This window comes from Mirounga angustirostris, unplaced genomic scaffold (genome assembly GCF_029215605.1).
Source record: "Mirounga angustirostris isolate CCGP_5_RB_7025 unplaced genomic scaffold, mMirAng1.0.hap1 SCAF_6, whole genome shotgun sequence".
Taxonomy (NCBI): Eukaryota; Metazoa; Chordata; class Mammalia; order Carnivora; family Phocidae; genus Mirounga; species Mirounga angustirostris.
In genome coordinates this window covers 134,285,554-134,429,732 of record NW_026991714.1, presented here as the reverse complement: position 1 = coordinate 134,429,732, position 144,179 = coordinate 134,285,554, and positions in this window count along the sequence as shown.

Sequence of the window (144,179 nt, the reverse complement as noted above, 5' to 3'; positions counted from 1 at the left end):
TGAGTGTATGGCCAATTTACCTGGAATTGTTCTAGTTTAAATCTATTGCCTATAGAATTATTAATATACCCTCTTTACCCTCAACAATGTTTTGGTTTATGTAATAAATTATATGGCCACCTTCCATATGCTATAGCATATGTCCACAAAGTGAGGCTCTTTTAGGCTTATGGGAATCATGATCTTGGGGCCAGAGAACCTTGCTGGGGACAAAGTGGACACCACATTCCACCATCTCCCTCTTCTAAAAGAAGCTGCCAAATGATACCGAGAAGGCATGTCAGCATACTCCTCAGTGGGTCTGAGGATGTATGTAGGCAGAGTGGCTGATGATAGGCATTTAAGCTGCTATAGGCGTTTTTGTTTTCACTTGCCCTTGTAATAGTGTTGTAATTGCAGAGCAAGGGCAAGGGCATTCATCTGCTGATGTTCTCTGCTGGGTCACATGGACACAGGAAGACTTGGCATCTTCTCTCTCCACTACTACTATCGATAAATTTGCTTCGCACTTGGATGGCCTCTAGGCACATAATCCTAGAAGGCTGATGCTCCTTCTATGTTAATATAATCTTCTACCTTTTAACTCATATTGAATTAATTCATATGAATTATCAGTAAAATTTAAGAATAAGAACAGGCACTGGTAGGAATGCTCCAGGAAGGAAATCTTCAGCCTGTTCCATTGTAGATCATTTGCATCAATAGTTGACTTCAGACAGTTTTGATTTTTTTCTCTTTTCCTTCCTTTCTACCTTCCTTCTTCCTTCTGCTAAATATCCTTTCTATTTGTAGTCTAATTTAGATACTATTATTATGCCTTCCTTGTAGGTAAGGAATCCTAGACTCAAATATGTAAAATAATTTACGCAAAAGTTACTCAAATATAGGCTGAGCTGGCAATCAAACCTGAGTCATGTGACTCTGGAGTCCACATTGCTAATCATTCTAGTCTATTCCTCATCTCCAAAATAGGTTATTAATTTAAAAATGGACAACTTTTTCTGGGATTAGGACCTGATGTTTTTGGCTCAGTTGATTAAGCGTCCAACTCTTGATTTCGGCTCAGGTCACGATCTCGGGGTTGTGGGATTAAGCCCCACGTTGGGCTCCTCACTCAGCAGGGAGTCTGCTGGAGATTCTCTCTCTCTCTCATTCCCTCTGTCACTTCCCCCCTTTACAAAATAAATAAATAAATCTTTAAAAAAATAAAAATGGGGCACCTGGGTGGCTCAGTTGGTTAAGCGACTGCCTTCAGCTCAGGTCATGATCCTGGAGTCCCAGGATCAAGTCCCACATCGGGCTCCCTGCTCAGCAGGGAGTCTGCTTCTCCCTCTGACCCTCCCCCCTCTCATGCTCTCTCTATCTCATTCTCTCTCTCAAATAAATAAATAAAATCTTAAAAAAAAGTAAAAAATAAAAATGGACAACTTTACAAGCTATAGGATTCAGAGAAGGCATCTGTGTATTAACAATGGTCAGGACTTGTTCTCTGGAAGCTATGGCTAGGTTTGGAGAGAATTAGGTTCACTGATAGCAATGGGATTAGAGAACACTAAAAATAGAGACCAGTTGATAGCACTTAACTTCAAATAAATAGCCTGTACGCCAGGATTCAAGGAAGGTGATGATATTATAGAAAAGTCCCAGGAGGCTAATAAGCAATTAAAATAAAAGTGTGGGAACTGGAAAGGAAGGCATCCTTGGTAGCTTACGTAAAGGCTCTCATCTGTGGTCACAGGAGGACACAGGAAGCTGAGGACTAGGTACTACGTCAGAGTGGCTAAGGTACAGAGAAGATTAAAAGCCCAAGTAAGAGAGGCCTCTTTTGCTGAGGACTAACAGGGAAAGGATGGGACTCTTTCAAGAAAGATCTGGCTGCTCCAGATTCTAGCAGACAGACTATAGTTGTCAGCTCATTTAGGATTTGCCTGACTGCAGACAGCCACCTCCCCTAAGGGCATGACCAAAACCCCAGCCATTTTGGCCCAACAAGGGGCAACTCAAACAAGCCAAATGTACTCTAGCACCTCCAGTGGGGTTGGCCAAGGTCTTACACGACCTGCTTTGCAGTTAGACTTCTCCCTCTTACCAATCTCACTTCCTCCAACACTCTTCCACAGGTGTTTATCCCTAATAGGTATCCAGCATGCCAAATTCCGTCTTATTAATCTGCTTCTGAAATACCATCAATCAGTAGACCCTGAGAATCTTCAGGCCCAACTCTCCTTTGGATAGAATTAATATTCTTCCTTCCCCCACATAAGGAGAAATTCTGTAGTCAGAAGTGTAGAGTGTCTTAGATATGCAAGAAAGGAGGACACTCTTAAGAAACATCTGTTGTATACCAGGCCTATGGCTAGGTATGGTCTGACCTACCATCCAGAGACCTCATTTCTCTTTTCCTTTATTAGGTTCTGGTGCCTAAGCACTGCTTTCTGGAAGCAGACAGATGGGATACAAACTATAGAGTGTTCAGTTGGCTAAGCATTCTTGGATTTTTGTTGGCTTACTCACACAGTGAAGTGTGTTAGATCAAAATGTTCCCAAAGCTGACACCTTCAGAATGCTTGATCACCAGCTGCCAAATTTGGAGCAAGAACATCACCACTTCCCAGTCTTTTGGGTAGTATTCATTAACCAATTCTGGAGGATCACATGGCTCTGAGTTTTTTCATCCACCCATTCTGACCACTGAAACATGTGACAACAAAGTACAGTTCAGCTGGGTGGTTACCACAACTGCGTGGGGTTGGTGTCACTCAGTTGCTTTACAAAGAGGACTCCTATAAGAGGGGTAGGAATCACAAATGCTCCATACCATTTCTATCTTGGAGAATGACAGTCCTAACAACCTTGCTGTCCTCTACCACAAAATGCCACATGGAGAGGTGTGTATCATCTTTCGAGCTGCTACCATTTATAGCATCGAGTCAAATTTCATGGGTCTCTATTTGACAGATTTAATGTCCAACAGCTCCTGGGGAAAATTTATCCAAAGGGTCTGGAGATGAAAGAATTTGCCTGTCTGCAAAGAGGAGTGAGTGAAACATTTCCACAGAGTCTTTAGCAGGTTATAACCCATAAATCTGTCAGCAAACTTTATCCTTCATGTGCATGAAATTATGCAAGCTTCTTTTTTTTGTCATTTGAATTATGCACCTGTATTGTAGATAGACCAACTCTTCCTAGGCAGCTATAACTGAGCTGTTGGAAGACAGGGATATGTTTTATTTTTATGTCAACCTGCTCTGATTCAGTGTTTAGGGTGACATATAATCAGATATCAAGTTAAAAAAAAAGTTCTGTGTGAAGTGTAAACCTCCTTCCCTCATGACCAAGGAGATGTAATTGGTGCTATTGACAGCACTCTGGCCTGCATTGATTTTCCTATCAGCCTGAAACCTGATGACAATTTTTTTTTTCCATCCCGACTACTTGGTTATGAACCATCACAAAGGAAAACTTATATAAATTATAAGTTGTTATATGTAGCCATGCTGCTTTTCCAAAAGAAGCAAACTTGGGTGTACGTTATGTGCTACAACATAATAATTACCACTTAGTGACCTGTTAGGCAGGGTTGCCATGTCATGTCCTTCAGAGACCCTAATCTACTTGCCAGTTGTTTGACCAGAAGAAAAAGCACATTTTTCTTATTCTCATAAAGGTAGTATGGATTTGCAGAAGGCTTGCTACTGTGTGCCCACATATCGAAGATTTAATGCACTATCAGGTTTATTTTTTTATTTTATTTTTTTATGCACTATCAGGTTTAATTTACGTGAACTCATATAAGGTAAATATTATTACTCACAATATACAGCTGCAGAAGATAAGCCTTATAGAAATGATGCAAGTCATCCAAGGTCAGAGAACCAGTAAACGGAAGACTCCATTCAAGTCTTGGGAAACTGCAGAGTCCTGGCTTATTTCCCTTCAGCTGCTGCAAGGTCTGCACTGCACCACAGAGAAGGCTCTCTATAGAAAGGAGCTGTGCCATTTCATTAGTCAGATTAGGTACCAGTTGGCTTGCCTGCAACTCTCCCAAGCTGTTGTAGATACTTTTGCCTATAGTTTTCCTGGATAATCCCAAAACATTAGCCAGCAGAAGTGAAACTTAGAAAAAAAAAAAAAAGCTTTACATAGTTGGTTCCTTCAAATCTTTTCTTTTACAATTAATTGAGGGGTTCTGATCTATTTGGAAAAAAAAGGAAAAGAAGTACAAATGAAAGGATTGGAGAAGGAGCCGTGGAAAAACTACAGAGAGATTTCATGGGAATCTTGAAAGAGCTGAGCCTCAGAGATGTCATCAACAGAACCTCCAGAAGGACAGCCCCAGAATGTGACTGCTCTCTCAACTTATCTCTTCTGTGTGATCTCTCTGAACTCATTAACTTGCCTTTGATCTGCATCTTCTGGGACTTCTTTATGACTGTGTGGTATACATGGGCTGGTAATCTCCACTTTCATGGACCTCTCATCTCTAACATTTGAGATCAGAATTTCCCTCTGTTCAAATTCCCAATTGAAGCATTTTGGATTTTGAGCCAGAAATTGGCCAGTCCATGGATGGACAACTTCTAATCTCAGATGTTACCTTTGGGTTGGGATGGGAGAGGTGAATAGCAATGTGTTCCTGTGGTATAGCACACATTCTACAGGGGATAGTGGCTGGAGACCTACATAATAGCAGTGCTTCAGCCCCTGCATGTCAGCTCTGAACTTACTCCATGCTCTTGTTCTCACCCTCCACTTCAAACATCTTCCTCTATCTCTTCTCCTTGGTGGTAGATCCCATGGGCATCACTCCTTTTTCTGACAAGCTTATGGATTGGCAATAACATTTTAAGTGATCCTCTAAGCTCTTATGTGGCACTCCTTGAGATGCTGTTTCCCGTACATATTCTTGAACCCTATCTAATCACACCCTGTTTTGATCTTTTTCCTATAATGTTTTGCTTATTACTACTATTTCTACTACTACTGGTGCTGTTACTATGAACATGTATGCAAAAGTACAAAATATCAGACACTGTGCTCTCTCAACTTATCTCTTCCGTGTGATCTCTCTGAACTCATTAACTTGCCTTTGATCTGCATCTTCTGGGACTTCTTTATGACTGTGTGGTATACATGGGCTGGTAATCTCCACTTTCATGGACCTCTCATTTCTAACATTTGAGATCAAAATTTATGTGTTAGCTCAATTAACTTCATGAAAATCTTATGTGGTAGCTAATATTATTGTTCCCATTTTTTGATAATTGTATGAAGTTTTGGTGAAAGTAACTATGATACCCAAGGCAGCACAGTTTTCAGAGTATGTTCTAGATGTATCTGACTCTGGAGCTTGTATTCTTAAGCACAACATTGCCCTTGTAAATGACTAAAAACTGGACAGTTAATACCTAATGCTGATTGAGTGGCCTGTTTAGGAGGAACCATCTTTCTGTTTCTTCATATATAATATACATTCAAGTCTTATCTTTTCAACTAGACTTTGAACCTACTGTGGGCAGGAACAATAGAATACATGTCTCTAGTGTCTTCTGTAACACATCCCACTTGGAAGCACAGATAAAGCTCACATATACTTATTGTCTGTCTGCATCTACATTTTCCTTCAGCTTTAAGTTTTGTCAAAAATAAGCTATAGCTAAATTTTTCTTCTGTTCAGCTCTGATATTGGCTTTCCAAAGATAAGAAAATGTAGGGTTATTTTTCTTTTTGTTTTAAAGATTTTTATTTATTTATTTGACAGAGAGAGAGAGACAGCGAGAGAGGGAACACAAGCAGGGGGAGTGTGAGAGGGAGATGCAAGCTTCCCACTGAGCCGGGAGCCCGATGTGGGGCTCGATCCCAGGACCCTGGGATCATGACCTGAGCTGAAGGCAGATACTTAATGGTTGAGCCATCCAGGTGCCCTTAGGGTTATTTTTCTGAGTTCTAAACCCCTGAATATGAAAAGTTCTCAAAAATAGGGTGCCATCATCTGCCTAATACATTTATTCTGAACTGGTAATGATAGAAACAGTAAATGTGATTGTCCAGTCCAGGCTGGGCTGGTAATAACTAACTTAAGGAAATTGCACAATAATTAAAAACCTAAAACCAGCCAAACCAAAATAAAGAAAACACACATTTGGCCTTGTTGCACTGAGTAGTGAGAAATAGTAGCACCTACCTATTAACATTTCTAAACTAAAGAAAGACTCTCAAACATCTTTTTATCATTATTAACTGGTTGAAACAATGAAATATCCTTCTTTCTGTTTTCTCAACATTGCTACTTTCCCAGCAGGTGGGCTGGAACATGCTTGGATCTCTCAGTTCTGTGACTGCCAAGATAATAACATGAAAAACTCAAGAATGGCTTTGACCATTAGCTTATGTGTCCCTAGCCACAATTAGCCATGAACTATTTTAATCACAGGAGGTGATTAAAGGTCTCTTTTCACAAGGTTTGGGGAAGAATGGGAAAAGGTAAAGAGAGAATAGGATCATTGTTCACAGATGTCTCCAACAACTTAGCCTCAGATATTTACTTTTATTTCAATCAATCTCTGAGCTGCAATAGAAAGGAGATTTGGAGCTGAAGATCAGGGAATGGTGCTGATTCTGCTAATTACTAACCATATAACTTTAGGCTAATTATTTAGTTTTTTGGTCTCAAAATTTTTTAAAAATTTAATTAACTTACCTGTAAAATGGGGTAAATAATCTCCATCCTATTTTTCCACAATAAAACACTATATAAAATTACAAAACCCAAGTAAGAATTATTATTAATGATTTTATTATTTCAATCTACTATACTGGCTACCAAATAGCTTAAGAATGCTGAAATACCTTTTTTCCTGTGGTCAATAGGACAAATCTTGACTTTTTTCTAAGGAACTTTTTTCTGACTAGAAAACAGAAGAAAAAAGATAAATCCTTCTATCATTATTTTGACATGTCCTTAAATAATATGACATCTGGATTCTCTCTCCTTCTACACTGCTCTTCATCCTATTTCCATTTTCTGAAGCCATACAGAATGCTTGAAAACAGTCCAAAGAATATTGATAAATTCCTCTTCCTAATTCCATTCCCCCATACACAAAATAATTTGAATTTGTTTTTTAAAATATTTTATTATCTTCTTCTCTTTTTTTAACATATAATGTATTATTTGTTTCAGAGGTATCAGTCTGTGATTCAACAGTCTTACACAATTCACAGTGCTCACCATAGCCCATACCCTCTCCAATGTCTATCACCCAGCCACCCCATCCCTCCCAGCCCCCACCACTCCAGCAACCCTCAGTTTGTTTCCTGTGATTAAGAATTCCTCATATCAGTGAGATCATATGATACATGTCTTTCTCTGATTGAGTTATTTCGCTCAGCATAATACCCTCCAGTTCAATCCATGTCATTGCAAATGGCAAGATTTCATTCCTTTTGATGGCTGCATAATATTCCATTGTATATATATATATACCACATCTTCTTTATCCATTCATCTGTCGATGGGCATCTTGGCTCTTTCCATAGTTTGGCTATTGTGGACATTGCTGCTATAAACATTAGGGTACACATAGGAAGGGTAAAATGAAGGGGGGGAATCGAAGGGGGAGATGAACCATGAGAGACTATGGACTCTGAGAAACAAACTGAGGGTTCTAGAGGGGAGGGAGGGTGGGGCGATGGGTGAGCCTGGTGATGGGTATTAAAGAGAGCACGTATTGAATGGAGCACTGGGTGTTATATGCAAACAATGAATCATGGAGCACTACATCAAAAACTAATGATGTAAAATATGGTGATTAACATAACAATAAAATTTAAAAAAATATTTGAGAGAGAGGGAGAGGGAGAGAGAGAGAGAGAGAGAGAGAGAGAGAGAGCATGAGTGGGAGGGGCAGAGGGGAAGGAGAAGAAGATCACCACTGAGCAGGGAGCCCCATGTGGGGCTTGATCCCAGGACTACGAGATCATGACCTGAGCCAAAGGCAGATGCTAACCGACTGAGCCACACAGATGCCCCCCAAATAACTTGTATTTAAAAGAAGGCTTCATTGATGACTAAAAAAGTCTTAGGCCCATTGCAGACATGGATTTTTGAACCAGGAAATTTTGATACCCCCCAATCTTACCAACAAATAGAGGCTCATTGTGCTTGTGACAAATAAGTCATCAGGGTTCCCAGTCCCGCATTAAACTGTGTTGATAGGTAAAAGTATTGGTGGGTATAGTATGGTAGGTCAGATCATAGGCTTCAGTATCTTACCAACCTGGACTTTAATTCTAAAACCACCAATCACTAGCCACGTGGCTTTTGGCAAGAAATTTTCACATATTGAGGCACATTTTCCTCATCCCCCTAAAAAAAGCATGTTAGTAATAAAATCCATGTGACAAGATTGTTGTGAAGGTTGAAAGAAGTACAGTACTGAGCACCATATCTGACTCGTACTATGTCCCCACAAGTCATGGTTATTATAATTTTATTGCTCTTACTATTTGCTGAATTAGTAAGCGTGAAGTTGATCTGAAATGATACAAGTCTTTGTATGTTTAGGACACCCAGGTAGCTCCCATCTCCCATTCACTCTTCATGACCTTTGCCTGGCTCTAGTTTTTCCCAGGACTCTGCACTTCAGTTAAATAACCAAACTAGAGGTAATTTCCTCAGGGGATTCTTGAAGGTCAGAGCTTACTCTGTGGGGAGCTGTCCTACTCAACAGATGAGGTTGAGACCAGGGGACTATGATTGCATTAGCTCAGAACCTGGACCTCTGGCAGGAGATAACACTTTTAGTTTTCTTCAAGTAATATCTCATTTATAACTGATAAGATTTAAGGACATCTCCATCATCTGCCACCTAATTTAATGAAATATCTTGTTAACTAACACAGTGGTGCTTGAAATGTCTATTGATTCTAAACGCTGTCATAGTGACCCAAGTGTAGTGCCACACTTAGTTAAATAAGCCAGACACTGACATCATAAGCACAAGCAAACTAAGAAAATATTCTCAGTGAAATATTTGAAGAGCAAAATGGGCAGTTACCAAGGTCTGTGTCTCCTTGCTCAATCCACATCCTCCAATCTTGTGTAGGTTTAGTGTCATAGCTCAGCATGGAAAATGAAGGCTAGTGCTTAATTACTTGTTGTTGGTCCTTTATTTGAAAGAGTATTTGAAACACTTGGAAAGTAGAAAGATGTGACTGTTTCAATGGGCACTTAGCCAAGAAAACATATGAGATTTATGTGAATGCCAGGGTCCCAGTGCCTTTGTCTGTCATTTCTGCTGGGGTGGAGAGCTCTTGGAAAAAAGAGCTGTTTCTCTTGCTGTTTCTCACAACTGTAATTTGGGGAACTATTTAATGAGGGGCTCTTCAGCGCACTTGAGAAGTCATTAGGCAATTGATTTATTGAAAATGACCTTTAGACTTCTTTTGACCAATAGAATGAGAAGAATTTCTTTAAAAATTTTAAAAGTATATATATTTATTTGGGAAAGTAGAATTAAAACAATAACAATGCAGTGAATAATTACATAGGACTAGTAATGATAAACAACCATCAAAAATTCGACATAGTGCACTTCCATTAGCTTGCTAGGTGATCACAATTAAGCCATGGAGTTAGGCAGCATGAGGTAGGTAGTGCATTGCTTCTCAAAGAGTGCCTACACACAAACTGCAAGAAAAGCCTGGTTGGGGGTGGGATTTGGAGTGGGGTGAGGAGAATCAATGGGAGTGGTTGCTGTCTGTAAAAAATGAAGTTGTAAGAGCCTCCTATGGAATGATATATTGGATTGGTAAATTTGCAAACAATGTATTGATCTGCTTGGCTTTTCTTCTGAGGCGGTAACTGCCGGCAGGTAGGTGGGGTTCTCTTTTTCTCCTGCCTCCTTCTCCTCTAGTGTGGGGAGGCCCGCCCTGGACCAGTGCTTCTGAGTGCACAGATGGTCTTTCTAATTCTAGGGTTCAACTGTCAGACTTATTTGTTTTGCTTTGCTTTGTTTTGTTTGTTTTTATACTAAATTATGTATCCCTGCTTTGATTTTATCATAGTAAAGGTGATATTTTGAACTCTCTTGGGCTTTGCTCTTTTATTCAGAACTGGATGGGACAGAGGAACTTTACTGGGTCTCCTGAGACCCTAATCCCTTTTTTTTTAAATTTTATTTATTTATTGAGAGAGAGAAAGAGAGAGAGAGAGCACGTGAGAGAGCAGGGGGAGGGGCAGAGGGAGAGAGAGAAACTCAAGCAAACTCCACACTGAGTGTGGAACCCAATGCAGGGTTCGATTTCACTACCTTGAGGTCATGACCTGAGCTGAAATCCAGAGTCTGGTGCTCAACTGACTGAGACACTCAGGCGCCCCAAATTTAATCCTTTAGGGAGGCTTTTCTTGCTTAAATTTGCCCATTACTCACTCATTAGTACAGAGCAATGCACAGACCTCTGCATACTCCTTTGATCTTATTACACCCAGCGTACTCTCTCTGTTTAGAGAATCAACTATTTTGATAGTGACTTTCTTCTACTCACTATCCCCCAGCAGTGTTAAATTCTCTTTCCTCTTGCAGTCCCCTCTCTCTCTGACTTTCTCTTCACAAATACTCCCTCTCTTCAATCCAGGATTTATTTATTTTTACTTTCTTTCTCCTTAGCATAAAGTTATTTGTTCTTCAAGCATGATAGGTTTTCTTTCTTCATTGAATGGTACTTTGAAAAGACGTCTTTTAATTTATGTCAAAAGAGACACACACAGGAATTCTTTGGTATGGGAAGTCTTTCCCTTTAAGTTCCTGGGCAAAGAAATGCTACCTTCATGGGCTTTCTTATTTTTTTTCCCAGCTAATTAGTTGCACCTTCCATTCATCTCCCAGAAATTGTTTCTTTTAATGTTATTGAAAGCTAATGTTGTTGTGCCTTATATAAGTAGTTTATAGGTTATTATTTCTTTTGCTAAATTGAAGCCCCTAAAGGCAGGGATTATTGGAATTCCAGAAAGAGCATGTGATCTCGGGCATCAAAGGTCTCATACTTCTGTACTCAGGATCAGCATAATCACACCTGTGGATGGATGTTGGGAATGGACCCGTACACAGTGGTAGGAGATCCACACACAGGGGGCCAGGGGGGCGTGGCCCTGACTCTGACTCAAAGGGGAGGGAGAGTGGGCACTGCACATAGGTAGAGCCAAGCTCAAAGTTGCTGTGGCATTTCTGACTGGAGGGGTATCTGTCCAGTAGTATTGGATACATGAAAGGTAAAATTGGAAGGCTTAAGAGTTTCCTTATTTTGGAAACAGTTGGATACAATGTCTGGGGAGACTACTGAGTCAGAATTGGCAGTGTTTGCAGCTTTACCCAATTTGTGAGAATCTGCTTTTCAGTGTGAATGTTCATCCAAAAAAAAAGAGTTCATATAAAGAAGTTTGGGTGTTTATTCACAATAACTGTAGCTAAGAAAAAGATCTGTATTTGGTGCTGATCAGGCAAACACTAGGCAGCAAGATGCTCATATCTTAACTACAAGGTCATATTAAAACAAGGCAATTTAATTGCAATTAGGGTAAAATAATTTATTTATAAACTGCTACTATATGCATTTATATCCTATAATATGTTTTATTCCAGCCTGGTACTGTATGTGCCTCATTATAGCATAAACTACAAGGTCATTAACCTGCAATTTCACTTGCCATCTTGTTTATTATATGTGATTCTGTTTTGTGTGTAGTATGGAATTTTAAGTCTTCTTAGGTTTTTTATTTGTTGCTACTGATTTCTCTGCGAACCTCTGTAAGGCTCTGATTACAGCTAGTTAAACAAATATGACCTGTGTGATAAGCAACTGGTTTTCCTTAAGCATCTGGAATGGGTTCTGCTCTTCACCTGTCTCTCCTTCCTCATATTTTTCTCTGATTGCTAGTGATTCTGGAAGCTCAATACATTTTTCCATCTTCTGAAACATTAGTGTTCTTGGCACCTTTACAGAGAACACTTGGAACACAGCAAAGTGAATTTAGATAAACTCCAAGCAAAATGCTACTCATCTTTCTGAAGCCAGCACATTACTAAGCTTTGGGTGGTCTGGTTTGGTGAGCTGAGTATGGTTAACATGTATAACAAGTGTAGAGTTGTGGGGTAGAAATCCCCATGTTGATAGCTTCTCCCAGATGAAACTTGCTTAACAAAATACACATGCAAACTTAGTCCAGGGCCCCCATCACTGGGGCACTCTTGGGCTCAAATATGTGGATGGATCAACATAAATCTGTCTCCTCTGCCGGCAGGGTGACTGAATATTCTCATGAATTAGAAGGGAACTACAATTTACTGTTTGTGCTATCAATATGACAAGAAATGCTGAACTAGGCATTTTTTTTTATTTCATATCTCAATCTGATTTTCCAACTCTTAAAGCTATAGATATTACTAAAAACTTCATTTTACATCCAAAGAAATTGAGGCTCAGAGAGGAACTGTTTGTCCTTTGTTCAAGATTATGCAGTTATTAGATAGCTGACCCCAAAGCTCTCTGCAGTGCCTCACAGCCCAGTGTCCTTTCAGCATTACTACATGTAGTTTTCCAAGGTTAGTTGTCCTTTCTGAAGATTCATTCTGTCAGTTTCCTTTCTCTGTGTAGTCCCGTGTTTACCACGTAATAGTTCACTAAAGCCTTTCACACAGAAGGCAAGCAGAAGTGGAAGAAAGTGCAAGGCAGTCCCAATAAAAGTCCCATGATTGCTCACTCTGGGGGGAATGAATATTTCTGAATAACCAGGTTTTCTTTATTTAGGGAACAGCATGCCCATAATTATTCCCTCAAAATTAAAAACAAAGTTCTATTTGACTATTTTTTTCCAAGATGAATTTTACTTCCTATCTTTTTGAACATTACCACTTTGCATATCTATTTGTTTAAATATCTGCCTTCATCACAGAGCGATGACTCCATAATGGCTGTGACATTGATGGCAAAATTAATTATGTATCCCGTGCATGGACAAAAATGCAAATGGCATACCAACATGCTCAATTGGATTGGATTAATAAATGCCTCTTGTCATTATTTATGATCCTAGAACTTAATATAATGTGGCTTTAAGAGTACTGAAAAGTATAAAGCTATCTGTTCATTATCCTAAAGATCTATGTTCATTGTTTTCTTTTGTCTGTTTTCTGTAATTTTTCAGTTTCTTCTTCATTCTCAGCTCTTACCACTCCACTGCCATTTATTTAGTTTTCAGCATATGTCTGCCAATAGGAGGCATCTGCTACTTTTAATATGAAAGCTAAAATGAATTAGGGAACCAGATGCCCTTCATTATTCAAATTTTGCAAAGGTTCAAAGCCTCTCCTAGGAGTGAGTGAATGTGTTTAAGTTGGAATTTATGGCGTCTTCCAAAAGGAAAGGAGATTTGAGTACTCAAGGACACTTTTCTTAGCTATCTTCTTGATCTAGATCTGTTTTAGGAAGTTGACAAATAAGTAATCAAGAAGGCACTGTTGGCACCCTCGCTGCATCCTCTTGGCTCTTACCTGTTCATTGTTTGCTGGCCCAGCGTCCAGCTGCCATCCCTGACTCTGTCTGGGGCTTTCTCTGACCACCAGAACTGGCTCTGCCCATAGACTCTACTGACCAGATGTGCTGGGGAATTATGACTCCTAAAGAGGGGAGGACCCTCACACAATGACCAATGGGACTGGTGCAGAAGTAACCCAGTTCCCTCCCCACCTCCATGTGTAATAACTCTGAGGTGTACATTCCCTGCCGATTCCCAGACTTTGCTACTATGATACTCTCTAGTCATCCGTAATGCTAGCTTGCTTAATAACTTACCTCTGTTGGAGGCACCTGGGTGGTTCTGTCAGCCAAATGTCTGACTCTTGGTTTCTACTCAGGTCATGATCTCAAGGTCATGAGATGGAGCCTCATGTCGGGCTCTGAGCTCATCAGGGAGTCTGCTTGAGATTCTCTTTCTCCATCTCCCTCTACCCCTGCTTATGCTCAATAAATAAATAAATAATAAATAAATAAAATCCATCTTAAAAAAATAACTTACCTCTGTTGGCTTCCTACCTTTTGTTGTCTTTCTCTTCTATTCCCTTACTTGTATTTCCTGAAATTTGCTCCCCAAAGGCAAGCCACTTGCACTTGCACCTTTGTCTCAAGGTCTACTTTCCAGGGGTTTTCAAACTAATGCTCAGAGTTACAGATAAGTGAAGTGTTCCAGTACTTATAAAAAGGAATCACTTTGGTCTAAGGAGGTTAATCTTTGGTTAAAAATCTCTTGAATCCTCTTCAGATTTCACCATCCAGGTTACCCCTGTGTCTCTTAACTGCCCACCTTGTAAATATTAGAAAAGATACATATTTTCGTCAGTAGATATGGCATGCTCACTGCAGTGGGGATTCAGAGTTGATGTATATGCTTTATGTATCAACTCTAGGAAAATGGTGCTGAGTCAGAGTAAAAGGTGAAGGGAGCTAAGCGGCTGTTTGAATTTAGCATCAAGTCAGCACTGCAGAAGCTAGAAATGAGAATTTGTTGGCACCTGGGGCCCTTAGACAGAAAGGTGACATTGCCTGAATAAATCACTGGTTTGCTTTTTTTGTCAGTGATACAGGGGAATTTGCATTTTTTCCTCTCTTAATTTGCTCAAGGTTGGCAGTTTGAAGGGACAGTGCTATTGCGCTGTAGCTGAAGAAAGAAAATAATTTAAAAATGAACTTTCCATCTAGTTCTCACCTGTCTTCCTTCAAAGCACCATGCTCAAAGGTGGGAAGGGTAGAAGCACTGGCTTAGAATTCTCTCTATGAAAGGCAATTGCAAAGACAAATGTGAACTTCATTGGAGGAAAAATAGTCTTGTCAGCAAATGGTGCCAAGGGAATTAAATATATATGTCCAAACAATGAAGTTGCGGGCGCCTGGGTAGCTCAGTTGGTTAAGTGTCTGACTCTTGGTTTCAGCTCAGGTCATGATCTCTTGGGTGGCACTCAGCAGGGAGTCTGCTTGAAGATTCTCTCCCTCTACCCCTACCCCATTTTAGCACATGCATGCATGTGTGTTCTCTGTCTCTCTCTCAAATAAATGGATAAATATTTCAAAACAAAACAGTGAAATTTACTCTAAATGATCATAAACCTAAATGTAATAACTAAAACTATAAAATACTAAAAAGAAAACCCAAGAATAAATCTTTATGACCTTGAGTCATGCAATAGTTTCTTAGATATGAAACTAAAGCAAAATTGACAAAAGAAAAAAATAATTTGGACTTTATCAAAATTAACTACTTAAACCATCAAGAATGTGAAAACACACGTCACAGAATGGGAGAAAGTACTTGCAAATCACATATCTGATAAAGGACTTGTTTCCAGAATAAATAAAGAACTCTTCCAATTTAATAATAAAAAGACATATAACTCAATTTAAAAATGGGAAAAGTCAATAAATTAACATTTCTCCAAAGAAGATCTACTGATTCTCAAATCAGTAGTCATTTAGGAAATGCAATTGAAACTACACTTAGCTACCACTTCATACCCACTAGGATAATTATAATTACAAAGACAGATATAAACAATTGTTTGTTAGGATGTGGAGACATTGAAACCCTCAAAATTTGTTGGTAGGATTGTAATATAGTGCAGCCAATTTGGAAAACAGTTTGGCAGTTTCTCAAAATGTTAGACACAGAGTTACCATATGACCCAGTTAATCTGCTCCTTTGTGTATAATATATCCACACAGAACCTGTCCCTAAATTTTTGTAACAATATCAGTGATAGCCAAAACGTAGAAAAAGCTCAAATACCTGCAACTGAATAATTGATAATAAAAATCTCTCGTTTATCCGTTCAATGGCACTAGTAAGCAAAAAAGGACTGCAACAGTATGCATGAACCTTAAAAATATTATGTTAAGTGGAGGAAGCTCATCACAAAAAAACATGTATTATACAATTCCATTTATACAAAGTGGCCAGGATAAGTAATTCTATATGACAAAATGTAGATTCATGACTGCAGAGAGCTTGACGTGGAGGGATGTAAGAATTGGTGAGTGACTGCTGATACGGAGTTTTTGAGGGGGTGATAAAAATGTTTTGAAATTGATTGTGGGGATGGCTGCAGAACTCTGTGAACATATTAAAATTCATTGAATTTTATACTTTAAATGAGTGAATTGAATGGTATATGAATTATAGATCAATAAAGCTGTTAAAATGCTCATTGACTACATACAAATAATAATAATGTATCCTCTACTTAATAACTTCTGTAGAAATAAAATGTATGACAACAATAGCATAGAATGTGAGAATGGAGAAAGCGAAATGAGCTATTACACATTTCTAAAGTAGATATAAAAATATTTAATTTTAATATTTTCATTTTGGACTGGGTTATTTATTTATTTATGTATTATTTATTTTTATTGTGGCCTATGCTGTGCACTGTTTAGCAGTATCTTGGCCTTCAGCATTCTATCCAATCGATGTCAGCAGCATCCTCCTGTCGCCTCCCTACCTCTCTCCATTTGTGCCAATGAAAAATACCTCTAGATCCTGTCAATTGTCCCTTAGGAAACAAATGATCCTGTTAAGAATACCCACTGTACAAGAAGCAGTACAATCTGATTTCAGTATGATGTCTTAGTTTCCTGTCTCTACTCTAACAAATTACCACAAACTTAGTGGTATAAATCAACATGGTTTTATTTTTTTTTATAGTTCTGGAGCTCAAATGTTTGAAATGTTCTTCCTGGGCTACACTATAAGTGTCAGCAAGGTCATGTTTCTCCTGGAGCCTCTTTGGAAGACTCCATTCCCTTGCCTTCCCCAGCTTTTAGAGGCATTCCTTGGCCATGGGTCCTTCCTCTTGTCTTCAAAGCCTGAATGTAACATCTTCAAGTTTCTTTCTCTCTGTCTTCTCCTTTGTCATCACTTCTTTCTGACTCTGACCTTCTGTCTTTCTTTTATAAGGACTGTGTGACCATTTTGGGCTCACCTAGAGTAATATAGGTTCGTCTCCCAATCTCAAGAGCCTTAACTTATCACATCTGCAAAAAGCCTTTTACCATTCAAGGTAACATATTCACAAGTTCTGGACACTAGGACATGAGAAATTTGGGGGGAATTATTCAACCTATCACAGTAGACTTTGGTAAACGCTACAACTCCTGAAGTAACTGTTAGAATAACAACGAGTTATATATTTAATGGTGTCCTACAGGTGACTGTGTTCATTTTGCATATTCTCTCTATTCTTTGGACGGATAATTTATCTTGCTGTATCACAGAAGTGTTAGCCTTTCCTAATTGTTTGCCATTAAAATCTCTATTATCTTTAACAATGCTTCTGGGTATGATTTTTTCCATACTCTACTCCAAATAAGCCAACATCCTCAGGCAGGATCGCATAGCTGCTGACCCTCATTTCCCATGCAACTATCTGGAGTAGAATCTCCCCCACGGAGCTAGAGCTGGGACAGAGAGGGGGCTAGAGCTGCCAGTTTTCATGACCTGCCTTGCAACTCCAAAATAAAACTTCTGAGGAGGAAGCTTGGGGGTATGACGCAGTTTCTTATTTAAACACCACATATTCCCATTGTTTTTACCCAGATTCTTTAGATTTTCTTGAATGATTATTTCTTGATTTGTTGTATAATTATCAGAGATTTTAAATGTTTGTTTTTGAAACTGTTGTCAAGCTTTATTTCTGCTATTTGGGGGAGAGGATTTGTGGAACTCCTTACACAGTCTCTCTGAAAGTCCCATCTCTATATTGTCTCTTTGTGATTCTGTCTCTTTTCCCATGAGTTTGATGAGGCAAGATGAGACTTGAACTTCCTTCTATTCAAACACTCCCTGTTGCACGTAAGGGTGTGGCCGTGGTTTGCACCAAATTTGCTCTAAATTTGAGTTGAATTCTTTATTTTAGTTTCCTTAAAGAGCTTTACTTAGGTTTGCAATCTATCACCATTGAATATTTAAATACTTCCAAGCATAGAGTTCAATGAGAGCATAGTTCTATGCCCTCGAAGGATGCTCACACTCTTTTTGTACCAGGAGTTACACTATATAGGAATCAGGCTAAAAGAATCCTGGGAGTTCCAATATTCCAATCCAATGCACAAGTGAACTACATAGATTCTTTACAAAAACTTACAATGAAAAACGCCATTTATTTTTGGTTTATAAAAAGAAGAAAGGTACTTAAGCAAATTTATGCAAATAGAAGAGCAGAGTTATTTTAAGAATTCAGAGATCTCACAGATTTTATGGGGATTAAATTTGATAGCTGAAAACCATTACAGATTTTCCTGTGTCTAAGTGTGTCTTTGGCTCTGTCAACTTATGTCTCAATTTGTATTTCTGTGTGTCTGTCTCTGTGAGACAATATTTCTGCTTCTGTCTGTTCACATATCAATCACTCTCTGCAGAGAAGCACCGTTTGCTTTAATCCATCTTACTCTTTCCACTTTCTTCTTTGCCCAAATCTCAGTTTTTATGGGGCATAGGCTCTAGCCCTAACATTATGTGAACTTTTAGGTCAGACACTTACACCAACTGACACTTATAGCAATATTAAACATTACGAAAATAATGCTTTATATATAAATAGAGTGTTAGGCTATTTTCCCACCTACAGCCCAACTTTTCTTCCCTTCTAGTAGCAGAGATGGGTATTCTCTGAGTCACCCACACTTTCTGGCCCAGATCTCTCTGTAATTGTGTGGGAACCTGTTGTACTGTCTGAAGAAGAAAACAAATCTAAGTGATCCACAAAATAATTTCATTCATAACCCTGGCTTTACTTGTATTTTACCAGTTACCAGCATAGGAACTAATGAGATTTAAGGATTAATAATTGCTACAAGTAAGAGAACTTCAAGCAAGTTGTTTCAAGGTTGGTTTTAGAAACCGCCAGTGTCTTGGAACCGCCCGGGTGGTTCAGTTGGTGAAGCGTCTGCCTTCAGCTTGGGTCATGATCCCAGGGTCTTGGGATCAAGTCCCGCATCAGGCTCCTTGCTCAGTGGGGAGCCTCCTTCTACCTCTGCCTGCTGCTCTCCCTGCTTATGCTTCCCCCCGTTCTCTCTCTGATAAATAAATAAATAAAATCTTAAAAAAAAAAAAAAAAAGGAAACCTCCAGTGCCTTCATCAACTAGATTACTTTGAGTCTGTGCATGCTTATGCCCAAAACTGTTCCTAATTAAAGCTAGTTTCCAAGCAGCTTAGAAAAAGGTGTTCATTATGATTAATGATGAATTTTTCCTTATTGGTTTCAGCTGTACAAAAGGGAAAATAAACACCCCTTTGTGCTGGAGGGCTGGGCAGTTGGTCTACAGATAATGATGGGGTAGCCATGCTACTTCCCAGTGTGCCCGCCCTAGTTCTCCCATCTCATGTCAGCCATGTGAGTGTTAAAAGCAGCTTGATGACCATTATCTAGTTCCGCTTTCTCTGTTGCAGAATGGAGGAGACCCATCTGTCCTTGCTGTTGCCCTCATTGGTTCCTCCAGATACTGTCTGTACTTCTCTTTTAACTATGTAATTGGGAACATGTGGTGTTTTGACTATCATGAGAGATCAAGGAAGGAAATTGTGTTAGGTATACATGATTACAAAGATGGAAACAGACTTGCCACTTCAAAAGAAATACCTGATTTCTTTGGTTAAAGGAGTGAACATACATGAGCTTTGGAGATCTCGAGTAGAACTTAGATCAAATACAACTCTTCACTTAACTTGTCTTGTGACTTTGAGGAGATTACTTGACCTCCTTGAGCCTCAGTTTTCTTATATTTAGCTGTGGGTGATAATGCCATCTAAGAAGTATTGTTGAGGAGATTCGCTATCACCAGGGTTGAATCAGGGAACTAAGGCTAGAGAGGGTATGAACTGGTGCTGAGGACCAAGGACTGGGGTCATTTGGTCCTGGTGTTCAGCATTGCTCACTTGTTAGGTTTTTGGCACTTGGCTTTGAGTTACTCCAAGAGCCCCCTCTGTTCTTGTTGATCTGCTCAATTATAGTGACTTTTTGCTTTTCTGGCAAAAGCTCTTCAACTTTTCCATGGTATATTAGAAACTCCATTCTCACAAAATATTTATAAAATATTTATATATGAGACATCTACTCCTTCAGCACAATGGAAGTGAAATTTGGTTCTCAAATATTCTTTTTATAAATATTTCCTTGGAAATACTTGTAATATATAAGATTTGCTTGCACTGGAGTCTAAAATAATTTTAGAAGACTTATGTTGTATTCCAACTTTATTTTATAAATTTTTAATTTATACTTTATAAATTAAAAAATTATACTTTTTGATTTATACTTTTCAAAGCACATCATATGTATTACCTCATTTGATTCTCATGATATCAGAATTATTATTTCCACTTTTCAAATGAGGGAGGTTATGACTCAGGGAGCAGCAAAAATAGAATTGGGTCTATTGATTTCCTAACCCGATATTCCATCCATTTTACCATATTCTTTTCCATCAGTAATGTTAATTTTTATAATGTAGTAATAATAATGTTAATGATAATAAGGAGAAATATTTCTACTAATTTATGTCCCACATAATTCTGATTCTTACAGAAAAAAAACTACTTCTAAACCTATATAAGAATTTGATTCTCATATCATGATCTAAAGGAACTAATTGTTCTTCACTTTGCTCATAAATTTTCTTTCCAATTCCATGAAATACTTTTTAGTATCATGGTTTCATAACTTTAAATAGTGTTACAAGAATGAGTATTCAACCATGACGTTTCTAATTGGCTACAAACATAATCCAGTATCCTCATTTTACCATATTGTCAGAAGAGTTAATTGGACTTGCAGAGCTAGCAGCAAAATATATTGGTTTAAGCAAACAGTGAATCTAATTTTTTCCATAAACAGTCCTGCACAGGGGCGGTGCAGAAGAGAGGCAAGGAGAGAGGTTTCTCAGTGTAACTTCAAAAGATCAATTTGGTTCCAATTTTCTAGTCATGATAGATGGACATAAAAGGAAATATCATTCATTTATTTTAACATATATTATTCTTGTTAAGTTGGACCAGATCAACAAATAAATAAATGATAAATTTTACAGTGCAGTTCAGCCCAGCTGAAATTAGGGATGATGGACTCTTACATCCCATTCCAAACACTTCACGTTTCAAGTCCCTAGGGGTTTAAAGAATTAACATAGAAAAAAATACATGTATATATATATTTGGTAATCAATATATAGCTCTTTTAACAAATAACATTATTTATTCAGATTTCACTAACTTAGACTGAGAGATTTGGGTCAATGCTTACCTGAGTCATTAGTGAAAACTTGATTCTATTGATTATAGCCCCACACCCTACACACACCTGTCTGTAGGGAAGTCTCAAAATACCATTAAGCTTCACTATGTTTGACCATGAAAATGTCCTTACTTATCTGTTGAAGATAAGCAATGATTAAATGAGAATGTCACCTTAAACTTTAATCTTTTGCAGATATTCAAGAAAAAAAATTATAAAACTCAACAAACAATAATATAGACGGGTATAAAAAAGAGGATTTCTTTCAAAGAACAAGCTGTTTTCAGTCATGCAGGGATCATTGTTTATATCCTAACAATGGCCCCATGTTTATATCCTAACAATGGCCCCATGCCAAATCTGTATGATTAGTTTGTTGGGTGGAGTATATTCTGGTTACATATTGTTAATTAGATTTAAGTTATTTTACATTTTAAGTATTCCTTATAATTCTGAGATTTAAAAAACTCAAATTGATTGTTACTGTAGTCAAAATTAGTAAGCTGGCATGTTAGCTGTTTTTAGTTCCTCATTTGTCAAGGCTCAGCATTAAAAATCTGTGTTGAAAAACTTCCTTTGTCTTCTGGAAAACAAAGAATGTTCCTTTGAATCTCCTCTTCCGAGATGAACCTTAAATAGATAATAGAGGAAATAGGGTAATGGTCTCCTGACTCCATGATCATTATTAGTATAATGCTTCAAGGTGGGCAAAGCACTGTTTCGCATATGACAAACACCAGGAGTTTGATCACTTAACCTGAGAAGGTTCTTAAAGATATTATTCATACTGGGAGCCAGTTTATGTCTCAGCAAAAAGTCAGTTACTCTGGAAGTCAGCCTATTCTGCTTGTCATGGGGCTTTTCAGTGGGCTTCATATAAGCAATGTTAAACCTTTCTTTCCTAAGTCTGTTCTCAAACAGAAATTCACTAGGAGTTCAACCAGGTTTGAGGTACAAATTACTGTTGCTACAGCAAAGATATTTGTTTCTTAACTATGGTATTACTAATAATTCTTACAAGATTTTTAAGGAGCTGACAATAATGGATGATGTGAGAATAATGTCTTTCATAAAAGACAGTGGAAAATAAACACAATGTATCATCAATGAATGTAATGTGTAAGTTATTATTATCATTATCGTGGAAGTTGGGGAAAAAGATTGACAGCTTTGGATATGGTACTTGGTAAAAGCTTCAAGGAGGAAAAAGGAAATGCATTGAGTATTGTAGATGTGCAGAATTTAAATAGAATAGAGTGTTAGGGAAGGGTTTTCAAATGGAATTGAGAGTGGGACCACATGATCAAAGTTAAGATGATTTTGCCTGATTATATGTACCATGTTATTCCTTTTTTTGTATTCTGGTTTTATAGGAAAGCACACTCATATAGCTGATGCAGGGCCTTCCCTTGTATATGTAGTTATAATGGATTCTTAATTATTTTTTCTGATCAATAGTCCTCCATTTTCTGGGAAAAACAATTCAATTTTTCCTAAAATGTTACCCTCCAGTACCATTTGGTTTACAAAGAAAGGACTTTTAAGTAGATAACATTTATTGTGTGACCCACCCGATTGACAAAATTTCCTGTTTAAGAATGAAGTGACTGACACCAGCTGTGCTAATGACTTCCTTCTCAATGTTTTTGAGACTTGGAACCATGAAGAGTGTTAGACCATAAAGTGAAAGAACTTACAACTCTTTCCTCATCACCAAAACACACAGAACAAAAACCATTAAGGTATCTGGACATTTGCTAGCCTGACAGAAAAGCATACCATTAGATTTGGCATCTTGTAAAAACACTTCAGTATCTTAAAATGAATAAAAAGAAAATAAAATCCATAAAGAACTATTGCAGGAAATCTGGAAACAAAATTTTACATAAATCAACTGAGTAAAATCCCCCCCAGCCCAAGGCAACCACTATAAGAGTAAATAAAAATTACAGTGAAAAAATGACAAAGGATTAAGGTTATAGACTAGAATATATCTATTTAATAAGAAAGAAGGCAGTAAAGGAGGAATAGAAGGACTAAAAAGGCATAAGACATAAAGAAAACAAATAGTAAAATGATAGATGGAAATTCTATATTTAAAATAAATAGATTAAACAAGTAAAAAGACAGAAATTGGAAAAACTTTTTAAATCTGATTCAACCAAATATGTATAAGAAATACATTTGAGACAAAGACACAAAATAGATTGAGATTAAAGGGATGGAAAAATTATCCCATAAAAAAAAAAGAGAGAGCGATGTAGAGTGGCTATATTCCTGTAAGTCAAAATACACTTCAAGACAAATGTTACTAGTAACAGAAATAAAATTTTATAATGATAAATAGATTGATCCATCAGAAGATGAAACAATTACAAATAAGTATGCATCTAACAATAGAGGTCCAAAATACATGAAAAAAAACCTGTCAGAATTGAAAGAAGAAAAGCTAATACAGCAATATTATATAACAATCACATATATTAAGTTTCAAAATATTTTCATCATCCCAGAGGGAAACCCAGTACTCATTAAGCAATTATCTTCTATTTCCCCATCTCCCTAGTTCATGACAATCACAAATCTGCTTTTTGTCTCTATATTTATTTATTCTGGGTATGTACTGTATGTGGAAACAGACAACTCAATAGTTAATGTCTGGCTTCTTTCGCATAATATCATATTTTTGAGGTCCATTCATGTTGTAGTGTGTATCAGTGCTTCATTTCCTTTAAGGATGAGTAATACTCTACTGAATATATATACCACATTTTTTTTTAAATGCATTTAAGAGCTTTTGGGTTGTTTCCACCTTTTGGCTATTGTTAATAGTGCTAACACAACCATAGATGGATATGTATATATTTGTTTAAGTACCTATTTTCAATTCTTTTGGGTGTATACCTAGTGGGGAATTGCTGGATTATATCATAAGTCTATACTTAAGTTTTTGAGGAGCCACCAAAATGTTTTCCACAGTTGCTGAGTCATTTTACATTCCCACCAGCAATGGACAAGTATTCTTTTTTTTTTTTTTTAAGATTTTATTTATTTATTTGACAGAGAGATAGAGAGCACAAGTAGACAGAGAGGCAGGCAAAGGGGGAGGGAGAAGTGGGCTCTCCACCGAGCAGGGAGCCCGATGTGGGACTCCATCCCAGAACCCTGGGATCATGACCTGAGCCAAAGGCAGATGCTTAACCGACTGAGCCACCCAGGTGCCCAATGGACAAGTATTCTAATTTCTTTACATCCTTGCCAATATTTGCTTCCTTTCTCTCTTCTTCCTTCCTTTCTTATTTTCTTTTTTTCTTCTTCCATTCCTTTTCCTTCCTTCCTTCCTTCCTTCCTTCCTTCCTTCCTTCCTTCCTTCCTTCCTTCCTTCCTTCCTTCCTTCTTTAATTGTAGGCATCTTATTGGGTAGAGTGGTAGCACATTGCGGTTTTTATTTGCATTTTCCAAATGACCAATGATGTTTAACATTATTCTTTGTGCTTGTTTGTCATTTGTTTATCTTCTTTGGAGAAGTATCTATTCAAATTCTTTCCCTCTTTTTAAATTGGTTGTTTATCTTTTTGTTGTTGAGCTTTAATAGTTCTTTATGTATTCTAGATACTTATCACTTATCAGATATATGATTTGTAAATATTTCCTCCCATTCTGCAGGATATCTTTTCACTTTATTTATAATGCCTTTGGATACACAAAAGTTTTTAATTTTGATGAAGTCCCATTTATCTATTTTTTCTTTTGTTGTTTGTACTTTTGGAGTCCTATCTAAGAATCTATGGCCAAACACAAAGTCAGAAAGACTTACTCCTATGTTTTCTTCTAGAATGGTATGGTTTTAACTCTTATATTTAGGTCATTGACCCATTTTGGGTTAATTTTTCTATAAAGTATAAGGCTGTATCTTTTTGCACATGGATTTCTGGACTGTTAACTCTATTATATAGCTCTATATGCCTACCCTTATTCTAGTACCAAAGTTTTTTGATTACTCTAGCTTTGTAGTGGTTTTTTAAATCAGGAAGTGAGTCCTCCAACTTTATTCTTTTTTCAATATTGTTTTGGCTATTTAGAGCCCCTTGCAATTCCATATGAATCTGAAGATATCATAGCTTTTCCATTTCTGAAAAAAAAAAGTCATCGGCATTCCATATAAATTTGAGGTTTCCAATTCTTTTACATTCTGCAAAAAAAAGGCCTTTGGAAATTTGATAAGGGTTGCATTGAGTCTGTACTGTAGATTGCTTTGGGTAATATTACCATCGTAACAATATTAACCTTTCCAATCCACAAATGTGGGTGTCTTTCCATTTATTTAGGCTTTTTAAAATTTCTCCCAGCATTATTTTATAGTTTTCAATGTATACATTTTTAATTCCTTAAATAAATTTATTCCTAGTTATTTTATTATTTGTATGTTATTATAAATGGAATTTTCTTTATTTCCTTAGCAGATTGTTCATTGCTGATATATAGAAACACAGCTAATTTCTATGGATTGATCCTGTAGTCTTAAACTTTGCTAAACATATTTATTAACTCTAGTAGGGTTTTTCTGATTTTTGTTTAGGATTTTCTATATATAGGATCATGTCATCTGCAAATAAATATAGTTGTATTTCTTCCTTTCCAATTTGGATGCCTTTCAGTACTACTCCCCCCCCCACCCCAATTTGCTCTGTTTAATTCCCAGCACAATGATGAATAGCACTAGTAAAGGCTATCTTTTTTTTTTTCTCTTTTCAGGAAAATACTTTCAGACTTTTATTATTTAATATGATATTACCTGTAGGTTTTTTCCCCCCATAAATGTGCTTTAGTCTCTGTGTTCTATTATCTGATAAATAGGGTCTAGGGCACACACCGGGGTTTTGGAAGGTTTTGTGAATGGCTTAGTAGGGGTTTGATGGATTAGCTGTATGTTATTTGGGTACTCTGTATGCTGTTCTATAACTGTCCCTGCGCTGCAGTTTACTTGTGAACTAGACACTGTTTGCACTCACCATGTCCCCAGAGGATGTGGATCCTGATAGCAGGTGACTGCTCATGCCTTATGAGCTCTACAGCATCATGAAGGGAAAAGATAGGAGTTTGAAGATGAACAGAAAAACTGTAGTGTGTATTTGAAATTTATATTCATCTACTCTAATAACAAGCCTGGTTTGATAATCTCCTCTGTGCACAAACTAAAGATGAACTACTGCAAATATTCATCTCCTTTGTCCTTTGTACTGTCATTTTCCTTGGATTTCATTTTAGGTGGAGTCTCAAGGGATGCAAGGCACCATTTGAAGTTACAAATGACTAATTTTATGCTGAGGCTGTCACCATCTGCAATACACAGAAACATGCCAAAGAAATGTGGTAGATATTTCTTAGTGATTTACCCCCACTGACCTTCCAAAATATTTAATTAATGTCATAATTAACAGGTGACAGATCCAATTATCCTCTAGTAGAGAAATAAAGTTATTTTATATCTTCTTGGATAGTCTGATTACTTATCCATAGCAACTGGAGAAGTAAGCTCCCTAACTAAAAATCAAATTTGCAAGATACCACCAAAGAATTTTTCCACCAACAAGACTGTCTCTCTCTTAATATCTTAATATCTTGATATTTCTGACATTTCATGATAACATCATCATAATATCTTCACCATTACCCTGATAGTGATGGAAAAAATTACGGTTTCCCATATGTGATAAAGCATTTATCTGTTTGTTTTTTTTCTGCATAATTCACACAAAAAATCCTATAAAGTAAGAGGAAATCCTATTATTCCCATTTTACAGATGGGCTTTAGAGATGTTAAGTAATTTGCCCTAGGCCTTGTAACTAGTTATGCTGGAGTCCTATTGCTTGTCTTTCTGGAGTGAGAATCTGATGCTATAACCATTTTGCACTCTTGTCTCTCATCTAAAACACTTAATGCAAATTTGTCAATACATGCCACAGTAATAAATTTTTTTTTTACTCTATCCTTGAGAAACAGTAACATTGATGTGAAAATATTGGGGTTAGGAGCAAATGGTCAAGAAAGAATTCTTGAGATGTCTCCAGTGGCTATTAAAACATGGAGACAGGACCCCTGGACAGAAAGAATTGTACTGGGGTTGTGAGGGGTGGCTCATTATATACTTTCAAGCTGGGAGGGAGTTAGGGAATAGCACAAGTCTCTAAAGAATTTAGAAGCAAAGTTTCCAGGACCTTGAGGATCTAGCTGTTTTTAGGAAAAGGTCATTTACTACTGTCTAGTAAAACCTTAGTCATGAGACCCTTCAGATGTATATTAGTGGGCCATACGTTTGGAGGATGATTGCTAATATATATCTTGGGGGGTAGGGATAAAGGAAGTTTCCAAAGGAATTTTTATATGTTAAAGGAGACTTACAGGATTCTGGAGGTTGGGCTAATGTTAGGCTAAGTCTGCCTTTTGCCCTTAATGAAATATTAACAGTGAGGCAGTTGGGTTCCTAAAAGAAGGTCACTTGCCTTCTCAAGGACTTGTCAATGGGCTATAAGTTTTAAGGAAATTTAATTTTTTTCTTTTGCCTTTGTTTCCTGCATCAGCATCACCTGACATAGGACTAAGCTATCAATGGACAGAAGAAATTTCCTTGATCAAGAGTAACACATCAGTGTCAAAGTTGAAAGGAAATCCAGTGCACTCATGGCCAGGACCTCTGCCATAATAATCAGAATTTATTACAACCTTTCAATTGATTTCTCTTTAGCAATAAGGTTCTATAATAGGACATTTAAAATATTATTTTATGCCTGTTATGTCTTGATGCTTTTTGTACTATATATTTTCCTCACAACAATCCGGAAAGGGAGCCAATGCACTCATCATTCTAGAGGTATAACAAACTCATCACTTTCCCAAGTTCACCCTTATGATAGAGTTAGGATTTCTACTATATCTTTGGGTGCCAAAGACCGTGTACTTAATCTCGAAACCATGTGGCCTTTCTGATGCAGCTGCTAGTGTTCATCAAAACCTTGATGTGAAGATTAAGGAGGGGAGAAGAAGTGGCACTGAGAAAGAAAAGGAATGGACAAAAGTATTTAGAGGATGTTTGGGGTTAGGTGTGGGGGTAAACAAAGTGAGGAAGCGGGTGGATATGAGCAGAAGGACTGAAAAGAATATGTTTTCCTGTTTTTTTCTAATGTTGAATTTGGGTATGACTCCAGAGAAGGAAAGTAACAACATGATGCAGTACTGCTTGTTCTAGACACTTCTCTGTTGATTCTCCTTCTCCCCATTCAATGGGTTAAGTTAGAATTGATATTCATTGGAGTTGCTGTCACCCAGTATAGCCAAGTTCTTGAGCTGAAGAAAGGAGGTAAGGATATCAAGAGGAAGTTCTATTTTAAATAAGGATATGTACAAACTATTTAAAAAAGATAAAAATGGTTGTTTCTGGGAGCTGAATTTGGGGAAGTGGAGGCATTGGTGTAAGACACAGTGAATTATCTTCATTTTATTAAAAGATTAGTATAATTTGTTGTTTTTAACTGTGATTTTCACTATATACATGACATCTATAATGAAATTTAAAAAAGTCTAAATGAGTTAAACATAGATAAGGAGTATAGTCAAAAGGAAAAAAAGGGGTATCTGTTTTTGCCTTTCTGAGATGAAGCTAAGAGAGTAAGCTAAAGATGGTGTATTACGACATATCTTGAGTGATGTCCCAGCAAGTGCTGGTCACATTGAGGTTCACCACCAGGAAAGGGTTAGTTCTTGGCACATGGTAGATACTCGATACATGACTACTGAACTGATCATAATTAACTCTGTGTAGCAAAATGTAAGAGCCAGGCCAGTTCCCTCAACCACCAAACTTTTTCAGGACATGATTACCCCACTTGAGTAAAAAGGAGTACTCAGCATCAGAAGCCATTTCACATTAAAGGGACTACATAAAACTTAGTTAAAATAAGAAATATGCTATAAGAAAAATGTCTGAAAGCAAATAGAGATGAAATTATGGTTCATCTGTATGCTTGTTTTCTTGCCAATATCTATCATATAAACACAGGGCTGAGGCATTTGTCTTGTAAGATTTAGAGTCACTCAGTCAGAGTCTAATGTTATTAGAGTAGAGAAGAAAACAGTGCTGGTTTTTAAAAATTTAGATGTTGATATTTAAACACCAAATTAAAGTAGTTTAACTGATCTTGCTTTGTCCTTTTCTTCCAAATTATATGTTTCCATCTATAAAAAAGCAAAATCAAGTCAAACCAAACCACCAAACAAAGAATGGTACCAGGCAGATGGACAACTTGGGGCTAAATAAAATAAAAGTTGCTATGAAATTGTGGAATCTTATTTCAGGAAAGCAGGGAGCAGGTGTGGTATTAGCAAGAAGTGGGTGATTCTTCTGTGATGTTCATATGGTGGAAGCAGCACCCCTTCTGGATAGAGCATCTGTATATAATTCTGACTCATGACAAGTAACTGCCATGATACAGGTACACACAGTGTTTCAATAAATCCTCTGATTCAGAGCATGATATTGCCATGCAGACAGTAAGTGCCAAAAATATTGCTGAGAAGCCAAAGAGAAAAAAATGAAGTGTGCATTCTGGAAATGGAGACAGACCTGGTGAAAAAATAACTACACATCCATGAGTGGGAACTGGGGAGCACAGCAGAGTCACATTTCGATCATGTGCCTTAGGATGCCCATCATTTATTTCCTGAAATAAGTCGGGGGAGGGAATTGTGGAAGCAGCAACTTTTTATTGACTGTCTCTACTCTAATAAATCTGTTGTCTAGCAAAGAAAAATATATTTTTTTCATTTAAAATATTTTTTCTAGCTATTGTGGATTTTCCATTTATGGATAAAATTAAATCATAACAAACTAAAAAAAAATTTATATTTATTTTCCCAGTAAACTTCTTAAGTGGCTATGCTGATAACCTTTCTATAAATGTGGAGTGAGAGCCTCAAGCAAATTAAATAATGGTTACAGAGCTAATATGTGACACAGCAATAATTCAAGCATACTTTCTTTTACTATAGCTTTTATATTACTGCTTGCACAAAGCTAGGAAACAAGGTGGGCATCTATCTCTATTTGTATGAATCTTTGTTCATGTTCAACCCCTCATGTCTCACCCCTCACTCTGTTTCTCTGTCTTTATCTTTATCATCTTATCACAATTCAGAGATCTGTCCAGTCATCCACTTTTCTAGTAATTAAAGGGAGACTTTCCTAGGTCAAATAAAGAGACCATCTTGGATTATTCAAAATGATTACTTACAATAAGCCTTATCTTAAAAAAAAATCTGTCCTGGTGAGGCACTTTTAATTTCTTTCTAGAGCAATTGAATAATAATTTTACATTATCTTATGCTGCCCAGAAATCTAGAGTAAAATAAGGGCATCCAAGAAGAGCATGTGGTTTCTGAGAGAAAGCAGGAGTTGTACCATCTGGAAGCAGAGAGGAGTGGCTTTTACTCTGGCACTGAGTTTTAAAGGGGTGCATAAGTTAAAGTTATATTGCTTCCCAAGTCCCTTAAGAAGGTGCCACATTGGAGACACAAATGCCATGTTCCAGTGGACCCCATGGATCCTTCTGTGATTGACCATCTGATGAAGTAGTTGGCTCATCTATAGGCCACAACGTATGAAAAAGTTTTGTGTTTCAGGCACTGGAAAGATCCCCAAGAAGTTCACAAGATTGCACTGTGAGAGACACTGGGTCTGATGAAAGGAATGAGTTGGGTCTCCCATGTCTAGTTCCTCCAGGGAGCATACTTAATGCAGAATGGCAGGAGGCTATGCCTCTTACTGATTGGCTAGAGTATTCTCTCTCTCTGTCTCTTTCTCTTTCACAAACACACACACACACACACACACATGCATACACCAGTAAACTTTCCTCCTTCCTTAAGTAAGCGTAGTTGCAAAGTGCTATAAGATGTCAAGCTACTACTGTAGGCATAATGGTTAAGAGTCTTACTGCCTGCCTTTTTATTCAGGCTCCAGGATTTAATTTTCATGTTAGGTATACAACTTAAACTCTATAAGCCTCAATTTCCTCATCTGTAAAATGGGGATAATAATATTCCTAATATCACTGAGTTGTTGTTGAGGGATAACAAGTGTACATTGCTTAGCACAGTGCCCGCTGCTTGGTAATTTCTCAGCGGAAATTCACTGCTAGTGTCATCTGGCTGTGTGTACCCATTGGTGGACATTCTGATAACCACTGAGGTCTCTTCTCCAGAAGCTTCTTCCTTTTTTATGTCTCCTTAAACACTGTGTTCCAGTGGTTTCCCATTCTGGGCAAGGCCCTGAATTTAACCCCTGTTATCTGAAGAATGATTCTCTTTCATTTAGTTTGAGCCTTGCTGCTGCTGTAGGACTTCACTGATGTCCGCTTTCCTTTGTAGAGAATCTAATTTTAGGTAAATATTTAGTGATCTGTCCAGCGTTTTATATTCTGCATGGGCTCATTCCTCCCTGAAATGGCAAGATGTAGTAAAAATGAAGCAACAGCTTAGAGAAATGAGTGGAGTAAGGGTGGCCAGGAGGACTTCCATCTTTCCAGATGATCCTCTCTCTCCTTTTTAATTTTTTCTCTTTCAGATAAATACACCTAGTCTTTATCCCTCTTGTCTGTTGCCTTTCTCAGTTCTTGTGAAACACTCAGAGGGAATCTTATGGCAGGAAACAAAACCTCAGAAAACCCCACTGGGTGGGCTGCAGCATTTGTGACACCACACTATGCAGTAAGAAGAAAACAAAACAAAAACAGCTGGGTAAAAATTATTACTTTGAAAACAAGATTTTGGGAGACAGATATTTGAAAAATGACTATGCTAAATATATGAGCAGCAAAGGTGGTTACCTTTCAATCTTGGGTAAAAATTTCTGCTTTGGAGTTTGTTGTTGTTCCTAGTTGGTTCAATTCAACTGTCCTAAACCTCTTCCTTTTATATTACGGAGGTTTGGTTATTATTGTACTTTGCACCATTTTTCAGCTATGGAATGATGCTGACATATGGGGCCTCAAAATTTCTTGTTATGGTCTGCTGCCCACACCGTGGTGCTTTGGTCTAGATGCAGGGAGAACTGAAATTATAGAGCACATGCTGCTGTACATCATGTCACTCACACGTTCCCTCTTTACACTGACTGCAAACGAACTCAAAGTCCATTTCCCACTAGTGTTTAACCCCTCATGGCAGTCCTTTCTGGAATGAGGTGGGGGTGGTAACTAACCAATTTGGTAAGATCTGTGGTACCACGAGCTTTGTATCTTTCATGTTTCATGGCCATTAAGTCTTTGTGTCCTTCATATTTTCTGGCCGTCACTGAGCTATTTTATATTTCCTTTCCTATCCCAATAAACAAGTGAGGCAAATGTGCGTGATTACAGTGCTGCAGTTTGTCTAGTTTGGAAATTTATTCTATTTTAAGTTTGCAGTGTGATCATAGGGCTGTCTGGTGGTTGCTTACCTATCTAGGTGCTAGGCTATTTAGGAAAATCACAAGATAGCTGATGACTCTTACTTGTAGTTGTGGGTCCAGTGATCTGTTGTCTATTTTGTCTCCTCTCCACCATTCTGAGCTGTGACAACCTCCCATCATTGTTTTTTACTTTAGGAGTAGCTCAAGTTTATTTTCCTGTAAAAACTGGTATTCCTGGTGGGTTTGCTCTTAGTAACTCAGCCAGGAAGAGATTTATGGTGAGAGGGAGTCCTGAAAGGTGCCATGTGCTAAAGCAACTAAATTTTCATATTGATCTATAATTCTGGCCACAGAAATGCATCAGATTTGGGAGCATATTCTGTGTCTGACACTCTTGCCCGTAGTTGGTAGTGGTTATTGTTTTCTAAAAAAGAGACTTTATGAGCAATTATACATGTTATTCTGGAGGTACCTAAATGCTGGTCACTATTTGGTATGTGCATGAAGTCTCATCTGTGGTGGAGTCCAAGATTATCAAAGATTGACCCATGGGGCTATAGAAAATGTCACCACAAACTCATTATATTTTATTGGAAAATATGAAATCCACGGGTCTGGAGACAACTAGTTTTCAACTAGAGGAGACCAAATGTGTATACGGCTGCAGGAGAACATAGCAGTTTTCAAGAATAGTTTCTGTTTTCTTTAATATGTTTGTTTAAAGTTTACCCAAGAACTGCTTGGAATGGCCTTCTTGATCTGATATTTCCTAGAGGGGGCTGTTATGGAAAGTTTAATTTCTTCATGTGTTAGTAATTTCTCCCTACCTCTCCTATCACTGTGTCTTCATTCTTCTCATTTGCTTGGTTCTGACCCACTTTGATCTCACTTAACAAGTCAGATATCTTCCTTCTTCATTCTTGCATTGAATTATAGACTGTTATTTCTTTAGCTTAAATAACATTTCAAAAAGACATCTCTATTTGGTATTTCTAAGGCCTGTTGCTGACTTCTAGCTGAAGGTCCTGCAGGTTAATCTGACTCAGTTTGTCCCATCTGAGCTCCACTTCTCTCCCTCAGAGAATAAACAACATCTGGAGATTTATGGTAATCCATAAACCCAGGGGCCCCTATTTCAGTCTCTTCCTTTTTCTCAACTCCCATTTCTAGTTTGTCACTAATTTATGTTGATTTTACATTTTTTAAAGAATTTTTTATTTATTTTAGAGGGGGGAGGGGCTAAGGGAGAGGGAGAAAGACAACTCAAGCAGACTCTCTGCTGAGTACAGAGTCCAGTGCAGGGCTCAATCTCAGGACCCTGAGATCATGACTTGAGCTGAAATCAAGAGTCTGATGTTTAACCCACTGAGCCACCCAGGCGCCCCTTGATTTTACATTTTTTTGACAATATAGTTTGCTATGTGAGTTTCTACCCTTGTTAGCCCTTGTCTGAATTACCAAAATGGCCCCTTAGTTTGGCTTTCTGCCTCTAGCCCTTTTTTCAATTCATCCTTCATACTATTTTCTGTGTCAAAATGTCAAATTTGTTTCACAAGTCAAATTTGATCATGCATATCCTTTGTGTAAACTTAGTGGCTCACTTCAGTGCTCCTTGAATCTGAGGATGAAGTTCGACTCCTTGCCATGCTACATAGGATTCTTCATAGTCCAGCTCTTGTTTGCCTTGGGGCCTCATAGTCTACTCCTCCCCACCATGCATACTTTACTTTAACATGTTGCTCCCCTTTTGTTTCCCTTAAAGCATCACATTTTCTCTCTGGGCCTCTGCAAACATTATTCTCTCTGCCCGGAATGCCTTTTTTCCTGCTTTGTCTTGTCCTAAGTCTAGACTCAAATATCACCTTTTGTAGGAAATGTTTCTTTCTGTTCTCACTTTTGCTCCAGGTATGCAAAGTATCTTTTTTTATACCTTTATTTTATATTTTACATCCCACTGTTTCATAACCACATATGCTCTTGGTGCAGGACTGGGAACTCAGTGAGGACAGGAACTATGTGTTGGCTTCTATCTCTTCTCAGGGAGTAGTTTATTGTCTCAATGCCTATTTTGCTCTCAATATGTGCTTATTAAGTGGGTAAATTAAATAACAAGTGAATTACAAATTGTCTTTTGAATGAGTTTTATTAATTTGAAAGAGAAATCTTATTGGTTTTATTGTCTATACACAGCTGGTTTATAGAATAACTTTCTCCCAGAATGTTGTAGAAAGATTCAGAGTTTATATTCTCTTGCTTTGGTACAATAGACATTAAAGGAAACAAGGGTTGACTTAGAGAATAAACAGAGTGTTCTAACTATAGGTTCAGGTATTGTTGTTTCCTGTTTGTTTTTTGGAATCACACCTGTGTGTCACTGCCCCATCAGCAAAATAAGTTTCATAACTCCACAGGATGTGGAGCCATAGCCATGCAAATAGGAACCAAGTATGTCTGAAATGTATCCTCTTCCACCAGCACTGTTTTGGTGTCTGATCAGAGATATTTGTTGGAATATGAAAAGAAACAGGTGGATTTTCCCAAGCACCTGGGTTTGAAAGCTGCTGGCCCAGACACAGCTAGGAAAGGTGGTTGCTCAATCAGTAATATTCCCATAATTCTCCTACCAATCTGAGTCAGCACCTTTTAAAATATATTTCCCTCAGAAGTAGATTATTTATCAACACCTTGGCTGTAACTATGGTTGGTTTTAAGTTTTTCCAGAGTCATAGCTCCTTTGAGCTGCTGAGACATGGAGTGGTGTTGAGAGAAAGTGAAAAAATTAGGATAACTTTAATATTGATGGTTTAAGCAAATGGATGGAGGGATATATTTGGGGGAAGAAATCAAGAGTTCCATTTTGGATGTAAGTGAGAGCTGCCTAAGCATATGCAAGGGGAAATGTGGATTAAGTAGCTAAATATATTGAGTTGGAACTAAAAGGAAAAGCCTAATGAGGGATACACAGCTATTATGAGATTAGATGATATTACCAGGGGAAGTGAATAGACAGAGAAAATAAAAGGATTTAGGTCAGACAGAGGAAGCAAAACCAGCAAGGAGAATTGAGAAGTACCCAATGAGGTGGGAAGAAACTATTAAAATTAAAATTAATCAGTCTCTGTTTTAATCCTGAAGACATTACACAGAAATTCTATTAAAGTTGATATTATTGTACATTATTGAATATTTTGTATTAACTTATAGAAAGTTAAATGAGAATTTTTTTCCTCTGAAATCTAGAACTGTTAAAAAAGATATTTATAATCAAATATCTTTGGCCAGCTCAACAAATATCTAACCTAAACAAATATTGGAAATCCTACAGAAATTCAGGCATCCAAACTCTAGACTTTCAAAGAAAAAATAGAATCAGTTTAATGATCTAGCAATTTATCAATTTCATTTAACTGATAAAAATAAAAAATGTATCTCAATAGTCATTGTCAGAGAAAAATCAGACAAGATATGATGTCTATGTAAAATAGAAGCAAATCCTGAGTACAATCACTTGGCATAGAATGATTGATCATTTTTTTTTTTTTGAGATGAGCCACTATGAAAGATACATCTTCTGATCTTCTGATTCAATCATTTATTATTCAGTGTTTCTATCTGCTCAGCTTGTACCAGCTCAGGATACAGCCATAAACAAGATGAGTAGGGCCCCTCCTTCCCTCCTCCTATAGCTTATGTCAAGTTAGGGGTGAGTTTAAGGTGGCTCATATTCAAGCTATAAACAAGTTTAAAAATAAATGAATACATTAATTTCAGATTGTGAAAAAATGCTGTGAAGTAAACACAAAGAATTGATATAAGCAAATGCTGTGGTTACTACTCTATATTTGGTGGACCAGAAGGACCTTGCTGAGGAGGTGACAAGATATCTGTGCTTTGTCTGCTAGATGATCCCAATCTGGCCTTCATCTCCAGACCCTACCACAGGGCTGAGAGTTAGCAATATGACGCTGGGGAGAGCCTGAGAGATGCAGTAGGATGAACCTAATATTCATTGAGTGTTAATTTAAAAGCCTGAAACTGAAATGCTTCTGTCTTAGGCTGTATTAATATATTCTCATTAAAAAATGGTTATAACAAAGTAATCCAATTAAAGAAATAAGACAGTGTTTGGAGCACCAAATGGATAAATGGATAGAGAGGCCCTTGGGGGACTCGATGGTGAAAGTCAGAGACTCATGCCAAGAAAGTAAAAGAAATAAAGAAGATCGCAATCACTATAAAAATGTTCCCTGCCCCTCTGAAAATGTTGGAAGTGGATTATGTAGTTTCCAGTGCTTTGGTGGAAAGAAGATAGAAAACAATTAGTTATGTTCTTTGACTTTCCTGAACAAAAGAGCTATAGATTGCACCCACAGTAATCTGAGCTGCAGCTAACGTGGAGAGGAAAGAGTATAGATTTACCTGGAGTATCTGCTGAGAGGGTTTTCCTGGCAAGCTGCAAGCTTTAGTGTTTCAGAAGGATCTCAAAATGTTGCATGGGGCCTCACAGAATATACTGCAGCCCTAGGTCTCAGGAAATAATTCAGGAAAAGAAATAAAACAAATTGCTGTGGGTTAGGTAATCTTGAATGACTACATGTAACCTCTACACCCAAAGCTCAATGTCTGACATCATTTTCACTGTTTTTAATAAGTGCAGATCTCATCATATTATTATATTTGCATATATTTAGATATCCTGGATAGTGATAGAAAAGGGAAATATACCAACCAGATATATTCTGTATCCCTAATGGAGTAGCTACACATGGCTCTACAACCAGCCTATTTGTTCCTTGATGGCAGGGACTGTGCCACTTGGTTCTGTATGTAAATAAATCTCTCATACAATATTGATGGTTAGGATTTAAAGTGGAAAATAGAGAGCTATTTGGATAGGAGAACTTCCGCCTATAAAAAAAAATGGTAGATGCAGGGAGGGATGACAGCTCGAAGGCAAGAGCTGTGTTAGTATTTCATTTGCTGTACCTTCACAACATGGCGCATTGTAGATGCTTGAAAAATTGAATGAAAAATTGAATGAATGGATTAGGGAGTTTTAACTTGCAAAGCTGTGATTATTGTCTTCAAATGCCTGATGGATTTGTCTGTGGGATATAAATTAGACTTGTTGTATGTATTGCTAGGGGCTTAATCCACAACAGTGAGTGGGACTTACATATGAGTATTCTGTTATAAATAAGAAGTGCTATAATGTCACTTCTGATTTAGTTGTATCTTCCACTGAGTTCATAGCTTCTGTGAGAGATTTCTTGTCCACTGTTGTGCTCCTAGCCCCTAGCACAGTGCCAGAGAGTAGAACTTTAATGCATTTTTGAGTAAATGCATAAATGGTGAGCAGAGCTTTTCATGCTAAAGTAGTGAGCTCCCCATTATTAGAGGTGTTGTACATTGCCTAAGTACCTACCCATCATGAGCCTTTATAGCAGAGATTTAAGAAAAGGCAATGAACTGGATAATACAAGATGATTATTCTAATCATGGAGCTTGTGTTACTGTTCTCCAGAAACACAAAACCAGTAAGAGATATTATATGTATCATCTCACTTATATATATATGTGTGTGTGTGTGTATGTGTGTGTGTGTAACATTTGTTCTAGGAATTGGCTCATGTGGTTATGGAGGCTGAAAAGGCCCATAATCTGCCATTTGTAAATTGGAGAACTAGGAAATCTGGTGGTGTAGGTCAATCTGAGTCCAAAGGCCCAAGAACCAGGAACTTCAGGTGTCTATGAGCAGAAGAGAGGAGAGAATTCACCTTCCGTTGGCATTTTTGTTCTGTTTGGGCCCTCAGTGGATTGGGTGATTCCCAGCCATGGTGAAGGAGGATCTTCTTTACTCCATCTACTGTTCAAATGCTAATCTTTTTTGGAAATACCCTCATAGACACACCCAGAAATAAGGTTTTGCCAGCTATCTGGGCATCCTTTAGCCCAATCAAGTTGACATATAATTAGCTATCACAGACCTTTAAAGGAATCTTCTTAGGATTCACTTAAATTCTTTTAAATTGGAGCATGTGTTTTATTTATAAGTAATAGCCCCTCTAAATAATTTTTAGAGAAATGTTCTTCCCCTAACTATAAAGCAATTTATGAGGAAGCAACCATACATGATTCTTTGGTCTTCAGTGAGAAAAGAGAGCTCCTGGAACTATGGGGAAAACATAGTATGTCTTTAAGAAATCCAGTGGCTCTCTCTTTTTCCCCCATAGTTCTCCCAGTTACTTGGATTTCAGAAACCATGTGTTTCCCAGGTCAGCATTAGATAGGTCCCATCCATCCCAGGAGGGTAACAAAATAAAACTTTGTTCCTAAATGTTGGCTGATTATGGAGCTTCTGCAGGGAATTCAAGCCAGACCATAATCCCTAGAACTCACACTGTCATATGTTCCTTTTTTTTTTTTAAAGATTTTATTTATTTATTTGACAGAGAGAGATACAGCGAGAAAGGGAACACAAGCAGGGGGAGTGGGAGTGGGAGAAGCAGGCTCCCCGCTGAGCAGGGAGCCCGATGCGGGACTCTATCCCAGGACCCTGGGATCATGACCTGAGCCGAAGGCAGACGCTTAACCGACTGAGCCACCCAGGCGTCCCTGTCATATGTTCCTTAGGTGTTGTCCTTAAGAGCTTTCTATTGCTTTGATGTATTTTTGTGCATGTGTATGTGCGTGCATGTATGTGTGCCCACATACTGCTTCTCATGGACAGAGAAGCAGAGCCATGAGAGCAATTATGGTAATGTCTTTTCTATTTGCTAGAGCCTTCTTTTTTTTAGGACAAAATCATATTAACTGGAATTTCTTTTTCTAGTGGAAATATTCTGCTATTGGAGTTCAGTACTAAAGCAATATAGTATTGCTTGTTTCCTTAGAAAAGCTGCTCTACTTTTTAAATAGCACCTTGCTGAGGTTTTTAAATCAGCTTGGAATGATGGGGTGCCATTTCAATGTTTACCTGTTCACACTGTCTTTCACCTCTAAGTTGATGGGCACAAATGCATATTTACTGTTTTCATTTATCCTTAATTTAAAATTTTTCTTGGCTATTGGGACAAATTGGAATAACAATTTTCAGTCGGCAGTGAGCACAGAATATTAAGATATCTTCAAAAAGAAAAATACGTAAAGCATGGCATGGATAAGATTTTGTATTTTGCCCCAAAGAACCTTCGTGACTAAATTTCATAAGATCTCAGAAGAAAAAAGAGAAAAGGAAAAGAAATAATACTAGCTAATGTATATGTAGCACTTTATATCATTCAACCTTTACCTTTTGAAGGTTTATCACAATAGAATTAAATTACTATTATTTGGCAGGAGGGGAAACTGAGGTTAGCCGAGTGACTTACATAAGGTCACATGGTAAATTAGTTTTCAGGCCTAGAACAGTGGTTCCTAAGGCTCTGATATTTTGGCTTACGGAAATTTTCAGTATTCTGTGGAAGCCGTTGAAGGGGGGGAACCTCCCCTTCTAGGTTCCTTGGATGGCCTAAAAAATTGACATAAGACAGATTAGCAGGAGAAAAACAAATTTTTATTGCGAACATACAGGAGCTCATAGAAATATGAGGCTTCCCAAAGTGACCAAAGCAGGTAGTTTTTATACCTTTTAAACAAAGAAACAATTATTTGTAAAGAATTAATAAAGGGGTTTGGGCTTGGGGTAGCAAATAAGTGAAGTAACAAAGTTTGTTTATACAGCTCTCTCAGCCCTGAATTCCCTGTCTTTGGCATTAAGGATCTTTTCTACCCTCCAGGTACAAGGATGGTAGCCTTCACATGGGGAATTTATTTCCTGCTTTCAGGAAGGACAGAGGAGGATCAGCATGTCCATCTTACACCAGCTATTTCTTAAGTAACTCTAATTCAAAAAAATCAATATGTGAAAGTGGCCTATTTTGGGATGGCCAACCTACACCTCATCACTGTGGATCTTCTCTCACAGGTCAGAGCATACATGAGTGAATGCGAGTGTGTGTGGGGGTGAGTGAGTGTGAGTGAGTGTATAAGTGTGTGTGTGTGTGAAAGAGTGAGAGGAGTTACCTGTGATTAGATAAATTTTTTTAGTTGACTTCAGATAATTTCTAGGCCCCTCAAATCCATCTGTGGACTCTGACGAGAACTCTTCATCACTAGAGGGTCATTTCCCAGTCTCCTGATGATCAGGTTGATAACACATTATTAAAGGGCTAGTAAGGGGGGGTATTGAAAAATCAGGGAGTGTATATAGTTTCTGAAAGCCATTGAAAAATAAATTTCAACCAACATTCTATGAATAGTTAGCACAGTTATGCTGTTATTCTACAACATCGATAACGTAAGTCTGGGATAAGAACTAAAACCTTCCATAAGCTTGTATCTTGGGGGTGGGGTTCCTGGGTACAGGTTGGTGGGCACACCTATAAAATAGATGATGTCTGGATAGAATCTATTCTTGCAAATGCATATTTATCTTCTAATTTTTCCTTTAAAATATCATTTAGGGCCATGATTGGTACTGGTCTAATATCTAAATGATTGCCACGTAATCACAGGTGTATTAGAAAGACTCTGTCTGGGGCACCTGGGTGGCTCAGTTGGTTAGGCGACTGCCTTCGGCTCAGGTCATGATCCTGGAGTCCCAGGATCAAGTCCTGCATCGGGCTCCCTGCTCGGCAGGGAGTCTGCTTCTCCCTCTGACCCTCCCCTCTCTCATGCTCTCTCTCTATCTCATTCTCTCTCAAATAAATAATAAAATCTTAAAAAAAAAAAAAAAGAAAGACTCTGTCTGTTACTTACATGGATCTCTACCTACTCTTTCTCAGGTCCATCTCACCTGAGTGAGGAAAGGATGTTTTTTTTGAAGTAAAAATATAATTAAACAAAAAGAGAAAAGAAGAAATAAAATGAAATTTATCTAAGAAAATTGAGACAATTTTATATTTTGTTATTTTACTTTATCCTATATGGTTCAAATTTCCTGCAATAGACATGTATGACTTTTAATATCAAAAAATACATATGAAAAAGGAAGATCCACATATTAATCTGTTATTTTACTTTGCCTTTCTGAAACATCCAAGTTTTGTTCTTTATATTATTCTCCAGATTTTATAATAATCTTATATTATTCTCAAGTTTTTTCCAATATGGGCTTTATCCTCTTCAATTAGATTATAGACTACTTGAGGACAAGGACCATAAGAATGTTCTTGGCATGCCACCTCATGTTTTCTCTTTGTGTTTAGTTTTTGTTTTAACACTGTAAAACTATTATGTATCAATTAAAAATGCAAATACCTCATTTAAATATCTGGGCCCAAAAGAACATATTTGCATATTTGCACATACAGCTTATTCTGTAACTTTGGACTATTTTCAGAGGGTAGACTCTCATAATTAACATTACAGAGTCTGTCTTTGGATACTTTTAAAGCTTGTATTCATATTTCCTAATGGCTTCCCTATAGCACAATAAACTCAACACAAATACAGGAGTGCTAGCTGAATTTTTCTAGTCATTGGTTATCTGCATTAAAAAAATTATGGTCAGTGTGATAAATCAGAATAGTACCTCATGATTGTTTTGATTAACATTGCTGAAGGTTAGACACTTTTCTATATATTTAATTTCCTAGTGCATTTTCTCTTGTGAATTTTTTTTCAAGTTTGATGTCTATTTAGTTTGGCCTTAGGTATTGTTTATCTGCTTCTGCTAGTTTTTTTTTTTTTTTTTTAAGATTTTATTTATTTATTTGACAGAGAGAGACATAGTGAGAGCAGGAACAAGCAGGGGGAGTGGGAGAGGGAGAAGCAGGCTTCCTGCGGAGCAGGGAGCCCGATGCGGGACTCGATCCCAGGACCCTGGGATCATGACCTGAGCCAAAGGCAGATGCTTAACGACTGATCCACCCAGGCGCCCGTCTGCTAGTTTTTATAGAAAAAACATTTTGGCCCTTTGATGTACTTCCTAGAGCTACTTGTGTTAGTTTATGCTCAATTAGATAAAAATGGGATTTTAAATTTTACCTAGCAAAATCTATGCAGGGTCCTCTCTTGCTTTCATACTTAGTTCATGTTGGTTCTTATACTCTTCAAGGACATGTCTGTGTTTACTCTAGGATTTTAAAATGGAAAGCATGATTTATAGTCAAGAAATAAAATAAAACCTTAATTGTCTGGAATAAGTGGCAAGTGTTTAGGTTATGGAAGTGATTCATATCTTTTTCACATTTCCCAGGACCAACAAAATATCCTTTTTCTTCCATTCTAGTTAATTGAAGTCAAGCCAGTTGAGACTTTACTGGAAATATGTGTATTCCTGAAGTACTTTTTAAAGGGAAGGAAATCTATTGAGCACTGACTCTTTGCCAGGCACTATGCCAAAAGCTTATATGGCTACAGCAATCCTCTAAAATTAGTTTTATTATTTCCATTTTATAGATGAGATAACTGAGCCATGAAATACTTAAATAACTTATATAAACACACACAATTAGTAAGGAGAGCCAGGATGGAATCCCAGATATTCTGACTTCAAATTCTAGTATTAGACACTTTGCAAAATTACCTTCTGGATGCCTCCAGATATCATGTGCTCTACGACTCCCTGTTTTCTCACATCACTCATTTAAATCACCTGCCTGGTTGTTGTAAGCATTCAAGTTCCAACAACCTGCTGTAGCTTTTCCATCCTTGTATTTGCAAAGAACAGGGTAGATGGTTGGGGTGTAGCCCTATTCACTGCCAGGGGATTGACTGGATGATGTTTTCCTCCATTTATTTCTAAAAAAGCAGTCTGTCCTTTGCTTGGAGGAGGTGAGTTTCCCAATTTTGCAGACTCAAAGATGAAAGCAACAAGAATAGTGACTTTCCCAAAGTAGTGACAAGATGCACGAAGCAGCCATTATAATGTTTCAGGACATGTGAGTGTACATCCAACTGATGGAAAAAGAGGACTAAAAATCAGAATCCTAACTGTCTTTTGGGTCTTCTTGTGCAGCAGTTTGAGTGTTACATTTACTGAGGGGTCCTGTGACTGCTTTAAACCTTTTGTCAATAATTTGGAAAGTTGATAAAAGTTCCTGTTGTGTAACAAAAAGAAAAAAAAAGTTTTTATTTTTTAAAGTCTCTTCTTTCTAACCCACAGTACTCAAAAGCTAGATACTCATGCATAAAGATTGGTTTCTTGGTTTCCTTTGGAAGAAAAAGTTAGAAAAGTCTGTCTCAACTAATGTTCACACCAAAACAAAGTTCACTAACAAAAGCAAACATACCAACAAAGAAAATACCTATAATGCATTTTAAAAATAAATTTCATGTAGTCATTGATGGAATAACTTCTGGGGTGTGTGTGTGTGTGTGTGTGTGTTTTGACTTACCACCTGAAGGTAGTGGGCATGTGTTGTGTGATGTAATCTAAGGTCACATAGTGAGAGTGAGTATGTGTTGTGTTGCCATCACGTTCTAAAGTCACAAATAGAAAAGAATTCTAATTCCTGCTTAGAAAATTACTAAACTTGATAGTTTTGGGGGTGCCGCATAACTGCTTTGAACCTCACTTTCCTTATTTGCTAAAATAAGGGTAGTATTATTTACAACAAAAAGGTGCACACACTACCATTTGATTGAGAAAGATAAAGCATCAGAACAGCAGTATGTAACTGGTTTTTAATAGATGCTAATTTATTTCCTGCATTGAAGCAACACGTCCTGAACCTCCAGCATATAGTTGTCCTAGAAAATTCAGTGATAAGAACTGGTGGTAGTTTGACCACTGGACTTTGCTAAGCCCTTTATCCTAACCCCAGCTCCAGGGTCCTAGTTATGGTTCAGATTTAAACTTTTTCTGGGGAACAGGGATTTATTCAGAGGGTTAGTCCAGAGTGATCAGGTTCTCATCCTTACTCAGTATGTTTCTTGGAGGAGTTCACCTCTCTGGACTGCATCATCATCTGTTTTGTATTTGTGGTCAATAAGAATAACATACTTCAGAGTAATTATGTATTAATTTCTACTGTTTAGCACAAATGCTGATCTCTCTGCCATAATTAACTTTTTTCTAAGACCCTGGACTTGGCTAAGCATCTATCAAGCTACCTTAGACTCAGAGAAAATTGTGTGTTGGTCTCCATACCAATGGAGGCAAGTGGGAAAGCTTTCCATTGACTCAATCAGCAAGTTCTTATTAAGCACTTAAAGTTCCCGGTACACCATAAACTCATAGATTATTGCTAAAATGAGGCTTGAGAGTGAGGAATGGAATCAGGTAGATTTTATTGGATTTGACCTCTGACACTTTGGGAATTAGAACAAGTTAATGAACATTTATGAGCCTCAGTTTCCTCATCTGTACACAGGGAAATGGTATATAATGTACAGGATTTTTATGAAGGTTTGAGGGAATTGTACATCTAGCACTATTGGTATAATTCTTGGAATATAGAAAGCCCTCAATAATGGTGGCTAATACATCATCATCGAATCTTGCCACCAACCCCCAGCTTACAATGTCTGCTCTGACTCAATAGAAGTCGATAAGGCAGGAGATTCTGCATTAACCAAGTCTTCTGTGCCAGTTATCTGATGGGTTAGGTGGAGAAAGCAACTTGATGGGAAGGGTTGCGGAGTAGGGGAAAGAAATTTGACAGTCATAGTGAAAGACCTTTCACTGCATTAGTCTAACTTTCTGTTCTTTTTGAGATTCATTTCATTTCATTTCATTCACCTTCATTCATGGTGAGGTCTGACACTAAAAGTAAAGGTCAGTTCCTGTGCAAGATGTTGACAGTTATTGATAATAACTATATAACAGAGACCTTTCTTTTTTTTTTTCCCTGCAGAACGTGCCCTCTTTAATACCCATCACCAGGCTAACCCATCCCCCCACCCCCTCCCCTCTAGAACCCTCAGTTTGTTTCTCAGAGTCCATCATCTCTCATGGTTCGTCTTCCCCTCTGATTCCCCCCCTTCATTTTTCCCTTCCTACTATCTTCTTCTTCTTCTTTTTTTTTTTTAACATATAATTATTTGTTTCAGAGATGCAGGTCTGTGATTCAACAGTCTTGCACAATTCACAGCGCTCACCATAGCACATACCCTCCCCAATGTCTATCCCCAGCCACCCCATCCCTCCTACCCCCCACCACTCCAGCAACCCTCGGTGTGTTTCCTGAGATTAAGAATTCCTCATATCAGTGAGGTCATATGATACATGTCTTTCTCTGATTGACTTATTTTGCTCTATTCCCAGGGAGATATTACTTCTCCTATACCTGATTTTACAGATCTATGCATTTATTTACTGCATCAATTTGAACCATTTGTTTTAGAAGCAGCAGAAAACTTGACCAAGTTATCTTGGACAGAGGGAGAACTTCTCTCATCCAAGTAACTGGAAAGTTCAGAACTGGCTAGTTCCATGCAGACTTGATATTGAGGCTCAACAACATCTTCTGGACTGTTTTCTTCATCTCCTGAATCTCACCTCTCTCTGTGTTTGCTTTAGTTCCAGGGTCCATAGCAAACAGCAGCTTCAGGCTTATATGGTTCCCCAGGCTCAAGGTCATTGCCAAAGTGGATGCTTCCCTTTCAGTTGCTAAAACAAAAGTCCCAGAAGAATGCTAATTTTTTAAACCAATTCCTAAGCCAGTCACAGTGGATGGTAAGGTGGGGTGATAGGCTAGGTTACATGCAACCAGCAACATCAAGTCTATTCAAAGAACATGGATTAGAGTGGTGCTTCTTCAAAAGAAAATCAGGGCTATTTTTCCAGGAAGAGGGTGACTGTATGCCAGCAGGGAAAGAAATAAGATCATACATGTTCTTTATTTTCTGTGGAGAAGCTTCCTTCACCACCGCCATCTGTTGAGTCTAACTTCCTTCCTGCCGCATCTAAAGCGTCACTTCCTCCATGACATATATCTTGATTCAAGTTTCATTATCTTGGTGAATTAGCTCTCTGACTCAATAAAATCCAAATGGCACTTGTGCTTCTCATGTAGATTTTATTATAATGTGCTTTTTCTTAGATGTGTTTGAACATTTGTCTTAACCAGCTAAAAACACATGGAAGGCAGAGACTCATCATCATGAAATCCCTTAAAGCAACCAGTTCAGTGACCTACACACAAGAGATAGAGTATAAACACCTTCTGAATTATATTTCAACAACAGTTCTGTGTTTCTAAAATAATAATTATATTTCAGTTGGAAAATTAAGAAAGACCAGACAAAACCCCTAAGCTTTTATCCCATTTCTTTTAAGGAAACATGGTTCTAGATTTTACTTTGAAATATTGTGAAGCCTGGTCCCAGAAATTGGCAGTGCTTTGAATTTAGAAGTTTAACCTCATGTGATAGATAAATGAGGAGTATCTCTTCAATTATAGAGCAGAAGCTATTCCATGTAACTGCCTTCCCAATTACCATCTTAACATAGGGATTTTTTTATGTGAACTAAACAGATTCTTAAGTCAAGAAGCAAATGAAAGGTTGGGAAGAGACATATGTTTGAATGACATTTCTTTCTGAATGTTTGGGATCATTAGAGTTTCTGTGTGATTCATAAACATGGGGGATAATTGGAAACAGTATTCTTGGCCTATAGGTTTGTGTACCACAGACAATACAAAGCAACAAAGAACAAACTCTCCACTTGAAATCTTATTTTCTTGTGATATAAATCAATCCACAGTGGAATCAATCTTTTATAATAGAGATGAGAAGATGAGGTTGAACTATTATTTAGCTTCCAGTTTTAACTTGTGATTTATTTCCTGGGAATAAAATAGAGTTCTGAATTGGGAACTTTCTATTGCTTTTGTTAGTTAACTTTGACTAAAATATTATAAATTGAAATGCATTAAATGTGCTTTAACATACTATTTTTATTTTGTGGTGGGAATAAAATCATTCATTAAATATTACTGAGTATATACTATGTGCTAAGCATTGAATTGGATACAAAGAAAGGGAATTATCTTCTTAGAACATACAGTTTTATTAGGGAAAATAAATTTACATATAATGTATGATATAAAATAAACATAAACACAGAAATACATGTAAAGAGAGACTTCAGGTGATGCAATGCTTATATATAGCTAGGGGTTCAAAAAAGGCATTCCTGAGGCAGAGAGTTTAGTTGGACTTTGAAGGATAAGATTTGGAGAAAGGATAATAATAGCTGACATTTACTGAGTATTCACTAAGTAATCAGGTACCTTTCTAAGTAGTAATTTTTTTTTTAAAGATTTTATTTATTCATTTGAGACATAGAGATACACAGAGAGAGAGAGCATGAGCAGGGAGAGAGGCAGAGGGAGAGGGAGAAGCAGGCTCCCCGCTGAGCCAGGAGCCCGATGCGGGGCTTGATCCCAGGACCCTGATGCGGGGCTTGATCCCAGGACCCTGGGATCATGATCTGAGCCGAAGGCAGACGCTTAACCATCTGAGCCACCCAGGCGCCCCAGTAGTAATTTTTTTTTAACTGCTACAGTTACTTCATGAGTTTGGTGCTATTATTATCCCTATAAAATAGATAAGCAAATGGAAGCACAGAGAAACAAAGTAACTTGATGACGAACACACAGCTAGTAAGTGGCAGAACCAGGATATGAATGCTTGCAGGCTGACTTCAGTTTTTAATCACTCTACTATGGGAAATTCCAAGTATGAGTAATAGTGTGAGTGTAATAGACAAGATAGTATGAGGTGGATGGCAGGACTGAGTCTGGTTGTAACAAAGTATCCACTGGGAAATGTGTTGAGAAAGTTAGAAATGACAATTAGGGCAAATCATCAAAGGCTGTATAAAAGTAGTTTGGGCTTTACTCAGCAAGTAATTGAAAACTGTGGACAGGGTTTGAGCCAATCAGTCCTTGATTGGGCTCCCTTAGCAAATCCTAAGACAAGGATTTTAGCCAAGACATCAATTTGGAAAATGATCCCAGGAAGTACTCACATGCTGAAGTTAAAAAGTGAAGAAAAGGAAGCCAATGTGGTGTTATTGTGCATGTATATGATATATACCAGAATGCTGTGAATTCCACTTTGGACCCAGAGAGTTGCAGACACCAACATACACCCAGATAGAAATATAGAGCAAAAAACAAGTAGTGAGCACCTACCAAGGAGAGCTCAGGACTGAAAATAGAGCTATGGACATAATCTGTCTCATAGAAATGACAGGTACTCCCACATTCTAATGAACTAACCCCAAATATTTTGCTCTCAGAAAATGTAGCAATGGTCCAACTTGCAAGTCTTGACCTTTGCCCCTGACTGGTTTTGACTGAATAAGGTTTATATCCCATGATGAAGTGGGTTTGACTCATGAAGGCAAGGTTGGTTAAACATCCAAAAGTCAGTTAATGTAACACACAATTTTGATAGAATAAAAAACACTACATCAAAAACTAATGATGTAATATATAGTGATTAACATAACAATAAAAAATTAAAAAAAAAACTAATGATGTAGAGGGGAGGGGGGTAGGAGGATGGGTTAGCCTGATGATGGGTATTAAAGAGGGCACGTTCAGCATGGAGCACTGGGTGTTATACACAATGAATCATGGAACACTACATCAAAAACGAATGATGTAATGTATGGTGATTAACATAACAAAAAATTTAAAAAACTAATGATATAATGTATGGTGATTAACATAACATAATAAAATAAAAATAATTAAAAAAGCAACAAAACCAAATGATCATTTCAATAGATGTATAAGTAACATGTTGCATAATATTTTGCATAAGCAAAATCCAATATTCTTTCATAATAAAAACAGCCAACAGGGTAGCCAGTTTCCACTGTGACATGTAAAGAGGTTGCAAGTTGTCATTGCCACTCTCATAGCAGGAAAAAAGTTGAACAAATTGAAAAATGATAATTTTTCTTAGCTCTTCCAGAGGATTAAGGTCAGAGGACAAATTGCCACCCCCAAAACTTGAGAAGACAGGTAGATACTTAGAATACAGAATACAGGTTAGCTGCCTTACCTGAAGCAGAAGATGCTGGAACAAGTAACTGGCAGGAAAACTTAAATGGTAACTTCAATGCACTGTTGGAGGTTATATATGGACTACCTTGAAGGTTAACATTTCTAGAGGATCAGACTAAGGAGCAGGGGAGACACTCAAGAGTTTTACTTCCAGGAGCCCCATCAGGTTCTCACAGTGAAAATGGGAGAAAAATGCCCTCTAGTTTGCACAGGGAAACAAGAAAAGTAACCATTTTTGAAATACACCCAGGTGAAAGGAACACATTTAAAGTAAGCACAGAGAGTGTTTTCTATAAAAACAACAACCCAGCAAAGCAAAAATAAAAATTTCACCAAAGCCTTATCTGACTTGGAAAAGAAATTACATCAGGAAGAGGACCCTCAACAGAATGTGACCCTGCTGGTATCTTGATCTTGGACTTCCCAGCCTCTAGAACGTTGGGATATAAATTTCTATTATTTATGAGCCACCCAGCCTATGGTATTTCATTAGAGTAGCCCAAACAGATTAAGACATACATCAATTAAAAGATCATGTATAAAAAAGAATAAGATCCAACTATGTGCTGTCTATAAGAACACCATTTTAAATGTAAATACATAAATAAAAAGAAAGAGATGGAGAAAGATATACTATGTTAACACTAATCAAAAGGAAACTGGAGTGGCTATGTTAATTTTGGAAAAGATAGACTTCAGAATAAGAAATATAGGGTATGTGCTATGGTGGGCTCTGTGAATTGTGTAAGACTGTTGAATCACAGACCTGTACCTCTGAAACAAATAATACATTATATGTTAAAAAAAAGAAGATAGTAGGAAGGGAAGAATGAAGGGGGGGAAATCGGAGGGGGAGACAAACCATGAGAGACTATGGACTCCGAGAAACAAACTGAGGGTTCTAGAGAGGAGGGAGGTGGGGGGATGGGTTAGCCCAGTGATGGCTATTAAAGAGGGCACGTTCTGCATGGAGCACTGGGTGTTATGCACAAACAATGAATCATGGAACACTATATCAAAAACTAATGATGTAATGTATGGTGATTAACATAACATAATAAAATAAAAAAAAGAAATATTATCAAGATAAAGAAAGTCATTATATAATGATAAAAACGGTCAATTATCCAAGAAGACGTAACAATACTTACATATATGCACCTAACAATAATTTTTCAAGATATATGAGATGAAAACTGATGAAAAGACAAGGAAAAATAGATTAATCCACTATTATCACTGGGGACTTCAACACTCCTTTACTGTAATTGACAGAGCAGGCAGAGAGAAAATCACCAAGGATATAGTTGAATCGATTAGAACCATCAATTAACTAGATCCAGTTGACATTTATAGAAATTTATAGAGATTCAACATCAGAATACCTATTGTTCTCAAGCTTACATGGAACATCCACCAAGATATACCCCATTCTGGGCCATAAAACATATCCATTTCTTCCGGGTTGTCCAGTTTCTTAGCATATAATTTTTCATAGTATTCTCTTAAGGTACTTTGTATTTCTGTGGTGTCAGTTATTTTTCCTCTCTCATTTCTGATTTTATTTGGGCTTTCCTTTGTCTTTTTTTCTTGATGAGTCTGGCTAAAGGCTTGTCAATTTTGTTTATTTTTTCAAAGAAACATCTCTTGGTTTCACTGATTTTTTTTTTCTATTTTTCTTTTAGTCTTGATGCCATCTATTTCTGCTCTGATTTTTATTATTTCCTCTCTTCTACTCTACTTTGTTCTTCCTTTTCTAGTTCCTTCAGGCGTAAGTTACGTTGTTTGAGTTTTTCTTGTTTCTTGAAGTAGGCCTCTACTGCTATATATTATATATATAACTGCTTTTACTGTGTCCTGAAGATTTTGGACCACTGTGTTTTCATTTTCATTTGTCTCCATGTATTTTTTAAAATTTCTCCTAAGGCAAAGGAAACAAAAACAAAAATAAACTATTGGGACTACACCAAAATAAGAAGCTTTTGCAAAACAAAGGAAACCATCAGCAAAACAAAAAGATGACCTACCGAATGGGAGAAAATATTTGTAAATGATATGTCTTATAAGGGTTTAAAATCCAAAATCTATAAAGAACTTATACAACTCAACACCAAAAAAAAAAAAAAAATCTGATTAATAAATGGGTAGAGGACCTGAATAGACATTTTTCCAAAGAAGGCATACAGCCAACAAACATATGAAAAGGTGTTCAACCTCACTAATCATCAGGGAAATGCAAATCAAAACCAAAAGAGGATATCACCTCACACATGTCAGAATAGCTAAAATAAAAAAGACAAGAAACAACAGTGTTGGTGAGGATGTGGAGAAAGGGGAATCTTCTCTCTTTTTTTTTAATGGAAGTTGAATTTTGTTCTAGAAGACAGTTAATTTTCTTTATTGTTTTAAAGATTTATTTATTTAAGAGAGGGGGGAGGGGCAGAAGGAGAGGGAGACAAGCAGGCTCCCTGTTGAGCAGGAAGCCCAGGATGCTGGGCTCCATCCCAGGACCCTGAGCACAACCTGAGCTGAAACTGAGTCCGACACTTAACCAACTAAATGACCCAGGTGCCCTGAAGACAGATAACTTTCTGATGGATATGTTGATCCTCTCATGGCTTGATTTTAAGACTTGTTAGGACAAGTCTAGAGAATCCTTTATTTCAGGGGTAAAAGTGCTTCACACATGAAGTGTGGTCTTTCTGGTATAGTCAGTTAACCAGCTCTGAGAGTTCATCAAGGCCATTCCACACTGGCCAGGCAAAACTACTACATTTTCCGGGCACCTGGGTGGCTCAGTTGGTTAAGCGACTGCCTTCGGCTCAGGTCATGATCCTGGAGTCCCTGGATCGAGTCCCGCATCCGGCTCCCTGCTCAGCAGGGAGTCTGCTTCTCCGTCTGACCCTCCCCCCTCTCATGCTCTCTCTCTATCTCATTCTCTCTCTCAAATAAAATCTTTAAAAAAAAAAAAACTACCACATTTTCCACCTTATTCTTCATTCTTCTTCTATCTGCATTCATCTTATAGCTCCCTGGAAGCTTTTCTCTGCTAATCTTCAAAACCTCACTCTACACACAGAGCTTAGCCTATGGTCAAAGACCTAATGGGACATCTTTAAATTTTGGAAGCTCCTTTTTTTAATGCAACTTTCTTCTCTTTAGTACTCTGTCCCACAAATTCAAGCCCAATTTCTGACTTCTCATTTCAATAAGGCTGCCATATTCTGCCTGAACTTTTAATTCTTTAATTCATGCCAGTCTTGAAAGTACTCTGAGTCAGAAGGCTTGAGGAACTGAGGCTTCTGTCTCCTGTGTTTCTCCTCTGTCAGAAAGCACACTTCTGTGCTGCCTGTAGTCCAGTGTCTAATAATAGTTGCCACATATATTTTGTCCAGTTTTATAATTGTTTGTGTTGGGAAGGCTAGTCCAGATCTAGTTTCTCCATCATAGGCAGAAGCAGACGTCATTTTAATTATACTCAATAGCTTCCAATGGCTGATGGCTAATTCTACCTTCACCTTTGAATAATATTATCAGGAAGATTTAATCTTATGTTATTACTTGCAACACTAATTTTTCACCCTCTCCTTAGGGATAATCATCAGGATGATAGATTAGATTATCAGTCCACCTATTATATGTAATTTCCTGCATTGTCTGTAAGACATGAATGAAGAGAAACTTCAAAATTATTGATGTGATAAAGTAAAAATAATTAATAAGGAGAGAAAGTTGATCAGATTCATGACATGTGAGTGGATCGGAAAGAGCAACAATATATTAGATTAAAAATTTATTACAAGATTTATCAATTTCTATGTGTAGTTTTGTCATAAGAAATTAGTATAAATTATGATGACTGCTTTTAAATACCATGGACACTGAAGAAAATAGAAAGTAGATGATGTGAAATAAAAAGATAATTTATTTTTCAGTTACAGATGAAATATTGAGTATGGAAATATGTACATCATATAGTTTATGATCCATTTTAGAGTTATTAGTATAAAATAAATACATTATCTCATTAGGGCAGTGATGGAGAACTCTGCTACCAACAATAAACTCTCATGTTCACCCATTACATGTGTGCCTTAAACAGAACCATAAAAGGGGATAATGTTTACCTAAGCAAGCACAGCTGAGAGTAGGGATAGAAGACATAGTCACAGAAAAGGGCAATGTTGTCATTTTGATAAGAGTTATTAATGGTTGGTAAATTCCCATACTAGATAAACATTCTTAGAAATCTCTGTGTGTATCCTAGCAACAAATGTCTGTTTCAAACTACATTCAGGATTCAAAAAATTAAGAAAAAAAGACTGTATAAAAATTACTTTAAATCAGAGCAGATATATGGTTTGACATTTCAGAGAAGTTGGAGTTATGATACTTAGTTTCTCCCAATATTAAAGTGCATAACATCAAATTCAGAAGGTTTATGTGAGATTTAAATTATCCCATATAGGGCGCCTGGGTGGCTCAGTTGGTTAAGCGACTGCCTTCGGCTCGGATCATGGTCCTGGGGTCCTGGGATCGAGTCCCACATCAGGCTCCCTGCTCTGCGGGGAGCCTGCTTCTCCCTCTCCCACTCCCCCTGCTTGTGTTCCCTCTCTCGCTGTGTCTCTCTCTGTCAAATAAATAAATAAAATCTTTAAAAGAAAAAAAAAATTATCCCATATAAAAATGCATCTTGTAAGTTATCTTGCACATGGCCATAATTTAATAAATGTTGATTAAATGAACATTTGCATAAAGTACTATTATAATCTTCACGTTATAGGTCTGAAAATGTTGCCCAGTGGTTAAGTAACTTGACAAAGTGCTCACAGGTAGGAAGTGATAGAACTGGGGTTCTAACACAGGGCACCTTACTCCAAAAGTCCATCTGGCTTTGAATTAAAAATATTCAAGTAGTATAATATGGAATCGTATATGCCAATACTATGAAATCATCAAATAAGAACCATTTGGCCTTTTCCTCCCTTCTCCATTTATCCAAGAGCACTGAACAAATAGTGAAATATTTCATTTTCAATAACAAGTAACTGAGGGTGCACTATATGGAAGGGGCTTTGTAAGGCACGTATAAGAACAAAAACATAATAAAAGACTATTCTCCACAGGAAAGTACTTTGAAAGAGCTTTATCCCAATGAGGGAAGGGAATTCCATCACTTAAGCCCCCTCCAGGCTTCTTGTCTCATCTAAAAAGAGGAGAAGACCTAATCAACTAGCACTCAGATCTTCAAGGAAACATACTGGGAACATGGAAAGGATTATAAGGGAAATAGAGGGCAGGGAGGAGGGTTTTACTACTGAAGAAACACTTGGGAAGGGAATAGCCCAGAGACACAGGTCAAAGAAGACACTGGAGTTTAATTGGAAGGTTATAGAGCACTGCCCATACCCCACATCTAACCACCACACCAACAAGGCTCTGATGCAGAAACAATGGATTGCAGGAGAGAGAGTTGCAAAGCATAAACTGTCTTGGAGAAGTAGTACTTAGGGAAGCCCAGGGTGAAGAGAGAGACAGAAATAAGGACACTGGAGAAATCTGAAGCTACAGCAAATATTAAAAACACCCAACTTCTAACAGATTCACATAAATCCTTATACTAAAGTCATATTTACTTCAGTTCCTGTTAACTAATATAATGTCTGGCTTTTAAGAAGACATACAGGGCATGACAAAAAAACAAGAAAAAACACTGATTGAAGAATGAAAACAATAATCAGAACCAGACTAAGTTGACATAGATGTTGTAATTATCAGAGAGGGAATGTAAAATAACTATGATTAGTATGTTAGATCTTTAACTGAAAAGTCGGCAACATGAAAGCAGAGATGAGTAATATAAACAGAAATCTGGAATCTGTACAAAAGAATCAAAAGGAAATGCCAGAATAATAAGAATGAAGAATGCCATTGATGATGTCATCAGCAGACTGGACTAGGCTGAAGAAAGAATCAGTGATCTTGAAGTTAGGTCAATAGAAACTTCCCAGACTAGAAGAAGAAAAAACAAAGGGGGGGGGGAAATCGTAACAGACTATCTGAAAACTTTGGGACAATATCAAAAGGTGTTTTATATACATAATTAAAATGCCAGAAGAAGGGAGAACTGAGCAGAAGTATTTGAAGTAATAATGGACAAAAACTTTCCAAAATTAATGATATTCCTCAGAACTGGGAAGCTCAGAGAATATAAAAATTTGACACATACACATATCATAGTCAAACTACAGAAAAGCAAAAATAGAGAAAAAAAAATCTGGAAAGAAGCCAGTTGTAGAGAAATCACCTTACTTGTGGATGTTAGAATTACAGGGTACTTGTCATAAGGAACTATGCAAAAAAGATGAGAACAAAGGAAATATTTAGAGGGTTGAGGGAAGTGGATAGAAGCCTCCAATCTAGAATTCTATATCCAGTGAAATTATTTTAAACTGAAAGACAAAGACTTTCTCAAACAAACAAACAAAAATTAGAGGGGATTCATAGCTAACAGACATTCCTTGCAAGAAATATTAAAAGTTCTTCAGTCAGAAAGAAAACAATATATAGGCAAAAAAACTTTAGATATACATAAAGAAAGAACGAGTATCAGAAAAGGGATAAATTTAAGTCAAATAAAATATTTTATTTTTTTTATTGTTAATTAGAACAATAGTTATCTAAAAGTTATGTAGTTATCTAACAGATAACTGTTTAAAGCAATGATCGTAGTAATATATTGGATAATTGTATTAAGTGGATAAGTGAAATGAATGACTTGTCTCTCAGGATGGGATGGAGGAAGTGGGAACACTCTTCTAAGCTACTTGTACTACATGTGAGGTGGTATAATGTTATTTGAAGGTGGACTTGGAATAGATAAAAGGTATATTGTAAATTAATGGGTAATCATTAATTTAAAAAATATAATTGTTAGCTAAGAGGATATAAATGTGTCTACTGGACTTGAACAATTAAATAACTGGATGTTGGTTGATGAGAGCCAGGTTTCTTATTATTGGAGTAGAAGGTTACCAGTAAGCAAGGGAAGTAGGCTAAACTGATACATGTGGCAATGGATCAGAATTGGAGATATTGGAATGAACTCATGTGTAGCTTTATATAGAAGTAGATGCATATAGAAATACTTATTTGTATGTGCATATACAGGGTTAGTATCACATGTTTCCATGTTATGTCAGCTGAGAGTATGTAGAATCAAGACACTTTAGCAACAAGTATACCTACCACCTGGCTCTTGGTTTCTAATGCTCTTCTCCAGTAGCAGGAACCAGAAGTCCTAGCGGTTATCTGATTCTAGGACTGGGCAGGAAATATAAAGATGAGTCTGGAGCATCTTTTAATTCTGGAAAGCAAAAAAACAAACAACAAAAAACATTTAAAAAAGAGGAAAATATGTATTTTGATGAGAAAATGTCAAGGGACACAGGAACCAGAGTTCCCAATGACCAAAAGTGAAATAAATTTGAGCATAAAACAAATGAATTTATATTGAAGTATAACTCAAAGTATGCAATAAATAAGTAAATATATTATTAAGTAAATATATAATATAATACATAATATATTTATTATAAGCAAACATTATTATATATATATAATTAGAGGGAATAAATAAGTCTCCCATGAAGAGTTCTAAATAATTTATGTGGATACTCTCCTCAAGGAGATGAAGCATACCTCCACATTCCTTAAATATGGAACAAGCATACAGTATGGAAAGTGAGAATATAATATGGAAAGGGAGAAAAAGAATATAGTAGAGAAATTTACAAACACGGTCTCAGCCAGGTGATCAATATTAACATCAAAGTGATATGTCCATAGTTTATACCTATTAAATAATTTGATGAAAATAACATTCACCTCTATGAACTCCCTCCCCAAAGCATATAACCATTGTGCAATCACAAAGAAAACATCAGATAACCTCAATAGAAGGACATGCTACATGGTATCTGACTAGAACTTCTCGAAGTGTCAAGGTTATCAAAAAGGACAAGGAAAGTCTGAAAAACCATTATAGCCAACGGGAGCAAAAGGAATCCCAACTACAGAATACAATGTGGTATCCTGGATCCTGAGATGGGTAATAGAAGGGATCCCCTACTATTATTTTATTACTGTTAATTTCTTCCTTTATGTCTGTTATTAGTTGCTTTATATATACTTAGGTGCTCCCATGTTGGGTGCATATTTACAATATAAAACCAGTACAGAGCTTAAAGCACAAAAGCAGTAAAATCAATCATACCTGTAAAAATCAGTCAAGGGGGATGCCTGGGTGGCTCAGTCGGTTAAGCGACTGCCTTCGGCTGGGGTCATGATCTCAGGGTCCTGGGACCGAGCCCCGCATCGGGCTCCCTGTTCGGCGGGAAGTCTGCTCCTCCCTCTCCCACTCCCCCTGCTTGTGTTTCCTCTCTTGCTGTCTTTCTCTCTGTCAAATAAATAAATAAAATCTTTAAAAAAATAAATAAAATAAAAATAAGTCAAGCGATTCACAAAATAAAAGGATCTGAAGTATGATGTCATATACATAAAATGTCAGTGAGGGGGAGTAAAAATTTAGTGCTTTTAGAATGGGTTCAAACTTATGCGACCATCAATTCAAAATAGACTTCTACACACATAAGATATTACATATGACCCTAATGGTAACCAAAAATCAAAAACCTGTAATAGATACACAAAAAATAAAGAAAAAGGAATCCAAGCATACCACTAAAGAAAGCCATCAAACCACAAGGGAAGAGATCGAAAGAAGAAAGGAACAAAAAAGAACTAAAAAAACAAAAACAAAAACAACCTTGTAAAACAAGTGACAAAATGACATTGAGTACATACCTATCAGTAATTACTTTGAATGTAAATGGGCTACATGCTCTAATCAAATGATATAGGATGACTTAATGGATAGAAAAAGAAGACTCATCTATATGCTGCTTACAAGAGACTCACTTCAGACCTAAAGACACATACAGATTGAAAGTGAAGGGATGGAAAAACATTTACCATACAAGTGGACGTGAAAAGAAAGCTGGGGTAACAATACTTATATCAAACAAAATAGACCCTAAAATAAAGACTGTAACAAGAGACAAAGACCTACACTTCATAATGATAAAGGGAAGGATCCAAGAAGAGGATATAACCATTGTAAAACTTTAATACAAGAAACCAAGTGTATGGGCACCTGGGTGGCTCAGTTGGTTAAGCGACTGCCTTCGGCTCAGGTCATGATCCTGGAGTCCCAGGATCGAGTCCCACATCGGGCTCCTTGCTCAGCAAGGAGTCTGCTTCTCCCTCTGACCCTCCCCACCTCATGCTTTCTCTGTCTCTCAAATAAATAAATAAAATCTTTAAAAAACAAAACAAAACAAAACAAAAAAACAAGAAACCAAGTGTAGTGAAATATATGGGAACATTCTGTACTATCTTTGCAACTTTTCTGTGAATTTAACACTAATATAAAATAAAGTTTTTCAAAAGGAAACCCACAGAATAGAATACATTTGTGAAATACATGTCTATGAACATCCAGGTTATATAAAAAAAGTTATGAATTAATTTTTTTCTGGTATGAATCAATTTTTAAGACCAGACAGTCTGATAGAAAAATGTACATAAGATTTGAACTGACACTTCATGAAGATCAATGATCAATAAATTTATCACAATTGTCTCTCTAGTCATTAGGGAGATATATATTAAAATTATAATGAAGTTCCACTACATACCACAATGAATAAGATGAAAAAGACTAAAGACTGCTAATAGCAAGTATTGGAGAGAATTTGAACAATCAGAAATCTCATCACTGTGGGCCCAGTATATATGTGTGTGTGTGTACTTACAAAACACATATACATAATCTGTGCATTCAGTGAATATTCAGTAAATACATACATACATATATATATATACACACACAGACAATAGAAAAGACATGCACTTGAATATTTATAGCAGCACTACTTGTAATCACCTAAAACTTGAGACTATTCAAAATATTATCAACAGTAAAATGGACTAAGGTATCAGATGTTCAAATATCAACACTGAGATCAGAGCATCTATAACTCCATGTAGCAATATGGGTAAAAAATTACAAATATAATGTTGAACAACAGAAGTTAAAAATAAAAGTATAATAGCTATAGGATTTCATGTCTATGAAATATAAAACTAGACCAAAAAAAATCCCTGGCGTTAGATGTCAAGAAAATGGTTTTCCTTGAACACGTGGTAACTGGAGGGAATGCAGGAAGAGAGACTTCCAGGAGTCTCTTAATGTTCTGATTTTTGAACTAGTGTTGAACTAGTGCATTCAGGTTTTTTTTTAAAGATTTCATTTATTTATTTGAGAGAGAGAGAGTGGAGTGAGCAAGAGATAGAGCACAAGCTGTAGGAGCAGCAGAGGGAGAGGGAGAAGCAAGCTCCTCGCCGAGCAGGGAGCCCGACGCAGGACTTGATCCCAGGACCCTGGGATCATGACCTGAGCCGAAGGCGGACGCTTAACGACTGAGCCACCCAGGTGCCCTAGTGTGTTCAGTTTTTGAGAATTCATGAAACTGCATACTTTGCCAGGTACACTTTTCTATGTATATGTGTGTATATGTATATATATTCCAATATATACATATTCAAAAATATGTTAAAATATATAGATATGAAAGCATTACAGAATAATTAAAAGAACACCCAGAAGATTCAAAAAGCCAAAAAAACCAAAGCATTAAAACCAGAGTAAAAAGAAAAAACAAGAATTATGTGATAATGATAAGGGGAAAAATCAAAAAAGAATCATTATATCAGAAGATCTATGTTTGGGGAATGTAATATTATGAGATATAATGCTACACAGTAAGCTTCTTGAGTGCCATGGACAAAGTGAAGTAGTATGTGTATGTGTGTCTGTGTGTGTATATAGATTTATATATTTATATATACTTTTCTTGTATATATATAAATATACAGTTTTTATATATTCAGTATTTTTATATTTTTATATTTTATATTTTAAGCCAGGTTTGAACTCATATAAATATGGCATTTGAGTCTCTCTGTCAGAGACATTGGAGAGCCTAATATGTAATATTGTAAGCGTATAAAATACTTTTGTCCTATACTTTGTTCTTTTAAAGAATGATCCCAAGAGGGGCGCCTGGGTGGCTCAGTCATTAAGTATCTGCCTTTGGCTCAGGTCATGATCCACATCGGGCTCCCCGCTCAGCGGGAAGCCTGCTTTTCCCTCTGACCCTTCCCCTGCTTGTGTTCCCTCTCTTGCTGTGTCTCTGTCAAATAAATAAATAAAATCTTAAAAAAAAAAAAAAAGAATGCTCCGAAGAATAGATAACACTTCCTTGGATGCACACATTAAAACTCATAGGAGCCTTGATGGTGGGATACCGTGTTGCGTAGCCCTTGCCTAATCTGGGACTGATCACTTACTCTTTAAAACTAGCAAAGCACTAGCCCCAGTTGTGATTTTCTAACCAGTTCTGTGCAATAAAGAAACACACTGAGAAAGGAGATACACCAGTTGGCCCTGTATTTAAATAACAAAAATTTTTTTTTTTTTTCCTAAAAGCATGATTATACAGTTTCCCTGCTTCTTGGAAAACAAAGCTTGTTTTATGCTGATTTAATTTAATTGCTACAAAACAGAGAAATACCAAAACCTGTGATATATGTTCAGTGTTTTATTTTAAAATTTTTCTTCTGGTCCTTTCTTTCTCTTTAAAGTCCATTATTTATTCATTGTCTTCGGGCCTCTGAGCAGGTGACTGACAAGGACAATGACTGCAGGAAAGAACACTGTTTGAGCAGAAGGAAAATTCAAGGAGTACTGGGTGCTTTTGCTATGGATACAGATAGATGAGAGATTGGGATATCACTCTAGTCAAATAGCAACAAAAAATGAGATTTCATGTTTGTAATTGGAGAGCAGGCAACTGGAGGGATTTGGAAGTGATCTTAGTTGTGAAGGAGGAGCTGACGAAGGGGAATTAGAGGAAATCTACATTTTCACTAAAACTATTAACAAAAGCCTCCCTGAGCTCCTGGTGGCAGGGCTTTGCTCAGACCCCCATTGCATTTTTGACCCTTTAGGAAGATCACACCTCAACACCGACGGCTCTGTCAGGGCAGCTGGGCTTGCCATGTGCATGTAACTTAGTTGTAAGCATGTAACTAAGTCGTTCAGAAAACGTATCACTATTCCGAATGGATAGGAGCACCACTGAGGGAGGCAGGGAGAGCAGAGACAGTATTGCACCCTGTGGAGTCAACATAATCGAGAGTTAGGAACTGTCTCGAAGGCAAAGGGCAGGTGCATGGGCAACTTTAGGGGTGGGTGTGGAAGGGTTCAGAAGCAGTTAGCAAATGTGGATGCAGTTCAACTTTCCAGCTCCCCACCCTGTGAGTTCTGGGTGTCCTTACCCAAACTGCTTTTTAACTCCATTTCAGGTTTCAGAATGACATTGCTCGAAACTATAGCAATCCTTTTCTCCCTACCACTGCAAATAAATTGGAGCAGCAGACCCCTTGAGAATCTGTAGCAGCTACTCCATAAATTCAGAGTGCACTGCATCTAAAAGTGAGTATGGGCAGTATTCTCTGCTGTGTTTGAACCCTACCTGGTCTTTAGTCACACCTCTACCATGGTGACACCCTTGACCATCTCAACTCAAAAGATGGTTTCTGTCTTATTTGTTATAGAATTAACTAATTATGCCATCACATGTATCTTGCCTTGAAATGTTATCATTGTACAGATATTGATATATTTGGTGTGTATATTTTTCTGTGTATTGATTTCTATGTATTGCATTTGCATTGTATTATATTTATGCAAGCCCCCCAATATGTGTCAAATCAGGTGCCTGCCTCTCAGTCTATTCTCCAAGACAAGCATATGAGCCTCTCACATACAAAGTCAAGCCTATCAGTGGCTGGCTCTGTGCCACATCCTGAGGTGGATTAGTCCTTCACGGAAGCATTTTAAGAGTGTTCCTCAGATCACTGTAGCCTATGGGTCTTAGGGATGGGAGCCCACCCCCTGATTTGCAAAGCTCAATGTTCTGGGGGCTCGTCTCTCAGGTGCAGGTCTTAAAAGTTAGGTGTGCCCGATGTGGGGTTCAAACCCTTCATGCCTCAGGGAGAAACTCCAGGTTCTGAGTTCCCTTCCAGGTCACTGTGCCAGGCATGGGGTTGATGGTGAGATTGTGTCTTAGCCTCTCCTACCACTTTGATGTGGGCCTTTCTTCTTTTGCCTGATGCAAAATTGCTCAGCCAGTTTAAAAAAGAATTAAGTAATTTCTACCCTCAGCATGGGGCTTGAACTCATAATCCTGAGGTCAAGAGTCACATGTTTTATGACTGAGCCAGCCAGGCATCCCTGCTCAGCTGGTGTTTAGATTTTTGTTTTGTTATATTTTGTTTTGTCTTCAGAGGTAGTTGTTCCATTTGTAGCTGTGGATTTGGTGTGTTAGCAGGAGGAGGTGAGTTCAGGATCCTTATACTGGGACTGGAACTTGTCTATATTTTAAGTGTATTTTAATGCATATATTTCTATATATGTCTTCCTATTTGAGTTTTTTCTGTGTATTATAGTGCTTTTAAATTGCACCTTCCATAATGATATAGGATGGTGTGTCAAAAACAACTAATAATCTGCATTAAATTTTAGGTTTTCCCAACCACAGTCTTATTTCATTTGTGTGCCTCACAAATCCTACGAGACAGGAATTATTAATACCTTCATTTTAAAGATGACACAACTGAAGCTCAGAGAGAGAATTTCCTCATGATTATAAAGTCAATAATAACTCAAAGCTTCTAGGTCTAAATGGCTTAGATCTACCCCAGCTAGTGCTATTTCTATGTTTAATTCCCATTTTTGGGTCAGTCAGGTACTCAGCAATGTTTGTGACTATACAAATAAACATAAATGTACATTCAGCTTGGTGGGCATGCACTAGTCCTTGTGGATACCTATATAGGGAATGGAAAATCTTGGTTTTCCTGCCTTTCAAATGTTTACAGTCTAATGAAATCATGTAAATTAAATAAAATGTAAAACAACTTATTAATGAACATCATGAGTTATTATCAAAGGGCAGTGGGGATACAGACAAGGGTAGTGATTAATTTGTTCCAAGAGAACTGGGGAAGTCTTCACAGGAAAGGGTCGATGTGTCTGGGTCCTGAAAGATGATTCGGAGTTGTCCAGATGAATAAACAGGGATGAGCATTCTGTAAAGGGAGAACAGTATGTGCAAAGGACGTGGAGTTGTGAAGAGATCTAACATCAGTGAGAAGGGCCATGTGCCTGGAGTGTAGCGACAGCTCAGAAAATCATTCATTCATTCGCAGAGCAGGTTTTGAGGTATGTATGACCTCTGTGTGGAGTACTATCTGTGTCAAGTCTGGGGTTAATCCTTTACAGTCCTGTTTATTAGAAGAGCTTATACAATCCACTTTTTATAATGGGATTTTAAAATGAACTATAGGAACCACTGCTTATTATGTTCCTCTTATGTATCTAAGTCCTATAGTAGGTTCTTTATGGATGTCATAAAGTTAACAGATGAGTAGAATACCTACTAAAGTAGATAACACTGTTCTCATTTTACTGATGATGGATCTGAGGGCAAAAGAAGGTAAGTAACTCACCAATGGCCACAAAACTGATAGGCAGTGCATCCAGGATTTTTACTCTGGATCACCTCTGTAACTCCCTGTGATTGTGCTGGTAATGAGAAGGAGGGGATATACATACACAGCATACATATTGGAAGCTGGGAGACCTGTTGTAAAAGAAAGAAATCATAGATCGGTATATTAGACCAGTAAAGATGTTATGAGGGCCTGAACTAAGGCAGAATCAGTGGGCTTGGTGAAAAAGATGGAATTTGAGGGATGTTTCTAAGGTTGGTGTATTCTTTCCCTTTTCTAATGCAGCCAACATTAAGTTATGGAGCATTCTTAAAAAAAAAAATCACATCAAATTACATCATTTTCCTTCTATCTTTTTACATAGAATTAAATTAAAAAAATCAATAGAAAAAATAAACATTTGGTGAATTTTCCAGCCTCCTTTCCTCCATCTCAGGAGTATCAATCTCTCAAATTCTTCCAGCGTGAAGAGTTCTTTCTGATCTCAGGACCTTTGCATATGCTCTTTATTGCCTGGAATTTACACACAGACCCTTTTATTTAGCTGATTTATCCTACACTTTCAGCGAGGTCAACAATCACTTTCTTTCTTTTTTTTTTCCCATTTACATGGAATTTTTATAATTTTTTTTATTAACATATATTATTTGTTTCAGGGGTACAGGTCTGAGATTCATCAGTCTTAGACAATTCACAGCACCCACCATAGTACATACCCTCCCAATGTCCATCACCCAGCCACCCCATCCCTCCCACCCACCTCCACTCCAGCAACCCTCAGTTCGTTTCCTGAGATTAAGAGTCTCTTATGGTTTGTCTCCCTCTCTGATTTCTTCTTGTTTCATTTTTCCCTCCATACCCCTATGATCCTCTGTCTTGTTTCTCAAATTCCTCATATCAGTGAGATCATATGATACTTGTCTTTCTCTGATTGACTTATTTCGCTTAGCATAATACACTCTAGTTCCATCCACGTTGTTGCAAATGTCAAGATTTCATTTTTTGATGGCTGTATAATATTCCATTGTATATATATACCATGCCTTCTTTATCCATTCATCTGTTTATAGACATCTAAGCTCTTTCTATAGGTTGGCTATTGTGGACAAATGTTTATAGCAGTGTTGGGGTGCTATAAACATTGGGGTGCATCTGCCCCTTAGGATCACTACATTTGTATCTTTGGGGTAAATACCCAGTAGTGCAATTGCTGAGTCATAGGGTAGCTCTATTTTCAACTTTTTGAGGAACCTCCGTACTGTTTTCCAGAGTGGCTACACCAGCTTGCATTCCCACCAACAGTGTAGGAGGGTTCCCCTTTCTCCGAATCCTCGCCAACATCTGTCGTTTTCCTGACTCGTTAATTTTAGCCATTCTGACTGGTGTGAGGTGGTATCTTATTGAGGTTTTGATTTAGATTTCCCTGATGCCAAGTGATGTTGAACACTTTTTCGTATGTCTGTTGACCATTTAGATGTCTTCTTTGGAAAAAATATCTGTTCATGTCTTCTGCCCATTTCTTGAGCGTATTATTTGTTCTTTGGGTGTTGAGTTTGATAAGTTCTTTATAGATTTTGGATACAAGCCCTTTATCTGATACGTCACTTGCAAATATCTTCTCCCATTCTGTCAGTTGTCTTTCGGTTTTGTTGACTATTTCCTTTGCTGTGCAAAAGCTTTTTATCTTGATGAAGTCCCAATAGTTCATTTTTGCCCTTGCTTGCCTTGCCTTTAGCAATGTTTCTAGGAAGAAGTGGCTGCAGCTGAGGTCGAAGAGGTTGCTGCCTGCATTCTCATCAAGGATTTTGATGGATTCTTTTCTCACATTTTGGTCTTTCATCCATTTTGAGTCTATTTTTGTGTGTGGTGTAAGGAAATGGTCCAGTTTCATTCTTCTGCATGTGGCTGTCCAATTTTCCCAATACCATTTGTTGAAGAGACTTTCTTTTTTCCATTGGACATTCTTTTCTGCTTTGTCAAAGATGAGTTGACCATAGAGTTGAGGATCCATTTCTGGGCTCTCTATTCTGTTCCATTGATCTATGTGTATGTTTTTGGGCCAGTACCATACTGTCTTGATGATGACAGCTTTGTAATAGAGTTTGAAGTCGGGAATTGTGATGCCGCCAGCTTTGCTTTTCCTTTTCAACATTCCTCTGGCTATTCAGGGTCTTTTCTGGTTCCATACAAATTTTAGGATTATTTGTTCCATTTCTTTGAAAAAAGTTGATGGTATTTTGATTGGGATTGCATTAAATGTGTAGATTGCTCTAGGTAGCATTGACATCTTCACAATATTTGTTCTTCCAATCCATGAGCATGGAACGTTTTTCTATTTCTTTGTGTCTTCCTCAATTTCTTTCATAAGTATTCTGCAGTTTTCTGAGTACAGATTCTTTGCCTCTTTGGTTAGATTTATTCCTAGATATCTTATGGTTTTGGGTGCAATTGTAAATGGGATCGACTCCTTAATTTCTCTTTCTTCTGTCTTGTTGTTGGTGTATAGGAATGCCACTGATTTCTGTGCATTGATTTTATTATATCCTGCCACTTTACTGAATTCCTGTATGAGTTTTAGCAGTTTTGCGGTGGAGACCTTTGGGTTTTCCACATGAAGTATCATACATCTGCAAAAAGTGAGAGTTTCACTAACAATCACTTTCTAATGATAAAATCTGGTCCAAAGGAAATAGGCCAACTTGGGTAGTAGTGAGATACCTGTCAGTAGGAGTGTTTGTAGAGGATCTATCAAAGATTTGTTGGAAATTATACAAGCTGCCACAGAAAAGAATCACAAAGGGCTTAAACATATGTTGAAATCTAAGGACATCTTCACTGAAGAAGTGAACTTTTGGCTGAACTGAGAAAAAGCCAGTTTTATAAAAGCGGGGGAGGGTTTGTTGAAGTGAATGGGGTGTGGGAAAGAGTCTTCAGGGAAGACAAGAGTGTGCAGAAGGTCAGACATGGCAATAAACATGATACACCCAAGAACCAGAAAGAAGAGCAGTGTAGCTGGACCGTGCACAGGGCAGCAGGGTTAAGGGTGGATTGGCAGACAGGATTATTGTGCAGAAATGGGCCTTGATGCCTATGCTGAGAAATTCCCTCAGTTCCTTGGGGTGTAGAAACTTAACTGACCTTCATTGTGAGATGCAGGAGTAAAACTGAGTTCAGCAGTGGTCTGTGGTCCCAGCCAGTTCCATCAGTTCCATGGGTTACCATCCCACCCATCCTGGTGAAAAATTCAAACAAGTCTTTTCCAAAGCCTGGATATGAAATATATTCAAACAGAATGTGTCTGAGGAAAAGGTCAGGGATGTGCTGATAAATCTTCCTGCATTCCCCATGTGAAAGAACACTTCAAACCTTGTCCTGTCCAATGCTCTGTTCACTTCAATATTGTTCTTGGCTCAAGGAAAGGCCTGTGGGGTTTGTGGAAGTTGGCTCCCTTAATATAGAATTTTTCATGCTCCTTATAAAAATGTCACTGGGTTGATTCAAAAATATTTTTATTGGCACCTGAGTTGGTGAGTCTGCCAAAGAGTCTATACAAGTTGATTCTTGAGGACACATTCTTCCTCCAGGAAAAAACAAGTAAAATCCTCCAATATGAATCTGGAGAATCTTTCTCTCAGAGCTCTTTGCAAACACATTATTTTATGGCAAACTGGAGACAACTAAAAATTGCCCTGGTCTGCCAAGGAATAGTCCATTTTATTCTTTTTTTTTCTTTCTTTCTTGACTTGAAAAATATTAGTTTCAAATAGTTTAAGTTTTACATTTTAATCCTTTTTGGTTTAGAGTGACAGAGGCATCAGACCAAACTGTATCCCTAAAAGAATCTACTTTTTTATTCCTTGAGCTGAGGCATTTAACAGGTTCCTTCAGAAGATAACAGGAACCTAGATTTTCTACTCTTAACAATGTAACATTGCCTCTTTGACAATAGGTGAAAAAAATAGTGATCTGTCAACTTAGCCTGTAATCTGGGGATGAATCTGTTCATGCAGCCACTCCAGTCACATCACTCAGACTCCCCCCACAAGGTCAAAGTTCTCCAGCATTCCTGTTGAGGTTATTTTGAAGATGAACACAATTTTCACTGTGGAGGAATGAGTGAGACACGCTGGACTGTGGCCGTAAAATGAGGAGAGAAGCCATGATGTCAGAGGCTAGTTCATGGTCATCACAGACCAGTCATCTGGAGGTCCAACAAGTGTACAAATATGTTAATTGAGTTGTTACAGATAATTGGTGCTCTCTCATCCAATTTATGCCCTTCCCAGGCAAACTGAGGGTCAGCACTGTGCAGCTTGCAAAAGATTTTCAAATAATCTTTTTTTTTTTCCTCTTGAGGAAGAACAGAATCAGTCACTTTTGTTGAGCATCTTCTATGCATCTGATACTGTGTGCTAATCACCATAGATGATTTTATTTAATATTTTAAACAACTCTAAAACATGGGAATTATTATTACTGCTATTTTGTAGGTGGGAAATTAAGGCTTAAAGACAGTGTGGGATAAAACTGGTGATAAGCTCCATTAAGAATTCCCATAGAGCTGGGGCACCTGGGTGGCTCAGTCAGTTAAGCATCTGACTTTTGATTTCAGCTCAGGTCATGATCTTGGGGTTGTGGGATTGAGTCCTGCATTGGGACCTGCACTGGACTAGAGCCTGCTTAAGATTCTCTCTCTCCCTCTCTCTGCCCCTCCCCATCAACCCTTGCTCATGTGCACTCTCTCTCTAAAAATAAATAAATAAAATATTAAAAAATAAAGAATGCAGAGCCTAAGCTTTCAACACCTCCATGGACAGGTTGGTGACAAATTGAGAGACAGCAGGGACTTCCCCTTGGGACGACTGAGTGTAAACCCTCTAGTCTCCCACTTATTCATGTGCCCAAGAGTGATCTTTTTGAGGTTTGGTTTCCTTATCTATTAAAGAAAATAATAGTAAGACCTTGGTGACAATTAAATAAACTAAATTTACTGAATGTGCCTGACACATTGCCTGGTATTAGGTAGGTGACCTTTGCTTGACTCTGAACAATCATCTCAAAAGCAGACAATGAACCACCATTTTAGTTCACTTAAAGGTGTTTTGCTTCTTTAAAAAACATTTTTATAAGTGGTTGGCCATTCCTACCCTTGAAGTATTAGAATAATCTATCCAGGAAGACACAGAAAAAGTTAAGCGTAGTCCATTAGGTATGTGATCAGACCCATATATCTGAAAATCATAGATACTGAGAAAGAATTCACAGAAGACTTCAATCAAAACATGATGCTTATTTCTTTAACAGCAAAATATATGTACTGATGTTCATTGTATATGTTGATACTCTCAACGTATCTGCACTAATTCATAATAACAAAATTTTAATGCTAACAAAGACAGCTCTCTCAATGTTTCCAGTTTTCAGACTGAACACTTTTTTTTATTTGATATTTCCCATTTTTATTTCTGTTCTAAGGAATCTGCTCAGAGGCAGATACTCTCTCAGCCTTAGACTGATCTATCTCTGGATCATTGTGCTTAAGACTTAATATAATATGGTTTATCATTAAATCACTCTCTGGTTATATCCTGTGTGATTCACATGTCTCCAGCCAGAATGTATGGCAGAGAACAAACCATATCTCAGTCTTTTTTTAGTTGCTTGGGCTATGAAGCATACTTAAAAGCAACCAAGATGGAAAGTTCAATGAGGGTATGGAAACTATTTGTCTTTTTCCTATTGGATCTTTAATACCTCAGATAGCATCTGGCATGTAGGAGGTGCTCATGGTACATTTGCACATTAGCTGATCTGATGGATTCTATACAGTAAGATTTTAGAAGCTCTCATAATTAAGGATATATTATTCTTGTCAAGGATTGTCATTCCTTCATTTTCAACTTTTAACACTGATGTTGATTAAGCTTAGGAAAAAAGCAGCAGATGTAACCCATAGCTAGAAGCTATGCAGTAGCATTATTATCAATTGTAATAATAACAATAAAAATTAGTTACACTAACTGTACTGGATACTGTACCTAGTGCTTTATATATTGTTTCATTCAGTCCTAAGGAAGGAGATATTTATTAAATGCCCATTTATGGGTGACAAAAAGAGGCACAGGGAAATAAACAACTGGCTCAAGGCCCCAAGCAAGTCGCCAAGCTGGGTTTTGAGCCTGGTGGTCCACGGCTGGGACCACCTGCTAACCATTGTGTATAATTGTGATCCCAGGCCTCCAGATCCTACCTCAAGACTGCCTGTATTCTCTTTCAAAGTAAGAGAAGAATACCCTAGGAGGTTTCATGTGGAGAGATTGTTTTCTTTCCTCTAGTGTTTACTCCTAATGGCATGAAATACTTATAAATTCCATATCTCTTTTTGGCAACGTGGTGAGGTACTGTTCTATGGTGGTGAGAGCAAGAACCCTTAAAAGCTGTGCTATTAAAAAATGTTATGTAACTGACTAAATCCATTTCCTGTTTTTTTTTTTTTTTAAGATTTTATTTATTTGACAGAGAGAGACACAGCAAGAGAGGGAACACAAGCAGGGAGAGTGGGAGAGGGAGCGGGAGAAGCAGGCTTCCTGCCGAGCAGGGAACCTGATGCGGGGCTCGATCCCAGGACCCTGGGATCATGACCTGAGCCGAAGGCAGACGCTTAACCATCTGAGCCACCCAGGTGCCCCCCATTTCCTGTTTTATAAGTGGTAATGAGGGTATCTATATTCTAGCGCTTTATACTGCTTGACAGCACAAAGGCTAATAATATGAAGGTACACTTTTATTATTTTATAATAACAATAATAATTACCATAATAGTAGCATGGGTCCTTCGTGTTTCTGTCATGGAGTGAATATAGAGCAATGGGTGAGATTTAGATACAGATGCTGAATAATTTAGAAGACCTTTGATCATTAGATTCGCCTCATATTTGTGTAATTCTTCCATGGTCAATTGTTAAATCAAAATTATGTGGTTATAATGACCATATTTTCTAAGCAAAAAGAACAGGATCATATGATCTGACAAAAGATTTTGTCCTGATATATAAATACACACACACACACACACACAGAGGCTTAGCAACCCTTAATAGTAGATTTAGTTGTACTTTCATTGAACAAGACTAACTGAGAAGAATAAAACTATCTACAAACATCATTATCTTGTAAATCCAAGATGCATAGCCACCATATTTACAGGGAGAGTATCGCTAGGGAGATGCCTCTTTCTGTATTCAAAACTATCAAAGGCCTGCTTTGTATAAGCTCTTCAACCATCTCTTCTAGTGAATGTTTTATTAGCCAACAAGGCTGCTATTTCATTATCTTTCTTGATTGATCCAAATTGTTCTCATTTTCTCAGCTCTTGGAGAATTTCCATTCTATGGACATATTGCCTCACTCTTTTCCCCACTTTGTATTACACTGCATGGTATGAATTTTGTTTTTGTTCTGTTTTTTTTTTTTTTTTTTCTCTTCCTATTCCTTTTCCTTCCATTCCTCCCCCTACCCTTTCCTTCATGAACAATTAAGTTCTACAGGTATGATATTGGGCAGGATGAGATAAGGACCTGTGCTGGAAGGAAAGGGAATCCACACTGCCCAGCACAGGGATCCGAGGTGAAGCAGGGTGAGGAGGGTGTACATTCCTTGGTGGGTGTGGGAAGAAGCCCCCGCTGCAGTGTGCGATAGCAAATGGATAAAAGATAAGGGCTTCCCTGGTGGGCATGGCCTTGCATAACATTTTGGAGCTCGCATTGGGTAAGGTGGTAACTGGCAAATGTGAAAGATTGGTTATATACAGGGTGATTGATGGAAAAAATAAATTAAGGATAAAGGAAGTCTTGCTTCTCACTGTGAGAAGGTAGATAAAATATCCAAAAATAACCAAAAAAACAAAACCCCAAAACTGAAAAGATTCCTTTCAAGATTCAAAGAAATCAAGATTCAAAAGGAATCTTCTCATTTGGCAGATTGGAATTTGAAGTATCAGTATGACTTTGTAAAGTATGCATGTGTGTGTTTGATTTTACGTATTCCTTTTCTCTGTCCATTGAGAGGGTCTGGGAGCAGTGAGATACCAAGAAAAGTGAGTACACCTTATGCCCAGATCTTGTTCTCTGAATAAATTATCCACTAGTAGAAACCAGGGATATCTTTTTGTGCCATAAAGAAAGTAACAAAATGCTCAAAGAATGATGGGGATATGTCAAAAAGACACAAAAACCACTAAGAAGGCCTCCCTGTGCCAAATTGAACAATAATTTGAGCATCAAGATAAATAAATAATGCTAGTAACAGATTGCAGCGAACTGCATAAAATAGGAAACCATGAATCCAACTGTGTACAAATAAATGAACAAATAATTTCGAAGAGGAAAGGGATCTTTACATACTTTCAAAGACAATCTTCACAAACAAAATACTTGAAAAAATGAGAGTTAGCTTCGTAGTGGAGAAGTATCAATCAACATCATCATTTGTAATAATAAAGTGAACATTATCAGTAATGGGATATATTAAAATCATTCAGATGACAAAAGAAGAAAGGGGAACTAAACATGCATCTAACCTAATGACGTGGTAACAGCAGAGAAACTCATGAACGTCTTTCTGTAAAATAGCTGGCCTGCAATCTTCAAAAGTATCAAAGTTATGAAGTCAAGGGAAGACTGAGGAAATATTCCAAAGCTTGAAAGAGACATAACAATGAAATACAGCAAATTATCCTGCACAAGTTCTTTGTGCTGTAAAGTCATTTTTGGGACAATTGGTATCTGGCAGTAATGTATCAATGTTAATTTCTGGCTTTAATGGTAATTATTGTGTTGTGGTTATGTAGAAGAATGCCCTTGTTGAAAGGAGTAACACGAAACTGTTGTGGGGACATCAGGTCGGCAACTCACTCTCAAGTCATTCAGCAGGAAAAAGTTCTTTTGCAGTTGCTTTTATAGCTATAGAAAGTATTTTAAGTGGCCAGTGTGGCTCTTTCATAGCCCGTAGTCTATTAACAGGTGCCTCTCTCTCTCCCTCCCTCTCCCTGTCTCTCTTTGGAGTTATGCAAACAGACAAATCTCTGTTCAGCTTTGCCACTTTTAAGTTGTGTGAATTGAATAAGAATATAATCTTTACAAACCTCAATATTTTAACCTATAAATTGCAGATAATAATAGATGAAAGGGATTAGCATAGTATCTGGATAATGTTAATCATTCAATAAAAGTTAGGTGTACCATTATATTTTCATTGTTGTGCAAGTGTTTTTGTATCAAACTGAATAGATCTATCTTACCCTTTTTAACAATTTTTAAATATTCATTATTTTGATATGTCTTCTATATGTGTTCTTATTATCTATGTTGATAAATTATTTGTGCTTTAGATTGTTTTCAGATTTGTTGCAATTGTGTACAGCATTACAATGGACATCTCTGGGGCTATATGTTTGTTCACTTGCTCGCTTCACTCCTTAGGGTATAATCATAGAACAAACTGTAATTTCTTTTCTTTTTTTTTTTTTTTTAAAGATTTTATTTATTTATTTGACAGAGAGAGACACAATGAGAGAGGGAACACAAGCAGGGGGAGTGGGAGAGGGAGAAGCAGGCTTCCCGCAGAGGAAAGAGCCCGATATGGGACCCGATCCCAGGACCGGGATCATGACCTGAGCTGAAGGCAGTTGCTTAACAACTGAGCCACCCAGGTGCCCCAAACTGTAATTTCTGGATAAAAGACATGCTAGTCTATTTAAAATAGGGGTTAGCAAAGCTTTTCTGTAAGGATGCAGATATTTCCAGCTTTTCATGCCATAAAATATTTGTTAACAACTACTCAGCTTTGTCACTGTAGCAAAAAAAAAAGCAGTCATAAACAAGTGAGTGTCATGTCATCCTATAAATCTTTATTTACAAAAAGTCAGTGGGCCATATTTGTTTGTTACTAAAATTGTGAAAGAAAAGATTCTTCTAGTATTTTTAGTTTCAAAATACTGAAAATCAGGAGGAAGTCAACTTTCACTTTACGATAACCTGAATATAGAGATTGTACAGCATAATGGAGATCTGTCAGTGGCCATAGATGGAAATATGTTTGCTCTCATCTGGCAGCTGTGACTCCTGTCATCTGAGGTCCACTGTCCACTGACTTCTGACCACACTGACCCTCAGGCAGAGAAGAGCTTAGAGAAACAGTGCAGTGGTGCTTCAGTCTCTAATGTAGAAGTGTAATCAGCTTATAATAGATTTTATGCTTCATTTTAAAGGGGAACATGATGTAGTCTTAGTGTGGATTTTTAAAAAAGGAAGGGGCTATGGATTTAGTAGCCTTATGAAATAGCAGAGATTAAAGTCTCTAGTTTCTTCAAGGTTAAGCCTTGCTACAAGTCTTCTGATACTTTCTTGTATATTTATGTGAGCCATTTGATAATGACTTGCCTCTTTCTGTCTTAAGGTGGTTTGCATTTCCCCCAGTTGATAGAGAGGTTTTCTGGGAGTCTGGGCACTTTTCTGATTGAAGGCTGCTGGTTATGGGGGAGGAATCTAAGCAGCAATTGTGTGGTACAGCCTGGACTGACAGTGCTTTGGGGCAGAAGGTCAAAGGTGGCTGAGAAGGGGACTTCCCAGGATAGATCATCCTGAATTAACATTCCTCTACCACACAGTGTGTGTTGTTGTGGGGACTGGAGGTTCCTAGAACTAAAGGAACTTGTACTTCAGTGAAAGAGAAATAGAAACTGTGTTCAGAATGTCCATTCTGGAGCTAGGCTGAAGATATCAATAAGATGGTATCACAATTATATAAAAGCAAAAGCAACACTTATATAAGACCTACTATTTGCCAAGCACTGTCCTGAGCTCTTTACATATATAACTCATTTAATTCCCAAAACACCCTATGAGATATATGCTTTTATAATACTCATTTGAGAGTTGCAAAACCCAAGGGCAAAGACTGCTCAAAGTTACTTAAACAGAACTATAAAAAATAAAAATGGCAGCGCTGGTGTTGGAACCCAGGGGATCTGGCTACAGAGTCAAATTGTTATACTGAGCCACATGATGTAATATGATGGCTTAATAGTAAATTAGACAGGCCCTAAATTCCCACAGCATCTCCAAGGGTCACACACATCTCAGGGTCCTGGCACAGCTAATGACTAACTTTTGGAAGTACCATACATGTCAGCTTCCAATACCATGCTATAGAGTCTATATTTTATTTTCCCAAATTTCTTGTAAGATAGTTCTAGTTTATATTCTCATTTGACAGATGATAGACTCATGGCTCAGGGACATAAAGTTTTTCTTTCTAGATCACACCACCACTAAGTGGCCAGGCTGACATTCACTTGCAAGCTTGTCTCTAAAACCCAAGATCTTAACAAATATCCTATACAATTTCAGAATAAAATTATGGGAAATGAAGGGCACATGGGTGGTTCAGTTGGTTGAGCATCTGACTCTTGGTTTCTGCTCGGGTCATGGTTTGGGGTCATGGGATCAAGCCCTACATTGGGCTCCATGCTCACCGAGGAGTCTGCTTGAAATTCTGTCTCTCTCTGCCCCTCCCCCCCCAAAATAAATAAATCTTTAAAAAATAGAAAAAAAATTATGGGAAGAGCACTGGATTGGACTAAAGATATCTAAACTTCAGACCCAGCTCTCCTGTTGTATCATTTGGAGGCACTGGTTAGTCATTGCTTTTCTATGGGTCTAAGTTTCTTGCTATATGAAATGAGACCTTTTGTTTTAATTACTCTTCTTTCCAGTAGCATGATATTGTATGATTCTGTGATTTTTATATAAAAATATGCATGAATACATTTTCAAATTCTAAATTATCCCAAAATATATTTCAGTCTCCAGAATTTAGCGAAAAACAAAGAAAGGAAACTTAGATAAATGGTACTTTCTGTCTTTGGAATGGAACACTAAAATCTTAAATATGAAATATCTACTTTTGAAAAATAAGCTAATGTTCATCTTTAATAGAAATCGCGTTGATTTCCTCAGACTCCATTTTTCACATCCATACTCTGGCTATGTGAGTTCCAGTGCTCAAAGCGTCTGGTTTCGGATGCCCCACATATCACATATGCACTATAGAGACCACAGGAGTTCAGAACTCTCTGGGCCAAACTGCTATGCGAATCCTGAACTGTATTTCCAGGCATCCTTCAATGCTGAATTTCCTGTCTATTTAATCAGGGCATGCCAATGAGAAATAGAGAGTGAGTGGACTATTATGTTACTATCTGCTCTGCATTTTGCAGGATACCACTAACTTGTGTCTTCTAACTCTTTCGGGGTCATTTCCAGTTTCTAGTTAAATGTAAGTAATATTGTGTCATAGAATCTGAAAGGTAATGTTCATTCCTTGTACCATTTAAACTGAAACAGTTTCCTGAACTTTTTCTCTCTCTTTTCTTAGTAATTATGTGTTTCCAACACAGTTGATTGACACCCAGTTCTTCTTTGCTTAAAGTCCATGATATAAAGGCTGAAAATGCCACAGAATACACTTGCTCTCATAGGATTCTTTGGTTTTAGGACATAAAAATAAGACCTAATCCATGCAAAGGGTCCTGAGGGAAAGCATACAATGGTGGGTGATGAGCAAGTCTCTGGAAAAGAGATGCATATGAAGATTTTCTACATCTTCTTTCAGACATGTTTAAGTGAATATATGATGCATGGAAGAGTGGCAGCCATTTTGTGATCATAGGGCATATGCCTGGGGACTAAGACCAACATGCTAAAGATGCTGAGTAGTAATATGGAAATACTTGGGTCATAAATGATGTTACTATTCTTCCTAAATAACCAAATCTGGAACTCTCTGGATCTTTTAGTTGAAATGATGAAAGCACTGATCTTGAAACACCTTTAATTAATTGTTCTATGAATTTCAGCTGAAAGCCTTTGCTACATTATGCAAATCCAAAATAGCTATTTGCAAATTTTTTACAATCCCTTCATATATTGTAACATGCTTTATTTCATGATCCTGGTAGAAGTGTTATTTCAGAAGAACACTAGATGGCAATATATGCTCCATAATTTACTGTGGGGGAAGGGAATTTAAAATTGAACTGTAAAAAGTACACAAAGGTGACTTAAATGTGAAAACACATCAGTTTTGCTTATTCTGTAACCTGTAAGAATTATTCTTTAGATTAAGTAGAAATAAAAACAAAGGACATATTTGAGTGCTGGATCATTAGACAAGTAACTACCTCTAATTCCCTACCCAGGTTTTAAGAACAAAGAATACCCTATCTTAGAAGACTGTGTCCAGACAAAAGCTAGTGACATGCAAACCTGACTTATCCCCTGTTATTTATGTGAGACAGGCTACCATGTCTATGGCACAGATAATAATTCAGGAGTGCCATGTATAAGGCAGATATGTCTCCATCTGAGAAGAGTTACATTTTCTTTTGTGCCTGGAGAAGAATTATTTAAGAAATAATAACCACATGTCCAAATATGCAGCCCAAGCTTTTGCCCAAATATCATCCTTTAGATAACTTATTTTATTTCTAAGAGATAGTCTTAAAGATTGAAGCTGTTTTTATTCTTGACAGAATATATATATATATATATATTTGCAGACAGAATATATAATTTGCATGTGAGTTTTCTTCTGGGCCTTAATACATCAATAGAATGCTGTTATATAAAACATATCTTCTCCCAGATAAGTTTATGTATAGAATCAGCTGCTGTCTGGGGCTTCTGATACTTATACATGGTACATCACATGTTACACATTATTATTGTAAGATATTTTTGTATGTATTGAAGAGATAATATCTATACATTTATATTCAGAATTTGCCTCATACACTCATCACCCTCTCGGGCCATCTGTGAATTTCCTATAGTTGCAGTCACATAGTTGTATATCAATAGATAGATAACTTTTTGAACCCAATTGGTGAGTTATTTCAGTAAAAAATATATATTTTTTATAAGAACATGGACTTGAGAAACAGAAGGAAAGTTAGTCAGTGTATTATTTGCTATCGTGTCCCAGTGGCTGGGCTGTTGTTTTTGGTGATAGGTCTTACTTAATTGCTTTCATTGGCCCATCATAGTCCAGTTAAAAAATAAACATCTTGTTTCAAAATGTCTCCTTCCATAATTAATGAGGAATTAATTTGCTTTAAGTCTGATGACTAGTAAAAACTAGAGAATCTTTATCTTAAACATTTATAGAATAACAAGGTCTAAAGTCATGGAATAAATGTATGTCTTTATATAAATATTTTAGAGGAAGATATGCAATTAGTTTTCATTGGTTTTATTCTTCTCTCTGATGCAGAAATAAAACAAGTTTTTTTTTCCCCAAAATTATATGTTCTTATTCTCTCACTTAAAGATTGTGAGAAATCAAAAGTAGGTGCTAAAATTACTTGTCACTTTGAATGTCCTCCCCAGGAAGATTATGAAAAGCAAAGTGTTAGTATAAGACATTTTACTTGATTGTATTCCTAAAAAGATCAGTCTTAGATGGAGGCATATTTATATTTTTTTCATCAGTAATTGAACAATTAACCTCATTTCTGAGTTTGAAATTACTGAAGGGTTTCTTACACAAGAAATCATTGCAAAACATTCAATTCAGTGAATATTCCATAGGGATGGACCCCCCCGTACCCATATCAATGGCAGAATTGAAGTCGAATAACATTTCTCACAAGGGGATAAAAATAGCTAACCTTTTGTGATAGCCTACCCACTAGGTGACAGGAACTTAAAGTGAATTATCTCTAACTGTCACAACCTTTTAAGATAACTGTTTTCCCCCAGTTTACAGAGGTGAAAATGAAGTCCAGAGAGGTTAAGTAACTTACTGATAATGGAATTTGTCTTTATTGCACACAGACAAGTTAATAATTATATAATTCTTCAAATACAATGCATGTCCACGTGGGCACATGTACAAGCACGTGTGTGCAGACACACACACACAAACAGTACAAGAAAGATTGCAGGGTTGGGCTCATTTTAAGTACTGATTTTCTAACTATTTGTGATGAAGAAATATGTTTCTCTAACCCATGGAAGAGCAATAATCTATGTTTAGAGAAATAGTCTATATACAACATTGCCTAGAACATAGCAGATGCTTAGTAAACATTTGGCAGAAGACTGAGTGCAATGGTATTGCATTAAGCTTTTATTTTTGACAGTGCAAACCATTTATTAACACTGTTGAAAGCTGTGTCAGTATTTTGAGATAATATTAAAAATGTGGTTTATAGAGAGGCCTCAGTCTGATGAGCTTAGGCAGGAAGAAACAATCTTGAATTTCCTAATTCCAGCAGAGAATTAAAATTATTCCCAAAGACATGTTTAACTTTAGATGTGATTTGCAAACAAAACTCACCATGAAATCTTTTAAGAAAAGTAATTATTCTATTTCTGAGAAAGAATGTGTGCAAAGACACTAGAATTCTTCCTGGTCCTTAAGTCTCTTTTTCAAATATTTATTTTACAAAACTACAGTAAGAAAAAAAAAAAAACCCTGTCCAATGGAACAATTGATTCCAAAATTAGATTTTTTAAAAGTTTCTAAAGCTCTCCAGGTAAAAAATAATTTGAAATTGAGTTATCCAAGATACCATGGTTTTATTAACACTAATAAAGGAGGAGATTCCTTGAGAGAAATTCAAAATCAACCATATTCTGAGACACAAACTGAGGGTTTCAGAGGGGAGGGAGGTGGGGTGATGGGTTAGCCTGGTAATGGGTATTAAGGAGGGCACGTTCTGCATGGAGCACTTGGTGTTATATGAAAACAATGAATCATGGAACATTACATCGAAAACTAATGATGTACTGTATGGTGACTAACAGAACATAATAAAATAAAATAAAAAACAAAACAAAAAAACCCCCAAATCAACCATATTCGGTGGCAATTACTTAGTAGCTTCTATATAATAAATAAAATTAGTTGTAGTTTGGAAAAATAGGAAGCATATAATGAAACATCTGTTTTAAACTAATTCTCAAGTCAGAAAACATTTCTGCCTCACTTAAAAGAAATAGGGTAGGAAAATACTCAGCTCATTTTTGATAAAATATTAATCTAGTGCCTCTTTATGAAACTGTTCATATTTGTTACAGAAAGTTAATATTTGTGATTTCTCTGTTCAGCAGTGTGGTTGAAGAATTAAATTAACTCATTTCAGAATGCTGTTATTTGCATTAGACTATTGTTCCTACACACAAAAGATTTACATTTCATTTTAAGACTGATAGGATTTTTTATATGAATTATGTGCAAGAAATGTTTTAAAGAACCAACATTCTTTCCTTTTTCTTTGTACTACCAAGCTATCTGTTTTCCTTGCTGGGTGGATCAAAAAAATTAAATGAGCTAATGTTTTATTCCTTTTGCATCATCTTTAATAGCAACTGTTTCTTGAGTATATAACATGCTTAAGGAATGCAAGGGCTAGAGATTGGAAAGAGGTGAAGACCCGGTTCTTTTTTTTTTTTTTTTTATTCTTATGTTAATCCCCATACATCATTAGTTTTAGATGTAGTGTTGTAGTGTTCCATGATTCATTGTTTGTGCATAACACCCAGTGCTCCATGCAGAATGTGCCCTCCTCAATACCCATTACCAGGCTAACCCGTCCTCCCACCCCCCTCCCCTCTAGAACCCTCAGTTTGTTTTTCAGAGTCCATTGGAAGACCCGGTTCTTAAGGCAGAGCCTTACAAGGTGGGGCTGAGTCCTCATGTCTGGCAAGAGACAAGCCCCCTGCTCTCTCTGGAAAACTAGCATTTGTCCTCTGTGCCATATTCTGGGTTCTCCTTGGTGCCCAGTTAGGAGAATCTCACTGAAATTCTTTATTGTACTCCTTATTCTTGAGTATTTCCCCTTCTGAGTATACCCTTCCCCTTGAAAAGTATGTATAGATATCTTGGGATCTTCCCACATAATCAGGAGTTTAGATTTTTACTTCTAAGATCCTTCTAGACTCTTATAAAGAAGCAATTTGCATTCTTTATCAAATTAAACTTGATCCAGGGGGCCTTGTCATGGGGGAGGATCTCTACTCAGAAAGGGGAGATGGATTGACCAATGAAAGCTGATTCGTGAATACCCCAAACAAGATTATCCTCTTCCTTGAAGAATATTCCTTTTTTCATCTCTGCCATCAGGTGAGGATTCTCTTCCTGACTAGCCTCTAAGGTTAGAGTTTGATGTTATTGCAAGATGTGGCAGAGTCCTTATACTTTTGAGTTTCTTTTAGAGATAAGCCAACCCCCCCCACACACAAATTAACAAAAAAGGGAGGCACATTTTTATTTAAACTTTTTTTTTTTTTAAATTTAGGGCTGGGCACTCCGTAGATCTGGGGAGGTGGGTAGATAGCCTGGGGTTTTCCTATCATGCCCAGCCCAGATGGAAGTCCAGAAGGCCCCAGGCAGCAGGTTCAGAGTGAGTGAGGACAGCAGCCTTGGGTGCTCTAGATCCAGTCCTGGCTTCCTGGGCCTGTCTCCTGTCTCAGGGCGGGTTGTACGCAGTGCTGTCCTTGTTTCGTTGATCTAAACAGATTTCTTTTTAGTTAAAACCAATTAATAGCTCTCTTTCATGGAAGAGAAAAATCACCTTTATGCCAGAGAGCAAGTTATAATACTTTAAAGGTTGTATGGGTTAGGAATCCCTTTCATTGCAAGGAACAGAAAACTTCCCTATTCCTGAAGTGGCTTAAAACATTTAAAATATTCTTTTTCTCAAATAAAAAAGATTGCAGATGTCAGCACTGCAAAGCTGGTGCAGCTTCTCAGTGATACTATCAAGGATCTTTCTCTCTGTTGACTCTGTTATTCTTAGTGTACTGGGATTTTATCCTCATGGCTGTCACCTCATGCTTCCCAGAGGCTGTTGTGTCTCCAGTCCTCACAGGAACATTCCAACAGGAAGGGAGGTAAGAGGAAGAGGCAAAAAGAGTACGCTGTGTTTGTGTCCCGTTGGCAAGAACAGTGTCATATCTCCCCCTCCCCCAACCTACTAAGAAAGTTGGAAATGTGCATTTTTATTTTTTATAGCTTCTATTTTAGAAGTAGTAGACAGAGAAGGTGATTGTGGAATGAATGGTGGTTCTCCACACCAGGGTGTCTGCCAGAGAGAGAGATGTGTGAATACTCCTTAGCTCGTTTTTGACATGTTGCTAACGTAAGTTTGCACTAAGTCCTTTGAGGAGTTTCATACAACTGGGGACTTTTTTCCCTTTTCAGAATCTAATACGTTTCCCTATAAAATTTTGGAGAGGATTTTCATTAAGAATCTCATATTTTCTCAAAATTATACTCAGTTATCAATACCTCTGTAAACACATATTTGTGAAACACTCATGTAATAGAATTTCAAAAAATCTTATATTTCTGTTTTCTTTCTATTTGGTTCATTTTTAAAAAAGATTTATTTATTTATTTTGGGGTGGAGGGACAGAGGGAGAAGAGAGAGAATCTCAAGCAGACCCCAGCTGAGCCTGGAGCCTGATGCTTGGCTCCCTTTCAGGACCCTGAGGTCATGACCTGAGCCGAAATCAAGATTCAGATGCTCAAGGGACTGAGCCACCCAGGCGCCCCTATGGTTCATTTTTATGATTCTTCATCCAAAGGCCAATTCAGTCAGCTTGATGAAAATCATCACAGTGACCTGTATGCTGTTCTGTGCTGTTTCTCTGATGGAATTTTTGCTGTATTTGTGGTTCTCATTTGAGCATTTCTAAGTTCCCAGTGTCCCACCCTGGGCCACAAAACATTTATTCACTTGAGACTGACTCAAATGTCTGGCGTATTTAGAGGGGAACTCCCCATGGTTCACTAAATTCTCTTGCTGGGATGGCTTTCTCTTAACAGGTAAGATGTGGGATATTATTGTTGCCAACTGAACCTGAACTTTGGTGCAGTATCAGGAATTAATCCATTCCTTGAAGTAGCTGAAATATCGTCTTCCTCTTCATGTACATTCCATGGCCACCTCCCACTCTGTCCCAGTCTCCTTCCAGAATCTCTATTCTCTGCCTTTGTGGTGGGCTTTGATTGAGTGGATCATACCTGTTGTTCTCTCTTAAATTTGAAGACCAGTGAATATCAGAGGGCACTGGGAAGACAACAGCAGTTTCTTTCACTGGTTTGGCTCCTTGGGGTTTCAGACCTCTCTGTGTCCAAAATACAGTGATAAACACATATTCTAGAATTTAACGAAAACTCGAGAACCATGAAAAAATTTTCCAAGTCAAGTAAACAGAAATACAAAAACAACCCAGAATCTGAAAGGCCAAGGACTGTCTTTTGTGTGCATTAAAACAGCCAAAAGTGATGAGAAAATGCAGTTTTGGAGAAGGAAGCCTTTATTGCAAAAGGTCTAAATCAGTTCTTAAGGGCTAGGACAAGAGGCCACTAGTCACAGAGGTATGTGCCCATTAAACCCACAGAGTCAGAAGAGATGGCTCAGTGACCTGGGCACAGCCTGTCAGCTGTTTCTGCCTCACCCACAGACGGTTCTATCTCTGCAGTTCCTGCTCCAGCCCCTGTCTGCCTCCTTCACACCTTCCAGATCCAGAGGCAGGTATCAGGAGGCCCTGATTTGAGGGTGTGGTTGAGAGTCAACAGTTTAGAGTCATAGGCAGTCTACTAAGGATGTCTTCAAGAATATAGAAGGTGGGTTGTGAACAGTGCTGAGGCTGGGGCTGTGCCCAGGGTGGCAGAAGGTGGTTAGAAAGATAAAGACTTTGGCATCAGGGTGACCAAGGGTCACATTCCGACTCTGCCACTGCTTGCTGAGTCCTTGGGCAAGTGACCTAAGTTCTCTCAGTCTCAGTTTTCTCATATCTTTCCAGAAATTACATGGAGGAAATAGTATCTCCTGTAGAATTTCTAAGAGGATCTAATGATTTAAGAAAATGTATACAGAGTACTACCCAGTCCATGATTACAAAATGGTAGCAATTATTGTAAAGTATCCAAATTATAAACAAGAAGTTCATGATTTAGATGTATTCCATAAATAGGGTCAGCCAGACAGGTGGGAGTTTCATGTCTGTGCTTACTTGCTCCACATAAAGATTTTTCTGCAGTGACGGGAGAAATCAGTTGCTTGGTAAACGCATGCTAGAGATTCATCCTTATCCCTGCTGCGAAAGGTAACAGTGTGAAGACTTTCTACAAACTCCATCACTTTTGGAGTGTGTGATTAATTATTCATTAATATTTTCATTGATGAAGTATGCATGTTATTTCCTTTATCTCATTTTTTCTCATAAATTTAATTGTTGGGTTAATTATAATCACTTTATAATTACTGTATTTGGCATTAATTATATCACATCAAGCCATTAATATTATTCAGCATAAAACTAATCAAATCATGAACACCATAGCCCAAGCGGTTTACCTGTAATACCTTGTGTCTTTTTCCTGTTTTTCTTTCTTTCTTCCTTTCTTTCTTTCTTCCTTTCTTTCTTTCTTTCTTTCTTTCTTTCTTTCTTTCTTTCTTTCTTTCTTTCTTTCTTTCTTTCTTTTCTTTTCTTTTCTTTCTTTTCTTTCTTTCTTTCTTCTTTCCTTCCTTCCTTCCTTCTTTCTAACACATTTGAAAAGTTTTCTCAATGACTTAGTTGCTTTTCAGTCCCATTTTCTCAGAAGCACGACCCCACACCCACAAATGTCTTATGGAGCCTTATTTCCTCTCACCTACCAACAATCTGGACTCATCATTCATTACTCTCTTCAGCTAAAGGGGCATTTACCTTGTTAGATGTTCCCTAGGACTGGATTCTTGCTACAAAACATAATTCCATGTCTGTCATTCCACATACAAATTTCGCTAAGTCTGAATGTTTTTTTAAAATTTGTTATTTTATGCTTCTGCCAGAGGAACATTATGTATAGAAATCTATCACTACTTTTTGAGTTAGGGAATACATTAAATCATTTGTGAGATAATTTCTGTCAAAAACTTCTGTTTTTCACTTTGTAATTCTTTTCAAATATGTCAAAAAAATGTTTAAACTCTTGAATGAAAAAAAAAACACATCATAGAGTCAGCATGTGTCTCATTTTCCCATGTGTGTGTGTATGTATGTTAAAATTCAAAATGCTTACAACAAAATCCAGGAAATCTTTCTCCACTACTTCTTACTCTTCAGTTCCTCTTCCCAGAGGTAATCTCTTTTTCTTTATTTTTTCTTTATTTTATTATGTTATGTTAATCGCCATATATTACATCATTAGTTTTTGATGTAGTGTTCCATGATTCATTGTTTGCGTATAACACCCAGTGCTCCATGCAGAACGTGCCCTCTTTAATACCCATCACCAGGCTAACCCATCCTCCCACACCCCTCCCCTCTAGAACCCTCAGTTTGTTTCTCAGAGTCCATAGTCTCTCATGGTTCATCTCCCCCTCCAATTTCCCCCCTTCATTCTTCCCTTCCTGCTATCTTCTTTTTCTTTTTTAACATATAATGTATTATTTGTTTCAGAGGTACAGGTCTGTGATTCAACAGTCTTACACAATTTACAGCACTCACCACAGCACATACCCTCCCCAGTGTCTATCACCCAGCCACCCCATTCCCTCCCACTCTCCACCACTCCAGCAACCCTCAGTTTGTTTGTTTCCTGAGATTAAGAATTCCTCATATCAGTGAGGTCAGATGATACATGTCTTTCTCTGATTGACTTATTTTGCTCAGCATAATACCCTCCAGTTCCATCCATGTTGTTGCAAATGGCAAGATCTCATTCCTTTTGATGGCTGCATAATATTCCATTGTATATATATACCACATCTTCTTTATCCATGCATCTGTTGATGGACATCTTGGCTCTTTCCATAGTTTGGCTAAGTGGACATTGCTGCTATAAACATTGGGGTGCACACACCCCTTCGGATCCCTACACTTGTATCTTTGGGGTAAATACCCAGTAGTGCAATTGCTGGATCGTATGGTAGCTCTATTTTCAACATTTTGAGGAACCTCCATACTGTTTTCCAGAGTGGCTGCACCAGCTTGCATTCCCACCAACAGTGTAGGAGGGTTCCCCTTTCTCCGCAACCCTGCCAACATCTGTCGTTTCCTGACTTGTTAATTTTAGCCATTCTGACTGGTGTGAGGTGGTGATTTGGGTTGTTTATTTAGGTATCTATCTCTGTATTTCTAAATAATGTATTTATAATGATTTTTTAAAAATTCTTATTTTGTCAAGTTTTCACAGTATCCTTTGGAATACTATAATAATAGATAAAGATGTAACAATCTTCTACAGCACCTCATGTCCACTTAAATTCTCCCATTCTCCCAATGGATTCATCCTAAATACTTTTGGATAAATAGTCACTGTATACATTGTTGGGGTTAATGTAGAGCATGAAATCAGCCATAATACCTGGCTTGCTAAAATGTAACACAGAGGCTGCTAGGGGCAAGGGAGGGTTTCAGAGAAGGGTGTGGGCCTTTGGAATGCTGGGGCCTTGTGACCACCCTGCCATTGAAACGCCTCTGGGAGTTATCTTCCCTGAAGCTCTCTTAGCCCAAACAGCCACCCTGTGATCTAAGAAATGTATGCATTGTCCCTTAGGCTATGTTTAGTAGACCATGCAGATTAGCATATCTTATCTTTCCCATAAATCCTCTCAGTGTCAGTAAGACCCCTTGTCACACATCACATGCTTGAGAAACAGTGATAAGGATATCCTGAAGGACCAATAAAAGCGGGAGCAAAGAAGAGCAAAGGGTCTTATCTCTGAGTGTTGACCCCCTTGTCTTCTCCTCTCTTTCACGCAAAGTTTGGAGTCATCTTTCATCCATCGGTGCAGGGATTGCTGGCCATTCCTGGCAATACATAACGTAATTATGACTATGTATGTCGCAGATACAGAATTGTATTCTTTTTTATGGAACTTTTTGCTTTTCCTTCATTAATATCTGTTATTTTGATAAGTTTTATAAACTTTAATATGCCTATAATTTGTTTTAATGCATCTATCAAATGCTATTGAGCATTTTCCTCCCCCAAACACTCAAACATATCTAATATTTAATCTGTTTTTTTTTCTTTTTTTTAAAAAAACATTTCCTTGGAGCTCTCTCTCAAGGAATTTTGATTCACCTATTGCAATCTGGGTTGGTTGGTTTCTAGGTTTGTTTCACAACCAGTGTTCCCTAGATTTAAAATTCCTTTACTTTGGTGGGTAATGCACTTCAATAAATTCCTGAGAAATGATGTCTTAGAACAAAACACCAAGTCACTGTACATATGAAATGTCTATTTTCATATTTGATTGAAAACTAAGCTGCATATATAATTCTAAGTTAAAGATAATTTTCTCTCAAATGGTATGTTAAATACAACTGCGAATGCTTTGCTAATCCTTTTATTAAGGGGATGCAGTGTAATTACCCTCTCCTTGAATCTGGACTGGCCTTTGTGACTCACCTGACAAATAGAGTTGGCAGAAACTATTTTGTAAATTCTGGAGCTAGGTCATTAAAAACTTTGTGGCTTCCATCTAGTCCTCTTGAAAAGCTTGCTCTAGGGAAGGGGTACCCTGGGACCACCATGTAAGGAAGAAATCCAAGCAAGGTAGTCATATGAAGAGGCTGCTTGGATAGAGGGATGCTTATGCAGTCCCCAGCTGGTTCAGCCATTCCAGCCCAGATCCCAGACTTTGAAGAAGGCATTCTGAAGATTTCAACTTAGTAGATATTACTGGAGAATTAAAACAAAATAAACAGTTATCTAACAACAAAAACTGAGGTACTAGGCTTATGACCTCAATCAATCTATCTCAGCTATCTTTAGCTATTTGAGTCCCTGGCTGAGGCCTCAGTTATCTGGGGAAGAAAGGAACCATCACAACTGTACCCTGTCATAAATTTGTAGGCACAATTAAATGGCTATTTCTTTTTTTTTTTTTAAAGATTTTATTTATTTATTTGAGACAGAGAGAACGAGAGAGAGAGAGCACATGAGAGGGGGGAGGGTCAGAGGCAGAAGCAGGCTCCCTGCCGAGCAGGGAGCCTGATGCGGGACTCGATCCAGGGACTCCAGGATCATGACCTGAGCCGAAGCCAGTCACTTAACCAACTGAGCCACCCAGGCGCCCTAAATGGCTATTTCTTTATGCCAGTAAATTTTAGGGAGGTTCATTATTCAGCATTTGATTGAAAAACCTACCTCTGGTTTTAATGCTGTGATTGAAAAGGCTGATACATTCTAAGTTCCTACTCCTTTGGCCTCTCTTTCGAAAGTTTTTTAGGGATTTCTCATTATTCTGAGATTCTGAAATTGTACAAAGAGGTACATTGGTTCTCTCACCCCATTCATAGTGCTAAGTGCATGGACTCTCAAACTGGAAACAGGTGATTTTTGTCCTTCATTCTACTGATGTGGTATATCGCATTGATTGGTTTTCATATGTTGAATCGCCCCTGCATCACAGGGATAAATCCCAGTTGGTCATGGTGTATAATCCTTTTAATGTGCTATTGAATTTGGTTTGCTAATTATTTGTTGAGGATTTTTGCATCTGTATTCATCTGGGATTTTGACCTGGGGTTTTCTTTTCTTTTGGTGTCTTTGGCTTGGTATCAGAGTAATTCTCATCTCATAAAATGTATGTGGAAGTGATCTCTACTTTTCAACTTTTTTCAAGAGTATGAGAAAGTTTGGAATTAATTATTTGAATGAAATATTATATTACAAAGCTATACTAATCAAAACAGTATTATGTTGGCATAAAGACAGATACATTGATCAATAGAACAAAATCAAAATCCTAGAAAAAATAAGCAGACACATATATGGTCAACTAATATTTGACAAAGGTGCAAAGAATAGTCAATGGGGAAAGGATAGTCTTTTCATGGTGCTGGGAAAACTGGATACTCACATGCAAAAGAATGAAATTGGAGCGGAGCCCTATCTCATGCCACTCACAAAAATTAATTTGAAATGAATTAAGGGCTTAAATGTAAGACCTGCAACCATAAAACTTCTAGAAGAAGACATAGGATATAAAAATTCCTTGACATTAGTCTTGGCAATGATTTCATGATATGACATCAAAAGCACAATCAGCAAAAGTAAACTTAGACAAGTGTGACTACATTAAACTAAAAACTTCTATATAACAAAGGACACAATCAACAGAGTAAAAAGGGAACCCATGGAATGGGAGAAAACATTTATAAACCATTTATTTGATAAAGGGTGACTTTCTAAAATATATAAGAAACCCTATGACTCAAAAACAAACAAATACAAAACAAATTAATAGCAAATTTATAGCAAAACAAAACAAACTAATAACAATTTAAAAATGAGTTGAAGACTTGAATATACTTTTCTCCAAAGATTTTAAAATGGCCTACAGGTGTATGAAAAGATGCTCAACATCACTAATCATCAGGGAAATGCAAATCAGAACCACAATGAGATGTCACCTCACACCTGTTATGAAAAAGACAAAATTATCAAAAAGACAGAAGTCAGGTTTTGGGGAGGTTGTAGAGGTTGTGGAGAAATTAGAACCTCCGTACACTGTTGGTGGGAAGGCAAAATGCAGCTGCTATGAAAAATAGTATGGAGGGTCCTCAAAAAATTAAAAATAATTCTATTTTTAGTAATCCATTCCTGGGTATCTATCTAAAAAAATTAAAATCTGGATCTCAAAGAGATATTATCACTCCATGTTCATTACAACACTATTCACAAGAACCAAGATGTAGAAAAAAACCTAAATTTTCATTGACGGATAGATAAAGAAAATGTGATATATACATGGAATGGAGTATTATCCAGCCTTGATAAAGAAGGGAATCCTGTAATATGTGACAACATGGATGAATCTGGAGAACATTATACTAGGTGAAATAAACCAGTCACAGAAGGACAAATTATGCACGATTCCATTTATATAAAGTACCTAAAATAGCCAAATGCATAGAAACAAAGGTTAGAATGGTGGTTGCCAGGGGCTACAAGGAGGAAAGAATGAAGAGCTGCTAATCAATGTGCATAAAATTTCAATTATGCAAGATGAATTAGTTCTAGAAATCTGATATACACTATTGTGCTTATAGTTGACCATACTATATTGGGTATTTAAAAATCTGTTGAGAGGGTAAATCTCATGCTGTGTTTTTGTGAAAATTAATTTAAAAAAATAAGTAAATAAGTCAAAACCAATACCAAATTGTAAAGAGATGTTGGTCAGTTCAAAGAAATTCTCTGATTAGTGTTGGTTGCTCATTATCATTTTAAATCAGAAATTTGTATTATTTTTTTTTTATCCCATTATGTCCTTTGGAAAAACAAAATTATGCAAATCTAATTTCCTTTCAAGCTTTTCTGCAGATGTTGCTTGGTGTGGTCATAACGGTGAACAAATAGTCATCATCCTATGTTAAACTCATTGCCATCTTTATGTCTTAGCTCAGTGCTGTCTCATTTTTCCCTTTTCATTTTCCCAACTCAATCCTTATATACTTAGGAGGGCTTCTATCTCTATTCTTAGCTCTGTCCTTTTTCTCCTGATCTCCTAAAAGCTAGTGTTTCATATTTATCACTTTTCTGTGCATCAAAGTAGGCAGTTCTGGGTCAGTGCCACCCTGTAGAAATCTAAGATAGCCAAATATGTAATTTAAATTTACTAATATTCACCATAAAAAAGAAGGGTGGAAATAATTTTATTCATGTATTTTATTTAACTCAGTATACATAAAAATATATTATGCAATTGTGATCAATATCAAAATATTAATGGGACATTTTCCATTCTTTATTGGTATGAAGTCTTCAAAATATAGTATGTATTTTATACCTAGAGAACATCTTCTGATATGGTCTAGTTAGTGCTCTTTTGAGTTATTGATAATTTGCTTTAAGTAACTGTATTTGTATACAGTACAGGAGCTTGTATGATGAGTTTTGTCATGTTCTGATGTTTAAATCTTGCTTCTCTTGCTCTTTCTTTGCTAGCTAATGGAAGCTCAAGAATTGCAAACTCTTTAGTACATAGTGGTGCGTGCATTATGTTAGACTTGTTAATTTTCTCTTTCCAAATACATTATGACATCTCTGCTTTTCTGTACCCCCTTAATACTTGGCATGATGTTACATTTTGGTTATTTGAAAACCCTTGATTTCCTATTCCTCTCCTCTTCTCTCCCTCCTTCTTTCCCTCTTCTCTGTCCATCTCTTTCTCATTATTTTCACTTTGTTCCAAAAAAGCATTTCAAATATTTAAACAGCATAACATAGAATGATATTGATGCCCTTGGTAATTATAATAATAATAATATTTTAGAATTTAATTTAGAACAAACTTTATAAACAATATAATATTTATCAAGGTACTTTCAGCTGAGATACTCAGTGGTTATTTCTTCTCCAGGAAAAACAGTTCCAATTGCTTTAAACTTTTCTAGGAATATTTATAAACATTCCAAACTAAGGGAGATTTTTTTGTGAATTATTAAAAATATATATAATATTATGCTTCTACATGCTTATGATGATGATAATACATTTAGCTTCAATGAAAACTGCTAATTGATTTGGACATTTTCACTGAGTTGCAGTCTTTGTTGTTGTTCCTTCAGAACAATATGGATGCCATCAAATATATCTAAGTATAAAGAAGACATTCATTTCTACTGGGCTTTTTGAGCCAGATAAGACTTTGTGACTCTATTTTAACTTTTAACTATATTTTAACTTAAATGTACTTCTAAGCATAGCTTTAAAATATCTCTCCACTAAGTAACAAAAGTGTTTTAATTTTAAAGTAATGCACATTATAAAAATGCATCCAAAATGCTCTTGGACAGGATCATTAAATGTTCTACTTATATAATTTTAAATTCATTTAATTGCTCTTTAATTTATGGAGTTTTAGAGTGGTTAGGTACAAGATGTTACTGCAAATTGTTAAGGTCCCATTTTCAAGACCTTTAACCAAGAATTGTGGAAGCAAAATAAATTTACAAAATGTAGAGAACTTCAATAAGCTATCTAATGAAGATCCATGGATACCAACTACCAAAGGCTAAAAAAAGGGAGAAGCTGATGTAATCAGATGTAAGTAATTAGGAGTGTGGGGTGGAGAAAAGGAGGGAATGCTAATTTGTGTCCAGTACATTTGGAGGATTTCTGCTAAGATAAAATATCAACTTTCTAATATTCATTTTCTTGGTAAATGATCCCCTCCAATTACTTTATTTTGAGGAATGCATAGTGTGCTACTTAAGGGGAAGAAAATTTTGTTGTTATGAGAGAATAAAATTAATCATCAGATTTCTAGATATATTATCTGAAGAACAAAATTGACTGATTTCCTCCCAAAAACCATGCAGAGTACAGATGTGGCCAACACTATAAGGGAAACAAATATCTGAAGATCAGATCCCTTTCTTAAGTGCCTCATTAAGACATTATTCAGTGTTCATAATGTATGTACCACTTGAAAAGGCAGCAAGAAAATTAAATGCAGGAAAATACATGGTTACAAATGGGAATTGACCTGGAATGAGTATTGAGCCCAGGTTAAGCCCAGAGAGGGAACAAATAAACAGAATGAGATAATAATGACACCCAACACTTACAATACGTATGTTCCAGATGGTATTCGCAATACTTATGCCATATGCTTTATCCTACCTGCAGGATAGGTAGGACCTATTTTTATTATATTCATTTTACAAATGAGGAAACTGATGCACAGAAATGTTATATGACTTTCTTAAAACTACACACCTGATAAATTGCAAAGTTGAGCTTTGAACCCAGGCAGTCTGATGGCAGAGTTTAAACTATTGACCTTCTATGTTGATGGATTATATGCTGTAAAGTAAGTGAACAATTCCTGTAAGTAAATTGTTACTAATTTTAGCTCTAAAAATTAGTCAATAATTTATATTTAATTCAAAGCTATTTCTGTATATCAAGTTCATTTATCAGCATTTTGACACAGATTTCTAGTTATTGCATTATAATGAAGAAGAAAACAAGAGTTGAATTAACCCCTATTTAGATGAAGTTTTCAGCATAGACATCAATTACCTAGAATAGTGTTTTTCAAGTTCTCTTAGCAGTGAACTTGCTTAGGATACTCAGTTAAAATGCATATTTTGGAGCCCTGACTTGAGAAGTTCTGATTTAGAAAGTCTACAACTGACATTTTTAATGAGAAATCCAGGGAAATCAGATATAGTTTAGAAAAATTCTTTTATTGGATGTTTTTTGTGGCACCAGACTTCTTAGGCGGTCCATATATTGCCCTCAAAGAACCTCACACCTAACTTATTAACACTCTCTGGTCATTGCTCATTTGCTCTTCATTCTCTCCTAGACTATGAAATATTTACGGGTAAGGATTGTATTACTCTAATGCTATATCTCTAATACCTACTACTTAAACTTCCCCACAGTAGGTGCTTAATAGCTATATATTAAAGAAAGAAACACTGTAGGATATGTAGAATGAATGAGTGAATGAATAATTATGAGATGGTCTTAGAGTATGCCAAGTGATGAATCATTTTTAGATGACTGGGTTTATTATGCCTAATTGTCTCACTTGGCTGCATATGTGTAGACAAAAAGTGAAATGTTTATTTCAGTGACCTATTCCCCCCCAAACAAACAAACAAACAAACACCCCTATTGGCTCAAGTTTCTCTTCTCTCTCTGTTGATATTGCCCAATTTTAGCCTTCCTTCTCAAATTCAATTCTTGTAATTTTATTCCATTTTGTAGAGTTTCTCAGAAACATGCTTATGAACTAAACTATGGCACTGGCTGAAAATGGATACACTTCTTTGGCAATTTCTTTGGAAGAATCGAGGTTCCAAAATATATTTGCATATTGTTCTTCTTCTTGGATAGGAGACAGAACCTTGGACTTTCACATTAATATCTTCTGCTCTAGCATAGACCTTCATCAATGATGGGTCTGCATCATTCATTTTAACAAGTATTTAATAGTATGCTTGCATGATGTTAAGTACTAGAGAAGAGCAATTTAGCATGTAGATTTCTTTTCCATTTTTATAGCATTTTCCCACACATTATCCTGTTTTATTTTTGAAATAATCATTTGAGCTAGAGAGAACACTTAGCATTATTCTTATTTTTTTCAAAAACACTATGCCTCAGAAGTAGAGTGATTGCCCAAGATTAGACACCTGCCTAGTGACTCAGTTGGGACTGGAACCCATTTCATAAAATTGGAAAAAGAATACAATCCAGATTCTCTCTCAGAGAACTCTTTCAATTAAATCAACAAACATTTACGGAACCAATCCCCAGTGATGGGTAGTGAGCTCAGAATTGAGAATTCAAAGACAAATAAGAAATTCTACTTTCCCTCAAGTAACTCATAGATTATTACAGGAAATAGACTTATAAACAAGTGCATTAAAATCAACATAGTAAGAGATATTATAAAGGTATGAACTGAATGCATATTGTAAAGGAGCAAAACTTGCTCAGGGCAAGCAGAAAAAGCTTTTTTCTTTTAAGTTCAGTAATGAACATGAGAAAGATAATTTAGATATGGGTGCCAGTGGGGTGGGGGTAGTTTAAAAGCTTCCAGGAAGAATGAATCGTATGGCAAAGGCAAATCATTATAAAAGACTCATCTTGTTTAGGGCAGGTGTTGGTTCATAAACTGAACCCCTACCCAGAGGGCAAGGTGAGATGGAAGAAAGAGACAAACCAGTCCAGAGGCAGGTTTTATATGAGAGGGAACTTACATCTGAGGCTTGTCTTGGGTGGCTGCAAGATGAGTAGGTCTACACACCTGCCTGTTAGAATCTTAAAGTTCATATAGAGACCTGAACTGGGTTCAGGTTCAGTCACATATACCATCCAGATCTCAACACATTGCTCTCTAAAGGCTGTATCCTTGAAAACAGTGCCCACTGTGGGAATGGTGAGCAGAGCATACATTGCAAGGATAGGGGAGGGAGTGAGAAGCCTCCCACTGCTCAGGTCCAGCTCTTAGTTGACCCAGTGGTCATATCCTCTTAGTAACCATCTCCAACAGCAAATGAGATTTTCAGTGTAACGACCAGGTTCAGACAGGATAGAAGGATGTCAGGTAAAGTAAATAAGTTGGTGTTCCTTTCAACCAATATACAAAAAGAATTTAGAAGCTATAAGCACAAAAGTAACATTTTAGGTAAAAATAAAGAAGTAAGATACAAGTCTATGGTAGAAGTGCTCAAATTTGAGAGGAATTTTAAGAAAAGGTCTGGGGTCTTCACTGGTCCAAGATTACTAAGAGGTGGCAGTCTAATCAACAAAAATTTAGTCATTTCCACCTTCAGCCTCACCACCATCTAGTGTATGCCATTACTTCAATAAATCCTAAAATGTTAATTTTCTGTTTATAGTTTCTAAATTTTTTTGTTTGTTTTTGAGATTTGATATTAACCCACTCTCCAGTCTGCTGGCTGTAGGGACAAGACACAAATAATAAATTTTGACCCGAAGTTCTCCCTGAGACCATGACCTGGCAGTGTGACCACTGATGGTGTGGCTCATTTTGTTGATACAAAGTTCATGATCACAGGGTGTGATTATTTGGATCATCATTCCTCCATGTTCAGTAAAGTCAGGTAATTCTGTGGTGTCTAATGATATCTGTAGCTGTTCCCCATAAGACAGCTAAGAAAACATTCAAATGTTCTTACTTCAGTACATAAAACAAATACCTGGGGGACCAGAAAGTAATTTCTTATTCCATAGTATATTCTTGTGTTATGTATTGTTCTAATTTGGAGATTCTGAGATATTTTTAAGGCTGGGGGAGGTTTCTGGATTTGGCAAGGTGGCTTTTGATTCCATATAGGTCATATCGAAGACCTTGAAAAAACTGGGTAAACATTCTCTAGCCTTAGCCATAAGATATTTAGGTGCTAGAACTATAAATAGTCTTATATGTCACTTATTTTCTCAATTTCCAAGCATGTAAGCAGTTGCTTTAAAAGCAATTTCTAGGGCAAATTTCCCAAAATGTAATGTGTACAAAAGCCAACTTTGCTGGGTAAGGATTTAAATTTTTATTGTAAGCCCTCTATTTACTAAATGTGCGAAATTCAAAGGTTGCTAAGTTTCTCTGATCTTTATATTTTTAATCCAAAAATGAGAATGATAATTCCTGTCTTGCCTACCTCAAAGATCAAAGCAGTTAGTTCACATAAAAACTATAATTTATAAAATATGATGTATCACACACACATTAGTCTTGCTACATCAAAAGAGAATCACCTATGGTTGCACATGATGAAGGGATAAATGGATGGTTTAAACACATATTCTAGAAATGAGAAGAAAATATTTGAGATAGTTTATATACAAACCATTTTCTATTCATTCCTAACTTAACAAATGAATAGGACATACTATTCAATTAGAGTATATGAATCATATCATATGATGATCCAAGTCATCAATGAGTAGGCTAACACTAGATATTGTCATATACCATGGATGACAAATTTGTTGAAAAATTGAGGGTGACTATTTGGAAGATTGGGCTCCTGATGATTTTGAAGCTTCCTCATTCCCTACCAGGGAAGGGTTTTGTGCTAGGTTAGAGTTTATATAAATGGCTACAGCTTTTTGCTCATCTTTATTTTCAGAGTCTAATTCTCCAATCTTTAAACATGGGCTGGCTTTTGACTTGATTTGGCCAATGGAATGTGGTGAAAGCAATTTTGTTGAGTTCTGAGCCTAGACTTCAAGAGGCTTTGTATTATTCTGCCTTTGCTCTAAGAACTTTAACCACTACCATCATTTGAACAAGTCCAGGCTATCCTGGAGAATGAGAGGCCATGCAAATACAAAGAACAGTTTTTCCAGCTGAGCCATCTTAGTTCAGTTGGCCTTGAGCCGACTCTGGTGCTGACTACAAATGTATGAGCAGACAGGGCCTGGAGCAGGTGAGTGCAGCTCAGACCAGAAGAACTACCCAGCTCACAACTGTAAAGTAGTAAATGCTTCAAGCCACTGAGTTCCCAGTGTTTTGTTACACAACAATATATAACTGTTAAATTAGTGCTGGCTGCTGTAGGTAGAAGATAATATTGATTTTCCATCACTAACATAGTGACCTTCACTTCTTTGAACACCCCACCCCCAGTTTACCAAGTTCACAATTATGGTTTCCTAGTGCTGGGATTCAAGGCATTTCTTAGGACATCTGGGATCCATTATCCCTAGAATTGTAAGGTGGGGAGGGGTACCAAATGCTCATGCTCAATGCTTTCTGTTAGTACAGTATGTGTCTCTGTTTGTTGAGCCCACAGTCTGGAATTCTGATAGTCTATCAACTTATTAGTGTCCTTTCCTTTATAATGTGCTACTATTAGGAAATCATACATGAAGAGTGTCCATTGGGCCCACATAACTTGTGGACTGACAAATCTATTACAGTATCATTGCAAATTCCTCTTACTTCTCTCAGATGTATTTTGAATATTAATCCAAGTGCTCTTTGGAGAAATAGAGAATGATCTTAATAAATGATCACTTAAAAAAACAGGACCATGGATAGAACTCATTCAGAAAGAGTAGATAAAACTTCCTCTGGAGGTTCTTCATTTATATTTTCAAACCTGTCTCATTTGCTTGGCAAATAGCTGATGGTGCCACTAAGAGAAGGAACAAGAGGAAGATGAGCAGCTCGACAGGACCACATTGAGTGGATGAGAAAATGAACTCTTGGTGCCCTAGAAGCAGTGTTTCATGTCTTACTGCAATGTGGAATGCTTCTGAGTTCTTTGTACGTGGTTTCTGCCCATACCAATGGCCTTATTCATGCCAAAGAAGACATAATGATAACGGCAGCTCTATCTCTAAATCTTGCCTCTATAATTATAATGGCTTATGAAAGTTTTTGCCTCAAGTCTAGATTTGAAGTCCTCAGAAAATAGTACTTTTCCTTCCTAAAACCCACTAAGTGAGTGATTGGAGTAGATTAAAAAAAAATCACTTTCTGCATGATATCTTGTAGATTAATGACTACATTGAACCATTCTGATGATAGATAGGGAGATTATTTCCACTGTAACTTAAAGAACTAAAACTGCTGTATTTTAAATTAAAGAGGCTTAAAATTTGTCAAGCTTATCAAAAGTGCATGAGCAATGAAGAGGTACAAGTTTATAACCCATTATGGAGCACGTTAATTTCTTAACTTGCATAATTTTTCTGCTTCATTACTGTTGGAGTGATCCTTGTGGAAAACAGTAATTTTGGGAAAAAAATAAATATAGGACTGAATAATAGCTTTCTAGGAAAATGCTGAGATTTCTTCACTTGGTTAGCATGTTGCAAATTAATTTTATTTCATGGGTATTGCCCCCTCTGTAGCCTCTGTATCCTAAGCTGGAAACATGATCTACTTTGTTTAGTAATTAAATACAGATTTGAACTAAATCCAGTGAAAATGTTAGCCAAGGCTGTAAGAATAGTGAACAAATGGTTTAATAAAGTTAGAAAAGCAGTGAGGAAAAGGTAATATTAGCTGGAAAAAAAAAGACAATTCAAATTATCCAAGTTAAAACTATCATCTTTGTCACCTGGAAGATAAATTTACATACTGAATTTGTGAGCCTTGGAAAGATGATTTCCATGCAGAATGTTACAAATTTCAGTTGGCTTCATCTTGCTCCCTATGAAAAATTAGGAAAAGAGAGAAATGAACTAAGAAAGGAAACTAGTTTTCAAGTTTATTTTTTTGTTCAGAGGCTATACAAAGAATAAGGCTTATGTGGTTGGTAAAATGTTTCTTATCTTTAGTCTTTATAGGAAGTAAAAGATTTTTTAAGTGAAATGAGACTGGGGGGCAAAGTGCAAATTAAGAGCATAGCTGTAAGACCCTTTGTTAAATTCTTTGCAAAGCTCAAGATGATCCTCTAGTAGTTCCTCTCAGACAAAGAGGCTTCTAAATCCCCTATGGGCATTATTCCACAGCAGTCTGGCACAACCAGCTTAGGGAAAGAGTTCTGTCTCCCTGTTTCTCAGCCTTCCCTTAACGCTTTTTTTTTTTTTTTTTTTTTTTTGTATATCTAATCCCATCTTGCCCTCTGTTTCCCCCAGAACCTTATTTAACTTAAGCGGAAAGAAATGTTCTATATCCCAAGTTTCAATTAAAGATCTAGAGTTCTGTTTCAAGGGTTCAGGTTGCTCTGTCTTGAGTCATGTGACTATCCCTAAATCAATCACTGTGTTCAGGAGTATACGCCATTCTCCCTGGTCATTCCTGAGTGACATGTTAATGCCTGATATTCAGGCAGGATTTACCCCTTCCCACCTCAACAACATGTTAAGAAAATAGTGGAGAATTAATTCACCTAGGAAAATAAGGGGCTATAACCAGAAAGAAAAATGAATACACTGCAGGCAAAAACATCAACTGTTTACTTCAACCTCAAATTCCTTTCCAGCCTCTTTTTCAGACTGGCAGCTTGTGAGTTGTAGTCTTCCCCTATCATGCTGTCAGCCCCCAAGTAACACACATAGTCCTGCTTGGCTTCTCACTTCACTTCCTACTTCCCTTTCTGGGCAAACACACATCTCTTTACAAACACTCCATTAGTTTTGATGTTTGTCTCAGTACTCTGGTGTGTTTGAAGGTTTTCTCTAAGGTCTGCTGACATTTCCTGATTGCTTACTATGCATGGTTTCTGTTTTCCTCCTGGGCCATCATTCTTAGAAAGGCATCCACTTCATCAATATCCTTTAACACCGTTTGGATTTGTGGATATGCATTCAAGCAGGAAGGGAGGCCTACCGAGGTGAGCAGACTCTCACTGATGTGTTTTGTCAAGTACCAGGAACATTTCATGGTAAACAGAGGAGCAGGCTTAGACAGGCAGGCTGCTCCTTTCATCATGGGGCTAATAGGACAGAACTGGTGGGTCATGGAGGAAATGCTTGGGTGACAAGGAAGGGACATGTTGCTGAATATGTGTAGGTTAGACTCTTATATTTTATCTCTCTGGCAGAATATCAAGTCTTGAATACTTTTATCTGAGGCTGAGAAACAGTCCCACCACTCCAGCTTGGGTGACACAAAACTGTAGCATTCAGTATGTATTCGACAGCTTTCCACCTGCTCATTGAGAACACCCTCTGATATCCTTGATTGGTCCAGGCATTTCTAGCCAGGATCATATTATCGGAATGACAAAACTCTGTCTCAAAGATGCCGCCATAGGTGCAGTTCTCCACGGCTGGTACACAGTTTTGAGAGTGTAATGGTGAACTTAAATTCCTGGATAGCTGCAGCCTGCCGCACAGAACCTCGTCACCTCTGTAACGGTTTTCATTTGACCACAATGTGGATTGTAGAAGAAAGCTTACATGATGTGCTACAAAAGGATTGACTTTTTTTTTTCCCTTTTCAGACTTTAACCAACTTCTACTATCCTTGGATGATCCTTGCCTGAATTATTGATTACATTGTTGTTGACAGAATGTTAATTTTCTAACCGTTCTTTGTGCTCTTAAAAGCTGGTATTCTTTACAGCAAGAATTTGACTTGGGAAAGTAAACGTTTTAAATGCAGAGTATGAAATATTTATGTTATCATCGATGTAAGTATCCCATGAAAGACTTGTTGTGTTTCATAAGTAACCAAGGAAAACCATGTATTCTATATGGCAATATTCTATATTGCCATTCTATGTGGCAAATGTGTGCAGCTGTGCTTCTCATTCTTTGGACAGAATAGAGACCCACTAGAATTCTTATTGCCTGTTCACTTGGTCATTTTCCACCCTATTTCTACAAGCAGTGATTCCACTTATCGCCTTATAGTGCTGACTCTATTAAGTTAATCTCTTAAAGGATTTGGCACAGTGTTTTGGGAGTATGGTATGATGTTGCATATTTTTCAGTGTCTAATTGTTCAGAGAGTACAGGGCTAGGAGTCTGGGGCATAGATGCTGTCGACCAGATTGTGACCTTCAATTTCCATGTCTACTAAATGAAGCTGTTTGGCTTTACTTCTTTTTAGTCCTAACATTGGTTGGTCCCGGAATTCTGTGCCTCTACAACTTCTTGTGAATGTTTTTGATGGATTCCAGAGGACTTTTTATAAAGCCTTCACCATTTTAAGATATTAAAGAACACTTTTAAAAGTTTCCATGTTTCTAAAAAAATTTAAGAGTATAAGCCATACTGTAGATATAAAATCTGGTATCATCATTATCACTGTTATTATTATCATCACAGTTATCATAACCATCAACCTCCACATCATCACCAACATTTATTCAATGCATTTTATGTTCTAGACCTGATGATAAAGACATTATATGTATTTTCTCATGTGACCTTGCAATAAAAGCTACTAGCATTATTTAATTTCATAGATGAGAAAAATTAAATTGGAAGAGAGTTTGCCTAAGGATGCATAAGTAGGAAATGATGGAACACAGTTCCCAAAGTCAGTTTAGTCTGACTCCACAGTGTATGTCCTCCACTGCTATTTTGTAGTCACTCCTGTTGGACACAATTAATGAGATAAATTATTAAATCCTTTACAAGATTCATTATCAAATTAAGCAGTAGAGCAAGAATGTGTTTTTCCATTTTTTATATGGGTGCATACCCACCCTTTACCCATGCATACCCACCATATGCATCAATGCCCATCCTTAAATTTTACCTCTATCCAATGAAAATGGGCCCCAAATTTGTCCATGATAAGGTTGCCAAAACCAGGGCATCAAACTTCAAAATGTTTCCCTTCGGTGCTCTTTTGTTTTAAACCTCCCTTTTGAAGAACTTAGTTGCCCTGATTCTTCATATCTATGTTAGAATTTTTTCTTTCAACTATTCCCACGTATTTCTAGGATTGAATATTCCAGTGACTCATTACATTTTAGAAATATTTTCTCACAGTAAAAGGCAAATAAAAGGTCCAAAAAATAGAGTCATTTCTGTGCTGATATCCATAGTTAGAAAACAAATGATAGGACAAGGAATATTTGCTAATTTTTTCTCCTACTAAACTTTTGACAATAGAAACAGTTACTTTTATTTGTTTCATTTCTTTACCAAAGAGTGAGTTTTTCATTACTCAGTGAGAAAGAAGGCAATTCTCATAGAGTTGCCCAAGGAGCTCAGACTCCTTCCTACTCCAACCTGCCTTTTGGGTGGACTTATATGGATTTTCAGAGGCCAGAAGCAGAGAGAGGACTACTGAGAATTTGCCTGTGTTCTGTTACTCTCATATATTTATTTAACATGCTTCCAAACATTTTCCTGTGACCTTGAGTTGTACATTTAAAAATTAAAACCTTTAATTTTCTACCCAATTTGAGGAACGAAATTTTGCAAGTGAATTTTTATGGTGGCAGTCATTTTAACATGTCATCATAAGGAAAATGGCAAAAGAAGTAGAATCTGAATGTAGGATTGATTATTCATATGCCCATATTAAATGCCTGTTGGCTTGTCCTATTCTATGCCTGGTTTTATAAGCTCATAGTGGTGAGAACCAAAACAACAACAAAACAGATTTGGGCTCTGTCTCTATGGGGGGAATGTATGCTTTTATATATATTTCCCATGTATCTGTCTGTCCATCTGTATAGTTCATTTGACTATATTTTCCTCATGCCAGCCCTATGAGGTTGGATTAATTATCCCCATATTACAGATGACTATGTAAAACAATATGTACAATGCATACAATACTCATTGGATAGTGAGTGGAGGATGGAGGCAGTGCATTGGATTAGATATTTTCCTTTCAGGTATTTCCCATCCAGTAGTTGTGAAATCAAGAAGAAACATGTGAAAGGTCAAGAACACATGGTAGCTTATTATTATTCATAAGCCTGGATCATTCAGATGAAACATAGAAAAAAAAAAGGTTAGTGAAAAGAGGTGTTTATTGTTGGGCAAGGTCAGTATCTGAAGAAAAGATAGTAGTTGAGATGAAAGAACAACCCACATTGTGAATTTTCCAATTATACCCATATATCACATATCGAGTTAGGAAGATAGGATTGAACTAAAGGAGTTGATCTGGGAAGATACATATTCTTATGCATAACATACTTATTTTATTTATATTAGAGACTTTAACTATTTCTCCCATGTGATTTGTATTATTATCCTGATTTTACAGAGAGCCAGACTACACTATAGAACAAAGTGTACATAATGCCTAAGTTTCCAGTTTCTATGTAGGTATTTCACTGTCCAAGCAGGGAATGCAGAGGCAAGTGGTGTTACAAAGAAGGAGATACATAATAATTTTGTTAAACATCTAGATGTAGCCTTACCTGACAGCATTTTCCCAGTTGGTTTGTTTGTTTGCTTGTTTTAGCTTAAGGGCCTGAGGACACAGTTTAAATTAGATTTTTATCACTGTAATCAAGACAGTCCTGATTTTAGTGTGGAAAAATGGAAGGGACAAAGTTAGACTGTGGTACAGCTCAGGGTCCCTCTAGCAGAGGATCTGGGGAAATTATGCAGGGTGAATTTTGTTTTTCTTTTCATTTGTTACAAAGACTCTCCTTACCAAATCAAATATCACATCAGTATAACTGAGAAGTTTTCTTTTTTTCTACTTCCATGAAAGGGAACTTGCAAATTTCTGACTAAGCTAAGCAAAAGATAAAGCAGAAAAAGACCGATATTTATTATGAAACATCTAAAACCAGTGCTGTCTCACTTAGGCTGATTTAGATTTATTCAAGTGTTAGAAGCTGGGAAGAGATGAGTTCTTCCCTACCCAAACACCATTCATTTTATTTGCACTGGCTGCTTTCCAGAGAGCTGTTGCCCTTTCCCTTTCTCATGTCTTTTTCCTCCCTTTATCAATTAGTCAATTATTCAGTGTGTCTTTCTGACTCCCTTTTACATCCCTTTCCTGTTATTTTTCATCTCAAGGAGATAAACCTTCAGAGAGAGAAACCTCTAACCTTGCAATAACCCCACGATGGAGGACTCTGCCAATTATCTTCTTAAAGGAATATAATACAGGTTTTATGTATCTCCGGAATGCTACATTCTCAATCCCTTATCCCATATTCAAAGAGAAAGTGGTAGGTTTCCTGACTTCACACCCTAAACAGAGGTTGCCTCTTCTCTTTCCTGTGGTTTTTGATGATCACAATAAAGTTGGAGGTAATGGGGCAAAGGGGCAAAGGGAGGTAAATTGGGGGTTTATAATGAGAATGATCCTTTATCATTCCCAACAGATCTCAAGGTCTCTGTGTAGGCATTAATGAAATAAGGGTTTCAGGACTCATAAACAATACACACACACACACACACACACAAATATGCGTTCTAGTATCTGCTTATTATTGCTAACCTGGGATCGTGCTCAGCGTGACTATATGAGCATTCTAATAAACAACTGTTTGGAATTCACTAAGGGGATTAGATGGAGAGAGGGATTCCTGTTGACAGGCAAACCTCCCCTCCTCTGTGCTTAAAATTATAAAGTTGGAAGGAGCCGCTACAGCCATTGAAGGGTAGCAGAGTGGATCTGCAGACAGTGGCATTAGTTAAATCAGTTCATAGTCTGGAGAAGAATACAAATGAGGAAATGACTCAAGCTAAGGGGTTTATGGAGAACAAAATGGTGGGTAGCTGTCCTTAATAATTTCTGAGGTGGGAGCAAGACTTGCCAAGGAACAATTGTACCTGGAACAAGTTAGATTAAGTAGCAGGGAAAACCTTCTGAGCAGTGAATATGAAGGCTTTAGACTAGGTGGTAGAAGACAGATATGGAAGCTTCATATCTCAAGGTCTGGAAAAAGAGAGATTTGTTTTCATGTAGAATGAGAAGTTCTACAGTGTTCTCACAAGATTTCTTTTCATCAGACACCAGGATTTGAGGTAAGTATGTTTGATGAAGGCGTGTAGAGAAATAGGTCATTTTCTCCTTCTGCTCTTGATTCTTTTGCTTAGAAGGAGAGAAGAGGGAGAGGGAAGAGAAATATAAAGAATAAGAATTAATGAACAGGGAGGACATAAGCAGGACCGTCATGGATGAGAATAAAACTTTGAGCTATGTCTGAAAACATTGCTGTGCACCGTATTATGAGGGGATCTTCTTAAACATCAGATTCTGATTTAGCAGTTTTGATTTGAACCTGTTATTCTACAGTTCTACCAAACTTGCAGGTAATGCCAATGCTCATGGTATGAGGACCATACTTAGGATAGCAAAAGTAAGACCACAGTTGTGTGTCCCGGTGAAATGTAGGTTGACGTAAACATCAACAAGTTTGAGGGAGAAAAAGAAAAAGTGCTGCAAAGTAGAAACCTCCAACCTGTACAAGAGTGTAGTGAAGCTGAGAGTTGGTATTTCCTACAAGTTTACCTGTTATACTCCTTGAAGTCGGGTATGGCTGAGAGTGGAAAATTGCATACTGGTTACATGAGTCTCTGCTTTGGCAATGCTTCACAGCATCACCTTATTCTCCCCCTGTTTTCTCACTTCTTAGCTTTGTTAAATTCATGTGAGGCAAGGTGGCTGTGTTGGGAAGAGTATATTCTACCCTGAGTAGAGTCAGAGAGAAGGTATAATCCAGGTCTGTTTTCTCCTGCTTTTCAGGATGACAGGTTAATAGAGACCCTTCCAGCACTCATTCCATACTTTCATTTCACACTTGAAAACATTCTGTTTTTAATTTGGAGTCATTTGTTTTCTTAGAAGGACATACTGAGAGAATGTTCACTTTTATATACTCTTCAAATAAAGGATCTGATGCTAAGAACCTATAAAAATTTCTAGTCACCTCAACATAAATTCTACATTGATCTGTTTTTCTTTCTTCCTGTAATTTTTCCACATTTAAGGTTAATTGACCTTCCCATAAGTGAGAGCAAGGGTGTAGTAATATTTCGCCACATGTTAAAAGAAACTGTCAGCTCTTATTATCTGTATTCTTGCCCCCACCTTATGGAGGCTAAATGGTGCTGTCATGTTTACAGTAGTACCTGCATGAATCTGGATATTTTATTATTGCAATCTCATATTGGAAAATTTCTGAAATATGTTAATTTATGTTCTTATAAATCACCATACTGGAGTAATGAATAACACGTGTTCAGGACAAGAAATGGACTTAGCAGGTGCTAAAAAGAGCATCAGTCATCATTGTCCTCTTCACAGCATTATAGCCCCCTCCTACAATTTAACTCCCTCTCAAACTGCAGTTCAGAATGATGTAATTAGGCGATGTTTCCAGGAAAGGAATGGCAAATAGGTTACATCTCATATACTGACTGGAATAATTTATTAAGTGACTGTTCAGACAGAGCATGTGTTAAAAAGGACCCTGAGACCTGTATAGACTCAGAAACTGCTTGGTTTGGTTAGTACTGACCATCATGGATACAGGAGAGGAAAGTGATAGTATATGAACCATAAAACTTCCCAACTAAATATTTTAAACTAGACCAAGGTTGAAAACTTCTGTCAAGACAAAAACCTGTGCACAGATAATTATAGCAGCTTTATTCATAATGACCAAAACTTGGAAGCAGCTAAGATGTCCTTCAGTAGTTGAATGGATAAATAAACCATGGTACATTCAGACAATGGACTATTATCCAGTGCTAAAGAGATTTGAGCTATCAAACTATGAAAGACAAGTGAAAGGAGCCAAATTGAAAAGGCTATATACTGTATGATTCTAACTACGTGACATTCTGGAAAAGGTAAAACTATGGAGAGAGTAAAAAGATAAGTGGTTTCCGGGAGGGGGGCGGGGATAAATAGACAGAACACAGAAAATTTTTAGGTCAGTGAATATACTCTGCATGATATTATAATGATAGATATATGTCATTATACATTTGTCCAAACACATAGAATGTATAATACCTAGAGTGAACCCTAAGGTGAACTACGGACTTTAGGTGACTAGGATGTGTCAGTGTAGATTTATCCTTGGTAAAAACATGTACCATTCTGGTAATGATGCTGATAATTGGGAAGGTTATTCATGTGTGGGGGCAGAGATTATATGGGAAATCCGTAACTCCTTCTCAATTTTATTATAAACCTAGAATTGCTCTAAAAATTAAAGTCATGCAAAAAAGAAAATATAGTCCAAAGAGCACAAATGATTTTAAAACCTATGATAGAAATCAGGTATCATAAAGACAGGGAAAGTTTCACTGTTACATAATGACATTAAATAAAGAAAACAGTGGGATATGTATTTTTGTAGGCCTCTGCAATCTTTGATCATGGAAATAACACGCAGTGTTTACTAACCAGTTCCTATGTGCCAGGCACTCTTCCTCTCAATCTTCACTGGAGTCATGGATGGGTGCTATCCATATCCTGGTTTATTATTCTCCCCAACAATCCTGTGGCAGAATTGTGATGATTCGTAAAAATCAACCCTTAGAATCATTAGTAAATTATCAAAATGATGGGGGCGCCTGGGTGGCTCAGTTGATTAATCATCTGCCTTTAGCTCAGGTCATGCTCTCAGGGTCCTGGGATCCAGCCCTGCACAGGGCTAACTGCTCAGGGGAGAGTCTACTTCTCCTTCTCTCTCTGCCCCCCCCCCCCCCGCCTTCATGCTCTCTTTCTCTCTCTCTCAAATAAATAAATAAAATCTTTTAAAAAATTATCAGAATGATGAATATTAGATGCATAAACCAAACTACCATGTAGTGCTAAGTATCCATCATTACTAAATTTTGAAATTTAGCTTTTGGAAAACAGAGCAGGAGAAAAAAAATAGGTATAGACTTTTTCAGGTTCTTTTTCATTACCCATAACTGGGACCTTCAAATAAAAATGCAAAAAAAAAAAAAAAGGATCTTATTACAGAAAATCTGTATATAATAGAATAATATATAATAATAGAATAGAATAGAATGCCCTGTTTATGTTTGTTTATGTGAGCTTACCATCAAACCCCACTTCACCACAGATAAATATTTTATGGAACTCATTTGTGTTTCTAATTCATTATGAGTCTCATTTTTCTTCTGCCTTTGTTTATTCTCTATTTTAAAAGCTAAAAATAGTATATGAAAATTAAAATAATAGTGGTGGTGAGGGAGGGGCACTTCTACTGTCAGCCACTTCTCCACCAAGGAAATATTATCTACAAAATATAAGTCATGTCGATTTATTTGCATTAAATTTTGCTTTGCAAGACCCCTTTCTTTATTCTGACACTTGGTGGTAAAATTATTTGTCCACTTTCAATCCATTCCTTGAAAACTAATCCACAGATGGTCAATGGTTCACGTAAGTAGGCTCAGGTCATGTAAACAAATCTTCAAATTCAAACATTATTATAGACAGAACATCTTGGAAATAGGAAAAAGCCAGAATATGAGTAATAACCAGTGCTTCTACACATCTTCACACAAGTCCTGTTTGGAAAAGCACGAATGTGGCTTCTATCCACTGTGAGAGTGCTCAGCTGTAACAACACTGTTGCTTCATGTAAAAGGAGTGAAGTGAAGGGATGAAGCATCAGATGGCAGGAAATGGAGTCATTTTCAGTTACTTTTTTTTCTTTTTAGAATCAAGAAGTTTTTATATAAAAGAAGTGGTAGTTAGAGGGATATCTGGATTCCCAGATATAAAGCACCTAAGGTCTCTAGCTGTAACTGTAACTGTAAAAATAATAAAATATAAAGATATAATGGACCATGATAGAGTGGAAGGAACAAGGGCTTCGATTCACAAAGACTTGCTTGAATCTTACACCACCACTTCTCAGCTGTGTGAGATTAGTCATGTTAATAATTATTGCTGAAGCTGTTTCCTCATCTTTGAAATGAAGAACTAGGGAAATGCCCACAGCTGATTTTATGAGGCAGGCTTGGTGCCAATGTGCAGATGGGGCACTAGAGCTTGGATCTCATCAACTACAGTATGGACAAATATTGATCTATTTATGCAATGACTAATTGTTTCTTCTGGCAGCAAAGTAGGATGATGTAGAATCTGGAGAAGGAAAATGAGGCTTGCATTAAAGAATATTAATAGTTGATGTTATAAGATTATCCCTCCATTAATAACCTCTTTTGATTCAAAATTCACAAATCAGACTCCATCAGCTTTGGATCTTTTAATTAGATGTGAGCAGGTATAATTTGTTGCTATATTCTGATAATCTTAAAATTAGCATTTTTAAATATGGGCTTTTTTTTTTTTTGAGACTGTGTGGAGTAATAAAAGGAAGGTAGATTGCTGTTTGTAGTCCTCAATCTAATACCTTTTAGGTGTGTGATCTAGGATAAGTTCATTCACTTCTCTAAGCTTCAGTTTCTTCACCTAAAATGGAGATAAGAATTCCAATTTTATCACCTGGTAGTTTTTTAGGACACCATGAGCACTTATGAAGTGATTTCTCTTTTTTCTGGAAACCCTACTCCCAGATCATCCTCTTCCATTTCTTTCATGTCATGGGCCATCTTCTTTCCTCTTGTCTCCCTCTTGAAGATGGGGAAGTGTCTTATTCATTGCGTTTCTAGCCATGCTTGTTACATAGTAAGTGCTCAAAATGTCTTTAAGAGTGGGAGGGAGGTAGGAAAGAAGTTAAGGAAACATACTTGTTGATTCAATCATTAATCTATACAATTCATTTATCTTAAAAAGTGCCATGAAAGTATCAAGTATTGTTATGATATTTAGCCAAAAAGATAGTGAACTTCTGACTTCAACTCTTCTCACTGAAAGCCTTTTTTTTCTTTTTTTATGATCGGTATTTTTTTCCTCTTCCCCTGGCTGCTTTATAGGTGATGTGACTGCTTCATACAACCTCTCTCTGGGCATGTGGTTTCTGTTAGGGATGTGGAGAGAATTTCATCAGGAAGAGGGAAAAAAAAAACAAAAAACCCAAGTGTGCTTTGGAAAGAACATGTACCTGGAAGAGGTGATATCCTCTTTCATAGTGCTCCCTTTTCTTTGTAGAACAGTGTTTTTATCTGTTTGCTTTCTTGCTTGCTTGTTTTCTTTTTTAAAATTTTATTATGTTAGTTAATCACCATACATTACATCATTAGTTTTTGATGTAGTGTTCCATGATTCATTGTTTGCGTATAACACCCAGTGCTCCATTCAATACGTGCCCTCTTTAATACCCATCACCAGGCTAACCCATCCCCCCACCGCCCTCCCCTCTAGAACCCTCAGTTTGTTTCTCAGAGTCCACAGTCTCTCATGGTTCGTCTCCCCCTCCGATTTCTCCCCCTTCATTTTTCCCTTCCTGTTATGTTCTTCTTCTTCTTTTTTTTAACATATAATGTATTATTTGTTTCAGAGGTACAGGTCTGTGATTCATCAGTCTTGCACAATTCACAGCGCTCACCATAGCACATACCCTCCCCAATGTCTATCACCCAGCCACCCCATCCCTCCCACCCCCCACCACTCCAGCAACCCTCAGTTTGTTTCCTGAGATTAAGAATTTCTCATATCAGTGAGATCATATGATACATATCTTTCTCTGATTGACTTATTTCGCTTAGCATAATACCTGCTTGTTTTCTTTAGAATGAGATCATAATGCAACTTAATTTGGATCTTAAAATCAACTCCTCGGGAGCAAAAAAACGAAAGTTTTCCTTAAGCTTGACATTTCAAGACCTAACTTCTATAAGCATGACAAGAGTTACCTCCTTAGAGTTTACAGATTTCAGTGAATCTGTATCAAAATCCCAATGATGTTCTTCTCAGTAATAGGAAAAAAAATCCTAAAATTCATGTGGAACACAAAAGAAACGAAATAGCCAAACCAATCTTAAGAAAGGAAAACAAAGCTGAAGGCATCACATGTCTTGATTTCAAAATATATTACAAAGCTATAGTAATAAAAATAGTATGGTACTGGCAAACAACAACAACAACAACAACAACAACAACAAATATAAAATGGAATGGAATAGAGTCCAGGAATAAATCCACACATTTATGTTCAGTAGATCTTTGACAAGGGTACCAAGCACACACAATGGGGAAAGTATAGTCTCTTCAATAAATGATGTTGGGAAAACTGGGTTGAAATGCTGAAGAATAAAACTGAACCCTTATCTCAATCTCTATATAAAAATCAACTCATAATGGATTAAAGGTTTAAATGTAAGACCTGAAACTGTAAGACTACTAGAAGAAAACACAGAAAAACTCTTCTTGATACTGGTCTTGGCAACAATTTTTTGGTTATGACACCAAAATTGCACGCAACAAAAGCAAAAAATAGACAAACTAAAAATCTTCTGCCCAGCAAAGGAAACAACTAACAAAACGAAAAGGCAACTTATAGAATGGAAGAAACTATTTGCAAACCATAATTGTGATAAGGTGTTAATATCCAAAATATGTAAGGAACTCAGCTCAATAGCAAAAAACCGAATAATCTGATTTTAAAAAATGGACAAGGGACATGAATAGACATTTCTTGAAAGAAAACATACAAATGGCCAATAGGTACATGAAAAGGTGCTCATCACTAATCATCAGGGAAATGCAAATCAAAACCATAGTGATATATCACCTCATACCTATCGGGATGGTAATTATCAAAAAGTCAAAGAATTACAAGAGTTGGTGAGGATGTGGAGAAAGTGAACTCTTGTATACTGTTGGTTGGAATATAAATTGGTACAGCAATTATGAAAAACAGTATGGAGGTTCCTCAAAAAATAAAGCTATACCATATGACCCAGCAATCCAATTCTGGGTATACATCCAAAGAAACTGAAGTCTGGATCTTAAAGAGATACGTGTGCTTTCATGTTCATTGTAGCTTTATTAAAAACAACCAACATATAGAAACAACTTAAATGTTCATCAGTAGTTGAATTAATAAATAAAACGTGATACACACACATACACACAATGGGATATTGTCCAGTGTTTTCAAAAAAAAAAAAAAGGAAATCCTGCCATTTGCAGCAACATGGATGAAATTAGCCTGGAGTACATTATGCTGAGTTAGATAAGCCAGACACAGAGAGACAAATAAATGTATGATCTCACTTTTATGAGGAATCCAAAACTGTCAAACTTACAGATGCAAAGACTAGAATAGTGGTTGCCAGCTGGGAGTAGGGGAAAAGGAATAGATGTTGGTTAAGGGGTACAAAGTTTCAGGTATGCAAGATGAATGAGTTCTGGAGATTTTATGTACAGCACTGTTTTATATATTTGAAATTTTCCAAGAGGATAGTTAGATCTTAAATGAAATTTCACTACACACACACACACACACACACAAATTTTAAGTATATAGAGGCCATGAATAAGTTATTTAGCTTGATTATGGTGATCTTTTCATAATGTATACATATACCAAAACATCAGGTTATATACCTTAAACATACACAATATGTATATGTCAAAGATATCTAAACAAAGTTGTTAAAATAATTTGTTTCTCTAAATTTAAATAGCAAATGTCCTACCATGTTTTGTTTTGTTTTGTTCTATTTTCCTGAAGATCTGCCAGCAAATTCAATCCCTATACAATCAGATTCCAACCAGCATATTGGGTCTCTGATGTTATATAGACAGTTTGTCACAAGGGACATGAAGTCACAGGTACATATGGCCTACTTTCCCAGGAGTATTCATTTTGCTGTATGATCTTAGGGAAGGATTTTTATACTAAACCAAACATGAATAAATGCAATGTCACTGCTTTTGAAAGATGAATACATATTTCAAAGAGATGTCTCGCTTGTCCCTGGCCATTTCAGGAGACTACAAGGGGTCCCCCAAGAAGACTTTAGTGAGAACTACTGGTGTAGGGAATCCCCAGAGATGAAGTTATCTGTGACACTTATGTGGAAAGGTTCAAGTTAGAATAGGATGGTTCTTACCTAAAAGCATCATCTTCTTATTTATATACAGGTAGGCTGAGATCTGAAATTCTAATATGAGCTTTTTTTCCTGTTTCTTAAGAATTTAATTAAGACTTGACTATTCATGGTTTCAAAAACTCTTTAGTATTTCTTGCCTTGAAGTTTTGCTCGTTTTGTCCCTGTGTTATAGGAAATCATTTCAAATCACTTAATTACTAATATATGCATACCCAAATCCTTCCCATTCTTTGAGGCCAATCTCACACACACACTTATGTACACACGCACATGCATACACACACACACACTTCATTGAAAACTATCTTCCTGCCATTATTAGCCAGAACATATACTCAATAAATACATATTAAATCTCAATGCTATGAGGACAATATGCCAGACACCAGGAATATGGCTTTGAACAAAAAACATCTGAATTGCATCTCTTTTGATCTCCCCCACTTTCACCTATAATGGTTAGTATTGAAGTCAGCAGGCCTGGGATTAAAGCAAAGTTCTACCAGTAATAATCTGTGACCTTAAAAAAATCCTTTAACCTCACTAAATCTCAGCTCTTGCATTATAAAATTATAGAGACAATGAGACTTGTATCATGATTCATCCATCACGATAGACATTAAATTAAAAATAAATAACAACTGTATTCCATACCTGGGTCTGTTAAATAGTTAGTGAGCCACAAATACTGTTTTCACCATATTTAGCCTTACTTAGTCCTGGAGGGCAGCATTCCCCATAGCATCCATCAGAGTGATAAACACAAATTGGGAACAAAATGAATAAAAAGAATGAATATTGTTGGATATACTCGAGGGAGAAGTGACATAGTTATAGGCACCTTCAATCAAATAGAGGGTTGGAAAGCAAGTAGGAGGATGGGGAGGCAGCATCCCTAAGTGTGAGATGGGTTTTGAGGGGGGGTCATTATACAAAAACTGAGAGGTGGATCTGATGCCACTGTTCATTGCCATTGATCAAAGATCAATTCTATCTACCATATCTTTAGAACGAGCTCTGGCCTGCCTTTTCTGTTCTTTGGTGGTGAGGAAAGCTTATATACATTTCAGAACCAAGACGAAAGCCATATTGCTTTCCATAACACACCATATCAGTGTAACTTTTTCAGGAGCTCATGCTGTTCTCACCAGGATCTCACTGCTGTGATGGAGACAGTTCTGTATGGCACCATCATGGGAAGGTTTATTTTTATCCTCAAATAAGAGGCATGTCCCAGTGGTCGGATATTCTATCCTGAGGTTTTCTAATTACCCAGCTTCCTCCTTCCCTAGAATTAATTTTTTTAAAAGATTTTATTTATTTATTTGACAGAGAGAGACACAGTGAGAGAGGGAACACAAGCAGGGGGAGTGGGAGAGGGAGAAGCAGGCTTCCCGCTGAGCAGGGAGCCCGATGCGGGGCTCGATCCCAGGACCCTAGGATCATGACCTGAGCCGAAGGCAGACGCTTAATGACTGAGCCACCCAGGCACCCCCAGAGGGAGAGAATCTTAAGCAGGCTCCATACCCAGCGTAGAGTCAGTGCAGGGCTTGATCTCACGACCCTGAGCTCGTGACCTGAGCTGAAACCAAGAGTCAGATGCTCAACTGACTGAGCCACCCAGGTGCCCCTGCCCCTGTATTCTTAAATTTTAACTGGAAATATCAGTATGAACTTGAGATTATTTTTTCTTTTAAAAACAATATTTTTATATTTGTTTACTGAAAAAGTCTTTTTTTAAAGATTTTATTTATTTGAGAGAAAGAGTACGAGTTGGGGGAGGGTCAGAGGGAGAGGGAGAAGCAGACTCCCCAGTCAGTGGGGAGATGGACGTGGGGCCTCATTCCAGGACCCTGGGATCATGACCTGAGACAAAGCAGACGCTTAATGACTGAGCCACCCAGGCACCCCTATAATTAATTTTTGACCAGGTGATACTGATGTTTTTTTTACAGCTAAATTCTTCTTATGGTCATGGATATTATACTGACTAAAAACTAATTTCAGACCAAGAAAATACAAAAGAGAATAGGGTAGTAGCCTTAAAGTACTGAACAGATATCCTTGGAGACTCTTCTGTCTAGTTGAAGAGTTAAGGTATGTACACACAAAATTATAATTAACATCATATGTGTCAAATTTGTTTTTAAAAAATACTTGCTTCAAAATTATCACCAATGGTGCTGTGAGAAGGGTTCCTCAAGGAGGTGATGGTGGAATAATTAGACTTTTAAAATTTTCTCAGTATTGAGTTGAGAATATGTATGTTTCTATGTAGTAGTATATATTTACTTAAAATGTTACATGTTATGTATAAAACTCAACATGTATATATAACTTACACATGTATACATAGCATATATACATGTATATAACATAAATGTGTATATATATGTGTGTGTGTCTATTTGTATACATCTGCATGACAACATCGCTCTGGAGTTTTTGCTCTAGAAATTGTTTCAAGAATCACTGAGTTGGAGGTTGCTGCACAGTTTCTTCTGCTATTGTATGTGGGTGCTACTGTGTTTGCTTGTGTGTTTGGCAACCTGACCCTGAGCTGATTTAGGTTTGTCATGCTTGGTAGCAGTTGTGTCAGATGGTTTAGACTCATGGGTGAGTGGCTGCCAATCTTTAATCATCTCACAAGAAAGGGAATCTTGACTCTACCAAACTTGGCAGTTGTTTTCAGGAAGGCCAACACTAACTCAATCTTGTTTTTTGGTTTATTGACCATGTACAGCTTTTACTGGTGCTGAGTTTGGGGCAATTAGTCATGAACTTGTGACATATCAGCCTGCCCTGCACTCTGGAAATACCAGAAATAAGATGAAAATTTTACTCGAAATCCTTAAGAAGCTTATTCTAAAAGAGCTGGTTAACCAGGATATAGATGAGAAACTCTTTCTAGCAGAAGGAGGGAACAGCTGTAGACAACATATACTAATCTTATTTTACAAGGAAATGGTTACATGCAATTAGAGGAAAATCCTTACAGGGAATGACACCACATTCTTAGGAAAGGGTATGAATTAAGGGTAATGTCCTTTTGAAACACATTTGGAATTGATTCAATACAGAGAACTAAGAATAAAATACAGCCTCCTTCATTTACTCCAAATCCTTTGAAATATTAAAAAGGATATTGAGAAGATCCATAAGCATTCTTGAATATAGAAAGATAACCTTCAATGAATGAGCAACTGTGAAGAATCCTAAGCAGATGGAAAGTGAAATGAAATAAATTGAAGAAGGGAACCACAGCTCTGGCATGCTCATCAGAGGACTGCTGCAGGAGGAGAGGGTGGGGACCCTCTCTTAAGAGTCCTCCATGCCTAGCATTCTACCTTCTTGATAGATATGGAAATTGAGACTCAATTTAAGTAGCTTGTCCAAGTTATAATCAGAGATAAACCCAAGAATGTCTCAGTATCAAGCCTCTGAGTTAATTGTTCTTATAGATTGCCTCCTTTCTATGTGCCATACTTTATCTAGCATTTCTCAATATTTTGTGACAGCAATTCTATGAATTTTCTCCCATTTTACAGATAAGAAAACCATGTGAGGACCTTAGGTTATTCCAGTGGGACTGTGCTTTCTAAGAGTCTGTTCTTAAAACCTACTCTTTCTTCATCTTTCTCCCTATAATAATTTTAGTAAAAAGTCAGATAAAGATTATAGGCCTTCTAAATCTACCCTGTCCACTCTTTTTATTGGAGAAGTTAATCTCCATTCTGCAATAACATTATTATGGATGTGTGCCTGATGTTGTCATTTGTAACTACATTTTACTGGTAGAATAAAGAATGTTAATATTGTAAGTATTTATTTGATCCTGATTTTATATACTAGCCTTTGGCCCTGGCCACTGGGTTCACATATATGAGGCCTGCTCTGACATAGCTTGACATGAAAAAGATCAGTCTGAATATTATTGTTATAATTCTGCAGGTATCACTGAGGATTTAGAAAATGGGTTTTATGTGTTTAATTTTAGAGGGTAAAATGATGGCTTAATGACAGGAGAATCAGCACCAATCTGCAGAGATCCAAAAGTCTTATGGGGGAGAGGTCCCTTACTTAAGAAACCTAGCAAATGCAAAGCAGAGTTGCAAAGCTGATGCATTAGTGGGTAATTATCATTTTTTAAAAAGGTCTTCTGATTTACAATGGAGTTAAATTGGGAGGCTCTTTAAGTGGCAACTTTAAGTTTTTAAGTGTTGGTTTATAGTGCACAGTCAAGGAGAGGATCTAAAGGAGATTTAAGAGCCAACTATAGGTGGGGGGTGGGAGGGATAGGGTGGCTGGGTGATAGACATTGGGGAGGGTATGTGCTATGGTGAGCGCTGTGAATTGTGTAAGACTGTTGAATCACAGACCTGTACCTCTGAAACAAATACTACATTATATGTTAAAAAAAAAAAAAAAAGATAGCAGGAAGGGAAAAATGAAGGGGGAGAATCAGAGGGGGAGATGAACCATGGGAGACTATGGACTCTGAGAAACAAACTGAGGGTTCTAAAGGGGAGGGGGGTAGGGGGATGGGTTAGCCTGGTAATGGGTATTAAAGAGGGCACGTATTGAATGGAGCACTGGGTGTTATATGCACACAATGAATCATGGAACACTACATCAAAAACTAATGATGTAATGAATGACATAACATAAAAAAAAAAGAAAAGAAAACTAATCTACAGTAACAGAAAACATATGCATGGTTGCCTATGGGGGCCAAGGATTAATTGAAAGTGGAAATGAAAGACCATTCAAAGTGACGGAAATGTTTTGTATCTTAATTTAGAGTGGTGGAAATATGGTATATACATTCATGAAAACTCATTGAGTTGTATATTTAGGATAGGTGCATTTCACTGTATGTAAATTTTACCTCAGTTAAGAGAGAGGGTATAGGAAACAGGAGAAAGGAAGAGAGGAGGGACAGAAAGGGAGAGTGGAGAGAGCAGTAATAGGAGCTACTTATAAAGTGGAATCTATAGATTTGACATCTGGTAGGATATAAGATCAGGAAGAGGAAGGGGTCCAAAACAACAAAAGGTGGCAGAGTAATATTCTGCAAGAATATCACTGACTTTAAAGCCAGATAGATGTTTAAGAGGTTCCTCCAAGGGGCACCTGGGTGGCTCAGTCATTAAGTGTCTGCCTTCGGCTCAGGTCATGATCCCAGGGTCCTGGTATCTAGCTTCGTGTCAGGCTCCCTGCTCAGCAGGAAGCCTGCTTCTCCCTCTCCCACTCCCCTTGCTGTGTTCCCTCTTTGCTGTGTCTCTCTCTGTCAAATAAATAAATAAAATCTTTAAAAATAAATAAATAAAAGCCAACTATAGTTGGTAATACTGTGTCACATATTTGAAAGTTGTGGAGAGAGTGGATATTGAAAATTCTCATCCCAAGAAAAAACTTTTTTGCAACTATGTATGGTGACAGATTTTAACTAGACTTTCCTGATGTATACAAATATCAAATCACTATGTTGTATGCCTGAAACTAATATAATGTTATATGTCAGTTATACATCAGCAATAATAAAAAACCTTAATGATGCCCATATATTTGCAAAAGAGTTTGCAAACCAGTGACCATAGAGTAACACTGGCCCACAGACATATTTTATTTGGCCCACATAACCATGGAACCATCATGTTTTAAATTTGAATTAGTTGTCAATATTTAATAGTTGGATTTTTCACATAAACATTAAGATTTCTGGCTTCTGTTGAAAAATCAAGATCAGGCAACACAGGACAGGATTTCCCAAGAGCAGCCATCAGATGGAGCTCCATAACAGCTACCCATTATAGAGGGACCTTACCTCTCCAGTTTGACACAATCCTCACATTCATAAGTCATGTTGGTAGTACATATCCTTGATATGAGGTGATGAGAATGTCACTTTATCTCTGTGTTTGCCCTCCCATAACCCCAGTTTAATTATGAAAAAAACATCAGACAAATCCCAATGGAGGAGCATTCTACAAAATACTAATCAATTCTCCTCAAAATTATCAAAGTTATCATAGACAAGAAAAGTCTAAGAAATTGTTACGGGAGATATGGTGAATAAATGTAATATGGTATTCTTGATGGGATCATGGAACAGAAAAATGACACTAGGTAAAAACCAAGAAAATTCAAATAAAATATGTACTTTTTTCAGCTTTATTGAGGTATAACTGACAAATAAACTTGTAAGGTACTTAAACTGTACATTGTGATGATTTGATTTATATATACATCATGAAAGGATTCCTCCTATCTAATTAATTGATACATCCATCACTTCATATTTATTATTTATTTATTTTTGGTGGGAGCATTTGGGTTCTTCTCTCTTAACAAGTCTCAATCATGCAACATGGTGTTGGCTATGGTGGCCATGTTTTACACTGGATCTTCAGATTTCATTCGTCTTACTACTAAAAGTTGGCACCCTTTTACCAACCTCTCCCTATCCACCCCCCATTTTCAGCTCTTGGCAATTACTTTTCTATTCTGTTTCTTTGAGTAAACAAGTAAAGTTTTTTTTAAAAAAAGCATTGAGATAAATGAAACAAACTGTTTCATACTGGATATATTTTTCAAACAGAGATGTGGTATTTTTGAAATAACTGACAAAAATCAGGATAGGCAAATGCTATTTTACTCATAACATTTCAGCATATCAATTGAGGCTTGTTCAGTGAATGACATGAGTTTAACATTTTTAATTTTTTTTTGAGAAACCTCGATACTGTAGGGATTTTGGTTGCTTCTCTAATGACACATTCTGTCTTTGCTGAGTTGTCATCTCCTTCTAAGAAAGTAACCTAGATGTTTCCAGTTGATTCTGAGGTGAGGAGGACTCTGACGGTTCAGTGTTTGAGCTAAATTCATACTGTTCTGGAATGACATAAATGCATTCTAATGTGGCTCTGGTAACCACATTTGACCTAGGACACCACAGTGAAGCTTTAGAATTCTGTATCTCAGATCATGCCAGCCTTCTTCTAGAAGACTTTATGAAGTTTTTAATCCTGATTTTGCCCATCTAATTCTGTATCAACCCTATATACTGCATTCATTACCACCTCCTCACATTTACCTATATTGTCCTTCCCCTCACCCACTCATTCATCTATATTTTACGTCCTGTCACATTACTCTTCCCAGATAATTTGTTTCCACACTTGTCTCACCCATCCTTGAAACCTTTGAGTACTTTTCATCGGAATTACTCATGTTAATACTTAATCATATTTATCTCATTTCATACCTTGAGTTCTTTTTATATCCAAGGCGTTAATCAACAACTCATATCAAGAGGCTAGGAATAATAATCTGAATTCTCCATGGTCTTCAGTGGTATTCTACACCTCAAGCTCTCGCTTATATCTCTCCATTGATTTCTTAATGCTCAGTACATACACAATTTCAGTGTGTCTCACTTGTTGAAAAGGCAGATTCCTGGGTTCCAAATCAAGAGATGTGATTCAGCTGATTTTGGATGAATTTAGAAATGTATCTTTGTGACTCCAAAAAAAGTGAATCAAATACCAAACTCTGAGAAATCCTTCTACAGATCCTTCAACCTCTTCTATTTATAGTACTATCCCAAAAAATGCCTACACCTCTGCTCCTCCAGCCTAAATTTTTGGTGGCCATGCAGCCCCCAAATATTTGCTATAAGATACAGAATCAAAACTGCCCAAAATATAGAAAGGAGATAGACTGATAAAAGTATGAAGTCTCTAGAAACATGGCTCCCTGAGATTGGAGACAGGTGAATGGTCCAGATTTTTGGAACAAGTAGATTTTCCAACTTGTGGCTTCAGTAGTGGCAAAAACTCTCATAACACCCACTGAGGTGTACAGTCGTTAATTCAAGGATTTTATCAGGTTTTGAAAATGACATCAGTTGTGATCCCAACCATTTATTGATTTATTTAGCAAATTATTCCTATTTTTAAATGCCTTAATGTTGGGGCACATTAGTCATAAAATATTCAGTTCCAACCAGGATCCAAGCTGAGTATGTGGTTGAGTCACCAGATCATGGGGTGCTCTTCACATTTCCCATAGGAGAAGATTTGGGACAGAGAGTTTGTATTAGGGCAGGATTTTGATACAATTCAGAGGGACAACTAGGGTTTGGTCATGAGTCAATAGTCATTAGCAGTCCAGTGAGGCATTCACTTTGAGAAACTTCAGAAACTAGGAATTAAGAAGCCACATAAGACAGAATACGTGTAGCAGTTTTATACAATGAGAAAAGCCCTACATTAGATGTTGAGAGATCTAGGTTCTAGTGCTTAAGTTAAAAATGTTAGTGGCAGGGGCGCCTGGGTGGCTCAGTCCATTAAGAGTCTGCCTTCGGCTTAGGTTACGATCTTAGGGTCCTGGGATTGAGCCCTGCTTTGGGCTCCCTGCTCAGCGGGGAGCCTGCTTCTCCCTCTCCCTCTGCCTGCTGCTTGCTCCCCTTGCTTGTGTTCTCTCTCTGTCAAATAAATAAATAAAATCTTAAAAAAAAATGTTAGTGGCAAATATTTGTTAAGTACTTGCCATATACCAGGAACTAAGCTAACAGTCTTATTAGTTATCTAATTTAATCTTTACTGAAGTGTAGTCAGATGGATACTATCTCATCTATTTTATAAACATAAGATACCAAGTCTCAAAAACATAAAATAACTTGCCCATGTTAATAGCTAGTAAATGCCAAGATGGGAACTTTAAATGAGGAAATTTTACTCCAGCAATGTTAAATTATTATACTTTCTTTGCTCTCTCCTGGCATATGTTAGGGGACCTAGGTACATCTTCATACATGTAAAAAATACATATATATATATATATTTATGCCAGTCCTTTTCAATTTCATAGTAAATATGAATATTTCATGTTAAATGAAAGATATGGAAGTGCTTATAAAAATACATAATACTATTCCATGGGGGAAGCATAGCAAACTTAAGTGCCTACAAAGGCCAGACAGGAAATAAAGCCTAATCTAATAGCACATTGTTACTATGTGGAAATGCAGACCTAAAATTATAAGATTTCTAATTTTTCAGAAAAATCCATGTATCTTTAGTCCAGTGGACATTTTCTAACTATTAAATATAGGTTCAAATTAAAACAACAACAGCAAAAAAGAATTAAGTCTATGAAGGTCAACAAACCAAGCCTAGAAGCTTCTGGCTTGAGACATCTGTACCATATAAGCAGGAAATCTTGTTTTCAGAAACAGTCACTGCCCTAGAGAACAAAGATATATACTGGTTATACCAACTTTAGTAAGGCATATGACCTCCTAGGGCTTCAAGTGCCTCAACTATGACTATTCTCCCAATGCTCCGTATACCTACTCCTGCCTCAATCTAAAATCTCAGATGTTTGTAATAAAACCATGGTATTGATTTTGTGCAGTTTATAAGCTGACTGAGATGTAAAACACTTTGATAAAACAAAAAGGAAGAAGACTTGAAGATCCTTTTGTAACAGATGACAGACGAGTCCAAATAAGCTCTTATATGCACTTTTGGTATTCTTTTCCCAACTGAAGGAGCGATTAGATTAAACCAATGAAAAATTCCAAAGGCGGTCCAGCGGTCAGAGTGTAGGGGTATGCAGGCAGCTGGTACTCTGGCAGTAGAATATATTTGGCAAGGATTAGGTAAACATGAATTTGGGATTTTGGAATTGGCAATTTGGTGAGCTATGTATTAGTCTAGAGGAGAGAAGACTTGTGGGATAGCTGTGATTTTTTTTTTTAAAGATTTTATTTATTTATTTGACAGAGAGAGAACACATGAGAGGGGATACGGTCAGAGGACAAAGCAGACTCCCCGCCGAGCAGGGAGTCTGACGCGGGGCTCGATCCGGGGACTCGATCCGGGGACTCGATCCGGGGACTCCGGGATCATGACCTGAGCCGAAGGCAGTCGCTTAACCAACTGAGCCACCCACGCGCCCCAAGGGATAGCTGTGATTTTAAATAGATGAATGCTATCAGACACAAAGATGGGTTGATTTTTTTTTTCTGCATGACAGAGTCAACTAGAGGTTTGAATTTGCATCAGTGGATGAGGATGCTGGAGAGAAATCTTGTTTGGGGAGAAAGAATCACTTCTTAAAGCTGTTTATATAGACAGAGGTGCTTCAAGAGGCATTTTGAGTTCACTACTGTAAGTATTTAAACAGAAGTTACAGAAACACTTGGCACCAATATTGCAAAACGGGTTTGAGCAATGTCATTTAGAGTTGGAGGAATGGGATGGTGGCTTGCAAAAATCACTGCCCGTTAGACACCCAGAAGGATGGTTTGGCATGGAGTAAGCACAGTATCTAGTTCAGTAGGAGTGAGGTACGTATATGAATGGATGAAAAACAGGCATTTCTTATCAAGCAGATGCAGGTGATTCTGTTGAAACCACCTGTCTGCAGAAACACTGGAGTAGACCTCCTCAAGCCTCTTATGTCCCCAGGATTATCAGAAGAGGAAGAAAAACTGATCATGAACATCTACGAAGCAATGCTTTGTCCCAGGTACCAGGTATTTGCATCATATTTATTTCACTGTGTGCTCACTCATCCTTACTGTTTCATGGATGATTGAAGTGAGACTTCAAAAATTTAAGTAAATGGTAATCATGAGGTTTAGGGTAAGTGAAGAAGCAGAAATCTGAATTTGGAGGTTTGCTCCAAAACCTCGTAACTCATACTGTGCGTAGTGTTTTACTCTGCCACAGATTTTGCTTTTGGAGGCAGGGATCTGATAAGGCATGGGGTGGGGCGATACTCTCAGGGAGAGACTAATAATACCTTCGCCAGGTATTCAAGCACCGGATTCTGTGATGTCTTCTCCCTCAAACAGAAGAATACTGTGGCAGCCTTTTACCCCCTTGCCACTGAGGTGGGCTCTGTAAGTATATGAGTAAATTAAATCAAGGGGCAAGGGCAAAGAGGAGATGAAGTGAGGCAACAAAAAAGTATTATTTTCCAAACAGAATGCTCTTTATCTACTAGCGCTCTAGGCTGACTGCCCACATTTAATGAATGCTGTCCTTAGAGCCACACATAATGAATATGAAAAAACAAACCTAATAATACAAACATAAGCAAAGTGACCTGTTTCAAAAGAACATGGGGGCAGTGCTTGAAGTGTTGAACATTTTAATTTTCAGTATCTCCACAGTGGCAGCAAGGCAGAGTAGTATCTATGTGCTAAGCAGAGTATTTTGTTCACTTCTTTAATTTATTCTTTTCTTTAGGATAGGGCAAGGCAAATGTGAAGGATTTTCATTTGTAACAAGGAGACCAAATTTTGCTAAATTGAAATGGTCTCCAGGTTATAAAAGTTGGCCTTGGCCTTCACTCTTTTTACTTACTCTCAACAAATCAATGTTCAATCTTGTTGCTTCCAGCTCTTTTAACAGAGATGCTTGAAGATGGCATGAGAAATGGCCAGTGATGCATATAATTTGTTGCAGATTACAAATAGCTGAGTCAAGTTCAATACACATACATACACACACACGCTGCATACTCATTGACTAGAGAAACATGAATATATTGCACATGATTAAATAAACTATTAAATTTAAGGATAAGGATCTTTCTAGAAAGAACAATGGGGCCATTGTGTTATATAGTTCTGCTACTTGATTGTTGATGATTTGGGCGCCTGCAGTTCAGGGTGTTATCAACAAGGAAATCCTATGGCCTCTAAGACACACCATGGTATCTCTTTCTTTATTAAAGTCTTGGGATATATTGATGTCCTCTTTATGGTGCAAAATAAGAGTTAGCTCTCTGGATAGATTGACAAAGGCCTCTGCTTATAAATATATAAGAGAAGAGAGAAAGGAGATAGGGAGACCAATTAGGACATTGTTAGTATAGGGTAAGAGGAGTATGAAGGGGATACATACCTTTGAGGCTCAATTCAGAGACGGGATTTCTGCCCGTCATCATGTGAGATACATAATAAGCTCCAAATAGATATTTACTAAAATGAAACAAATCTAGTGACTGATTGGATAAAGGAGAAGGTAAACTGATTTTAAGTTAAAAGCCAACATGTTCATGAAAAAGGACCCAGGAAGGGCAGGGAGTTGGGAGTACATGAAAGCTGGTGATTTTGATTTTGACTAAATGACTTTGTCAACAGTTGTAAATGTTGCAGAAATTCAGATAAAAAACATGAAAGAATGTGGAAAGTGACAAAGTTTGAGATATGAGCATTGCAAAAAAAATGATTTCCACAAGGAACAAATACAGATTTTTAAAATTGGCCTTCCAATTGGCTCTTAGGTACAAGGGAATGAGACTTGGGGCCTCTCTGGCTTAGTAGTCTCCATTTCCACAAGTCACCATTGCTTGTAAGAACCCATTTCACAATGTACTAAGATGAAGGACATACTTTCCATCCTGGAGGAGAAAGACATAGAAGTCAGAGTTGGACACCATATACATGCATCTTGAAATCAGGCGTCAATTTTACATTAGTGTTTTCTCTGTACTTAGCTCCTAACTGTTGTCCAAAAAAGCCTAAGACAGTGTGAGTAATATTCAGGTCATAAGAGAGGATTCATGTTTTCTTTAAATCACTTCTGTAGTTTAGTGTGACTTATTAGTTTATCCTTGTGGGTATATAATAGAATGATATGCATTCCATTGTACAGTGTGTTGTTCCAGAAAGGAAATATTTTTAATTCACGTTAATCTGGATTTCATTCCTAGATACCTAGTTAATTACTGGTTTGCATTCACAGTTAGACTCTCTTTCGATGATTTCTCATGCTGTTCAAAAGTGAGTGTGTGCTTTCCTATTTTGGTCATAGAGAATGTTCTTTTCCTGAACTTAGTCATCCAATTTCTTCCACTTAGACCACATTGTGAGATCAATTTTGAGCCCTCCTTACTATGACATATATCACAGAACATAGTATCAGTTTCAAAGATACTATGAAGTACAGGTAACTTGACTACAAAGAATACATAGATTGAAGAGAATCAAGAATGCTGGTCATAAAGGATTTCCCCCTTAACTGTTGTTTTTCTTAATTTTCCAGAGGTAAAATTTAGTTTTTCCTGAGAATCTCCATTTAAGTTGGGCATCTGGGAACATGTCTCAGGACTCCCTATTTAGTCAACTAGCCAATGCATGCCAACTATTACCAATTATCTCATATTTTTATGACCTTTTATTTAACAATATTTCATCTGAGCAGATGCTCTGCATTCCCATTATATGGTATATTTATCCTTACATGATGGAATAGTTCTGTGTCCTCAAATACTGGCACTTCTACCACCAGTAAGCCTCACTATGACACATTACAAAATAAAAATACAACACAACATGGAATGATGAGTTACTGGGAGTTTATTGAATTTACCTTACAACTGGATTTCCTTTCAAAATGTTTTCATTATATTAAAATGTTTAACATCCCATGAATCAATGAGTATGGAAATTTGGAATTTGTTACTTGGGTATCTTATTCTTTTAGAGGGTAGGATCATCAAAATATCCTAGCAGTGGTGATATATGTGTTCATAAATAGCAGTTCAATTATCTCTGTCCATAAAGTGAAAGGTTTTGCAAAAGTTAAATGTTATGTATTACCTACATTCTCTTAACCAAAGCAGCATAGGAAAGGGAATTGTTTCTGAAGTGGTTTAAGTCAGATTAAAAAAGAAAAGAGTAGAAAAGGGCTAGGATATGAGACTCAAAATGAAACTCACAGTCAAAATCTGAGTTTCACATGTGATCAGAAAAATTACAGTAGTAACTGCCAAGTAATCCTGAGCAATCCAAAGAGGAATGCCATTGTCTAGATGCAAAAGTAGGGATTTATGAAGATGATACTTGGTGGGACAAATAATTTTGCTGAGAATCTGGAAAAAATTGTCTATCACCTGTCTACCTAATATCTATCTATCTATCATCATCTATCATCTATCCATCTTTTATCATCTATCATCTGTCACCTATATATATATATATGTTTGTATGAATTTGTATGTGTGTGTATATTTGAACCCCTCATGTGTACTCTAGTTGAGTCTTAATTTTATTATATTCTGAGAAAAAAATTTAAAAGAAGGGAAACAAATTTCATCTATAGTGGAAACTAACCTTAAAACTGGAGAAGTTGCCTCAGGGTTAAGAGTATCATAGTCTTAACCCTGGAGGTAATAAAGAGAAATGTGGCAAACTAATCAGAGACTGCTTTGAAATTCCAGATGGGAAAATCGTAATATGTCTCATAATCATATCTGTTGCTCTTGGAAAGTGGAAACATTGGCAGATTCATTAAAATGAGGCCTTCAACTTTCCATCGCGATTTTGATGAGGGTAACCTCTCATATTCTTCCAAAATGTTGGCTTCTCAGTGACAGTTTTTTTTTCCACAATAAATGATCAGTTAGTATATTTGAAGAAAATGGCTACATAGAACTATTTGAGGGAAAGTGAGTTTGTAACTACATAAAGAGGCTAGAATCAAAATCACTTGCTCTTGTTATGAGCCAAGGTTTGGCTGTATCTCAATTATTTAGATCCAGGATCCTGGTAGGATGCCTTAATTACCAGCTCTACATGTTAGTTAGAAATCAGCTGGCTGGCAAAATACTTCTTCCAGTCACTTATGTAGAAGACAATTGAGTGAATAACCTTCACTGAGCCAAGAACCTTCCATCCTTGACAACCTTTCCCTCTATGATTATTCATTCTGTTCTCTAGTAAAGCTGGGCCTTGCTTTTTCCAAAATTCACAGAAGGAAACTTGTGCACTGAACATTTTCAGTAGACTAGATGCCAGCACTAGTGATTCAAAAATGAATTAGGCTCAGTGTCTGCCCCCAAGATGCTTGCAGTCCTCTGAGGAAAGACGAAGAGATAAACTATTATCATGTTGTTGGTTAGAGTTGCTATAAATGTATATCCAGGTTATAATGGGAATGGAGTGGAGGAAGAATGGTGTAAAATGTGGCAGGGGCAATCACAGCAAAAAATCTTTGAGAATGAATGATCTGCATGTTGAAAAACAAATTAGTGTTTGTAAAAAAAATAGAAACTCAGAGGAGGGTAAGTGATGGGCACAATATTCAGACCAATCCTGTTTACAGAGGGTCTGCTCTTTACTAAGGCTCATATATGAAAACAGAAGGGCAAGAAATCCAATAAAGATGACAAATTATAATTGCTTTTTACATTTTTGTATTTGGGATATATAAGGAAGTAGAATTAACATATGATCTGACAATTCCACTTCTGGGAATATGTCCAAAGGAAACAAAAACCCTAACTCACAAGAGTGCTTGCACGCCTGTGTTCATAGCAGCATTATTTACAATAGCTAACACATGGGAACAACCTAAGTGTCCACAGATGGATGACTGAATAAAGTAGTTATGAATATTATTCAGCCATAAAGAATGATAACATCCTACCATTTTTGACAACATGGATGGAGCTTGAAGGCATTATGCTAAGTGAAATAAGTCAAATGGAGAAAAACAAATACTGTATGATCTCAGTTATATTTGGAATCTAAAAAACAAAACAACAAACAAACAAACCCAAAACTCAGAAAAAGAAATCAGACTTTTGGTTATCAAAGGCAGAAGGTAGAGGTAGGAAGAATTGCAGGAGGGTGGTCAAAAGGTATAAACTTTGTTATAAATAAGTACTAGGGATGTAGTGTACAATATGATGACTATAACTAACACTGCTGTAGGATATAGGAAAGTTTTTAAGAGAAATCCTAAGAGATTTTATCACAAAGATCTTTTTTTCCTTTCTTTTTCTTTACTTTCTACGTATTTCTATTAGAAGATGGATGTTACCTGAACCTATTGTGGTAATCATTCTACATTTTATGTCAACTGAACAATCATCCTATTTACCTTAAATTTCTATAATGATATATGTCAATTATTTCTTGATAAAACTGGGGAAAAAGGGAAAGTAGAGAAAAATAAGAGAATGATAACTGAACTGAAGAGGTGGAAAGGGCTACATTAGGTAGTATCTTCCAAGCTGTATGTATGGATTTTTCCTGGATATCAATGAAAGCCATTGAATAGTTTCAGTAGTGTATTCCACTGGGGTCACCTGGGGTTCACAAACCTAAGTTATTCTGTTCATGGATGAACTGGCTCATCTCTTGGGGACAGATTGGCTGATTTAGGTTAGCCTTGGCTGGAACAACACTATCCTAACTGCTTCTGTGCTTCTTATTCTTTAGCAGCAGACATGTTCTCATTACAAAGGCAAAGATATGAGGGCACAAATGGAAACTGCAAGTGCTTTACAAGATTCTGTTTGTGTAAAATTCACTAAGGCTGTCCAAAGCAAGTCAGATAAATGAACACAGAACTGAAAAGCAAGAGATCATACTTTGCTTCTTGATGGTGAAATGCATTAACAAAGGTTGGGGTAAATAAATGAGGGCAGCAATGCCATTGAGCTGCCATAGTTTTCCAAAATGAACTTGTGAATTGATATTCCTTCCAGTATGGTTTAAGAGTTAAAGTCACTCCACATTCTTACTAACACTTGAGTGTGTAAATATTTTGTATTGTGCTTGTGTTTGCATTTGCCTAATGATTAATGAAGCTGAGCACATTTTCATTGGTTTATTGGCAATTTAGATATCCTCTTTTATGAAATGAAATATCTATATACTTTTTTTTCTTTAGTTGAGGGTTTTGTCCATTTTTTCCCCATTGGGTGGTGTATCTTTGTATTTATAGGGCTGCGTACAAGTTTTATTTAAGGGGCTGGATGTAAGTTGATAAGCCCACTTTGAAAAACATATATATGTGTGTGTGTGTGTGTGTGTAATATATGTGTGTTTGTATATTTCATACTTTCCATCTATATATATGTGTGTTTGTATATTTCATACATTATATATATATACACACATGCACATGTACACCTTCCTCCATTTTTCTCTGGGTTGATGTTTCATTCTCTTAATGGCAACTTGAATGACAGAAGTACTGAATAAATGTGTTCTGCAGTGCATCAAGCATTGTTTATTATTTTGCTTAGCCCTGTGCTAGGAGATACATATGACCCTGAATGGAAGAGAGCATTCTTTCCTATAAAGATTTTGTAGTGTAGGTTAAGGTCAAACATAATACTTCTGAGAGGAAGCAACATAAAATTTTGAGCTACTGGGGCATTTAAAGTCCTAATTTAGAATCCTGGCTGTACATGGGCTAGCTGTTCAAGTTTGTAAAGTTTATTAATCTTCCCTGAGTTTCAAAGTCCTCAAAGATGGCATTTTATTTATTTGTCAGACCTAAGATCATGTCAAGAAAAAGGGACAGTTCACCTATTAAAGTCCTGTCCCAGATTGGGGAGAAAAATCTATCTTACAAAAGTGGTAGAGTAGTATTATTTATATTATTCTCTAATAGTAAAGAAAGAAATAGAAACACACCTAAAGCTATTTGGAACTAGACTTCATGTTTTTACTTATTACTACAATTTCCCAAGAAGTGACATTTAAACTGTTCAAGTGTCCTAATTTTTGATGTACATCTATACATCCATTTCATTTTGCAGAGCAGGGAGAGAAAAACCTTTAGGGGAATACTATTAAGAATTTTACACAATGGCAATCTATCAGGAAAGGCCAGTCCACATCGAAGAGAATGGAATCTGAGAATTGTTGGAAGTGACTTCACAAGTTGCTGTACATGGAGGAAAAAATTTGAAACTAAGAGCTCCTAGAAAGAAGGACATTCTAAATATATGGACAGCCATCTTACCTTCAGGTATTAGGTTTTGCTCCAAAGCCAATTGTAAAGTCATTTTGAATGACATTTTTATTCAATCTGTAATGCATTTGATTGCAGCAAGTAGATCTCATAGAGAGAAAAGTCTTCCTGCTTTGACATAGGATCTGTTCATTCACGTCTCTGAGCTATTTAAAGGAAATTGTCCAGTCCATGGGATTATATCCTTAATTTAAAGTTGCTCCAATTGTTTTGCTGTTGTTGTTAGTATGTTTTTATGTGATGTAAGAATTGAAATAAAGTATGTTTGAAGATGTATATAATACCTTTTATATCTTTGAAACTGGGACTTAAGAGAAATTTGCCTCTTCATTATATACGGTAGACTGAATAATGACCTTCAAAGATGTCCATGTTCTATTCATGAGGCCTGTGAACATGTTACATACATATAAAAGGGGCTTTATTGATATATTTAAGCTAAAGATTTTGAGATGGAGACATTATCTTGGATTACCCAATGGGCCTGATATAATCAGAATTGTCCTTATAAGTGGGAAGCAGTAGATAGGAAAGAAGAGAAGGCAATGTGAGAATGTAAGCAGAGATAGGAGTGAGGTGGCTTCTCACTAAGGAATGCAAGCAGCCTCTAGAAGCTGGAAGACAGAAGGAAGGAATTTTCCCCTAAAGCCTCTAAAACGAACTTGTCCTGATAACACCTTAGCCTTATAAAACTCCTCTCAGATTCTGACTTCCAGAACTATAAGAGAAAAAATATATGTTGTTTTGAGCCACTCTATTTTGGTACCTTGTTACCAGAAATATGAAACTAATACAATATATAAAAAAGTTTTATGGATGAGGTAAAGAAGAGAGTCAGTCCTTTGTTACATTTATCAAAGTCTGTAATTCCCTAACCTAAATCCTCTGGTAGAGATAGCAATCAGCTCTAATGGGCAAATATTTGACCCACAGCTTTGTGTAACCAGAGCATAATGAGAAAGCAAAGGGCTCCAACACCCTTACTAAAAGCTGCTCTGTGATTGTCCCCTGAATATGTCAGGGAACTCCATAAATAAATTAAGTTACGCCTCAAATAGTAAGCATAAGTTGTTTCTCTGAAAGGAACAACTAAACTCTGAACAATGGAACTCTGAATATGAGTTGTTTCTGTTAAAATGTAAGCACATGACCTTCTAGTTCTGAGAATGATGGAGTAATGGTTATCAGAATTAACCTCCCACCATAAGTAAATATGATACTATATATATAATATGTGAAGAATTTTCTTTCAGGAAGTGGACAACAAACAGCCCAGAGATATGATCCTTGAATGAAGAGAAACACATGAAGTGAATTCCATGTTTGTGTAAGCTTTATGCTAGGGGGATTCACCGAATACGGAGAGGTGAAGCCCAAACAGAGAGTAGTGGTCTTGATGGGCACAGGAAACAAAGATAAGATATAAGGACTGGATACTAGTTGAACTTTACAGGAAAGAGATTTGGAGCAGAGAGAGTTGTACAGAGAAGTAGCCCAAAAATCTGTGTCAGGCTTCCCTTGCATCTTTCACTGAATACTAAGCTTCACAAGTATAAGACAAGATCCTATGAGACATGATGGAGAAAAGCTCATCAGAATGGTGCACTTTTTACCAAGGATGAGCTTACATTGACACATCATAATCAACCAAAGTCTAGAAGTTACCTTAGAATTCACTCTTGATGTTGTACATTCTATGGGCTTGGGTATATGTATAATGACGTTTTTGTATCATTGTAAGATCATACAGAGTATTTTTACTACCCTAAAAATCCTGTGTGCTCTGCCTATTCGTTTCTCCCCTCTTCCCATTCCCTTGCCAGCAAACACTCATCTTTTTATTGTCTCCAGTTTTGCCTTTCCCAAAAAGCCATGTATAGTTGAAATCATACAGTGCAGCCTTTTCATATGGGTTGTTTCACTTAATAGTACACGTTTAAGATCATGCCATGTCTTTTCATAGCTTGATTGCTCATTTCTTTATAGCACTGATTAATTTTCCATTATCTAAGTGTACCACAGTTAATTTTTCCATTCATCTACTAAAGGACATCTTGGTTGCTTCCAATGTGTCTGTACCTTTAGGAAAGAAAAAATCAATAGTATTTTTTCCAGTATAATACATTAATAACAGATTTGGTGTTGAACATCTCTTAATATTAGTGAAAACTAGTATTTAATATATTTTCTTGTGCAAATGTTTTGAATATTTATCTCATAATATTTATTTTTCTTATTGGTCATAGGGGCTCTTTATTTAGTATAGTAACTCTCTTCTCTCATATATTTCAAATATTTTCATCTGATTTTTTATCATTTATGTTAGTAAAAGGTATTGTTTCTGTTTATTTATGTATTTATTTTAGGGGTGGAGAATGATAGAATTATTCTTTCTAAAATCAATATTTGCAATATCAAAATTCAAAATTCACCTTCCCACATCACTGTCTTATTACAGAATGAATTCCCAGAGAATAGATTTGGTGTTTGATTGTTTTTACCCTTCAATCAGGCATATGTTTTTCACAATTTAAAGTTCTTGCTGCCCAACATTTAAAAAGGTTGATGCTCTTGCATGCCAAGCAGTAAATCTACAGAAAACTGCCCATAAAATCTCTTTCAAGGTGCTTAGTGAGATGGGCTTTGGAGAAATAGAAAATTTGACCTATATTGATTCTATGTCCTTTGAGAAATAGGCAGTGTGGGCTTGATTAATGAGCATTTCCCACCTCATTTATGTCCAAAATCCTTGAAATTGACATCTGAAAATTCTTGTACATTGTTCCAAAGTAAAGTATGTTGAATGCCTTCTCAGGTTGTGATATGTCTTTGCTGCCTATGGCTAAGTGCTGTATTCTTAGCCATGCAGACAATAGTCAGTTTGGGAAAGAAGCAAAAGGAACAAAAACAAAACAAACAAAAAACTAAAATATGATAAATATGCTCTGAAGCTTAGACCACAACTATATTTAAATATCTTTGAGATTATTTTTCTTTGACTTCCCAAATGACTTTTTGTTCTTATATTTAAAATAGTGAAACAGTATCAGTATAAGTTAATTAATAAGGGAGTGTGGATTTTGTGTCATTATTTTAAAATTGAAGTTGCATGCTCTATTTCATGAATTTATACTCCAACATCTACATTGATATCTAGAATTAAAGGATCTCAGAAATGTAAGTGACCTTATAGATATGTTAATAGAGTGGTTTCTATGCAAGAGTATGCATTAAAATCATCTGAGGATTTTTTTTTCAAAATACACATGTCAGACTTATACCCTAGAACAGGGATTGATATACTTTCTTTCTAAAGGCCAGTTATTCAATATTTTAGGCTTTGTAGGCCATGCAATCTTTGTAGCCATGACTCATCTCTGGTATTCTAGCCCCAAAGCAGCCACAGATAATACTTAAATGGGCATAACTCTGTCTGATTAAACTTTATTTATAAAAATAGGTGATGGTCCAGATTTGGTCCAGGATTATATTTTGCCCCTCTCTGCTACACAAGGTCAATTTGTTGTGCCAGTGACTTAACTGGCTAATAGAAAAAATCATTTGTCTTCAGAAGATGATTGCCAAAAACAAAGTCTTTCTGATGCATCACTCAGAAGACCTTGAATAAATTTAAAAAAAATACTAGACATGAGAAGAAAACAGAAAGTATCAGCTACAGTGAAGAATATTAGTCTAAAGTTGAAATTAGCAAAGCCTTTAAAATAACTTTGATAAGTGAGTTAAAAGTACACTGAAATGACGAATAGATTGATAAATATATTAGGAGTTTAGGAGAGATAATAAAGCAAAAAAATTGGTAGAACTAAAGAACACAATAGATCAAATTAATAATAAACATGAAGACTAAACAATAAAGAACACAGGAAAAGAAAGACATGGAGGAAAAATAAGAAAATGAACATATTATATTTTTGAAACTGGAATTAAAGAAATATGGGAAAAAGACAATGGGGCAAAAAGTAAGTGATGTCATATTGGTTTACATTTTTGCCCCCAAATTTCACCACGGACAACAACTCTGAGGTCCAAGAAGTCTAGTGGAACCAAGCAGGATAAATGAACAAACAAAAATCTATCAAGGAACACTAAAGATGGAGAAAAACAATCTTAAAAGCAGAAAGACGGGGCGCCTGGGTGGCTCAGTTGGTTAAGCGACTGCCTTCGGCTCAGGTCATGATCCTGGGGTCCCGGGATCGAGTCCCGCATCGGGCTCCCTGCTCAGCGGGGAGTCTGCTTCTCCCTCTGACCCTCCCCCCCCTCATGTGCTCTCTCTCTATCTCTCAAATAAATAAATAAAATCTTTATAAAAAAAAAAGCAGAAAGACGATGAATCATATATTACATAGAAATAAACAAAATAAAAATTCCAGTAACTTCTCATCAGAAACTGAAGGCCAAGAGACAACAAAATGACATAAAGTGCTAAAAAAAGAAAAAAAAATACCTGCTGATGTGGAATTTTATATTTTGAATGCTTTATGCAGCTAAATCTAACCTGAAAAGGTAAAGAAGGACATATATTATGATGAGGCTGGAGTTGAAACTTCAAATGAAAGAGTTTACCAAGTGGTTGTTGGGTGAAGGGAAGGAGATTATTCTCTTTTTTTCTTTGAAAAATATTATGACATTTTATGTTTTATTTACATAATTATTGAATAAATTTTATGTGTAACATTGTATAAATTTAAGGTATACAACATTAGTTTGATGTATTTATATATTCTAATATGATTGCTGATGTAACACATTACATAATTGTAATATAATATTATTGTCTTTATTTATTATATTGTGTATTAGATCTCTGTGGCTTACTTCCTAATTGTTATAAGTTTGTACTTTTATTTTTATTTATGTTTTTATTATTCATAAAACTTAATTTTTTTCCATTTTTGTAAATTTAAATTCAATTAGCCAAGTTATCCCTTCCCCCCATCACCTGGTAACCACCATTTTATTCTCTGTTTTTTTACAGGTTCAACATTTTTAGATTCCACATTAATAGTGGTATCACATAGTACTTATCTTTCTCTGTCTGACTTCTCTCGCTTAGCATAATGTGTTCAAGATCCATTCATGTTGTCACAAATGGGAACATATCTTTCTTATGGCTGAATAATATTCCATTCTGTACCTTTTTTATCCATTCATCTGTAGATGGGCATTTGGGTTCTTTCCATGTCTTGGCTATTGTGTATAATGCTACAGTAAACATGAGGTTGCATATGTCTCATTGAAATCCTGCTTTTCATTTTATAAGCCTTTGGGTTTATACCCAGAAGTGGAATTGCCAAATCATATGGTAGATCTATTTTTAATATTTTGAGGCACCTCCATATTGTTTTCCATACTGGTTGGACCAGTTCACATTCCCACCAACAATGTATAAGTGTTCCATTTCACCTCATCCACACCAGCACCTGCTATCATCTTCTCCTCCTCCTTCTTCTCCTTTGCGAGTAATGGATTTATCTTTTATTTTTTATTGATGTATTGTTGACACACAATGTTACATTAGTTTCAGGTATACAACATAGTGATTCAACAATTCTAAACATTATGCTATGCTCAGCACAAATGTAGCTACCATCTGTCACCATACAATGCTATTACAAGACCATTGACTACATCCCCTATGCTATTCCTTTTATCCATGACTTATTCATTCCATTAACTGGAAAATGCACCTTCAACCCATTTTGCCCATCTCTCCACCCACCTCCCCTCTGGCAACCTCCTCTCTGTGTTTATAGGTATGTTTCTGCTTTTTTGTTGTTTGTTTTTTAGATTGCACATAAGTGAAATCATATGGTATTTGTCTTTCTCTGTCTGACTTATTTCACTCTCTAAGTCCATCCATGTTGCTGCAAATGTCAAGATCACATCTTTTCTCATGGCTGAGTAACAGTTTATTGTAATATATACCATGTCTTCTTTATTCATTTATCTATCAATGGACATGGGTTACTTCTATATCTTGGCTATTGTAAATGATGCTGCAATAAACATAAAATAAAACCCATATCTTTTTGAATTAGTGCTTTTGTTTTCTTTGGGTAAATATCCCCTAATGGAATTACTGAATTATATGGCATTTCTAACTTTTTTGAAGAATCTCCATACTGTTTTTCACAGTGGCTATACCAATTTACATTCCCACCAACAGTGTGTGAGGGTTCCTTTTTCTCTACATCCTCACCAACACTCTTTATTTCTTGTCTTTTGATGCTAGATATTCTTATATGGGTAACATAATATCTCATTGTGGTTTTGATTTGCATTTCTCTGATGATGAGTGATACGGAGCATTTTTTCATCTGTTTGTAGGACATCAGTATGTCTTCTTTGGAAAAATGTCTATTCAGGTCCTCCACCCATTTTTAAATTGTTGTTTTTGTGTGTGTGTTGAGTTGTATAAATTCTTTATATATTTTGGATATTAACCTGTTATTAGATATATCATTTGCAAATATCTCCAATTTAATATGTTGCTTTCTCATTTTGTTGATGGCTTTTGCTGTGCAAAAGCTTTATATTTTGGTATAATCCCAATAGTTTATTTTTGCTTTTATTACCCTTGCCCAAGGAGACATATCTAGAAAAATGTTTCTAAGGCCCATGTCAAAGAGATTACTGACTATATTTTCTTTCAGAGTTGTTTTTTGTTTGTTTGTTTTTTTTAATTTCAGGTCTCACATTTAGGTTATTAATCCATTTTGAGTTATTTTTGTATGTGGTGTAAGAAAGTGGTCCAGTTTCATTCTCTTGCATGTAGCTGTCCAGTTTTCCCAGCACAATTTGTTTCCTTGTATATTCCTGCCTCCTTTGTCATAGATTAATTGACCATTTAAGTGTGGATTTATTTCTGGGCTCTTTATTCTGATCTATTGATCTGTGTGTCTATTTTTACGCCAGTACCATATTATTTTAATTATTATAGCTTTGTAGTATATTTTGAAATCTAGAATTTTGATACCTCCAGATTTGTTCTTCTTTCTCAAGACTGCTTTGGCTATTCAGGGTCTTTGTGGTTCTGTACAAATTTTAGAATATGTGCGTGTGTGTGTGTGTGTGTGTGTATACATATTTATATATTGAGACAGACAGCACATACATGAAGGGGGGCGGTACAGAGGGCGAGGGAGAGAGAGAATCTCAAGCAGGCTCCACACCCATCACAAAGCCTGATGCAGGGCTCTATCTCATGACCCTAAGATCATGACCTGAGTTGAAATCAAGATTCAGATACTCAACAAACTGAGTCACCCAGGCACTCCTCCATTATAGTATTATTGAGAGTTATGTACTCATTGCCATTTTTTACTTGTTTTATGGCTGTTTTTGGTGTTCACTGTTTCTTCTTTTGTTCTCTTTTCTCATGGTTTGCTAGCTATCTTTAGTGACATACTTGGGTTTCTTTCTCTTTATTTTTTGTGCTAATACAAATGATAAAAATACTACATAAAAACACACAAAAAAACTAATAAAAAATACCCATGTGTTTTTTGCACTAATATTATTACTGGTTTTTGATTTGTGGTTACCATTAGGTTTATATACAACATCTTATGCATATAGCAGTCTATATTAAGTCAATGTTCACTTAAGTTTGAACCCATTCTAAAAGCACTAAATTTTTACTCCTCTCCCCCAACGTTTTAGGTATATGGTATCATACTTTACATTCTTTTATTTTGTGAATCCCTTGACTGATTTTTAAAGATATATTTAAGTGTACTGTTTTTGTGCTTCCTACTTTTTTTTAGTCCTTTCTTTTCCACTCAAACAATTCCCTTTAACATTTCTTGTAAGGCTGGCTTAGTGGTCATGAGTTCCTTTAACTTCTGTTTGTTTGGAAGACTCTTTATCTCTCACTCTATTACAAATGATAGCCTTGCTGGATAGAGTATTCTTGATCTTAGAGGAAAAGCTCTCAGTTTTCCACTACTGAGTATAATGTTAACTGTGGGTTTGCCATATAGGCCTTTATTATGTTAAGCTATGTTCTCTCTACACACACTTTGTTGAGAGTTTTTATCATGAACAAATGTTGAATTTTGTCAAATGCTTTTTATACATCTATTGAGAAGATCCTATGATTTTTATCTTTCATTTTGTTCTGTGGTGTTTCATGTTGTTTGATTTGTGAATGTTGAACCATCCTTGCTTGCATCCCTAGAATAACTCCCACTTGATCATGGTGAATGATCCTTCTATGGTATTGTGGAATGTGGTTTGCTAATATTTTGTTGAGGATTTTTCCAACTATGTTATCAAGCCTTTTAACTTTATGCTATGGTTAGAGTTTAATATACTGTTCTAAAATAGAGTTACAGTATTCTAATTCTATTTATCACTTTAATCAGAATTTTGTGTACTTTTGCCTTTTCAGCATGAAGAGCTCTTTTTGACATTTCTTATAAGGCAGGCCTAGGGGTGATGAACTCCCTCAGCTTTTGTTTGCCTGGGAAAGCCTTTATTTCTCCTTCATATCTGAAGGATACTTGGCTAGATTGAATATTCTTGGCTGACAGTTTTCTTCTTTCAATAGTTTGAATATGTCCTTCAACTCTCTTCTGGCCTGTAGAATTGCTAGGGAGAAATCTGCTTATAGATTACTTCCTTCCTCCCACCCCCAGGTCATCATGGTCTCTCCTTAAAGAGAGCAACTCCAGCTGTAACATTTGTGCCCAGGCAAATCACCCACTCACTGCCTTCACCCTCCACCTCTGCCAGAAATGCTGTGCTTGTGCACTGCTGGACCTGTTGTCACCTTCTTTTTTGCCACCATATGTTGCTAACTTCCCTTGCTCTGCTGCCTCCTCCAAAGCCCAATCTACCCACTTTAAAGTACACAGATGAACAGATCTCTTGGGTATTCTGGTACACTGTTCAAAGGTGTTCTTTCTTTTTTCAGTTATGGATGTTCAATTAATTGTAAATCAAAGGAAAGAGGAAAAAAGGAACAATTCATGCCACCATGATACTGACATCACCTGTGTAAGACTGGGAGGATGGCATTCTTCAAAGAGGAGACAACTTAAGCATAGTCATGGCAACATTAAATAGAAGTGCATGTGATATGAATTGCATAAAGGTGGTGTGACTCTTTCTAATATCATGCAAGAACAAGCTCAGTGGCAGAGCTTGCTTTCAAGTTCAACATTCTTTCCATATCTTCATTGCTGGTTTTAGGTATCCAGGTTCTGATTAACACATTGCTTCAAGCTTCTTATGTGAAATGCTGCCTGAATTAATTGCCCTCCTAGTAGGTGCTCAGAGCAAATAATCATCTTTATTTTATATATGCAGCCACCTTTTTTTGTTTATTTGTTTTGTTTTATTTTTTGTGGTGGGGGGAGGACATTTATCGATACTGGCAAATTAAAACAGTTATGATCATGGTAATAACACCACTTGAGTAATCAAATGCAATTGAAAAGTAAATGCACCAATTTAGGCTGGATTTGAGCTATTACAATGTGCATTTATGTTTAATTTTCTTTTTCTTTCCCTGGATACCATGATGGACTGAGCTCTGCAAGTTTGTTCTTTTGGCAAATTTTCTTCCAACCATCCCCATCCCTGTATTTGAAATATAAGAGAACAATTCACTTAATGTAAACTGATTATAAACAAATTATGCTAGGCTTCAGGTAATGAAGGTTACACAAATATAATTGCATTCAAACTATTATCACTGGCAGGGCTATATTAGACTAGTGTGAGTAGATGTGAAATAGACTTAAACAGCATTTAACAAAGAAAATCTGTCCTTTGTATACTTCCTGTAGTCTTGCTGAATATGATAGTATATTGCAAAGTGTGGATATTTCTATTTGGCTGCTCTATAAATTCTCATAATATTAGTTGAACATGGTATTGCTAAAATTTTGGGTTTTCTATACAGAAAAAGCACAATGTGCTTATAAGTGGGAATTCCAAGATACATTGGAGATATATTTTCATATTGAAGACATTGCTTTTATCTACATTGTATACTTACTTGTGGTAGTTTGGGACAGAAGAACAGAGTGTGACTTGCTGTAGGTAGAGACCTCCTAGGTTACTCTGTAGGTATCATCAATTTTGGAGACCAGCCTATCCTCCCTTCAACAGTAATTGATTTTAATGTATAATCATATTACATATGATCAAACCAGGGATGGCACCTGGTCCTCTGACAATTTATACCAATAAATAGGGACTCAACACCTCCTTTTCAGGATTTATTTTTCTATATAGAAAATAAAAAGTACAATCTTTCCACCTTTGTTTTCCACTCAAGACCTAATAGATATTTCAAAGTAAGCATATTGCAGTAACTAACTTTCTATCCAACCACTTTACATATTAAAGATATACAACCTGAGGCAATTAGAAAAACAATTTTACAAACTTAAGAATTTGTATATTGAATTTGTTTGTATATAATTGCTAAAAGTATTGGGATGGTCTTAGCTAAAGCTATTCAAACCCCACGGACTTTGAGCAAAATGTATGTTCCCTGATGAAACCTCCCTGTGGGTGGAAAAGATGTTCTATTTTAAATTTCCCACCCTGTAGATTCTTGATATAAATAACAAAGTGAATCAATTATACATTGTCCACAAATGTGTCCTCAGATTCTCTAGTCTCATCAACTTTAAGCAAGTTTTTTCCCCCGTCTGTAAACTAACAGGGATAAAATAATAATTGAAGTTTGAATATTTGGCATTTAATTTTTCTAGAAGATTCTCCAGAATAAAAAAACTTTGTCCCTAGGCTAATGGATAATGAACCAACTAAATTAACCCTTAAGTCTAGAGTCAGCAGAGATGGAAACCAAAAATAATGATTATTATCAATGTATGTTATTATGTACCTGGCACCAAGCTCAGCATCTTACAAACATAAACTTGATTTTCACAATGACCCTATACATAGTTATTACTATTATTCCAATTTTATAGATGAAATCGAAGCTTATACATGTTATTCAAGAACTCACTTGCTCAAGAAAGTGATAGATGCAAAAGTGGCAACCTCAAAATCCATGCTCTAAACCAGGGGTCTACAAACTAGATGGAGGGCAAAATCTGGCCCACTATCTGTTTTCGTATGACCTGTGAGGTATTTTTAAATGGTTAAACAAAATCAAAGAAGAGGAATATTTCCTGATCCATTAAAATTATGCTAAATTCAGATGTAAATATTTATAAATAAAATGTCATTGCAATACAGCTATGGTCATTATGAAATGTCCATGTCTGTTTCTCTGCTAATGACAGAGTTGAGTAATTGTAATGGAGAGCATATGTGGTGCCCCCATCATTTTTTTGTTTGTTTTAACTGATGTATTGTTGATACATGATGTTACATTAGTTTCAGATGTACACTGTAGTGACTCAGCAACTCTATATGTTATGTTATACTCACAGTTAGTCACAATCCATCACCATACAACACTATTACGATATCATTAACTGGATTCCCTATGTTGTTTCTTTCATCCTCAGTGTTCTCATCATTTTGCACTGCTGTTTTGCACACTACAACTTGGAGTGAAGCAGTTATAACTTGACAATATTTTGGTGCCTCAAATATTGCACTCAAATGTGGCATACTGTATCAAGATATTTTATTTATATTTTTATTATTAGTGCATATTCACAATGTCAAAATAACAAGAAAAAGAAGAAAAAAATAATGTGGTTTAAAGGCACACTAGAGTGAGGATTATTTTGCTGTTGAATTAGATGTCAAAGTATTGTGTTTACTATGCAATGACATTATAGTTATTCTAAAATAATACAATATAGACATCTTCACAGTATTTGTTCTTCCAATCCATGAGCATGGAACGTTTTTCCATTTCTTTGTGTCTTCCTCAATTTCTTTCATGAGTATTTTATAGTTTTCTGAGAACAGATCCTTTGCCTCTTTGGTTAGATTTATTCCTAGGTATCTTATGGTTTTGGGTGCAATTGTAAATGGGATCGACTCCTTAATTTCTCTTTCTTCTGTCTTGTTGTTGGTGTATGGGAATACCACTGATTTCTGTGCATTGATTTTATATCCTGCCACTTTACTGAATTCCTGTATGAGTTCTAGCAGTTTTGGGGTGGAGTCTTTTGGGTTTTCCACATAAAGTATCATATCATCTGCAAAGAGTGAGAGTTTGACTTCTTCTTTGCTGATTCTTTGTTGTCTGATTGCTGTGGCTAGGACTTCTAGTACTCTGTTGAATAACAGTGGTGATGGTGGACATCCTTGCCGTGTTCCTGACCTTAGAGGGAAAGAGCTAAGATGTCCATCAACAGATGAATGGATAAAGAAGTTGTGGTATATATATACAATGGAATATTATGCAGCCATCAAAAGGAATGAAATCTAGCCATTTGCAATGACATGGATGGAACTGGAGGGTATTATGCTGAGTGAAATAAGGCAATCAGAGAAAGACATGTATCATATGATCTCACTGATATGAGGAATCCTTAATCTCAGGAAACAAACTGAGGGTTGCTGGAGTGGTGGGGGGTGGGAAGGATGGGGTGGCTGGGTGATAGACATTGGGGAGGGTATGTGCTATGGTGAGCACTGTGAATTGTGTAAGACTGTTGAATCACAGACCTGTACCTTTGAAACAAATAATACATTATATGTTAAAAAAAAAAAGAAGATAGTAGGAAGGGAAAAATGAAGGGTGGAAGTTGGAGGGGGAGACGAACCATGGGAGACTATGGACTCTGAGATACAAACTGAGGGTTCTAGAGGGGAAAGAGGTGGGGGGATGGGTTAGCCTGGTGATGGGTATTAAAGACGGCATGTACTGAATGGAGCACTGGGTGTTATATGCCAACAATGAATCATGGAACACTACATCAAAAACTAATGATGTATGGTGATTAACATAACATAATAAAATAAGATAAAAAAATAAAATAAAATAAAATAATACAATATGCATTGACATTACCAAACTAAGTACTCATCGT